The sequence below is a fragment of the Zeus faber genome, assembly GCF_960531495.2.
Source record: "Zeus faber genome assembly, chromosome: 11".
Classification (NCBI taxonomy): Eukaryota; Metazoa; Chordata; class Actinopteri; order Zeiformes; family Zeidae; genus Zeus; species Zeus faber.
Window position 1 is genome coordinate 12,762,826 of NC_137205.1, and position 139,039 is coordinate 12,901,864.

Sequence of the window (139,039 nt, forward strand, 5' to 3'; positions counted from 1 at the left end):
GGGGGTGGCTATTGCTTTCATAAGATATTACACACGATAAATATTTGGAAAAACAACAGGTAGAGGCGTGGGTGAGAACACCCAGTAGAGTCTTTTGAACAGAAGAAGAATCTTTAATCGTCACACAGCACACCACACATGCACGCACGCACGCGCTTTTGGATGGCGGCCTCTGCATTAAACCTCATCCTGGCTTGTCCTTCCTCCGGGGGCACAGCCAGGAGCAGTGGGCAGCATTCGTGGACGCCCCGGGGACCTGGTGATGAGTGTCCATCGCTGGTCAGACGATGATGGGTGCATGTTTTTTTTTTTGGGGGGGGGGGGTCCTTACTGACTTGAGGTGGAGGAAACCCCATGTGAGCACGGGGCGAACATGCAAATTCCACACAGAAAGACACCCATTTTTTTGGAGATAACCGGCCCGGAGCACGGTGCCAACAGCACCCCAGGCAGGAATCAAACCCAGGACCTTCTTGCTGTGAGGCAGCAGTGCAGTGCACTGCGCCACCGTGCGCCGCCGTATTGCGTTACTAGACTGTAATGCAGCCTTAAAAAGGATTTACAGTATATATTGTTAGGATAACCACCCCTACCTTTGACTGATACTATGATAGGGAAACCCGCCTATATGGTGTAAGTTTAGATTTGCATGCCTATTATTTATGTTTAAACTGTCATGAAGGGAAACCTGACTGTGGTGGCAAGAAAGCTGAGGAGACAGCTGGCCAGCCATGAAGAACATGCAGACAGCAATAGTGGTTTGAAAATAGTGGTGGAGCAATACAGAAACAGGATTCGTTAGAGGTGGCTCCTGAAAGGAAAGCGCCAAGAATAGGTGTGTGCAAAGGTATAAATGTGTGTGACAAGGTCGAAGAGAGCTGTTCTGCAGAACTGCTCAGCCTTCATACTGCTTGTATGAAGTTTTAATAAAGGTTTTTGTGAAGTGAATTCCTTGGTTTACCTAATCTTTCTTTTGATTTGTTAAGTGTTCCACGACAATACTTTACCATTTCAGTCAATGTGGGAATCAAATATCTGCTGCAAATGGTTAGGCATAATGTTTTTTTGTCTCTGTAAAAACATTGAAACTCAAAAGGTATCACACTGGGGAGCATTAATGGTAAATTATACCTTCCTTTTATTCAGCAGAATTACATTCAATAGCCAACATATAGCTTCTTTGCAGTACCCAAACAACCGGGTAAAATAAATACTCTTAAAGACACAAGGTACAATCACAAAATCCAATAAACATCCTTCACATCTTCAAGCTGAGGCAAAAGCAAGGCCACTACTTTGTTTTGTCGCGACAGTATTTACACAAATCACTGACACTTCTTAGACAGAGAAAAATAGGAACTTAATAAGGGACTTAATAAGCACAATAGGGGAACTACTCTGAGGTCCCCAAAACATGTCTTTGAAGTTTTCTTTTGCTGAAAACACCACTCAGATTATGCATTCTAGCCATTCTAACATGCCTCTATTACACTCCTGTAACTGACGCGTTGTTTATTGGATTTATTTGAAGAAATGCACAGCAGATCTGCGCACCGCAGCCTGTAGTCTATCTGCCTCATACTTTCTTTTGCTTTAGAAAGAAACACACAGCAGATTTATTTTTTACTTACTTATTTTTCTTACATTTCCATTGTCTGTAGTTTCTTCACAGACAGATGGTATTAATTCCTCCTTTTTTAAAAGATTTGTGCTGGTCTGTATGCGCTTGTTATTCTCCAGCTGTGGGGGTAGTTCCTCAGACGGATGGCGGTTCTGATTCTACTGAGGCCCTAAATGACGTAGATCAGGCCTGCAAATCTGAACGGCTTGTTCCATGACATGTTTTCTGGCGAAAGCTCAGAAAAAAACTGACTGGGTTGTCTTATTTCTTAGGTTGTGTGTTAGTAGGCCCATCAGAGAGCCAAATGTATGTGCACAAGCACTGAAAAAGTGAGATTTCATAATCGGTCCCCTTCAATATGCACTGCGGGTAGCACCTTTCATCTTAAAGATGAGATGTTTGCTTAAAGACCTTATGGGTATGGGTATACACTTGGCACTTATTCAAAGTCTGCTCCTACATTCAGTGGAAACATTTATTCTTTTAATGTGTGTTATATTGTACCATTATTTCCTAATCCAAATCCGTAGCTTACAGTAACAACAGGGATTCCCATTTTCAACACTTTCCATTCACAGATACCGTAGTGCGTCCAAGCCTGCTATCTAAGAGACATAAAAAAAAAAGCAACAAAGGCATTTGTCAGTGCTTTCCGCTCCAAAAAGATTGAATGTTCCCTTGACTTTTATGCCCAAACACAAAATACAAATAACACAGACATTTCCGAGACAAGTTTGAAAGATTATCTTTCTGGTGATTTCTGGTATTACAGAATCTTTTTTTTCCTCACTTTATTTAGGACACAATCCAATCCTAAAATTAGAATTGTGTTTTAGGACAATACAAAATCCAGCCCTAAGTAAAAAATAAAATCAGACTACATGGCTACTAGGTCTACATGAAGAACGGGACAATATAGTGTACATTTTAGGATTCGGAATGATGTTAAGTCAAGATAGGACAGGACACAGCCTAGAGTTAAAAATCCGCTTCTGCAATAGTAAAATACGATTTTTCCCATCTTTGAAACTTTTTTTTTCTGTGATGAGGCCCCACGTGTCTTCCTCTGCATACACCTTTTTAATCCCTGGTCCCTCATTTCTTGTTCACCGTACTCTTCTCCGAGATGGTGAACGAGCTGATTTCCCAGCGCAAGGAGCGGAAGGTGCTCCTCTTGAAGCTGGCTCTCCGCTTGGTGATGTGGTAGATCCTCCGCAGGATGGCGCGCCGCAGCAGGATGTAGACCCAGGGGTCCAGGATCTGGTTCCAGGAGGCCAGCCTCACCCCCGCCATCATCAGCTTCCGATAGGTGTCCTCGCCTCGGCCCAGAGAACCGCCGTAGGACCCCATCACCGACATCAGACCGAAAATCTAAGACCAGACGGAGAGGGAGGAACCGTTTCAGCTTTGTTTATCTTGTAATTTCCATACACATCCTGAATATCTCTTCATTGACATTGTACAAGTAGGATACAACAGAATTTGTCTTCTGCATTTGAGCCATCCTATACCTTGGAGCAGTGGGCAGCCGCAGTGCAGCGCCCGGGGACCAGCTCCAGCTCTTTTGCCAGTGCCGTGGTCAGGGGCGCTGATAAGAGTATTAACCCTAACCAACCGAATTATTTCATTGATTGGGTGCATGGTTGATGAGGTTTCCTTCGATTTGTTTTGTTGTATATTTCATGCGCTAACTGTATTAGTGGTCTACCCATGTGGTGTTTCCATACAGCATTGAAATGACTGCACCAGTATAACAAAGATATTGAAATAAATGTGTACAGAGACTCAGGTGTCACGGATGCAATGTCTTTTGCTTTCTCCCCAGGTTTTTTAAATAAAATTGGCAACAAAAAAGCTGGATTTTGTTTTTCCGAATGAACTGAATAAATAAATGATCACAACAATGACGAGGCACGAGGAACACCAGGGAATCTTTTGATAATGTGTATTATGTAATGGGCCGATAACAATAATAATAATCCCTTCCTCAAAGTGACAAATACATCATCATACTTGTATTATTATGGTTTTATTATTATTATTAGATTGCTATTATTATCATTTAAATATATTAAACAAAATATTCAAAGTATTGAATTGAAGTCATAAACCATTAGTCCTCACTCATAAATATTAAAAGCAAGTCAAAGTTTTCTGGAGTCACATTGGAAAAATTCTGGGAATAAATATGGCGAGTCTAGTTTCCTGTTGTATCGGTGAACAATTAAACACAAATCAATTAAATATTTAACTTCACCAAAATGACCAAAACTGGGATAGTGCTGCTTTGGGCAGTTCAATTGACAGTATGCTGCTCTGATACAATCCAGTAATCGTTGGGTAAAAATATTATTGTAATTCTAACTGTATTTTAATGTTCATAAAATGTTGCAGTGGTAATTTTCACTTGTGACTGATAATAATGTATTTATGGGTTTCAATAGTTTGAGTGGTTTTTCAGCATGATGTAGCTTATTATGGTAAAAATTCATGTCTTTAAAACTCATATAAGCCGAGCTGTTTGAGGGAAAGATTATTTCTGAACCAGTCCACCCAAACACCGGAATCAAGCTAAATAAATAACCTCACAAGAGTTCATTGTGTTATTATCCTTGGCTACACCCGCACAGCCACTTCTGCACCGTGCAGTGACTCATCTTTAAAGGGCTGTAAATTGTTACACAGACCTCACTCAAAACACTCAGGATTTTATATACAAAGGGCCTCAAAGTTCTGCTTTGTACGATGCTGATTTACACCCTTTACGACCCTTCCACAATCTGCTAAACCTTCAACAGTTTGCCGTGATGAAAACCAGTGATCTCGATTCAAGCCTGCTGGCTGCTGCCATGAAGGGTCTACTTTCGAGGTGACTGATTGCTCCGGTTAAACATTTCAACTGGCACAATGAAGTAAACGAATCTTGCTTGTCCGATGTTGCCTCAGACAAATATACTTGTTCAAGTTCAAATTCAAGAGATTATTTGCCTGTGGCCATAAGACTGAGAGTTTGATTTCTTGTCTGGCAGTAAAAAACTCGGAGGACATCATCCTTTGTCAGCAAGTTGAGGTCTCTTTGAACATCGTATATTGTAATCACATCCTGGGTCCAACCATGGAGGAAGGCTTTTAGTTTGGTGCGAATAATTTTAATCTGTGTCTTTATAAAGCAGGCTGCTGCTTACAAACAACAGGCACAATAATTCTCTACCTGTATGACTGTATTAAAAAAATACATGTGAAGAACACGCAATTTTTACATTAAATACATGGCTGATGAAGGTTTTTAAAAGGTTCCATGGATATTAGGGCTTCATAATATATGAAAAACTATGATAATTGATATATAATGATTATTATCAGTGAGTATTATCTCATATAGATAGAAATTTATTTTTACTGCATTCTGTCCGGAGGTTTGTCTACTTCAGCTACATACTGTACATCAGTTTATAGTTGTAGCTTATATCAAAGCAGTGGTGAAGGATATAGGTAGAGTATGCCCATTATACTAACCTACCAGTCTTATATCTATTGCATTATATTTATATCTATTGTAACATAGTCTTATTGGATACCCACTTAACTATTACTACCCCCAAATGTGTATATTCTTAATTTTGCGCCACCCCTTCCCTAATATATAAAATCCTGAACCTAGAATCCCGAAGATTTTTGCATTTTAAATATAAAAAATGACGTATCATATATTCATATAATATATAATAATTAGATAAATTTCTAAAAACATACCAGCAGGGGGCTCCAGCAGATGCAGGACGTCACCATGATGCCCAGCAGCTGAGCGACCATTTCTATGTCGTGGGACTTGGCTGTGCAGCGTTGAGAGCAGATCCTCTTTCGAAGCCTGGCTCTCACCAAGGTGACCCCGCTGATGGTGTTGCACACTAGGGCCACAGCCAGGGAGGTCAGACCCAGTCCAGAGAACAGCATCACAAAGGCAACGTCTGTCCCCTTCGTGTCCCCCAGTACCCTAATGAAGCACCAGGTCCAAGGGTATTGGTAGGTGTAGGCACCAAGACTGAAGAAAGGCAGAAGGGCCACGCATGCAGCCAGCAACCAGATTAGGGCAAGTGCCATCTTGGTCCGTGCTGTCGTTACTAACTGTGCATGGAGCAGGGGTTTGGTGACTCCTAGGCAGCGTTCTGCTGCCATGGCACAGCCCAGGAAAAGTGGACAAAGGCCAAAAAACACCATGCTACCCCCAAGCAAAAGGCAAGGGGCATCAGGATCTCCTGCAGTGTCGGGTGCCAGATACTCATCTGCGGGCCTGGTGCCCGCGGAGTACAACCTCAAAACCAGGGTTCCAGCGATGACATGTCCAGTAAGGTCTGTAGCTACTAGGGAGCTGGCAAAGAGGAGGAAGGTTGCCTTGGAGCGCCGACGGAAACGTTTGTACGCCTTGGCCAGAATGATGAGTGCCACAATATTGGAAAGGATACCCAGCGTCATGGAAAGGCCCGCAGCTGTGGGGTCACTGGGCGGCCGGGTGGTGCCATTATGTCGGCGGGCCAAGGACTCTACCTGGGCCTTGTCCTTAAAGGTGTGGTTAGATAGGGGCATAGCAGCCACTATGCCTGAGGTGTTGTAGTGCTGCATTGCCAGCATCACTGCAAGGCTCCATGCATCAGGTGGCTTCTCTGGGTGAAATGTGACTATAAGGAGAAAGGCTTACATTAGTTGGAAGGTTTCATTATTTTATCAACACAATTTAGGGCTACTCATTAAGTTTCACAAAAATGTGCACGCAGAGACGTTTAGACGGCGCAAAAATGCAAAACTACAGGCCCGGGGGACACATCCAGCCCGCGAGACAATAGAATGTGGCCAGCTAAATGGTGATTTTGTATTGACAAATCTGGCCTGCACATAATTTTTTCAAATCACAATACTTAATTAATCCACACAAATGTACTCAATTTTTTCCAAAACATAAAACCGAATTAAATTGATCATAAGAGAGCTATTCCTAACAGAATTATGGGGAAATTCACAAACGTGCGGAGGGAAAAACAAAACAAAACAAAAATAAGGAGGTAGAGCTCAGGAGGTAGAGCTGGTTGTCTAGTAATCTAAAGGTTGCTGGTTCGATCCCAGGCTCCTTCTGCTAGCATGCTGTAGTGTCCTTGAGCAAGACACTTTGCTCCTGATGGCTGCGTCCGTCGGTGTTTGAATAATTGTAAGTCGCTTTGGATAAAAGCGTCTGCTTAATGTAATGTAAAAGACACTGTGGCCCCCAGGTCATTTGAGTTTGAGAACACTGCCCTGGAGGTCTTATGGAAAGGACCTCATATTTTACAACATGGGAATTCAGAACAAGTTATGGCAATGTCTGTTGAAAATTATGATTAGGCCTGCATTCTTTGTAAAGTGTTATTTTAACAGAACCGTGATTCCTAGTTGCGTTATCTTCAAAATACATCTGGAAAGTGATTTGTAATACTACTACTACTACTACTACTACTACTACTAATAATAATAATAATAATAATCATAATAATAATAATAACAATAATAATAATGATGATAATAATAATGATGAATGATGAATAATGATAAGCAAAGAAAAATGTATTTTCAAAGCAGTACTTATAATAAAATAAGTACAATTTATTAATGAATAAAAGACAGGGTAATTAAGCGTTTGGTGTTTTTATGATATTGAATAGATGCGCAACAGCGCTTCCTCGTGTTTTCCCTTCACCCAGCAAGATGTAAATTCATTTTCATTTCTTGGTAAGATTGTTTTACTTTGAAAAGTATTTACATTTCTACATAGATGCTGGATAGGGTCAACCATTTCAGTCAGAAAAGTTAAATAGCCTAACTCAAAAATGTCCAATATCTGTGAAAGATTAATACCCAATACATTTGTTGCCCTTACAATACAAAACTACGGAAAAAAAAAATAATAATAATTAAAATGATTACACTGTGTGTATATATATACTATGAAGATGATAGTGCATATGTCAATTGTCCTTTTAAATTAACTTTTTAAAGAGGATACGTCACAACGCATTTTACATAGCATAATACATTCCAGGTGTTGATCCTACCTTTTCCGCATTTTAGGGAATTAATCCATTGAGGTCAGCAGGTTTGGTTAGGTTTCACAATGCTCATGTTGTGAGCAAATTAAAAAAAAAAAAATGATAGAATTCCAATTGAACGACGATCATCTTCAGATTTCTTCCTTGAAAGAAAACAACAACGACAACAACTGCTCTGCATAAAGTCCTAAACTTGTGGATTCACAGGTTGCCTGCCATGACAAACTACAGCCTCCAGACAGCGTTGCACTGTTGCACAACCACACACTGACTCCACCACTCGCACCGCAGCTCCAGCTTTATATCGCTACTGCAGGGCGTCTCTCACCAGGCAGCTGCACTGGAAACACTCAAGTTCAGACAAGAGTCAGGACAAAAAGGAACTATACTGTGTGTTTGTTTGTGTGCGTGCGTGCGTGCGTGCGTGCGTGCGTGTGTGTGTGTGTATTATATATATATGTACATACATACATACACACACACACACACATATATATATAGTATATATCTTTCAACTTTCTGTATCTATCTATCTATCTATCTATCTATCTATCTATCTATCTATCTATCTATCTATCTATCTATCTATCTATCTATCTATCTATCTATCTATCTATCTATCTATCTATCTATCTATCTATCTATCTATCTATCTGTCTGTCTAAATGTATACTGTGTATTCATACATCTATAAATAGAGAGAGAGAGAGAGAGAGAGAGATGTCCCCTGAAAATTCTACTTCAAAAGATGATTTTTTTTTTCCCTTTGTGCTTGTGCACTTTTCTTCTCAACAGTTTCGACTGGTGCACGACCTGAAAGTGAACAGGATTTTCAAAGCAAACCAGCTGTGCTCTCACCTCCACCAACTCATTTTGGCTTGATAATCTGGACAGTTGCAGCTGTGACAGCAAATAATATTCTTGTTGTTTTGGATTTTTTTTGCAGGAGGCCAATGTAAAACTCAAAATAAGACAAATTAATTCGAAAAAGCTTTTTGTCCAACTGTTGTCGTGTTTCCTCTACATGCAACTGCAGTTCACAGGATGTCGTCCAAGGTTGGATCATAGCCTCGTAAACTGTGCTGAAGTCTTGTGTTGCAGCCAGGCTGTGTGCTTTTTTCCTGAGCATCTTAGGCCCCCGTCATCACCAGTCGGGAGTATCTCGGCACAGAGCTGAAATTCCTCTTCCCCCGAGCCTGCCTCTCATCTCTCGTTCTCCGCAATCAGCGGGACTGCGGTGCTGAGGACAGCGAGGGTCTGTCATAAAACCAGCCCTCCGAGCGAGAAAACATCCTCCATTGTCAATGACAGACAGTCTGGCCCTTCTAGGATCAACGCCGTGTCCCCATGTACTGTGGAGCTCTCACTGGTCATGAATGGGAAGTGGACTGGGAAGAGGGGATGTGTGTGTGTGTGTGTGTGTGTGTGTGTGTGTGTGTGTGTGTGTGTGTGTGTGTGTGTGTGTGTGTGTGTGTGTGTGTGTGTGTGTGTGTGTGTGTGTGTGTGTGTGTGTTTCTCTTGGTGTTCACACAGATAGGGAAACGGGGCTATGGTGCTGTGCTGTTGCAGCTAAGAACCCCGGTGGAGCAATCGCTTACAGCTCTTACTGTCAGACAAAAAAAAAAAATACTGTTTACTTTCAAATTCACTCACCCTGACAAGGTGTTGGACTGCAGCTGAGATCGAGCCTTCTCTCCCCGCAGATGTTGTTCATTCTTAAATGTGTGTGCTGTTTGTGATGTCTTTAGTCAAATATTCATTTTAGAAACATATTGCATGCCTTCATAAATGCAATACTTAACTTCGACAGCTTTAAGACGTGTTGGCACGGGAGCAAGAAGCCATTGAAATGGTGCTGGACGAAAACGCTAACCGGAGATGGTTGAAAATGTGTTTGTCCGCTGCAAAACCTTGACTGATTTTAGACCCCCGCAGCGTCCAGTTGCAGTTTTTACTCCTAAGAAAACCGGCTAAGATCACTATAACCAGGAGACATTGTGCTTCTTTTGACATAATCATGGAGGGGACAGGGTAATGTAATTACAATTCAACAGCAATAATACATGCAAAAGTAACATTGTAAAACATTGGTGCTCCTCTTTACATGGTATTTACTTCATCCAAATGTAATGTAGCGTAATGCGATTATTTGGATTCATACCCACAGATGCTTAAAGATAGGAACAAAAAAGCGGAAGCAAACGTAGTGTCTGTGACCGATGGACTGGTTTGTACCACCCCAGATGGTTCTGGAACCAGTGCATTATGGATGAGCACCCTCTAAGTTACCGCCATGCAGTCAAAAACAATTTTCTAACCGCTGTGACCATATAATGTACATATGATGTTGGTCATATTGCGCCACTCAGGCATTGATATGATTTTGGATAGTCAGGGAGGGGAGAAGCTCTCTGTGGTCCGAGATTAGAAGCCGAAAATTGTCCCTCGTTACAGAGGAATCCACCGGATAAGTGGCACGGCCCGGGTCCCATTAAAGCAGACAGGGGTTTGACAGAAACATCCCAAGTGTCCGTTTGATGCGTCTTTTCGATTTGAGCGTCCCTGAGTCGTACACCCGAGGGGAACATAAATAAGCTTTCATGACACTTCCTGGATATTATAAATTTCCACGGTGCTCATGGCGTGTCTGCGCCTTCTGACCATCCCATGTCACACTGCACCTCAGATTTATTCGTAAAGAAAACAGACGGAAAAAATACCAGGTTTTCTTGTCGTTTGAAAACCTCATAATCCCAACGCGTTCCAGACGCTTTGGCACGGTCGCACTTGTGGCCGGGAAATACAACGCCTTCTAACATGTACAGCCTTCATACTGGGTTCAGATGTAGCAGATGAACCGTACGAACAGCATTCCCCTCATCCAGTTATTGTTTCTCATCTCTTAAAATCAAAGGTAATCGGAAGTGAGATTGTGGAATTCATTTTGACGGGTCTCCGCTTTCACACATTCCTCCGCAGGCGCTCCCCATCAGCCCCACAGTAGACCGCATGTAAAGAAAGTATGTCTGCCCTTCCCCTTCCCGGCACTGTGGCTGCCAGGTCTTGGAACGGAGAGAGTGGAGCTCTGGCGAACAGAAGAGAGGGAAAGAGGGAACTAAACGAAGGAGAGAGGAAAAGGATAGGGGGTCGGAGTCAGAGGGCTGCGTGTCAAAAGGGACGTGGCCGAAGCCAAAATACCAGGATATCACCCTTCCACCTTCAACCCAACTGTGCTTATTGGGTTAATCTCAGTCACCAATTACACACCCTAGGCCAGGGGTCAGCAGAGCCATTTTTAAATATTATGGCTGTTTTCACTTGATATTTTACCAAAAGGTAACTGTGGTGTGGGGATGGTATGGTTTGAGCAGCCATACCTGACCTGGATCTTGGTAATTGGTGGATCCGGGATCAGAGTGGCTGCATACCTGTTGCTCGTTGGTTGGTCTAAGGAGCAACAGGTAAAACCTGCATCCCCACGCACACTCAGGAGAGGAGCCGTGTCATGACGCTTGTCTATCTGCTCCTGGGCTTAGTCCAACTGGCCCACGTTCTACAACAAACTGGTGTATACAACCCACGTCTTCTGTGTCCATGAAACTCCACTTGGGTGGCGGGTGGCAGGAGAAACTGCCGCAGTATCGTTGCAGGTCAATGTTAATGACTTGTAGGCCATCCAGTGTGCTAGTGTAGGCCACCCAGGAAGAATTTGTATGTTTCAATTTCAAAAAGGAGATGTCAAGTCATAAACCTAACCCTTTGTTTCTGCACCTGTGAGCAAATTATCAAATTATCAACCAAGTCAATGTACAAAGGTATATTTATCTTTATAATGTGTGTGGGTGTGTGTGTGTGTGTGTGTGTGTGTGTGTGTGTGTGTGTGTGTGTGCGTGCGTGCGCGTGCGTGCGTGTGTGTGTGTTTTCCTCCATGTCACATCTTCTTTTGTTGTTGTTTTTTTTTGCTTTTATTATACAGAGCAGTAAAGAGAGATTGGATATGTTGGTGTAGAGAGAGAGAGAGAGAGACAGAGAGAGAGAGAGAGAGACAGAGAGAGGGGGAGGGACACACAGCAAATGACCGTTGGCCGGATTGGAAGCCAGGTCACCGCTCTGCATTTCACCTAAACAGTACATGGTTTGCCCAAAATCTGGAAATACAGCCCTTTTTTTTAATGATTCCTGCAACCAGGTTCGATCTCTCGGTGTCTTTGGATTGTCCATTTCTTTCACCCACGAACGAGACGCTAGATTCCCCATTTGAGCACAGGCTTCATAGTAATTTCAAAAATTTCAGTATGAGAACAAAGATAGGATACGTGGGAGTCATGCAGATCTAATAGCATTTAGTAATTCCAATGTAATGACGTTTCAAGATAATCACTTATGACGTTGGTCGGTCAGTTTTCTTGCACACCAAATGTAGCCTGCGGAAGCATGCGGCTCATTATCAGCCTTTCTAATGGATACATTTCTGTTCAATCAATACCGAAATCCCCGCGGCGAAGGCTATGCTCTAATGTACTTTTGTTTTGGTCATACGTGATGACTACTTCTGAATACAAATCCAATGGAGTTTCTGTCTTGTACTGACTACAAAAGTACCTCCGAGGAGCTCTCCTTACCCGGGGCGAAGCAGTGAATACACACATACAACACAACAGCAATAAAAACCTATGGCAGACAATCAATTCAACAATAACGGCCGTGGTACGGTACATTAACGCCTTCGGATCTATATACAGTATACGTAATTTACTGCACACTTTAATCCGTAGCATAGACACTAAATTCCGGGCGTGTAGCATGGGTGGTCCCGGCTTGGCGCACACTCTATCCATTATATTATGGAGAAGCTCCAGCTACTAACACCGTCGGTGTGCACAATGCAAGTTACAGTAAAACAAATTAGAACAATTGTTTATCTTCCGCCGCCTCACCCTCTCCTCCCTCTCTCCCTCCTGCCTGCCTGACCATTATATCCACTGCTGGGATCAACAGCGCTCTCCCAGATTTCAGCATCATCGTTTCCATTAACCTGGCATCAATAGCGAAGGGTCGACCGCCGTGGCCCACTGAAGTGTGAGAACAGGGCAGCGGAACCAGGCAGCGGTGACCGGTTATTACGGAGCCATAAGCCAAACCCCATTAGCATAACGAACAAATATTAAACGTCGGACTCCGCGCAGCCTTTACAGTAGATAACGCCTCAAAGGTCAGTCGGTGAGAGGAGCCGCCGCCGCGAAGGCTAAATCACCATTACGGAGTTCGGGATTAGCGGTGGTGAGATGCAACCTTTGGGTTTATGACGCTTGCGAGAAGCAATGTGCGATGGTGAGAAAGCGGACTTCCTCCTTGGACGCACGCGTCACATGCTGTTTGTCCACCGACAAATTTCCCACTCAGAAGCAGACTGTTTATGTGTCTGCAGGCTTCTCGTGTCGTCGCTCTCTCAATCATTTTTTGGTTCGGTGCGGCAGTTCCGCCTGCCACGCGCCACCGGAGTGGCGTTTTTTTCAGGGCCCTCCGACGCAGAGACGCAGGCGGAGATGTTGCAAGCACAACAGTTTATTGAAGAGAGCGGTAAGATGGAACAAGCAAGGAGTGATTAACCTGTTGCTCGTTGATTCCTCTGACGAGTAACAGGCGTGCAGCCCCCCCTCATCCCATGCCCAATAACCTACGTAGAGCCGAAACAGGTGTGGCTGCTTGAACCACACCACCCCCACAACACATTAGGTTTGTCCAATTCATTGTCGATTGCCCGTGTCTCGTGTGGCATGGAGGGGAGCTTTTCATCGGGCTTGGTTTGATGCCACATTGACAAATGAATCTACGTGCACACGCATTGTCAGTCGCAGAGACATGTCTCGGTTACGTTTCATTTTGACGTTATGTTTATGCTGTTATTTTCATATTTTTTGATCCGGGTCCAGTTGGTAAAATTCCGCTCTGGTATTTTGAGTCAACCGTGTGGATTGCGCACGGCTACCGCGACAAACCTGGCCTTTTCCACCACTGCCCCTATTCATCCCAACGTCCCGCCCGCTTCCCCCAAATGTGGGGAGAACCTCCCTCCACTAGTCCCGCCCAGTCACACATCCAAGCTTATATTTCAAATGACTCTCCGATGCATACATGTGCGCATTTTTTCTTATTCACCCAAACGTTTCTGCCCACTCTTCTCCATTCTGCTCTCTAGGTTTTTACGCTGGGTTTCCTCTTCTCCATCCCCACTCCCAACATTACTCATATTCTCTTATTACTCATTATATTGGTCTGCCCTGCTCTGTCATTATTGCACATTATAACAGTTGGAAGGCACTGGATGATGTAACGACCAATTACCAAAGCTTTGTTTTGTAGAGTTTTTGAGTAAGCTATTTCCTTTACTTTTAATCTGTATCCGATCCAAATGCACTGTACACTTTCTTGGTTTATAAGAAAGTTAAAAAATATATATTTTTGAAAAGTGTTACATCATCTCAGTGTGATTACTTTATTCCATAGACCTACTTTTTTCAGATATTTTTTTTTTATTATTTTAACAGGAATTGATTGCTTTATATCATTCAAACAGAAGAGCTCTGGCAGCAGATCCTATAGTTTGTACTGCACACTCTGCATTTCCAGCAAGACAACAAGATTTTATTGATATTGAGTCATTGTTTTTCCTATTCGAAAAAATGTTGATTGTGTTGGTGTTGACATAATAAAAGTATTTTAGGGGCTCATGGGGAAATGTCCAAACGCCTAATCCATCCAAACAATGTATGATGGCACAATGTTTTTTTTGTCTTTCTTTTGTCTCCCTCCGGTCATTTAAAAAAAGTGGAAAAAGTCACTTATAGAGAAATTATATTCTGCAGACCCTTGAACAGATAATCATAATGGCACTGGATCCTGGCAGAGCACTAGGTACAATAAGCCACAAAAAGCTGTTAGAGGCACAATGGGATACTTACGAGGTTCCATTCTGTGAATTGTTCATTACCATTCTCCAGTGCCCCCCGGACCATGTTTCAGGGTCATGAATAGGAAAAGGATTCAGACATGTTGATGTACCTTCTGTGTGCCCATTACACAGTAATGACAGGCCATAAAATAAATGGTTTTTGCCCTGTTTATCTCCTTGCGTTCAATCAAATGTGAATACAGCAATGGGCAAGTCCCTCAAACGGCTAGGAATTAAGTCAAATGTTCAGTAAATCGTCTGCTGAGGTAGCCCGAGCCGGAAAAGATTGTCCAAGAGAGAGAGAGAGAACACCCAGCCTAGAATTGTTTGTTCATTGCCGATTTTAGAGAATACAATTTACACAAACATAGTCAAATAATTAGGCATCCTGTTGCAGGAATAACACAGAAGAAATATTTTTTCATTCTTTCAACCACTTTAATGCATGAATCTGCTTCTGGAGGTTTGATTTCAAATCCTGTAGTTTAGTTTTCTTCCCCATTTGGTCCACACGGCATAGAGACCTCGACAGGGGTTCAAAAACTCTTGCATCAGTACTGAGCCCTCTATAATCGGAAATCATGGTTTCAAAATGCATCAGTGCCATTTGTCCAGAAGGGCCAAGTTCACCTTATTGCTAATGAATCATAAACGCAGTTCAGCAAGAAGCATCGGTGTGTGTGTGTGTGTGTGTGTGTGGGGGGGGGGCAACAAAGCATCCTCAGTGCTGGGCTCCAGGTAATGGCGGTGAGCTCAGAGCTTGGTTTAGCCCTCCCATGTCTGACGTCTGGGAAAACACTTAAGTTGTCTGCCATAGGCCCGCCCGACAGCGGCCTGCTAAGTGGAGGAGGAGCTGCACACACAGACGCCACCTTGTTAATTGTGGATGTTTATGGACGAGGCTGATGTTCTTGTTTACCCTGTCGACACTTAACTGGTTATTTTTGAAGGAAGTAAAGGACAACTGTTTTGCAATATTGCAAAACTATCGTTATGCACATTCTCCTCTATTGTGTGTAATCACCGGTTGCGTTGCATTGACATTTCACTGCATATATGTATGAAAGTATGTATATGTATGTGACGAATAAACCTCTTGAATCTTGAATCTTTTTTTGTGCTATTTGTGTATGTTTGGCAATTGTAATTTTCTTATGTATTTTACTTTACTTTATATTTTATTTTATTTTTTCATTTATATTATATATTTTTTTTCAGGCTTTTTTCATGCAAATCGTTTGTATTAACGTTTCTTTATTTATATGAACGTATGGAACTCCTGCCTCTTTGACAGTCACTTTAGTAAATATGCATCAGAAACTGGTGTGAAAAGTCATTTTTTTCTCATTCTTTCACCATGTGAAATTTCCTACCTTTACTTTTTTATTGCGACATAAGTTAAGCATGTTTAGTTCATGGTGTTCCACAATTCTTTCATCCCTGTTTGTGTCATAAGGAAAGGCAAAGTTTACAGAAAGCTACTGTAAGCTGTGGCTTACTGAGAACACAGCAAGGGAGTTAAGTAACCGCTGTAAATTCATTGCTGGATTAAATGGCATATCTGATGCAAATAGAAAAAGAATAGGGACCTTGCACAGGTTCTTGGCAGCGGCGCTCGAGACAGAAACTGATTTTGGAAGAGACAAGACTAGGAATTATTCAGTGTGTCCTTCACCAGCACCACTTATGAACTGAATCAGCAACTGCATCCGGCTGAAGAGTCAAAATAGGCGTAAATATTGTAATTGCGAGCATGAAGTGAACCTGATTGGCTGTGGCCCCCCAAAAATGATGCTCAAGCACATGTGTTAGAATAATAATTTTAAAAAGATGCAAAAAAAGCCCAGCAGCAAAAACAAAAATAATTATTTATAATTAGGTATTAAATAATTTTTCTTAATTGTTCACACACTTATGGAATTAATTAAATCGATATATGGGACTTAAAAAAAGAAAAATATATTAAAAGCCATTGTTTGAGACAACAATATTTACCAAAACATAAAATGTAATAAAAGCGATAATAAGCAGGTAATTGTATTGGCCATATTTACAAAAAAAACCCCATTACAATCCCCAAATCCCAGGCACTGAATGAATTGTTCATTTTAGGCTATGGAGATCATTTCTTGACTCTTTATAAATCTAGGGATTTCTTGGATGGAAGGTGAGTAGGGATGTCTCCACACTCATAAACACTAATCCTTGTACGCAATCCCCTCTTGAGCTTTAAAATGAAGGGGGAAATGTGCGCAGAAAAACACCCACTGTCCCCGTTGCTGACATATTTGGGAAAAGTATCCACTGCTGTAAAATGGAAGGCAATATTTCACTGTAGTGTAAACATTTAATTCCCCCTAATGATTTTTCCAGCACTATTATTTCATGTTGACACAGAAGTCTTTCTGTAGCATGGCTCAGGTTGGCTGCGGGTTTTTTGGTCGTGCTGATTCGAGTATTTTGTGGTGGCAGTGGTGAAATAATTTGTTACTACAAACTGCCCTTTTCTGTCTGCATTCTTTTTTCCAATCGTATGAGTTTTATGCATGCCTCTAAACATTCCTAGCTGTGAGTACCTTGACCCTTATAAAGGGGAGGTGTAGAACCGCCGCATCGGTTCCGGTGTAACTCAGAAAACCCGCGTGAGGGTCTCTGCGGTACTTTCTCGAGGGGTTGGACACAATCCTTATTTTGGCCAAATTCCAAACACACATTGTAATGTTCTCTTGGCATTCGATAAGTCAGATGCTGTTAGGAGAAACTCCAGTGAGAAAAACAGTCGGTGGTCTTCAGCCACTCTCGGGTCGCAAATATAATCATATTCAGAAGAGGGGGAAAAAATGCATCCAAAAGAAAACATGCATCCAAGGCAATAGATTGCACGATGTTCAAATGAGCTTTTAGGGTCAGTTATGCATAAGAGCCACATTTGAATCTATATTTAGATTCGAAAAGAAGGCATTGCATGCCTTATATGCATGTTTGCCTGTTAGACCAGAGATTCTCAACGTGGGGTCCAGGGACTCCCAGGGGTCCTCCTCAACTAGTTCAAATGACTGTTTGACAGTATTGACTATACTATAGACTGGTATGGAATTTTGGACTAAATCATACGAAACAATTAAAATCTTCCCAGATTGGGGTCTCAGAGAAAGAATCTTATCAAATGGAGTCTGTGGCCTAATGTGTTTCAAATTAAGGTCCTTGATATGAAAAAGGTTGGGCACTGACCACTAACCCCCAGTTTCTAGTTTCGAGTTTAATCATATATAAGTTGGAATGGTGTTAAACAAACCAAATTCATAAAGTGCGGCTAGCCGCTGGAGCAGCACATGTGCTGAATGTGTGTCAGGATGGTGCGTTCAGAGCCAAAACATTTTCTTTTGAAATGTCAGGGTGCACCTCGAACTGGACGCTGCCTCCAAGCCTGCAATAAGGGCCTTATTCAGCGTGTGCCAGCTGGTCAAGCAGCGAGTCAGCACTAAACCTCCCCGCGCCTGTGGTGGCCTCAACTCGGCCTCGATGGAAACCAGATGTTGGGGATTCTCTCCGCAGCCATCCTACAGTCACACCCATTCCCTCGCTCCCCCATTTCTTTCTGCTTGTTCATTTTCACCTCGAGGATTTGATTATTCGTCCTACTCCACGGATAAATCTTTGCATCACGCGTCCACCTTCCAGGAGTTATCTCACACGATCTCACCAGAACCCGAGATCCCGCAAATATTTACTTCCTCCAAACGGAAACAGATGTAAAGGAATAATCCTGATGGAGATTTCATTTTCTCGTAGTGCGAAAAAGTATCCGGTAGAATTCAGAAAACATTGATCCATCATGAATAGTGCACTGGTGGAGTGGATTGTATTTTGCTAATTCAGACCCCTCATCATAAATCACCAAGAAGCCTTAAATGCAGCAGTGCATGTAGTTCAGTGCTGTCATAGGGTGAATGATGGAAGTTGTGAATGCTGCAAACTGTATATCACATGTTACATTTATTCAATGACGTACATAAGAGGGGTGGCAGAGTGTGTTGCATCCGGAGATTAAAACGGCTCAGAACCACCTGTGATTAAATTGCTGTGGTCCACTGAGGTGTCACATCGTGAGGTGGGAGACATTGTGAGTCATCGCGTCCCAGTGTGTTTCAAATTCATCCTTCAGCTTTGGATATTTCCGAGAACGATAAGCCCCGTGAATTTCTGACACTCCTCAGCAACCCCCCTTTTGAATGCCTCTATTCAACAAAAAACACATTTTTTAATGTGTAAATAAAGTTAACCGTGCGATCATAAAGGGCCCGCATGCTGAGCGAGCCAAACTGAGTGCGGATAAAAAAATTTGAATATTTTTTTTAAAAACAGTGAAGGAAAATGAGGAAACGGTCTCTGTTATCACGTATATCATCATCCCCCCCGGACGCCATGCCGGGCAGCCCACAGAACAAAAAGCCTCTGATTAGGATGTCGCTGTTCCAGCTGCTGTAAACAACACTGTGCACGCCGGCAGGGGGTGGCGGGGGCTGATTGATCCATCACCGCGTTCTAATTCAAGACCCAAACCGGAACATCCCGGCCCAGGACAGGACGCCACAGCGCGCCGCACGGGCTCGAGCAGAGTGCACACGGACGGACCTCCCGTTGGTGACGCTGTCTGTGCTCGTGGTGAGTAGATCCCTGTGCTCGAACGATACCATCTCACTTTTCTTTCTTCTTCTCCCCGACAAAACCTCAGATTTGAGGGTCGCGTGTCGGCTCGGGAGAACGTCCGAGTCCGTGGGCCTCTTTTAAAACGTAAAAACTGCGTTTCGGTGAATACCGAGCCACAGCAGTGTAGTATGACTGCACTCAGAGGCTCGAAGACACCTGGGTTTTTGCACGCTTGCGATCAATGAATCAATGATTAATTGATGATCAATCAATGAGAGCGGAAATGAAAATTGAAAATCCACCTGCGGCGGCACAGAAATGACAAAAACAAATTAATCAACTGGGAAATACTCGCACTCGCCAGAGCAGTGTAATAAGACAGTTATAACAGTGTAATATGCAGCATACTAACCTGTCGTGTCTAACGAGGAGGTACGATGCCCCACAAAAATGTTCAAAAACAATGGCGTCTTGGCTTCGTTGGCCTTGTTAACAACAAGCAATAAACAATTCGCCGAAAAGCACATGATCAGGGAGATGATTTTCAGGACGATATTTTAGCAATGCCTCACATTACAGGAAGCCTTCTAGAAATCAGAAGGCTTCCTGTAATGTGAAGAATTGCTAAATACTTTTTTTCGTGCCAGAAATTTTGCTTAATGCAGGACACGTACATACATGATCATTTACTTGCAGGGAGAGTTGATAAGCAGCAAATCCCGAAATCATATTCCAAGTTGAAATGTCAATATGACAATACGTGAAGCACTCGCTCAGGAGGAACCCCTCACAGTCCCCGGGGGGCGGGGGCATTGTGTGACGAGACATTTCCATCCACCACCGTCCGAACGCCGCCTGAATCCAAACTTTTTCCTGCGGGGCTCCGAGCTCTTTTGTTTCAGACGGACGGACAGAGTGTGAGAGAGGGAATTGTTTTTAGGCGTACTCTGTTCTTTGGCCCGGGGACCCGCCCTGTTCGCCCGTTCCCCTGTTTCCCCCCGTTTCCCTCGTTCCCCCGGCCGCCCGGACCTCGAGGAAACCTGAACTGGCGTCAGTTCGGCGAAAACAGCTCCTCAGTGGCTTTTACACGGAAAGTGATGGTGGACGTGAAACGCCTATGATGATTTGTTATTGTGATTGACAGCAGACTGAAAACGAGTGCGTATCCCCAAGGCATTGGCAATATTGGCCATGGCACGGCACAGCCACTGGCACGGTGGCACAGTGCAATGTATTTATCCACACAGCAAGAAGGTCCTGGGTTCCATTCCTGCCTGGGGCGCTATTGGCGCCGTGCTCCGGCGGGTTATCTCCCAAATAGGGACCTTTCTGTGTGGAGTTTGCATATTTTTCCCGTGCTCACATGGGGTTTCCTCCATCTAACGTCAGTAAGGATCCCCACCAAAAACATGCACACATCATCGTCTGACCAGCGATGGACATATGGAACCAGGTCCCCGGGCGCGTCATTGTATGCTGCCCACTGCTCCTGGCTGCCCCTCCGCAGGGAGGACAAGCCAGGATGGGTCAAATGCAGAAGAGCCATTTCACCAGCCACCATCCAAAGCATGTGCGTGTGCGTGTGTGTGTGTGTGTATGCATGTGTTGTAGTGTGGCGTGGCGTGTGATGATTAAAGAGTCTTCTCCTTCATGGGAAGTAGATGAGGTTGCATAAGAGCACCCTAAAACAAATGAACGTCATTAAGACAGTCGATACTGCCTGTCGGCCAGAAGAAGAAGAGAAGAAATAAAAGCCGCCGATGAGAGGAGAGCCGCTTCCAAATAAGAGCGGAAGATAAACAACCACAGGCTGTTTCTGGGCTTGGTTCTTTCGCTTGCTCTCCTGTCGGCCAATATTGTAACCGGAGATGACCGTTGGACAGCTGTGCTGAAAAAGAAAAGAAAGACCACAGAGGGAATGGATGAGAGCAAAAGCAGAACTTGCTACGTCTCAATTAAAAAGTATTTTTCAAGCCATAGACCGCAAGTCAAGATGCACGTTGAGCCGCCGACATCAGACTACCTGGTGCCGGTGAGCCAGATCACTGGCAATTTGTTATGAATCCGAACGCCATTGCACACTGCATGTCGAGATAATCCTTGAAAGTACTCCAACTGGGTTTTGATGATCTTCGGTGACTTAAAATCTCGGAGGGTAAATCTCAACATATTTTCGGCGTGGGGCGTCGCAAAACAGTGTAATTCTTATGTCGGACGCAGACAGGGGAAATAAACATGTTTTGTCTTGTGTCTTTTTTGTGTTTATATATGTTATGTGTTTTGCCTACGGTACTTGCATGTGTTTTCTTGAGTTGCAGCGAGTGTATCTGTAATCTGCACCTTGGGCCCAGAAGAGAGAGAGAGAGAGAGAGAGAGAGAGAGAGAGAGAGAGAGAGAGAGAGAGAGAGAGAGAGAGAAAGAGAGAGAGATATCGAGGTCACTGAATGAATGTGGGATGGGAGGCGTTGGATGTATAATAGGCTGCTTTAAAGGCCCATGATCTTAAAAAAATAATAAGTTCAACATTTTTCTGATTTTTATTTATTTCTCTTATTCTCTCTTCTTATTCTTTCTTATTAGCGAGTTGGACCCCTATCATTATTGCCGGGATTTGTTTGTCGATGTTTTTAATCTTCGATTTTTTTATCCCGTTTTTTTCCGGGCTAAAAGGATCCGCAACACGACGATCGCAGTATGCACAGACGCGGCTGCGGCCTCGTTACCACCGGTTACCACCGGTTACCACCGTCTCGTCGCTCGAGTTTGAGCGTTGTCAATGCGCATTCGGAGCAGAAATGAGCGAAAAAAACGTTGTCAATTACAGGAAGTAGAAGAACGTTGAGGGGATTTGATTCGTTTCAGAAGCGGCGTGAGAGGTGTACCTGGAATGCGGAGGTGTACCTGGAATGCGGAGGTGTACCTGGAATGCGGAGGTGTACCTGGAATGCGGAGGCGTACTGAGCAGCGTGTACTTACACCTAAAAAAATCACAAGCTGATGAACTGGTTAGCAGCCTTCTGTGGAATGTGACCTCTTCTCGCTATCGCACCATTACTACACAGTAATTACTGCCATGGAGCCCTGTGTGATATTCATATGGAATAACTTCTGTTGGAGTTGCTTTCTAACTACAGGCATGGCTCAGAGTAATTTAACGCTTATATATCCATATCCATATATCCATATCCATATATCCTTTTTTTTTTTTTTCCATTTCTCTATAATGAGTAACTGTCGAAAGCCGGCGGGGGTGGGTGGGCGGATGTTATTTTTTGCAGCAAAAACGGAACATAAACAATCTCAAACTAATTTCTTTGAGGAAGTGTCATGGAGCGTCTCTGAGAGTTTTTATTATCGCCCACTCTGTTGGCTCGCGTTGGACCTTTTCCCCACTCTTCTGTGTGTTTACTACTGGTCAAAGTTGGAGCTGCGGCGTCCGTCGTGTCTCTCGTCTGATGTAGACCCGCTCAACACACACACAACTATTTGTTTACATAATTTGCTACCATCAAAGGATTCGACGGATTCTCTCCTCCGCTGGGTTCCTTCCTCTCGACGGGGATAGGACAGGGCTCAAGGGCTTCAAATATTATCTGTTTTCCTTACTTGACTTATTTGTGTTTATTGCTCACCAGATTCACTCCGCCAATGGATGAGTCAATTTCTGCACACCCGCATAGTTTTGGGAATGTTGGCTTATTGTTGAGAAAATATATCAAAAACTATGGACTATGGACCAATCACAAATGTTGAACAATTCTCATCACAAAGGTTAAAACTCACATTGGGAGTGACGAGAACCTGCTCGCGGGAACCCAGACTCCTCAGGCCGCCCCCCAGTGCCTGCGTCTGATCGCTCGAGGGGTCGAAGGGAAAATTTGAATGTGTGAATCACGGCCGTCGCTGACGAACCGTTCCAGCATCCCGGGATTAATGGAACCCACCACCATAAACGCAAACAGGTTCAACGATCGTTAATCAGACTTAGACGTGAGGTAACCTTTGGTGACTAAGTCGCGCTGGAGATGGGCCCATGACGGAAAAGACGAGGTATTCAGAGATCGCGCTGGAATCTGGCACCAAAACACATTCGCACACCAGCAGCTCCCGTAATGCCACAAGAACTGCTCGTTTAATGGGGTCGGCTCAAACACCAGATCAAACACATACCACTTTCAAATAATAGCAAGGTGGTTGCCAGCTATTCCAGTCAGAAAACGTTAATGACTAAATGATATCAAAATGGAATGTTTTAATTAATAAATAGCTGAACTTTTGGTTTGTTTCGGTCCAGCTAGTGTTTTTTTATACCATTTGCTACATTGTACAATAACCTCAGAAAACCCAAATGCATAAGACATGAATCAGATATAAATATTAAATAATCATATCTAAACAACTTGAACTGAACCACCCACCTGTTGCTATACTTTTGATAGCTTCTAATAATAATAATAATAATAATAATAATAATAATAATAATAATAATTATAATAATAATGATGATAATAATAATAATAATAATAATAATAATAATAATAATAATAATAATAATAATAATAATAATAACTATAGTATATAGTATAGTATAGTATATTTGTTTCATGTACGTGTTACAATTATGTTTTTTTTTGTGAAATGCATCAAAATTTACTGAACTTACAAACATAATGTAATTACGTTCATGTAATTCCACGAATCAAACTGTCATGACATTACGTGTGAAACATTTCAACCGGGCGTCAACTATTGATTTAAATTTCTAAAGTGACATAATAAGTGTCATATGAGCTAGGTCCGTTCTAAATAACAGTTCTAAATAGCTGAGCTAACTGTCCTCATGTTGTTTGTAAGTTGCAAAGTAGAATAATTGGGAAATTCGGACAAGAAATGACAAGACAAGTCAGATAATTGTTTTGTTAAACAGTTGTCCAAAATTGCTGGACAAAATAATCAATACACAGGGTCCAATTTATTCGTTTAAGGGACGTGTTTTTTAGTTTTTTCATTTTTTAGTTTTTTCATTTTTTAGTTTCTGTGTAATGTTGCAAAATCTACTGAACTTATAAACATAATGTAGTTACGTCAATGTAATTCCACAAATCCAACTTTCATGGCATTACATATGAAGCATTCCCGATTTCAACAAGATCTCAACCACTGACAATAATGAAAAAACAATAATCGAAAAACTTACATTGAATGTTTTTCAATTTGTGTTTTTTTCCACAGTGTTTTTCTTCAGTACTTTGTTTTTGAATATTGTGACTGACCTTGACGATTGGATTTTTGGCCAATGGCTTCTTTATTGTCTTAGATTTTCGGCATCTGCAACAATAACAAAATCAACTTTTGTAATTACTTATCATAACAATAACAATAAATAAATTTCATTTTGGAAATATAGAAAAACATGTTAGTTGTAATTACTACTTTATTGTATTTTCTCTGTTAATAATGTACTATTGGGAATTTCAGTTCAATAGATTACTTACTATATTGTAATGCAGGCAACATTTACAGAACTTTAACATTCATTTGGCATAAGAATTATTTTGGAAGAATTTGTCAATACTATAATCACTTTCTGCCTTTTGATTAAAGTTTGTTATGTTTAGGTGTAGTAAAAAAAATGTTTTTATTATTTACTCTAAACAAAATCTTGTCATTGTTATAACCTACCTTGTTGTATTGAAGTACATCCATCCAGATCAGTGACGGTAGGTGACGTTGTGTCTCGTATACGGCAATTATGACTGTTCATGTAGATTTACGATAACAGTCGAATTAACGTGATTCAAATTTGTTCCCTGGATTACATTTTCAGTAAGTTACGCTTCTATGAAATACAAAAAAATTTTGTGGTATTTCTGTGAGTAATCACCACTGTACGGCTTCTATTTTTCCGACCCCTCGCTGGATCTTGAATGCATCACTCAGTCGCACATTTCAGTGGTTTCGAATGGACGAATGACAAGTGCAGATGTTTGTGTTCCAGATAGATTTAGCCGCGTTATACATATTTCAGCGTGAAATGCATTGAACCAATGCATTGATATCAATCAAATTTGATTGTTTTTTGGCAAATTTCTGCTCCGTATGTGGATCGATTCAGAAGAAACTTCAACCACAAGGTGTTTGTGACACAGCGGGTCAAACAAGACGTGTCAACTCTGTTCGAAGGTTTTGCTGAAGTTTGTGTTCCAGATAGTTTTAGATTTCAAAATAATAATAGAATAGAATAATATTTCCGAGAACAATACAATACGGGCTGAACCCTTATAATAACAATAATAATAACAATAATAATAACAATAATAATAATAATATTAATAATAATAATAATAATAATAGGAATTTATTATTATTGTTATTAATATTAATATTATTATTTTTTTATTATTATTATTATTGTTCATTTTTAGAAGTAGTAGTTGTAGTAGTAGCATTCATTATTCATTATTATTCATAATAATATTATTTTTTAATAATATTATTAATAAAGTTGTTTAGGTATGATTATTAAATAATATTTATGTCTGATTCAGGCCTTATGCTGTTCTCTGATCTTATTTGCTCTTTTTCTTATTTGCAACCCATTAAGGACATATTTGGCAGCAATGTCGTCAGCTTCATTCCTAACTAAGTGCCATTTGACGAGTGAGCAGTGAAAGCATGGGAGAATTCCTGGGTGTCTAGAGAGTGACGGGAGAGTGAAATGTCGGGGAATTTATTCGATTTGCCATTCTGTCGATGTATCACCGACCCACATGCTGTTTCAATCAAATGCAAGAAAGAAAAAACACATTATTTGAGTAATGTTGTCTTTTACTTGTGTTGGTTTGGAATACCAAGCAACATCGTGATGCATGTCTGAGGAGCAGTTCTGACCTATCGATAGAGTCAAAGGTACAATAAAAGAATAAAAAGGGTAGGAGTCTCTTGTTGCCATGGGAATGGGGTCTCAAGTCTTGAGTCTCGCAGAACAAAATCAAGATGTATCTTTCGTTGGTGACAGGTTTTCAGTCCGATCTTTAAAACCCACCAGTTAACTCATCTGGCTAATGGCCCGATGACGCACCCCCTCTTGGCCGCTACGCCCCAGGCAGTTTGCGCTGTCTGTTCCGGGGGAGAAACGAACCACGAGAATATCAATAATTTAGCACCAGGAAACGACACGTGAACACCCCGTCGATTGGAACCTCAGTTGGAGTCTGAAGGACCGGACTCCAGATTGATTCCCCATCACGAGGCTCCGTGAAGAAGAGGAAAGCTCTAAAGAAGAGATGGTCCCTCGGCACGGACGAGCTTCGCACGGCAATTAAAACAGGACCAATGGGAGGTTGGATGGGGTGGGGGGTGGGGAGGGGGTGGGGGGGAGCAGCGGAGGACGCACAACTAAGTTAAGAATGAAATCCTTTTTCCAGAGGTTCCCCAGAATAGGAGGTCAGCGGGGCTGCAGGAACAGCTGGGATCCACCGAGGCCATTTGGCAACATTTAGTCCCCGAAGGCATTACAACTGCACAGGGTTCTGACTGACAAGTAATTTATCATCCAACCACTGATCCCTACTTCAAGCGTGAGCGTCTGGATCAGGACGCATCGGTATTGGTCGCGGGGTGCACAGAAATCTGTACGCAGCAAAATCAGGAACACAAAGACAGAAAAAGCCATTCAGATACCAAACCATAATTTATAAATCTACAAGTGGTATAAAATGTCAGCCATGTCAGCAGCAACAATGAGTAGGTCTTGATGATGCTCCTCCAATCAATTGATGCCGCTGCCTGTTCATGTGGCCATCATTGCAATAATTAAATTATACAAAGAAATACACCGAAACATCTAGTGCTTCCTTTTTATAATATAGCACATGTAATTCATCCCTAATACAATATTTTAACACAATTTGAATATCATTTTAATTTTTCCTTATATACCAGTTGTGTGCCGTTTCATAATGATATCACTGTAATTTATTTTATGTGAGTGATTTATGTGTGGCGGGCTGTACTTAATCCAATTTAAGACCTTTAAAAAGAACATAAATCACCCAATAGCGGTTCACAAAGTGGAAAAACACACAGTCAATCCGCTAATAATGCAGACGTTGGTCCAGCCCGACATATCTCAGCGCCAGTGAAACAGAGATGAACTCTGCGACGTGAAAGGGATTTGGACCTTGAGCTCCTGACGATTGAATAATGTTTTCCAAAAGTCTGACGACCAGTGGGGTGTGATGGAAAAACACGGTAAGACCATCAACCCTTACAGGAGGATCCTGACCCAACCTTAGAATGTGGGTGCGGGGAAATATTCCTCCCGCTCAAATATAAAAATCGCGATTCATTCTTCTGTGGAAAGTCACTTATATAAGTCCTCCTCAACAACGCTCACACTGTTACATGTGGAATCGGAACTCCAGCTGCCCACAACAAGTGGAAAAACTTAAGGAAACGTGTTTGTTTGCCAAGCGGAAAGACAATAATACAATAACACCTGATGGACAGAACAGGTTAAAATGGAAGGATGTGTTGACATTCTGAGGGGGACTAGACAAGAAAATCGTCCTGCGATCCAGCCATAAAACACATTACCGTAATGAATGCTGGCAGCCATTACACCGCAGAGTCACCTAATGGCTATGATAACATCGGCGGTTGAATGGCGAGAGCGTAACGATTTAAAGCTTCCATCTCTGAATCCATGTGTTCTGGCGTGGAAAACTATGATTCTCAAAAGAGGGGAGACCCTTTGGATGTGAAACCCACCACCTCCTCCTCCTCCTTTTCCTCCACCGCTCCACGCCAAGAGGCTGAGTCAGAGTTACAAGAAAATGAGGTAAACCCAAACAGACTGAAAAACAATGGATTTATTAACGACACCTGTTAAAATGTTATCTTTTCTTCCCGCTGTGCCGCTGCCTTGATCAGAGGCTTGGCTCCGATCGGGGGGTCGTTTGGTGTCCCAGATATCTCCAACCTTCCAGATGGTGGTGGTGGTTATTACCGCGGCAAACTGGCGGATTGAGGCCTCGTCCAGTGCATGAATGGAGGGAAATCTGATTCCTCTACGAGAGTGCAAAACAACATTTCGGGTCCTAATAGGTCTCAAAGTGATAACGGGAGTGGACATTTCGCGGCTCAACGGGAGGCCCGTGTGGGTGGGTCTCCATTATTTGGTCTGCGAGATCCTCCTGAAACCTCCTGTCAGCAATATTTCCATCAAATAGGGGGTTAGATGGAATTAAGGTCCTTCTTCTCACAGTCTCTGGGTTTAGGGGGAATGGGTCACCCAATTTTCAATTTCAGCGGAAGAATTTGTGCCATTTTCAAAGCAATTTGTCCCCCAAAGCATATGACAAACTCAGGCCCTACACCGTGTCATGTCACAGCCCCAGCCGTGCCTTTCTGTCCTCTTATGTGTCTCTCCTCCCTTTCCCTCTTGTATCTAATATATCCATGTCTATACCTGTCAGTGCAGCGTGGGCGCGGCTCCTGGTTCCAGGCCTGGCTGGTACAGCTGCTCCTTATTATACTTATCACCACTCTCCATAAGAATCCCGGCTCCTCATCCAGACCTTGTCTGATGTCGTCGGATGTCCAAGAACATCAAGCCTGACGCCCTCTCCCATCAGTTTGACTTTGGAGAGGCTCCACCTAATCCTGACACCATCCTGTCCTCCACTTGTGTTCTGGGGGCCCTGTCTTGGGAGATCAAGTCAGTGGTACGGGATGCTCAGTGGGCACAACCTGATCCGGGAGGTGGGCCTCACAACTATCTGTTTGTTCCCAGGTTCTCCAATTGGGGTTTTCATGTCACCCCGGTGTGGGATGGACCCTCTCCCTTCTTAGAAGAAGCATCTGGTGGACCTCTATGGTTAAAGACACAGAAGTTCGTCCTGGTGTGCACCATCTGCGGTCGGAGTAAGGCCTCACACCGCCCCCCGGCGGGCTTACTTTGTCCCTTACCCACTCCCAGCTGCCCCTGGTCACACATTGCCCTGGACTTTGTTACCGGCTTGCCCCTCTCTGAGGCCAACACAGTTGTCTTGACAGTGGTCGACTGCTTCTCTAAGGTGGCCAGCTTCGTCACCTTGTTCAAACTTCCCTCCACCCGGAGACCGCCAACCTCATGTGTTCCGCCTGCATGGCCTTCCAATAGATATCGTCTCCGACCGTGGCCCCAAGTTCATTTCCCAGGTCTTGAAGGCATTCTGTCGGGCCTTGGGAGCCACGGTCAGCCTCTCATCCTCTCATCACCTTGAAGTGGCTCTCCGCTGCGTTGTCTCCTCCAATCCCTCCTCTTGGAGTTCCCAGTTATCTTGGGTAGGGTACATGCACAACTCCCACTCATCCTGTGCTACTAGTCTTTCTCCCTTCAAGTCCTCCCTAGGTTACCACCCCCCGGTGTTCTCGACCCAGGAGGAGGAAGTGGCAGTGTCGCGAGGTTTGGAGGGACACAAAGACCGCCCTGCTTCGGACTTCCCAGCGGAACGCCTTGCTGACCGCTGTTAGGTCCTGGCCTCCAACTACACACCCGGCCTGGCTCTCGTCGGGAGACAACCCTTTGAAATCCACTTGCAAGAAACTGTCTCCCCGGTTCCTTGGCCATTTTGAAATTACCCGCGTAATTAACCCCACCACAGTCCAGCTCCATCTCCTGCACACCATGCGCATCCACCAAACCTTCCACATCTCTCAGGTCAAACCCGTCTCCACCAGCACCCTCTGCCTCAACCATTCCCCTGCCACCCGGTAGTATTCCCCAGACTGCTCTCAGTTAATTCTTATGTATTTGTTGCTCCTTGCCTTGGCTGACCCCGTCCGCTCCTCGTCTCCAGAAGACCTTCCTGTCTGCGTACGCCTCGCCTCCAGCCCGTCCACACTCAGAGCGCTGTGCCTTCAGCCTGCTTGCCCGGAGCCCTGAACGACCCACCTGCCCTTTATTCTATTCCCACATCATCTTATTTCCCCTTTGTAAATAAACCTTCTACAGTATACTTCCCTGTGCTGCGTCTAGGTCTTATCCGCCTCATTCAGGACAGTACATGAGAATAGGGACAAAGTGAGGAAACAACCGGTATAAAATTAGAGCTTTTCGGCAGTTGAAATAACCTCTCTAAACAATCCCACTCTCCTGAGACATGAAAGACAAACATTTGTCAGTAGTGTCTTTTTTCTATAAACATGAGTGTTTTGAGCAACAGGCCCAGGATGAGGCCAGAGTAAACAGTGCTTCTGTTGCCAAGCAAGACCCAGAAAGCATACAGATATTTTGAGAAACAGTTTGCAGGAAGGTTATATAAACGAGGCGATTTTTCTTTAAACTCCACCTGCCCAGAACCTTCTTATGCTTCACCTCCGACATAGAAGAGATTACTTGGGGGGGGGGGGGGGGGTTGCATTTTACGCTTAGAAGCCGGTCAGTTCCTACAAGTGTTTCCCTTCATTTCACCCCAGGGATTAATAAATATCTTGTTTTATTTTATCTTGTCTTCTCCGTTGTAGTCTGAATGGAGCTGGAAAAGTCCATGACAAAAGCCCCGAACATTGACAAATATTACATTTGTTTCTGGAAGAAAAGTTGGTGGGGAATAGAATACAACACGGGGCAAAAGTGAGTGTAAAAACAGGCCATTTTTCCTATCCCGGGGTGCTCTATGGAGGTTCAACAGCAAGCTCCTGACACTCCTCTGCTCAGTGTCTACTCCGTCCGGGGAGTCTGTGAATTTAAAAAGCTGACAGATTGGATGATCGTGTTGGGCGATGACGTCTAAAAATAGCTCTTCCTTTCATTCCAGCTCACAAGGGGGGGGGGGGGGGGGCAGCGATTCGTGCAATCCTCAAGACTCATCAGCTCCCTTTGTCACCTTGCAATGCCAGAAATAGGTCAGACTGAAGATGTTCCATGAATGGCACCATTAATTTTAATGGCAGCCTAAAAGTGAGTGTAGTTAACAAGAATTAGAGACATTGCAACCACCGCGTAAATCATGGTTGGATCCCCGAAAAGATGTATCGTCCTTCCATCTAACGCCGCGCTTTAGCTCAAAGGGAGACATTAATCATATTTGTATAAACAACCTTTAATCCTTTGGGGGAAATAAATGGCATTATCTCGTCTTTTTGCTGACTGATGTGGCCTCTAGAGTGGAAACATGAAACAACAAACAATGTGGAAACAACTTGGAGCGTCTACGACATTTGCAGCCTGCATATATGCACACAACACACAGATACACACACACACACACACACACACACACACACCATGTGCATCTCTGGTGTTAGGTGTGTGTCATGACAAGGAGAAGACTTTACTGTAACTGTAATTTTTGAAAAGCAGCTTCAAACAATGGCCTACTGTAGTGAGCGTCTACCCTACAACATCATCATGACAAAATTATTGGAAACCTCGACAGAATTCACATCTGCTTAAGTCGAACCAAGTCATCGGCACAATTTGGCTGCTCATCCGGAGCAAAAGCAATTTTGCTTTTTGGAAATACCTTCAAACAAGCTGTAATAGGACCCAGAATGGATGCTGGTGCGCCTCTGTGTTGCACTGCAAGTAATCTTGGGTCTCATGTGCGAATGCGAAAGCAATTCAAGTTTACAGAATTGCATCAGGCTCTCCATTTGTTTTGCACATGACGAGTACCCCCGGGGTCTCATGTTTCCTATTTGACCATGGGGTCACCACTGAACTGGCCTTTAATTGTTTTCAGCGTTCCGAGATAAGAAGTCGAAATAGAAGAGCTGGAGGGGACTCTGATAAAGCCTGGTGAGTAAGACGTCAGCTCTAAATTGGCGATACAGAACTAGAGGCTTGTAAACATGGATCTCCACGACTGCACTCAACAGCAAACCTGTCGGGAACACCGACCCTTGGTCCCCCGGTTGATGTTGTGTCTAGGTATTGGTGTTTCAATGCGTATCTCTGGTCCATCTCTGCGCACTCTCCCGTGGCGGCTCCCTCTTCCTGGTGAAATTTCGTCCACAGCGAAAATGGTTCGGCTGACAACCTTTGCGTCACCTCAGGGGACCGAAACAATGATACGGAGACTTCCTGTTTTTTTGGCCCCTGGATTCTTCACGGTTGTTTTTTTTTTTTCTTCTTCTTCTTCTTTTTCTCAGGATTGGAAACAAATGTCCATTGAGAGAGCGATGGGAAGTAAGTGGAGGAGCCGAGGTCCAACATGGCTGCGGCGCATCCTGAATGCGATTTGTCAGTTAAGAGACTCGGAGCATCGGTTCAGACTCTTAATCCCCCTTAGAACTTGCCGGTAGCGTGCGAGGGAACCGTTTTTAGGGATTTAAGCGCAAGAATCGCTCGGATTATCTCCTCCTGGGACACCAAAAATGGACATGTGATGTAAGTATGAATAATTGCTTGGGTCACTGGTATTGCCGTCTATCGGCATGAGCATCTAGTCAGATGAGAAACATGTTATCATTTAGTGGTTTTCCCTTGACAAGAATAAAAGAAAATGTTATCTCACTCTGTGACTCTGATGAAGCTTTCCTGACGGTGATGCCTTGTAATGCCTTGAAGAGTAAATGTAAATTAAGTTTAAGAACTTCATTATTTCCTCAGGAGTATAGTACCCTTTAGAGGGTATACAAATTCAACAAAATATAAATACAAAATATAACATCGAAGGACATATACATACAAGAAATATATCCACACAAGGAAAATACAGGCAGCATAAATATTGCTGTTGAAAATGCAAATTATTCAAATTATTCTTTTATGCTCATGCCATATGTGATAGATTAGCCATTTATATTTATGACACATTCCCACAAATCCTGGAATGTCGCCCTCATTGAACTTCAACCTTATTGAAAAATTAATGTATCTCAAAATGGGGAGATTTCCTGCGAAAGCATCACTGCCATGTGTACAAACGAATTGTTTACAAATGCTGCTATTTCCAAATGTTCAGCAAGCACCAAATGTCACCAGAAGGATGATACTCTGGAATGCAATCGGCTTCAAACATTGTGACGTCGTTGTTGGACGACACACAGCTTTGTGGTTGGATAACATTTCGGCTTCGTCGGTCAACTTAGTTTGGGTTATATAATGTTGTTTACCCAACACGAGGATCGAATTTCAGCGGAAGGAGACTGTTGAGGGTTAAAAATAAATAAACAGGTTCTTCCTCACAAGAACATTTTCCACACACTTCAGTTCTTGATAATCTGCAGAATACTTTGACGGGGGGTGACTCTTTTCCACTTCAAAATGGAGAGTCCATTTCTCATTTACATGAACATCAACATTTAAAAAAAGAGCCTTATAGAACAGCGGCATTCAAATTGTGGGGCCCGACCGCCTAGTGGAGGAAATGAAAGAGAAAAAAGTAGAAAAGTAGGCCTTGAATATATATTTAAACACAAATTTCAATTTCAATTTCATGAAATATGTTTATTTAAAGTTGCTTAATCGAAGGGGTTGTTATTTTCATTGGTTCAGGGAAAATCATAGTTTGATCATATTTTAATTTATCATCATTATTTGTTTTCATTATACTTTTATTTTTTTCATTATTTGTGCACATCTCTGCATCTGTTAGCCTGTGTGAATTGGCAATGAAAACCACAAAGGAATGTAACTGTACGACCTGGTTTACTATAAACTATGTTAGTTTGCGCATGACAAATTTTATATTTGTAGTATTAGGGAGGGTAGGTGTCAAGTCCTCGAAATCCGAAGGAGGGGGCCTCGGCATAGAAGAATATAGAACAATTGATTTCACATCCTTGTCTAACTATTTTAAACCCCTTTCACACACGTTGTCTATCCCTGAAATGCTCCGGAGCTTTTCTTGCATGGGGTCATGTGTGAATGGGAGCAGGGATTGATATTCCGGGAAATCTGTACTGGCAATTTCCCACCTCAAGACCTAATAACATTCCCGGTAAAATGCCGGTATGGCTGTATTGTGAATGGAAGCTTATATTGTGGTCTCTCTCCCTCGTTCTCTCTCTCTCTCTCTCTCTCTCTCTCTCTCTCTCTCTCTCTCTCTCTCTCTCTCTCTCTCTCTCTCTCTCTCTCCCTCTCTCTCTCTCTCTCTCTCTCAGTGGAAGGAAGCAGCCTTTTCCACTCACCTCCTCCTGATCAAGTCCAGCCAAAACCATTCGCCACGGGGTGAGTGACCCCGTCTCGTTTCCACTTAAAAGTCCTTAAAAGTCAGCTCTGCTTCCCCATCTCTTAATTTATTTTTACTTTGCAGCTGATGGGAACTGTCCTGAACCATCAGGGAACGAGCGAAGTTGACATCCCTGTCACCGCAATATAGACGCTGTATCAAACCCTGTATCAGGCTCAATATTTCACAAAAAAACAACAAAGCACAACGGTCTAAAATAGTGTGAAAAAGCTCGTCAAAGATCTGCTGAGACGGAGCTCCCATTTGAGCATGGAGGGTTTTTGATTTATGAATATTATTGAAAATTGGATTCAACATTTGCATTTGAGCCCCCGGTGGGCGTGCTTAAAAGAAGTCTCCAGGTGCAGCCGTGTTGGTGTGACAGTAAAAACCAGAATGCAGCCACAGAAACAACCCAGACTGTGAAAACTGCCAGAAATGGCAGCTGACGACCATCTGTGGCAATAAAATAACTCGGCCAAATCCAAAGAAATGCGGGCCTGTTTTGTTTTGTTTTGTTTTGTTATCACATATGACAATCAAATGACAATAAATAATGAAATAACACAGCACAAGGGTTGAACGTGCTCAAGATGCACACTGTATGATTTTCCACGAAAAACGATGATCAAAGAGGGAGGCTTATGTCTTTTGAGCGTAGTAGCGCTGGTTTTATGTCTGTATTGAGTGGCACTTATCCTCAGCATGAAGATAATTAATAAATTAGTAATGCTAAAAGGAAGCAGTAAATGGACGCTTAGTGTCCTGTAGCGCCAAACTAAATTACAGAGACCTTTTCAGAGGCCAAAACGGAGCCGAGAATGCTCCGTTTTTTATGCAACACAACGAATGGAAGTCAATGTGGAGCACCTGGCCCTTGGGGGAGGGTTGATGGGAAGTTTTTCCTCCGTGGAACAGCTTTTTTTGGGGGGGAGGAGGAGAGTAAGTTCTGAACTGCAAGGGACACATGGTGCCCAGTTCAGTTGAGTTCTGCTCTTCGATGCTGCCAACATCTCTGTTCCAAACCCCCCTGTTCTTTTCCACTGGGCCAATGACCGAGAGAGAGAAGGAGAGAGAGAGAGAGGGAGGGAGGGAGACGACAGAAAGAACGTAGGCAAGAAAGAAAGAAAGAAAGAACTAACGATAGAAAAATGAAAGAAAGAGAGTAACAAAGAAGAAGAAACGAAGATAGAGAGAAAGAATGAAATAAAAAAACGACAGAATGAAAGCAATAAGGAAAGAAGGAGAGAAAGAAGAAACAACGAACAAAAACGGTCAGATGTGAATAGAGAGAGATGATTAAGACAGAAATAAAGGAAGAAAGATTTTTTTTTTAAATAATAAATAAATAAATACAAATTAAATTAAAAATAAAGAAAAAGTGAATACGAAAGAAAAAAGTAATAACAAATAAACAAAAAGGTAAATAATAAAAAGAGAGAGAAAAATCAAGACAGAAAGAAAGAAAAGAAAGTTAGAAATAAATAACGACAGAAAGAAAGAAAGACGGACGGACGGACGGACGGACGGACGGACAGACAGACAGACAGACAGACAGACAGACAGACAGACAGACAGACAGACAGACAGACAGACAGAATGAAAGAAAGAAAGAAAGAATATAAAAATAATTGTTTGATCAACAAGTATTCGTTAAAGGTACAAATTATGTAACCTCTGCCGCTCGGGGTCTCTCAATCAAGCAATAGCAAACAAGATGGCGTGCGATGACGTCAGAAGTGGCGTATCCTGGGAGTTGTAGTCTTCATTTGTCACGTGCGCGCCGTGCGGGGACTGTTTCTGCGACGGAACGCGCAGAAAACCGCAATAAATAACGGTTCTGCCTCAAACAGTACTTATTAAAGTAATACAAACGGCAACGGAGTAGAAAAAAAAATCGTTTTGAAAAAAAGTTACGTCGAGACCTCTGACGCCACATCCGGTGTTACCCGCGTTGCCCCGGAAGTTATGGGGTTAAGGGCCGTAGACGCCATGACAGACGCCTCGATGAAACGGTCCGTTACCAACATCGACATGACGTTAAAATAAGGGATTTCTCTGGGTTTGAAAATTGTTGGAAACATTCGGGATGTAGTGTAGGCACACAACTCAACATAATGTGTAACGTAGGTCTCGTCTTTTTTCAGGCATTTTAATGCGGAAGGGTTACATATTGTACCTTTCCACCACTGCTTGTTAATGACAAAGATTTCTCCATATTACATACACCAGATACCAATACTGGTTAGTGATTAAAGGCGTTTGCGAGTATTGACGAGTCATTTACATGATTAAATCGCATTCTATTGAGAAATATAATAAAACAATATATTGTAATATATTAGAAAAAAACACAAGTTATTGCCGCTGTATATTGGAACATATGTTAGAAATATATTGTTTTGACACATCACTATGTGTTTCTGAATACGCTTTGCCGCTGATATTTTAATAGCCAGGACTTCTACTCTGTGCGGTAAGTGCTGGAGGTAAGTTAAGGTAAGTTTCATTAAGAAGGATTTCAATGGATATTTAAGACGACACAGACAATTCATTATATTATATAATTATAGAACCCAGAATCGCGATTTGGGGCGCCGCGTATGTGGAACTTGAACATGAACTTGTACTCTCGAAGTACGCTCATGTTTGGTTAAATGTAAATTGGGAGGGGACGCCTGATCACTGTTAAGTTGGTAATAACAGGTCGCAAGCTTCACCAAGGTCAACCAACCCCCCGCCGCCCCCACGCCTGCCCTCTCCAAGGCGTGTGAGTGCATTCCCACATCTCTACACACCATCAGTGGTATTCAACCTGCGGGCCCCGCCCTTGGAATCCCCCCCGGAGTTGGCCGCAGAGGGAGCAAGCAAAAATGAAAAATTTAAAAAGACAAAGAAAAGGCCTTTAATGTATATTTTGAGCACTAACTTGACATGACTAATTACATTTCATGGAATATGTTTATTGAGAGTTTCTAAATCTAAAAGGATAATAGTTTGATTAAAAACACATTGGGAGAGGGTGCACAGGGAATATTGTTGATGACGGGGAGGGGCAGGGGGAGAGAGAGGGGTTGTTATTTTCATTTCAAATAATAGAATTTGTTCATATTTTAATTTACTTTCATTGTTTGTTTTAAAATTGTTGTGCGCCTTTCTGCCTTGCACCTTCACCTTTCGGCATCAAGTCCTTGAAATCCCAGGAAGGGGGGTGCTCTACAAAAATAAGTTTGAATACCTACATTGCTCTACATGATGAAAAATAACGCTTAAACCTTGTCTCCCCCCTCTGGCCAAAACATAGAATGTCACAAAGAAAGAGCGATAGGCTGAGTTACAAATTCTCCCCCATCATTAAAAACCGGTTAAAACCTCGACCAAACACGCACGCACCGGTTGGCATCACTCAACAAGACAAACAAATCAGCGTCGGAAATTGAAATCACATTTATTGTTTGCTCGGGAGCTGAAACACATTAACCCTGACCCTTCGCGTACAGACCAGCCCTGTCCTTTTGTCATCTCTCTTTCGCTCTCTCATCATTGGGTACCGCCTATGTTTTATCTTTTAAACAAACCCATGCACTCTCACCGACACACACACACACACACACACACACACACACACACACACCGCGGCCAGTTAAGACAAGCCGGGTGGACAGACGTTGACATGTCCAGGAAATCCTAAAAAGGGAGCTCCAATGCACCAGCAAAGGTCCCCTTTAAGGCCTGTTTGTTTTTGTTTGTTTGTTGGTTGTTGTTGATTTTTTGTTTTTTTTAGTCCCTTTAACCGGGACATTACAATCACATTTCACGTTCTCTCAACTGTTAAAATCTCTCAGTCCGCGTCGTCTCCCCTCTCCCGCAACATTCTCACCAGCACCAATAATGTCCCAGCTTAAGAGAAAACTGACTAACCAACTAACGGATGTTAAGTAAAAAAAAATAAAAATACTCAAAAAAGATTCACCGTCCAGGACTGCAAATACAGAAATGCACAATGAAGAAGAAAATAAAAAATACATAGCATCGATGGTTGAAATCAAGATCACTTTTTTTTTTCTTCCTTGTAACTAGCTTGCTAATAAAACCGCTGATAGCTCTATTAGCGTCAACAGTTCGATTTAAGTACATGTAGTTATATAGTATTTACCTATTCTCCCAAAAAAAGAGTGTGTGTGAGTGTGTGTGTGTGTGAGTGTGTGTGTGTGTGGGGGGGGGGTTATTATCTGGATCAAACAGTCAAGCTTCAAATGTAGTTGTTGGTGGGAATAGACGTTGAAAGTTCGTCCCGGAGGTGGCAGAGGTGGACCCTAAAAGTTACTGCTTCAGTTTCAAAGTTGATTAAAAACGCACTCTGAAGCAATGTAGAAAAACATCCACCCGGGGGGGGCGAGGGGGAAGCTTTGTCAGGGACGCTGGAGCTGCTTCCATGTGGAACTGGAACGTCTGAGGTCATGCGTCTGAGGTCACGCGGATAAATGAATGAATGAAGGGGCCCCCCCGGTGGCTTGTTTTTGTTTTTACTTTTTTTTTTCTTTCCCCCCCGAGAGCCCTGCTGAGAAATCAAGTTTGGTTTTCGAGTGTCCATGTTTTAACTCTGTGTGTGTTTGTGTGTGTCCCCCTCCCCCCAGTTCAAGTAGTTTGACGCTCCGCCCCCGTCCCGTCCGTCGGCCGCTGTGCTGAGATTCCTGCGTGACGACCTCCGCTGTAAACAGTCGCTGCGGAGGCGAGACATGAAGTAAACAGACTCTTTGGCACGTCCTCGCGGAGCGGCGGACGCAGAAGTCCTGATCCCACCCAACACGGACTGACTCCCCCCCCCGGATCCAGCGCGCTGTCGGCTAAGGAGAGGTCTTTACGCGATGCGGCGTCTCACTCTTCGAAAGCGGGGAATAAATATACACATTATGCAGACTGTACCCATACACACACACACACACACACGCGCGCACACACACACACACACACACGCGCACACGCACGCATGCTCACGCAGGCAGGCACACACACACACACACACACACACACACACACACACACACACACACACACACACTGTGCACGGTAACCTTTTTCCAAACATTGCAAAGTTCTCGCTTTAGTCTCAAACGCACCAACTTACCACATTCAGATGTGTAATAAATAAATAAAAATGATTCGTTACATTGAAAAGGCAGGAGTAAATGGCATCACTTTGAATGGAAAATATAAAAAAATAAGGTTTGAACTGGGTCACGTTAAAATGTTAAAACGTTTTCTTAAAAGCCTCCTGTCCGTAAAGGACAGTTTAAAAAGGGGGGGGGGGGGGTCACATGCTGCTACAACATGATGGCAGCCCTATATATGCTTTATCACAGCAAAGTAGAGAGTAAAAACATCATAATATGCAAAATGAAATACTATTAATGGCACGATTATCTGGGGGCGGGATTCTTTTAAAAATTGTTTTTAAGGATTTGATTGTTTACAAATGTGTGCGTATAAAGATATTAATAGATTAGGTGCTTTCCACTACATTCAAGCAACAGGAGTAATTTAGGGACAGTAAATTGTGTCACCGCTATGTTATAAAGTGAGTGGGGGGGTAAAGGGTTTTCCCTTTTACGGTGTGCGTCCACATCTCACTCCCTTTACGAATCAGGATTAACCTTTGTCAGTTTGGCCCCATGCCACGGGCATTAAGGTAAGTGCTCAGCGACATTGTCTCAAATCGAAAGTGCCGTGTCAAATTTTTTTTTTTTCTTCTTTTTCTAAAGTGTTATTTTGTACTTGTTTAAAGTCTCTACATGGGAGACTGGCTTGATTATATAGATTTGAATGTGTGATTTAAAACCTCATGTCTTATGAATGACCTTTTTGGTGACAGGCTGAGGCCAGAGCCACCCTTTGTGCTCTTGCTAAAGCGCTAATAGTGGGAATTGGGGCCAAGTGTCGCCACCGTTCCCAGTCATGCACGGTTTGAAAACAGGTTTACATTTAACCCCTAAACTCAACAGTGGCGACAGTTCCTTCGACATCTGGACATTCAGTATAAACGAGGCAAAACAAAGAGTCCTACCCTCCTTAGACAGTTGCCATTACGACCCGACTCTGGCCCGCGGATGATGATCGGGGATGGAAACAGAACTTTAGTAACTTTTCTTGCAGCTTTTTTTAGTCTAGAAAGCTGCATCGAAGGTGCTTGGGGGGCTCAGAGACGTTGCCTTAGGGAGAGCGGGCCCCTCCTCAAAACACTCTGTGAAGGCCAAAGGAAAGAAACAGAAGGAAGAAAAGGCATAGGAAAGGCAATAATGTGGCAAAACACAAAAACATAACAGGCAGGACGACAGCGAGTGTTTACACGGCCTGGGTGGCGACGGGGACGGGGGAGGGGGCGGGGGTGGGAGTCTGAGCAGGGGGAGTGGCAGCCGGCTCGGGCGCCTCCCCTATGACCGTCGTCACCTGCTGGGTGGTGACTGTCGGCGCGCCCTCCTCGGCCGGAGGCGTAGGAGAGCGGCTGCTGGGAGGGGGTGCCGCTGTACCGGTCGGGGGGGAGGTGGTGGGGGTGGTGAGAATGGGTGTTGTCGAGGTGGTACTGGAGGTAGAGACGGAGGCTGGGGCCGGGGCCGGGGCCGGGGCCGGGGCCGGAGCCGGGGAAGAGGCATCGACCAAGGGGGAGGCCCGGCCGGCAAGCTCGCTGGAGGTGGCGTCGGCCCCGGGTGCGGCCGGCTTATCGTAGTTCATTTTGAGAATGTGCTGCTGGAGGTGCCGGATCCAGTCCTCCTGGACCGACAGAGGCCCGTGGAACTCCACCTCGCAGAACCTGGAATACAGAGACCGTATTGAGTGTAATAAAACTCTGCAGCGCCAAAAAAGAAACGCATAAGGAATAGATTTTCGTAAAAATGAGGCCGCCTCAAAAGAACTTCTGTTGAAACATTTGTGCTGCAGCAAACTCAGCTCCCATTTATGTTGGCTGCCAAACCCAAACAGTTTGCTTTTCTCAATATAGCGCATTAGCAAACTAAAAGTAGAGAGCTGCCTGGGGATTAAGGGACTATTTAAAACTCACCCAGACAGCTGACATATTACAGTTGTCTCAAACTCCTTTATGCTGGAGATACAGTCCAAAAATGTATGCCACACTCTCATATCAAGGCTGTGTCGGGTCCCATTTGGCTTCACAGTGGAATCTCTCACCGGCACTTCAGGGTGTAGAGCTTCCCCACCAGTTTGACCAGTGGGTAGCTGGGCGGCTTGGGCACCAGGGATGGGATGGTGCCGGTGCGGGTCGCTTTCGGGGGGCCGCTATCCCTCTCTGCTCCCTCCAGGAAAGACGGCTGCTTGAGCGGCCGTCGCTCAAAGCCTATGACCAAAAGCAAATAGATGAGGTAAATGAGGTAAAAACATGGACGAGTCAGAAAACACTAACTCCACGGACCTCTGGGTAGGCGGACGTTCAGCTCGCTGCGTGCGACCTGGGCTTGCAGCGGGAGCGCGCCAAGCTGACGCGCCGGGCTCGGGCTGCTGTGGCCAGTCTTGGCGAGGGGCGCGAAGAGGTCGGCACGGGCCTCGCCCTCTGCAGACCTGGAAGACGGCCGACCTGCGAGCTCCTGGCTGACGGGCCGGGCCAAACTCAGAGCCATGGTGGACCACTGGGAGGAAGAGGAGGAAGAGGAAGAGGAGGAGGCCTTCAGGTTCGATATGGAGAGCTTGTGGTCCGAGTCCGTGAGCAGGGAGAAATGGGAGAAGCTCTTCTGGAGGGACAAGGGGGGTGGGGGCAGATTCTGATGTGAGCATACTGTATTAAATGTACCGAAATAGAAGAACACTGGCCAATGCTTCCTGAGAATGCTGTCGTTCACCACATGGTTTCTGTGTCTACAGTTGATGGAATCCTGCAGTCTATCCATCACACTCTGCTGGCGTAAGAAAACGCCTGTGAGATAACAAGGACGTTCAAAAAGGAAATCTATTCTATATTTGTGTCACATCACAGCATAGGAGAAGAGGGGCTGGCGGTGATGCAAATATACCTGAGGTAATTCAGGAGGGAACAAAAGAAAAGAAGAGGAAAAAAAAAGAAGAAGAGAAACAGGACATTTTCTCCAATTTATCTGAAGATGAAACATAATCTGTCGGGCTCACTGGTTGCCATGGCAACTATCTAGTCAATTGCCGAGTTGTTCTGGCATCTGTCCCCGCCGTGATATTCACTAGGTGTAAAAAGGAGCGGGCTCTGCAATGAGGCTCCGAGCCGCGAGACAGGGCGTCCGGGGCTTTTTTTTTTTTTTACGCACAAAATGTCTATCGAGATGCCAGCAGACGCAGTTTAAATCAGAGAGGTTTGAGGTCTGCTCGAGTTGAGGTGCTCGGGGCTGGAAGCGAGAGAGGGATAAAGGTACAGTAATGGTATCTTTTCTGCAAGGTCAAAGTGTCTTGTACGGAACATATACAGGCTTACCCCTGTGGGCGGCAACACATTTTTATATATATAGAAATAGGATTTTTTTCCCCTCCATATTTTCCCAGTTCATTTAATATAAGAACAAATAAATATGACCGAAAAACAAGATTAACACCAAGATAAAAAAAAACGCAAGAGCAAATCAGATGTTAACATTCATGAGTCAAATGAAGAAATCAACACTCAAATGTGAAAACTAATGTCGAAAATGAAAACACAAAGGTGCAATGTCCAATTTAACGTCCGTTTTTCCGAGAAAGATTCCTGTCGCTTTCAGAATGTCTAATAATTTGTCAAGGAAACGTGGGTTTTTATCAGAGTCACTGTCTTTTTCAATTTGTTTCGTGGACCGTAGTTGACGGCTTACACTGACTACAACGGCATGTTTTAAAGTCAGTATCCTTTTCCCTGTCATGGCGGAATTTGGAGATAATGGCAGGTTGCACTATTTCACGCTTCGCTTTTTGCTCTGGCAGTGGCAGCGATAAACAGGGCATCTAGGGCTACGTACTCACTACAGGCAAAAGTGGCCCAAATCAGATTTTTTTGCTCATATGTGACTCAGATCAGTTTTTTCACAACAGTGTGAACAGCACAAATCACATGGAGTCTGATCTTTTCAATTTGAATTTGGGCCACTTTCATGTGTGGTGCTCAATCAGATACAGGTCTGATTTTCTTCAGTCTGAACAGTCAAATCGGAATTTATGCGACTTTTATCTAGAACAGGGGTTCTCAACCTTTTTATAAATCATGGACTGGACAGCAGCGCACAAAATGTTCACGAACGTCCCCGTTATGCACAGAGGAAAATAAATACATTAAATACATCTACAATAATTTTTTTTTTTTTTAAGTACCCCTCTGTTTTCCCGAAACTCGGAATTCCACCCCTGACTTTCGGAACCAGCGAGCAGAGCAAGGCACACAGCGCCACCCGCCACAGTTAAGCAGCGCATACAGTGTGGGGAGGGAAGATAAATAATAGATAGATAAATAGATAAATAGATAAATAGACCGACCCGACGAGGTGGCACCCACGCTCGCCTCATTTGAATAGCACATGATCTAAAATACTGTGTGTGTGTGTGTGTGTGTGTGTGTGTCCCCTCTGAGGGAGCCATCTGGGCGCAATTTGCGCACATTGTGTTTTTATTTTAACAGTTGTTTTTTTTTGACAAAATGTCCTTATTGAAGGAAACTTGTTGCGTGTGAAGTCTTTGTTACTTCTGCGAATGTGGGTCAGTTCAGGACCGTGACCCCTTCACACCCCCATGTGATATCAGCCCCATTTGAAAAATAATGTTAAAAAAAAAAATCTGATCCGAGCAATAAATACCAATTTAGCACTAAGTGTTGAGTTTGTAGATTGTTGGGGGGCAAGTGGTACAGGAAAGGTTTCATACTGATGAAGAATTTATTCATGTTAAGAATCTATGATTGATGGTGTAGCTCCAGCTTGTTTTGAGGCTTTGAATGCATTGATAGGTCATCATAGCATGGTAAATTGAAATTGTGGTTCCTGCATTTTGGATTGTTGCCACGTATAATGTGGCCTGTGAGAATGTGTTCACTGCGGTGGAGGAACTACAGAACCGACAGGCAAGTCAATTAGGAAATGGTGGGCGTTCCACGTTGTCTAAATAAAATAGCCTTACATGGTCAGGGGATTTTGGAGCTGATAGAGGAATTCAAGTGTGCTAAGGTGGGTTTAGAAAGGACCTTGAGTCCAGGGCCGCGTAGGTTGTGGCTGCCACACCGCTTGCGAGAGCAGGGACATAATCGAAAACCAAATTCAGTCATTCAAGTTGAGTGCAAAAGAATGAACTGCGGTGAAAATAAACTAGGATGCCATTCCCGTCACCTTTTTGTGGGTGGAGCGGTTGCCCTGCATGTAGCTCCGGTGCATCTCCACCACCTTCTGAGGCCGACTGCGCATCCAGGCGCTCAGCGTCTCGATAGGGGACCCATTCACACACCACTCAGTCACTCCAAACTGCCTCAGGTGGGCGCGCGCGTGGCTAGCCAGAGCCTTGCGGTTCTCAAAGTAGAACCCGCACAGCTCACAGCTGGCATCTAGTGGGAGAAAGGGAATAGAATCAATTGGAATTTGTATTCATTGTAAAATAAAAAATATATATATATCAGTAGTCGTTATCATACCCTGGTGTGTCGCTCCGTGCTTGTCCGGGGAAGACTTCCTCTTGAAGGAGAAATCGTGCGGTAGGGGCGGGAAGGTCTTGAGGTTGTGGGGAGACGACTGATGTGTGTCCGATGAGTGGATCACTTCAGGCAGAGGTCTCTTCCCCAGCTGCGACACCCTGAAAAACTTCCCCGCGGGCGGCACGGCAGATGGGCCCACCACCCCTAAGCTCTGCTTGTGGAGCCTGGACCCCGAGTGTAGCAGATTCAGGGGGGATTTACGGAATTTGGGGGACTGGTATCCCGAAACGCCCGGTCCCTCCGAGCTGCCCGGGCGTCCTGGCTTCTCCCACGCAGGGCTGGCCGCTCCCTGCCTAGACTCCTTCTTCACCCCCGCGGTTAACGGAGAGGAGGCGCCCCCCCCCCTCTTGTGCATGATCTCCCGCAGCGTGTCGATGGGGGAGCCGTTGACCGACCACTCCGTGATGCCCATCTGGCGCAGGTGCGAGCGGGCGTGGCTGGAGAGGCCCTTGCGGTTCTCAAAGTACTCCCCGCAGAACTCGCATTGGATATCCCTCGTTGGCTCCACTTCATGCGACACGGCTGAGAGATGAAGGAAGGAAGAACATTTTTTATTTTGCAGTTACGACATAGAGAGGATACAAAACTTGGATACAAGTCTCAAGATTTGGATGAGACTCCACCTGTAGAATATGAAATATTCTAATAGGCCAATACGAGAGAGCTTTGATTGCAAACCTACCCAAGTTGAGGGGGAACGCGTTGTCGGAGCTCCTCCAGCTGCAATTCAGAGGTTCAGAGGGCAGTCCTCCAGAGGCGCCCACAGCTCCTGGCACGGTGACCTCCAGCTGCATGGGCTCAGGCTTCAGCTTGAGGATCAGCCCGCCAGAGGGGGAGGAGGAGGAGGTGGGTGCGGCAGAGCTCGTCTTGCACGACGCGGGCTCTGGGCTGGAGGGACGCGCAAAGGCGAAGGGGAGGCGACCAAGGAGTCTGGCGGAGGACGGGGAAGAGGAGGCCGTCAGAGGGGAGCGAGGGGGCCCAGGGGAGGATGGAGGTGGGGTCTTACGGGGTTTGAGGGGGAGGGCGCAGGGCAGACCTCGTCTGGTGATGATCTCCCGCAGTGTGTCGATGGGGGAGCCGTTCACCGACCATTCCGTGATGCCCATCTGACGCAGGTGCGAGCGGGCGTGGCTGGAGAGACCCTTGCGATTCTCAAAATACTCCCCGCAGAATTCGCAGCCGATCTCCTTTGGAGGTTCGCCTGAATGATTGTACGCAAATTATACTAGACTGAATAAAAGAGATCAACTATTTCATAAAAAAGATAAAAGTGACCGCATGACCCTCAGCACTGTCACTTAAAGGACCAGTGTGTAGGATTTAGAGGCATCTAGCGGAACAGACTTGGCAGAAATGGAATATAATATTCATAAGAATGTTTTAATTAGTGTATAATCCCATGAAAATAAGAATTGTTGTTTCGCTACCTTAGAATGAGCCATTTATACCTACATAGGGAGCGGGTACTCTTCCACGGAGCCAGCCATGTTGCTACGCCAAGTTTCTACAGTGGTCCAGAACGGACAAACCAAACATTGGCTCTGGAGAGGGCCTTTTGAGTCTTTCGCGTGTTTCGCGGTCAATGCAGGTTCTCCTACACGCTTGGAAGGGGAGGGTGAGGGGAGGGGTATTCAGTTGGTTGCAATCTGCAACCTCACCGCCAGATGCCACTAAATCGTACACACCGGTCGTTTAAATTGTGTTGCCTTGACTGAAAGGCATTTTGTAACATTGTCTAAGAGAAGCAATAGATAAGTGAAGAATGATACCAGTTAACGCATAATGACTGAAAATGTGCTAAAAACACTCAGATATTAAACTCACTGTGTGGAAGGGCCATGAGCTCCCCACTACTCAGGCGGAAGACCTGCATTGAGGACTTTGGACGCTTGGTTGGAGGGCCAAGCAGAGAGGAGACGGAGGAGGAGGAGGTAGCTTTGGATGAAGACCCGACCCCTACGGTGGACACCTTGTAGAGGCGGGGCGAAGACGTTGAGGAGGTGGGGGTCAGAAAGGATCGCTTTTGGGGTGACAGCGAAGCTGTGAGGCCTTGGGGTTCAGCAGGACTGTCAGGCTGTAGTACACTGGCTTTGTGCTTGAAGTCGTCCGTGTGGATGAGTTGGTTCAGCAGATCAATGGGAGAGCCCTTGGATTCGGAGTACTCCACACCAAAGTGTCGCAGGTGAGCCCGTGCGTGGCTTGACAGGCCCTTTCGTGTCTCAAACCAGGCACCACAGAGCTGGCATATGATGTCCTTGTTGGGGTCGACCTCCAATGCTGCGTGCACATTGCCGGGAGAGACCAAAACTAATTCAACCGTGATACAGGGATTACAAAAATGGTAACAATTAGAATACAATTTTTATTTTTCTCATGCTTGATATACAAATTGTTGTAAGAGGTAGACAACATTTGAAGCAGTTTCACTTACTGAGGTTGAGAGGAGCATCTGTCTCCTGTGGTGCCCAGAAAGGTTTGGTGGTTGTGATGGTGGAGGGAGCAGAGAGACTCGAAGTTAAGCTTTTCATGCCCCCGGCCTTGTGCTCAGGGGAGCGCAGAGGGGAAGACACAGGCAGCAGCGATGATATGGGGGCTTTCCTCACGACCGAGGATGAGGAGGGGGAGCTGGAACGAACCGTGGCTGAGGAGGGTGGAGACGCCCCTGGGGAGGGAGTCGGGGTTGAGGACAAAGACGGTGCTGCGGCTTTGACCGCTTTAGCCAGGATGGAAAGCGGAATTGGTTTCTCCTCATAGTCCATGTCGTCAAAGTCCGGGTCCTCTCCTTGGATGGGAGAGGTCCTGCGAGAGGGTTCCTTGGCCGGGGAGGTCGGTCGGTCGTCCGAGGTGAACTGTCCGTCCAGGCAGCGCTCCTTGGCGATCTGATAGAGGAGGTCGATGGGTGCCCCGCTGCTCTCCGAGACCCCGATGCCCAGCTGGCGTAGGTGGGAGCGGGCGTGGCTGGACAGGCCCCGCCTTGTCTCAAAGTGGACACCGCACACCTTGCACTTCAAGTTAGGGACTGCAGCGGAGAGCACAGAGGACCATAGTGAGGGAGACTACTGGACTACTTTAAATTTTCATAATACTAAATATAATACATTTATGCATATGGTATGGTATGAAATGTTCAGTTGTAAGTTTACAGTGTAACCAATGGTTTTTTTTGTTCATAAAGTATCATTAAAAACGGCTCTTCTTTTTCATTCAACAACGGTTTTTGTCTTATACAGTATGTTACCTCCCATCTACTGTATGCCTAGACAGAGGATCATAACACAGCGCTTCAAAGTACTTCATAGAATAAAAGACAAGAATAAATATATAAAACAAGACACAATATGAATTTGACCGAGCAAAAAGAAGATTTTAAAATGGCATGAAATACACACTCACTGAGAACTTTATTAGGAACATCTGTACACCTACTTACTCATGCAATTATACAATCAACCAATTGTGTGGCAGCAGCGCAATGCATAAAAACATTCAGATACGGGTCAGCAGCTTCAGTTAATGTTCACATCAACCACCAGAATGGGAAAAAATGTGATATCAGTGTTTTCGACCATGGCATTGTTGGTGCCAGACAGGCTGGTTTGAGTATTTCTGTAACTGCTGATCTCCTGGGATTTTCACACACAACAGTCTCTAGAGTTTACTCAGAATGGTGGGATGAACAAAAAACATCCAGTGAGCGGCAGTTCTGTGGAAGGAAAGTCCTTGTTGATGAGAGAGGTCAACGGAGAATGGCCAGACTGGTTTGAGCTGACAGCAAGGCTATGGTAACTCAGATAACCACTCTGTACAATTGTGGTGGGCAGAAAAACATCTCTGAATGCCCGACACATTTAACCTTGAGGCGGATGGGCTACAACAGCAGAAGACCACGTTGGGTTCCCCTTCTGTCAACCATGGACAGAAAGCTGAGGCTGCAGTGGGCACAGGCTCACCAAAACTGGACAGTTCGAAGACTGGAAAAACTAGTCTGGTCTGATCAGTCTCGATTTCTGCTGAGGTACACAGATGGTAGGGTCAGAATTGTGCACCAACAGCATGAATCCATGGACCCAACCTGCCAACAGTACAGGCTGGTGGCGGTGGTATAGTAGTGTGGGGATTTTTTTCTTGGCACACTTTGAGCCTGTTAATGCCAATCAATCATCGCTAGAATGCCACAGCCTATTTGAGTATTTTTGCTGACCATGTGCATCCCTTCATGGCCACAATTTACCATCTTCTAATGGCTACTTCCAGCATGATCATGCACCATGTGACAAAGCAGAAGTCGTCTCAAACTGGTTTCATGACCATGACAATGAGTTCAGTGTTCATCAGTTTCCTTCCCAGTCACCTGATCTGAATCCAATAGAACACCTTTGGTACACATGTGATAGAACGGCAGATTCGCAGCATGAATGTGCGGCTGACAAATCTGCAGGAATTGCGTGATGCAATCATATCAACATGGACAAGAATCTCAAAGGAATGTTTCCAACATCTTGTGAAATCCATGCCAAGAAGAACTGAGGCTGTTTTGAGAGCAATGAGAGGTCCTACCCAGTATTAGTATAGTGTCCCTTATAAAGTGCTCAGTGAGTCTCTGTGTAATTAAATAAGACTACAAAAGATAATAAGCATCATATAAATTAATGTAAGAGGCAGGCAATAGTTCACATAAACAGCAGTTTTCAGCAGGTATCTTGTTCCAGGCCCTAGAGCCGGAGTCCTACAGGAACGGTCGCCTTTAGTTCTCTCGATGATCAGACTCCATATTGTGAGACTTACTATCTCCCGGTTAGTTCTTTCAAGTTGAAACACTCGGAACAGCTTGCCACCACAACAACAGCTGGCTGGAGGTCTTACAGCCACACATTTGTTGCCTCAGCGCAAAAGTCCAACGATTCCACAGTGAAAACAGACTTAATTTACCTTTTTTGTATCTAGGTGAGCATCCAGCTTGCAGTGACATGAGCAAGCCCTTTACAGCCGCCTGCCTGCCTTGCCTCTCAGAACCCCCGCCACCACCACCACCACCACCACCACCACCCGGGAGAGAACCCTCTCTCGCGCCAAGTGTCGCCTTTGACATGGTCAGCTCAACCGCCCCCCCACCCTGCCCCTTGTCAGCATTCTGCGGAGAACTTCCCGCGTCTCACTCACCCTTGGCGTCCGCATCCTCCTTGGGAGAGAGGCTGCCTCTGTTCGCGCTGAATAGCCCTTTCCTCCTCGGGCTGGAGCTCACACCGTCCAGACCTGCAACCCGCTGCTGCTGCTGCTCCTCCTCCTGCGCCGCCTCTTCTACTCCCTCATCACTACCCAAAACTGTGAAAACACCAAATCCACCCCAGTGTCATTTTTTTTTTTTCTTCCAGCCAAGCCAATGTGATCTCTATGCTAAGGATGTCAAAATCACTGAGGTCCAGATTCATATGAATGACCATTGTGCCAGAAGAAAAGATATGCATGCTTCCATTTTTTTATTTATTACAGTCTAAAATAATATTCAATAACTATTTACTCCTTTTAAGCTCATGATACAGTCAGCCTTGTTAATACTGGTTATAATACTCCTAATAATAGCGCATAACACTAGAGCGCATAAGTAAGAATCCACACGGAATAAATTAAAGTGCGGAAAGCCCGATTCATGTAAAGAAAATGCACTATTGGAAGAAACAAACATGGCAGGCGGGGAGAGGCGCTGCATTCCTGGGACAAAAGTGCCATTTTCTGCGACAAATCGGTAAATCAAAAGAGACGTGCAGACAGACAATGCTGTGTGTCTGGTGGGCGGCACTACTTCATCTGCTGCCTGTGGAGGAGCGACAGCTCGCACCACTTGCCGGGATTAAGACCATCCGGAATATAATGTAAAAAAAAAAAATGTAAATACGTTTATTTTCATAAGCCGCGACAAAGTTTCCAAACGACAAGGTTCGTCTCGGTTTCGCAGACGCTACTGTTAAAACCGTTTGGTTGTTCGAACGATTTTGTTTTCCCACCCGGTGCACAGTATATGTACAGTACATTTTTTTTTTGTTTCGATATACTGTATACGGTATGCGTGCAAACTTGCACAAATTACACATTTTTTTGACGGTGTGGATTGTTGATGCAGAGGTTTTATTTTTCCTTCTTTTTTTTTTATTTTAGTGTTTATTATATATTGCCAATATTTCCATTTTAAGGTGTGTTGTATACCGCCAGGTTTTGATTCGTAGTACTTTGTTCATTTTTCCTATTGCTTCGACGTGAGCTGTCGTAACAACGCGATCACGCTCCGGGGGTGAATAACCTACCTATCTATACTTTGAAAACGCTGACCCGGATTGACTTCCTTTCCGGATTAAGTTATAACAGTAACATTATTGGTACTAATCACTTCGCCTCAGACTGCTTTGCTGACGGATCAATTCCAACCCCCCCCCCAAAAAAAAAACAACAACACATCCACGACCATTGACTTGGAAGCACAGCGCGTACTCCATCAAAGAGAGAGAGAGAGAGAGAGAGAGAGAGGGGGGGAAAAAAATCAAAAGGAAAGTAAAATGGCGAGGACTGGAGGGGGGGTGGGGTGGGAGACTGTAGGTAATTTTGGAGATCCTGCAGCACTGGTGAGAGTGCACGTCATTCCAGACGCGCACGGTAAATCTCAACAGTATTCCGACAACTGTAATATAACTACGGGAGGGGACAAAAAAAAACAAACAACAAACCCCTCAACAACAACAACAACAACAACAACAACAACCGGAACAACCACGGAACGATATCTCTCCCTCGCGCACAATGGCAAACGCGCGAGACAATGACAGTTCTTCTCGGCGTGGACGTCACGAGCTACCTGGCGCCGATCACCGTTAAGACTTTTTTTTTGGGGGGGGGGGGGGGGGGGGGTGGAGGAGGAGGTGGAGGAGGAGGGGGTTTTAATCTTCCCCGCGGGCGCCCTAACGTGTCCGGATACTGCCAAATCGACGCATAAAGCCACGCGCACCGCGGCGCCCGTGGCTTGAACACGAGCGCGACGCGGGAAACCGGGGGGGGGGGGGGGGGGGGGGGGGGGGGGGACTCGCGCGGCGCAACTCACCGGTCGGCAGCCGCAGTGCATCGGACTCCCGACAGCCGAAGCCAGACGCTTCCTCCGCTATTGTTTGGGTCTGCGGGGAGGTGGAAGCAGCCATTTTGCCCCCATACGCACCGCCAGAGCTAAGGCGTGACCAATCGAGTGGAGGCGGGAGGTTGGGGATGAACGCGCCGAGTGCCACATCAACCGCACGCACGCACGCACGCACGCACGCGCGCACACACACACACACACACACACACACACAGGTCGGGGCATCGGCGGGCTCTCTCACGAAACAGGAAGCCCAAACACTGGGATCCCAGTAGTGAACTTATCCCAACACCCTCGGGAAGTCTTCCATTTAAAGTTCAGTGTGAGTAAGAAGAGCCAGCTGCTCTGGTCCTAGTCTAGCCTAGTCCCATATCTAGTCCTATCTACTACTACTACTTGAGTTGCTTTTACAACCACGGCAAACCATCTATAACTGTGTTACAACAACCAGAATGCTCAGCTTCGCGCCCAGCGAACAGGATCAACTCTGTCTACTACCACTGCACTCCGCGCTACCACTATGAGAATCTATCGATAAGCGGTCACGTACCTGACCGCGGCTCCTCAGCTCCATCGTCACCCTTCCAAGTTGCGGGGAGTGCGAGGGGTTTCAATTTAGGACGCGCGGCGGCCGCCCTCCTCTCCCTCATTGTCTCCCCTCCCATCGCCTCTTCTGGGATTTCCTCCTCTTCCCGATCCGTTTCGTCGTCCTCCTCCTCCTCCTCCTCCTCCCCGTCCTCCTCCTCCTCCTCCTCCTCCTCCCCGTCCTCCTCCTCCTCCTCCCCCCCGTCCTCCGCGCCGCCCGCGCCCTGCGAGTCAGGGCTCCGGGGGGGAGCGGTGGGGATGACGAGGTCCGGCCGGCTGGAGAACAGCTCCCGCAGTATGTGGATCGGCGAGATGGTCACGTCCCAGTTGGTGATGCCAAAGTCTCGGAGGTGCGCCCTGGCGTGGCTGGACAGGCCCGCCCGGGTGTCGAAGCCGGCGCTGCAGAACTCGCAGCGCATCACGCTGAACGTGTCCGGGTCAAAGTTGGCCACTGTGGGGGGCGACGGGGAACAAGCTGAAGTTTAGACGTCTGCCGGAAATTGTAAAATCTAACATGCATAGTTCCCTGTTGCAGCCCCATTCTATTTGTACATACTGTGTCCCCCTATACAAATATAAATATACAGGATATTTCACGACAGAGCCCCACGTTGTTCTGACCTTTCTTCTTTTTCTTCTGATAAGAAAACCTCTTCTCAATAGCGTTGACCTCCTCGGCGGATATGAAGTGACGCACATTGTAGCTCACGCCCACCCTGTTCAGGTGGCCCCTCACGTGATTGGCCAGTCCGATGCCGTTGTGAAATCGATCGGGGCAGTAGGGGCATTTCCTCTCCACGCTCTTCAGGCTTCTGCCCTCCGCATCGACCTCATCCCCATCCTCGTCCAGGAAGCCCTGCGCCAGGAAGAGTCGCATCTGCTCCTCATCGACGTCGTCGTCATCGTCGTCGTCGTCGCTGTCGTTCGCCGAGGAGGCAGCGGTAATCCGGCTGCTCCTCCTCAGAAAAGACAAACTCCCTTCTTTCTCCGCTTCCTGCCCGTCTCCCTCTGTCCCGAACGTCTCAAGAGGATGCGATGATGGAGAGTCATCTAGGAGGAAAAGGAAAAATGGAAGTTGGGTTATCAGAAAACGCTATTAAATTTGGCATGTAATCTCCTGAAACTTGCTGAAATCAATATATGCATATTGATCGCTAATTGGAGGAGAAACTTTGAAAAAAATACACATTTTAGCATTCAAGCTTTTATGAGTACTATCGTAGAGCTTCGCAATTGAGCGTTGAGACATGAACGCGTCTGAATCAAGATAGAAATACAATTTGTAACTTTTGCTACACTGTTATCATGACTTGGGAATTCAACATCATTCAATTAAACAGCAGGTATGTCATTAAAAGTGTCACATTTGTTTAATCCTGGATTCTCCTTTATTATGCTACTAATATTCTGCCATTCAGTCTAACCTAGCGGGGATGCTGCCGCTGTGAGTTTCAACTTATCAGGCGAGTCAGTTTGTTTTTGGTCCAAGTCCTCGTCGAGGTCTTCGCTCTGACCTTTGTGTCGCTCATCAAGGCCCTCGAGAAGATTGTTGCTGTCTAATGTGGGGTGAGGCAGCGACACTTCAGTCCAATGTTTTCCTTGTGCATTGGCTGTCTTGTTCCCAATACATTTCAACACCAGCTCCTTAGTCGGGCGGGCTGCAGCATCGCTTGGCGCCTGAGGTGTGGGGATGCCGTCGTCGATGGCAGCGAGCCGTCGCTTGTTTTTTCCCTTGGGAGAACTGGACCTTGACTGCAGGTTCATCTCCTTGGGCAAAGGTCCACTGGTTGAGGCCTTTTCTGGGTGAGCCAGGTTGTGGTGTTCCCTTAATACAGTCTGACTGGGGGCCAGAAAGGCACAATAATGACAGGCCAGGGAAGATCCTGAACAAGGGGTTAGGGAGTCAGCCTCCAAAGGAAACTGAATGCTTGGCAGCGGGCGCCGTGGCGCAGGTTTTTTTCTGTTGTGGGTCTTTGCATGATTAGCCATTGCCTGGGAGGTCCTTGTGCTGAAGTTACATGTTGGACAGATGAAGCGCCGGCGGTGAACAGGGACAGCCCTGGACCGAGGGGGGGCTGGAAGCGATGCGGGTATAGAGTCTCTGCCTAGAACCGAGACTGGGTCTGAGTCCACTTTAGAACCTGGAACTGGGTTTGAAGTTCGACTGGTGACTATGTCTGGGTTTAAACCTTTATCTGGAGTTGAGACCGGGCCTGTCTCTTGCACCACACCCGAGTCTGAACTTAGAGTCTCCATCGCATTACTGTCCACCTTCTGCAACTCCTCCACCTTCCCGATTCCAGTGTCATTCAGTTTCCCAATCTCTTCCAGGATCTTCTCTCTGGACTCCTGGTGCTTCCTGTGGTGATCTGCCAGTGCTAGTTGGTTTGGCAGGTTCCATCCACACTCTGCACATAGAAAAGAGCCAAGGTCCTTCCTCCCTCCCGCTGAACCCCCTTGACAGTGCTCAGCCATGTGCTCCTGCAGGTGAACCTGCTTCTTAAAGTAAATGCTACATTCCACGCAGGTAAAAATGTCTGGGTTGGGATCTGCCTCATCCTTGACTCTCCCGTCTCCTTCTTCTCCCACATTTTTGTCTTCCGTCTCCAACAGTTCTTCTGCTCCTTCCCCCTGGAAGCTCATATCGTTAAAGTCATAGACCCCTACGTCGCCTCCTCGCTGTGTGTGATCCGGGGCGTCTAACTTTTTAGAAGCTGCTCTTCCGCGCCTTGTTGCTGGTGGTGCTCTGCCCGGACCAGAGAAGGGCCTGACTACGGGCCTCTTCCTCTTCTGCCGCTGGACGAAAGTGCAGGGAGCCCACGACACTGGTCTGGGACTGTCAGCATCAGAGTCTCCAGGGAAGGTGTACACATCATTGGCAGGCTCCTTGGTGTCTTTTACCATTTTCTTTTTCATTCCCTCACTATTTCTGTCTTCCTCCTCCTCCTCCTCGTCATCCTCATTTTCTATTTGGCACCCTTCCTTTGGTTTAACTTTGGACAGAAACAGCTCAGCACTGTTCCTTACATTCCAGACTTTGCTGTCTGCCACTGTGAAGAGAAAATAAATGTATTATTAATGAGTGCAGCCTTTTTAAATGTGACGTGAGGGGAGTTTTTTTGTTCCTTCCTGATTGTGCTTACATTTCGTTGGACTGAGCTGAGATGCATTTGGCTCTCCTGCCTTTGTGCTCCTATCATTTTGGTCATGGGCCTCAAAAGGGCTGGATTTGTCGCCCTCATTGGGTAAGTGTTGCTCTATTGCAGATGCTTCATCACTCCCACCATCAAGTCTAAGGAAAACAGAGCAGAAGAAATAAAAATTGTGAATGTGTCAGCAGAGCCTGCGGTCATTTCGGCATTCTTAAGTGGAGGGTCAACAACTTTCTGAAACCTTTTTTTTTTTACACAAGAGCAACATATTTCTTTATAGACCACAATGATTGCAACCCAACGGACTTAGATGTCTATCTTTCTGTATTTGGATTTTGTCGTTTTTTTCCTTACTGCTTAGCGTGTGCTCTCCTTCCTCCTTTCCTCTCACCTGATTGTGGAAGAAGGGGATCCGGGGCTGTGAGCAGCCAGACCATGAGGGTTAGAAAAGTGCTGTAGCTCCTCCTCTGACACACAGCAGCACACAAGACACACAACGGGAACATCACTTCACATCTCTGCTACTCACATTTAAACTCCACAAATGAAGTCAGTAGAAAAGATTACAGAGGGGAGAGTGAGCGTGTGAGAGAGAGAGCATTATGACTACAAGCAGACTTGATAACATTTAAAAACAATACCCAAATGACAACAATAGCACAGTAAAAGGGCATTATGTGGCCAAAAAATATGCTGCCGCCTTCCGGTAAATTTCTTACCACCTAACCGTTGGATTTTTGAAAATAGTTTGTAGTAATGTGTTATTCCCCAGCCCTGCGTTTCTACACCAGTAACAAGCATGTTACATGTTTCCAGATAGTAGTGAGTTACCATCTAGTGTTTCCTTTTCCGAGTCAGAGTCCCAGGTGAGGGAGGAGGGGAAGGCTGAGGGCCTGAACGGCCTCTGTGCGCTCCTCCCTGGGTCTGCACCGAGCAGCGGACCCCCGGTCTGCTCCAAGCAGTCATCTCCGGACCCGACCCATGGACTTTTGTGAGTCATCAGCTCCTCGATCACATTTGAAGCGCATGGAGCCTGGTGGCAATCGTTTTCGAAAATTTAAAAAGTAAAAATAAAAATTGTGTTGTTGGTGACAATAAAAGTGGCACGCAGACTGAATGAGTTGCAAAATATTTACATTCCCTGATTATTGCTTATTATCCGTCAAATGAGAATATTCATTCCGATGGGGATGCCATTGAGATGGCAGATGACAGATCTGTGTTTTCTTTCAGATGACAACGATACGGCACCAGTAACAATGCCTGAGCCACACCTTGAATTTCTGATCTTACCTGTAAGGTGTGGTTGAGGCTGGTGGGGTCAGCGGAGTCATCTAATGTTTGGAAGGCTGGGGGCCCATAGATGGTCCCTGGGGTGAGGGGGGTCCCCTCTGGCTCCATGGTCCCCAGAGCACCTTATGGAGTCCCACAACTGGGCACTTTGCCTACATTGTGCAGCGCTTGCTATTTCTGATCTCTGGAAAATCCACATGCACAAACAGGGTTAGAAGTGTAATGTCTATTACTTCAATACAGTAGGATAGCATATAATACTGTCACTATGTCAACAAATATTATCAATTAGGTGTCAAAAGTAATCACATCAGAGAAAAATAGTCTTTGGAATTCTTCAGAATCCGGAATGTGCCTGGGACAGTTTCTTCCGAAAGCACTTTCTTTCGGACTATCTGACCTATTTTCCACCCCTACAGTCTCTGGTGTCAAACTGAAATGGTCGCCCAAATGGTTACATAAATAAGTGGCCTTACATCCAGGCCCATGTCCTCGTCTCCTGCTCTAGAAAAATGCTGGTGCACACCAAGGTGTCCCGGGAGCAAAAGCCTGGTCTTTAATTCAGAGGACGTGGCTCAGATCGATCCGATCCGTCAGCTGACCGTTTCCACAATGCGGACACGCACCGTGCATTTTAGCAGCTACTGCCCCACAAACGCTGTTTCTGTTGTTATTAAATACTCACTGGAGACGGCCTGGCTGGCGGATCGCGGGGACGAAAAGTGTGCTATTCAAGCGCCGTGCGTCATTACGGAAGAACGCCCGCACGAGCCTCCTTGACGATCCACACGAACGGGGGGTCTCTGGATGTCCTCTCCCGGTGGGTCCGTGCGTCTGCTGCTCAGGTTTTCGCACGGATCTCCCGCGGATGCCAGCCACAGGACTCCATGTTATTCGGCTTGCAGTCACGCCATTGCTGCGTACGTAACGTCGATGGGAGGGGAGGGCAGAGTTTTCGGGGAAGCGCCGCGGACCAACTTCTCGTTAAAAGTTTGCGCACAGTTCTGTTTTTTTTTTAATCTTTTTCTTTGGTGCATTTATTGCTTCCGATCTTTCAGAATGTTGAGCAGATTTGCGTCATGGTGTCCGTCCGTCTGTCTCCCCGCCCCCCCGATGCAAACATAAACACCTTGGCTTGACAGACCTGTGATCTGGTCAAATAGTTAAAACAGGTGGAACGTGTTTTATTATGGCTTATGCAAGGCCCATCCCTTTTACACGTACGGAATCCTAAATGCAGTCTTTTTATTGTGTTGGGTTGCCTTGGTGATCACCCACCTTTATGATGGAGTGCAGTTTATTTGTATTAAGTTAGTATCTGACTGAATTATTAAAGATGATTTTTGTAATGCATCGCTATAATAATGTCCATAAACGCCCTGTTACTACCAGTTGTTTTATGGTAATTCGGCGCACTCTAGTGGCCTGGAACGATTTTGTTATTAAATTAAAGTGGTAATCCGTAGGAATAATAATAAAAAAAATAAATCTAGAATACACTTTAAAAGAAACAGACATTCACTGATTTACATTATGCATGTGCTATTCTACCTACCGTTGCCATTGTTGGTGGCGGGGTCCGCCTTTCTCGGTAAGTGGCGTAGGTAGTTGTGGTCATTAAACTGTCGATATGGATGAAAATTCACAGAAATAGAACAGCAGAAAAAAAAAATTGAGGATGAAAACCAAAGAAATTAAAAATCAATTGATCAAAGGACGGCACACTTTCGAGAAAGGAAAGTGACAGTCTGAAGCCCCTTTCCCACTTGCACTGAAAGACGTAAATCTACCGGCAATGTTCCGTATTGGCGTCATGTGGGAAAGGGATCCGGTCTCAATGTTGTGTAAAAGTCGTTCCGTAAATTTCCCCGCTCTTGAAATAGTACAAGTGTGTCAGAATGGAAGCAGTAACATTTCCGTGAAGTATGGGTGGAGCCTAATCCAAATAAAGCCCAAATAGTGTGCTTTCACGAATATTTATTTCGCACAAATATTTTAAAAATGATTTGCTTTCGGGAATAAAAAAAAAACATTCTTGGATCAAGTCCGATCTGAACAGTGAAGCTCGGCTGCAAAGACCAGAAACTGAAACACGTCCAGTCGCTCAGGAGACAGGTCTTCATATTCTTAAACGTTTTATTCTTTTTCTTCATAAAAATGGCACTCAGATCCTGGACGTGTTTTTTACAGTTAGAAGTGCCGTGCGAGAACATCGGGCCGCACCGCCGCGCGGAACAGAGCCGGAGGGAGCGAGCGGACAGGGAGAGGGAGAACAGGTGGAGACCGTTCATTCTCCAGAGGCAGAGAGTGTAGGACAGGTTGAAAATGATGATTTAATAACTTTGGGTTTTGGGTTATTGTGTCTGGGGACGGGGGCTCTGTCCTCCTTCTGTCAGCGGAGGGAAGAGTCCGTGGTGGGGGGGGCGAAGCTCTGGTCTAAAAAAACGACTGTTGCCAAGTCCCGTGTGATATTAGACACCGCTCATGCAAAACATTATGTTATGTATCTGTAACAGTCATCTATGTGGGAACAGACTCCATACAGACTTTCTCCCAGGCCAATGTGTGAATGATTACCTCCTGCCTTTGCTGGATATTTTTTATCCAGTAATGTAAAAGACTCTATGTAGGAAAGTAGCTTTAGAGCGAAGCTGAGGGTAAACCGGGATGTTGATATTGGAATTCTGGGACCCACCCACCCAACACAGACAATCTCATGGATTTCACATTAACTTTTGGACTTTATTGATATAAACAAATATTTTTACACCAATAAACAATGGAGACAAATATATATTTTGAGTTTAGGCCTTTCAAAATTCTTCCTCTTGTTCAGCAGCTGGTTTTTTTTAATCGCTGACTTCCTGTCAAAATGTACACAATACAATTATTAGAGTGGCCAGATTATTCGAAAAATAAAAAGCAATTATGACACATGACTCAATGAAACACAGACAGCCCGTGCAACACTCTTACAGTTGTTTCTATTTGTTGACCTCCTGTCAAAAATACGACTAAGACAATTATGTGTTATAGATAAACAGTAATAAAAGGAGCCAACACATTTATATACACACATTACATATAATACGCTCACCCCAAAGTGCTCCCAGGTTCTGATCTCGTTGTAGAAAGCGTCTCCGGGACAGGAGGTGTTGACCACCTGTCTGTGCCCTTGCAGCGTGAAGTTGGCCACCAATGAACCTCTGCTGACAGCGCAGGTCGCCAACTTGTCTCTCACCAGCTCCATGGAATGCTGGGACGGCAGCACCGAGGAGTAGTCCCCGATGAAGGCGATCCCGTAGCCCTTGGCGTTGTGTCCTAGCGTGTGGGCTCCCTGCTTGTGCCAACTTCGACCCTCGTAGATGTTCCCGTCAGAGCCAGCGACAAAGCTTCAGGGACACCCCAGAATGGGGAGAAAGGAATATTTCATGTTTTTAGGTGTACATTTCCCCAAAATGAGGTACAGAGATGTTCTTAGTTGGTACCACCCATTCAAAAGAATACACGTGAAAAAGGCCCAACATTAATTGATTGATGTACTATATATACAGCACATTCTACCTGTATCCTATGTCGTCCCAGCCTCTGATCTCCTGGTGGAAGAGTTGTATCGACCTCATGTCCGCTGCACACTGCTCAAAGGTCAAACAGGGCTCACTGGGTGTAGAAGTGTGGTGGATGTACATGAAGGAGAGCGGGAGGGACAGAGGTGTAGGGGTGCCTCTGTAGGGTTCTGCGCGCCACATGCACCTTGGAACGATGGTTGGGCAATCTGACGAACGATTGAATCGTACTCATTGTTAAGTATTCTCGTTTCTGAGAACCGAGGTGTTTGGTTGGATCCGTGTGTCGGATCCACATGGTTTTCACTCACCCATGAACCTGAGGACAAACTCTTTAAGCCTCTTGTTTACCGAAACCGTCAGCTGCTTCTTTTCCTTCGTTTCCATCCTGGGTTTGCCTTTTAGCCTCTGCTCTAGGTGTATGGACCTGACCACCTGTCTGGCCAGGAGAGGGGGCTGGACCAACTGTCTGAAGATCTCCCTGCGACGTTGGCTGATAGGACGCGGAGCGCCGTCGAGTCCATCGCGCTCCATGCGGTGGCAGTAGTACGCACTCAGCAGGCTGCTCAGTTTGACAGAGTGGGCAGAAACCTCCATCCCTAGGATCACACCATCCATGCCTCCGTTGACCAGAGCAGCGGTGACTTGAGAGGGATCGGCGGAGAGGCTGAAGACCTTGGGAGACCTTAGACTGTTCCAGCAACCATCAGGACCCAGCCGCCGGGGGAGGGGAGACCCGTGGAAGTGCCCGATTGAAAGGCCGAGGTGTTTGGCCAGGGTGAGTTGGTAGAGGCCCCTAACGCGACCCCTCGTCTTGGAAAGGAGGCCAGCTTCAATTCCCAGCAGCAGTGGTCTAAGCGCAACGGTGGTGCCATCTGGAGTCAGAACCACGCCTTCCTCTTTGCCATCTTCAGTCACCCTGTGGCGTAGAGCCTTAACAATGTAATCGGAGAGACTGGCATCCATTGAAATTCCAATAGGGTCAGTGTTCCCAAGGAAGTGTTGAATGAAAACATCATTTAGGCCAGCTGCCCTGCGCAGGCCTCTCAGCATGGCAACTGGCTCCAACCCAGGGTTCCGGCTCTCCACCTGTTCTATTGCCTTTATAAAGTTGTTCATATGCCATGAAGATGAAGCTTGGGATGGACAAAGACAAAAAAAAAAAATCGTCATTTCATAATTACTTGTCACGGAACAGTAACTCGTAAATAGTGAAACAGGAGAAACAATAAATTAACAGTTACACAATTTTTCGTCAGTTAACATTACAAATGTAATATAATTTTGTGAAAAGCGTGGAGACAATTTTGAATGAAAGTTCTCTGTTGTATACCGATGGACAACGAAACTGGATTGCAGAGATTAAAGTACATGCACAACACAACGGATCTGTGTGGTCTTACTGGATATCTTTCACATTAATTCTACTTACTATACAAATGCACAAACATCAAAAAGTTACTTATGAGACAAATTGCTACCTGCGGTGTAAGTGCTCATGGCCATGAAGACCACAAGAAGCGTCCGGGAGCGTCTCCAATGACTGGCCATTTAGTGGCTCTCCAGCTCCTTTGGGACTTTGTGTTATCTTAGTTTCCTTCTCTCTTTTATATAAGTGGAAACAAAAAATAAGCAGTAGATTATGCAACACTGGTACACACGGATGTGTATTTTATCCTCTGATATGATCTGCTGTGCAACCTGGGAAACTGGCACCTGTGTTGACTAGGAGTGGTATTTGCTCTAACAGCTCAAGGTCTTTTTTTCATGTCCAGAATTTGGGCACGGTTGTCGGAAACAATTCAAGGAGTCAGTTCTGGAATATTTTGTTTTTACTGTCAATTATGACAGAAGATTGTGAAACAATGGTGTCATTTTGCAAATGGGGACGGATGCAAAGTCCGCAGTTGTGCCAAAGGACTGAATGTACTAGATCATGCCCAAAGGAACTTCCAAAACTTTATTGCACAACCTTTCACTAGCTGGTGGATGTTCTTTAAAGCTCTTAACGCATTTGTTTAGTTCGTTTTCTTTTGAATGTTTTCGAATCACTACATAGCTTGATCAAAAACAGTGTACACATGAATAATGATGAAGATCAGACATCTGTGGAGGAAAACCGCGACTATCAAATTCATATACACAGTATGTATATTATATATATATATATCGTACAAAGCACAGTATATACAGTTTAAACTGTACTGTGTACTGAGTGTATATATATATCTATATATATACTGTATATATATACATATATTGTATATATATATATATAAATGTATTGATAATAATTGTTTATAGATATATACTGTATATATATTCATATGTATATATATATACACATTTATTTATAATAATTTGTATATATATATAAACATTTACACACACCGATATAGTGTTATATGTATATTTTATGTAATGTGATTGTTTTGAACATAAAGCAAGAACATAATTTTTGCACCTATTGCCACACATTTTCGTCACGTGACCAAACGACCCGGAAGTAGACGTGCATTCCACAGTGGGCAGTAGCGCACAACTGACGGAGCGTTGCCTGCTCTTACGCAAAGCCAGACAGGTATCTACTTGAATGCCTTTATACCGCGCGATGCATTTGTTTCAGAATTGGAACTTGTACTTTCAAGAAGTAGGTCAGCTTACCGTTTAGCTGAAATCCCCGTAACTACCATGCTAAGCTATTGAGCTGGTTAGCTAACTAATTGATCGCGTCTCACTTGTCACTGTCATGGTCGTAGAGTGGACCTCGTGTTAGTTTCATATATGAAAACGTGAGGTGTTTTAGTGTGTTATTCAATGAAATCGTTGAAAACAACTTATCCTCCCCACAATTTTGCTCATTTGACCTGTGAATTACCAATGGTCCAATGTTATACCAATGTTGTAACCTAAGTAACACACACACCCCTTGTTGCTTTAAGATATTCAGCCCACTAACCAATGCCTTGAACCTACCACTCACCCACATCCAGAACATGGACACTCGCTTCACCAGGGGGAAATCCAACATCTTGGAGCGGCCCCTGACCCGTCCCAAGACGGAGGTCAGTGTGAGTGCCTTTGCCCTGCTGTTCTCAGAGATGGTCCAGTACTGCCAGAGCCGCGTGTACTCTGTGTCCGAGTTGCAGACGCGACTTGCGGACATGGGCCAGAGCGTGGGGGGCAGCATGCTGGACGTGCTGGTGTTAAGAGAGAAGAATGGAAAGAGGGAGACGAAGGTGCTCAACATTCTGCTCTTCATCAAGGTACGTGGAAGTCATGAGTGACCAAACTCTAAGACCATGAGTTACACTGTTATTGTATGTCGTATATATCTACAGTAAGCCCAACAGAGCACTAATCGACTATGGAGAGGAAGTTGTGCCTCATTTAAATGCACTTACCACTGTGGAACAGCGTGAAATGCAAGACACTTGACATTACCCTGGGAAACATTCCAAAATGAGAAGCAAAGCATTCATTCGACTTTACATTGCTCAGTCTCTATGCGGAAATGCATTCCACAAAATTCAAATGACTTTGCATTTCAAACAAAACAATGACGCAGTGCCAGAACAAACTGTGATTACACTTCAATCTACCGAACGGGTAGAACCCTCACTAATCTGCCCATCTGGGGGGTGGAAGCGGGCTGGGCCGGACCAGCTCAGCTCTCCCTAAAGATAGGCGGCTGCCTAGGGCGCCGTCCTGAGGCGGGGCGCGGAGAGGGAGCGATTGGGGTGCATTTTGCACACCTGTCTCCCTCTCCAACGGTACAGACGATGTGCATGCCGGTGACGCTATTGATGCGCGCGCCAGCGATGGGGTGCCCGCGATCGCCTAGACAGAACAGTGTTTTTATTTAATTTTACGTCTCCTCATTGAACGAAACATGTGAGTATGGAACGAAACCGTGCGTAATAGGGACACTTTCTCCGTGAATCTCTCGCCGATCACCCCCTCTCCATGCGTTATTCACAGAAAATAATTTTAACGAGTGTACGGGTTCGGTTCTCCGTGTTGCGCTCTGCCATTGGGGCGCACAGAGAGCCATATCCGGACACGTACGTTTCACACATATACAATTATATTTATGATTCCCCTTTGAAATGTTATCCCTGTGCATTTTGTGAGCTTCTATCTGTTTTATCCTGTTATTGTAATTCAAGATTTAATAGGTTTATTCGTCACATACATATACATATATTCATACATACTGTATATGCAGTGAAATGCCTTTACAACGCACCCGGAGATTATGCACAATAGCTACTAAACCAAAAATAATAGCTAACCTAATTCCTACCTAGCTAACTAACTGATTCCTAAAACGTAGTGCAGTTAGTGAATAGAATAATGTAAATTAAATTAAATAGAAATTAAACAAGACTCAAAAAGATAATACAAAGCAGGGGTACAAAATAGAAGGGAATAGAGTTATGTATATGGGATAGGCTATTTGTATATACAGATATGTGCAGTAAAAATATTTACAGTATAGTATACAACAATACGACACAGCAATACAGTAGCACCGAACAGAACAGCAATACAGCGCAGTATGCAGTAACCCTGAACAGTGATACAGTAGGCAGTACGATATGCTACATACAGTACAGTAAGGCAGTGGGGGCTGTGTAAGTGTCTCAGTGCTTTTTGTTAGGACCCCTGGTGAGTTCAGTGTTGACAGTCCTTATGACTTGCAGGAAGAAACTCTGTCTCAGTCTCTCTGTCCTCGCTGTGTGACTACGGAGGCGCTTGCCCGACTGCAGCAGCTGGAACAGTCCGTTGTTGGGGTGGTGAGGATCCTTCATGATCCTGCGGGCTCTGCTACTACACCTCCTGGTGTATAAGTCCTGCAGGGAGGGGAGGGTAGTTCCAGTGGTACGTTGGGCTGAACGCACCACCCTCTGCAGGGCCCGCCTGTCCTGAGCAGTACAGCTCCCAAACCAGGCAGTGATGTTGCCTGTCAGGATGCTCTCCACTGCTCCACAGTAGAAGGACTTGAGGATCCTCACAGAGACCCTGAATTTCTTCAGCTGCCTGAGGTGGTAAAAAAGCTGCCTCACCTTTCTCCCCAGAGTGTCTGTATGTAAAGTCCATGTTAAATCCTCAGTGAGCTTGACTCTCAGGTACTTGAAGCTGCTCACCCTGTCGACAGAAGGGTGCGTCCTCGTTCGTAATCCTCTGTAAGTCCACAATCAGCTCATTAATGCACACTGACTGACCCCAAAAAAAAACAAAAAAACGACGACTGCTCAGCTTGAAGAAACTCAGTCGACCGACAGGTTTCCGGCTGATGTTTCAACCCATTCGACTTTCAGGGGAAACCATAGTGATTACTTTAGATTTTGGCACAATTTATGCAATGTTTTAATCAAAATGCAATGAAGATGACAGTGGCATTTGGAGCAATGAAATTATGAGCTCTGGATTTCTTGTTTTAAAGACGACGGAGTGGAATGGAATGGAATGTGTGTGTATTGTATGTCATGTTGTGGGTGGGCGATGATTACATTTAAACATGGAACGAGTTCCTCTCCATAATGCACAGACACATTGAACCATCAGTGCAATTGTAAAAGCAAGCAGATTTGCACATTTTTCTCCAGTTGTTCTAGTCAATACTCATGGGGAATAATGTAATAATAATAATACTTGTGTCGTGCATCCTGTATAGTACATCTTTCTTTATCTCAACATTCTATCTTACAGGTAAATGTATGGAAAGCTTTGTTTGGAAAGGAGGCGGACAAGCTGGAGCAGGCCAACGACGATGACAAAACCTACTACATCATAGAGAAGGAGCCTCTCATTAACGCCTACATCTCAGTGCCCAAGGAGAACAGCACTCTGAACTGTGCCGCCTTCACCGGGGGCATCGTGGAGGCCATTCTCACTCACAGCGGCTTTCCGGCCAAGGTCACGGCACACTGGCACAAAGGCACTACACTCATGATAAAGTTCGATGAGTCGGTGATAGCTCGGGATAAGGCACTGGATGGTAGATAAGGTGTTATGGGAGCACATGTTTATGTTTACAAATACAGCGGAAGGAATAGTCGCCTGTATCCAGGTTATTGACTTTGGCTCACCTGCAGCCCTATACTGTGACCAAATGGACTAAGAGTTTGAGATTGTACATCTCTTTTAAGTACGAGACTGTACTATGAAATAAAATACAATAACGTGCTGTCAACTGCGGTTTGGCAGCTCATTTTTAACTGGTGACTGAATGATGTCTGGTGAGAGTGAGCCACTTTATAGAGTGATGGAGTTCATGGTGCAAACTTTTAAGTGTTTATGTGCATCCCCTTCTTTCCATGCGACCTTGTAGGGGCATTTTAAGTGTGTCTCTTTACCTTCTGTCTTGCAGGTCACTGTTGCTGCATAAATAAACTTTTATCCGGCTCATCCAGTGAATCCATTGGGATATGCATTGGATTAGCTGTATTCACTTGAAACGAAGGCTGTCACTTACCAAGTGGGATCATCCCACTAGGATGAGCTTTTGCATTTTCATTATGGTCACAACGGAGGTTTCCTCAGTTCAGAGCTCTGCGGTCTATAACCAGGGGCTAAATTGATGAAATGTTTGAGGTTGTGTTTGTATCCACCAAAAATACTCACGTAACCCCTGCTCATGTCTTTGATAAAAAAAATAAACTAGGTTGTGTAACTATTCAAAGTTCTGTTGATGATGTGTATCTTGTGGCCTAATATTATAGTGTAGGATTTTATGATTGTATTATAATAAAATATTTAAACCGTTGCCTGATGTTATTCTTGTTTAACCCTACCATTATTGTTATGCAAAATAGTGCAATGAGGTAATTAACGCAAAATAATAATGATAGTATATAAAATACACATTTATTTCAGCTTAACAATGTGCGGTACTTCATTTTTTCTGTGAGCTGCATCCTCTGCTGACGTCACGTGGCAACAATAGTCACGTGATCATCCAGGAAGTCGCCCGATTTATTTCAAATGTTGACATCATCCACAGCTGTCGGCCTTTCTTGAGCAATAATTTAATACCAAACGTTTTGATTATGATATCCAAGGTCAACCGCGTTCTGTTTCGATTGCATCGATGATATAATATAATATATCTGTTCACTAATTTCGCCATCGCAAAGGCCGGCCATGGCATCTTCAAATTACAGCCGCATCCAGGACAGCGCCACAGGTTTGTTTATCTTCATTCACATCGATCGCACTGATTAGTTTCTATTATATTCAGCGTGTTGCTTGAGTCACAGAGAAATCCGCACTTTGCCCATGTGAAAGCGAACGTTTGCATTGGTGACAACAATGCAGATCGAGAGATACTTAATTCACCCGCTGTTACAGCAGCTCGCATCAAAACAATAGGCAATAATACGAATTAGAATAAGAATTAAGATAGAAACCAATCGCAACAGAAAAAAAAAAAATCAGTGCCCAAATTGAAAACAATGGTATTTTACAATAAACATAAAAATGAACAATAAAAAATCGCAGTGCCCAAATAGAAATCAATGGCATTTTACCATAAAAACGAACAATGAACCTCTGTATCAACAATGCACACTCAAAATAGTGAAATTGTGCACGTTTGCACACATACATAATGCAGTGCAGATGGTGATGATAACAAGCCAAATTGTTTTATTTAGTCTAGTGAAGTGTTCTGCCGCACCACATTTTTTACAGTTGAATAATCCCATCGCACACCACTATCCTATCCACTAAAAACTTCACAAAAACATATAACTGCACATTATTATGGCCTACTAATAGTTCTAATTTCAGTGTGAAACTTGAGCTTGTTTTAATGAACACAGAGCTGTTATTCTGTTTGGAACTGATGAATTGGTACAATCGTGTAATACAAGAGCCGTCTCCATTGAAGTGGAATATAAAAACAAAATTGATTCACGCCACGCCTGGCAAGCTTTCACGGCACAGTGGTTGGAAAAACACTGGTACAGTGTTGCCCACGATGTCCATTACGTCTAAGAAATTCATATCGATGCAATAATTGTGATTGCCATTTTATGCTTCTATAGAAGAAATATATTAACCAAGATACAAGCGCTTTCCCTGCTGAAAAAGGTCCATGTTCTGCTTTAACAGAGGAGGACAGGTTGTTCTCCTCCGTGCCCAGCTACGGGGCCCAGGGCCTCCTTGGCGGTGGGGCCCTCCGTCCGTCTGCCTTGGTGGGCTCAGATCACCACCAGCAGCAGGAGGAGGGAGAGGAGGAGGCCCTGAGGAGGAAGCTCAAGTACTTCTTCATGAGCCCCTGTGACAAATACCACGCCAAGGGACGCAAGCCTTTCAAACTGGGGCTGCAGCTGCTTAAGATTGTCATTGTCACTGTGCAGGTAATTTGGCCGTCGCCAACGAATGTCATTTGTCCCGTGCCATTTTTTTCTCACGTTAAATACAACGATTCTAGTACCGCAGTTGTTGTTTTGTAGAAGATTAATACTTGTGTTTAATTCTGTCTAAGTTGGTGCTGTTTGGCCTGAGCAACCAGATGGTGGTAACGTTCAAAGAGGAGAACACGGCGTCATTCAAACATCTTTTCCTGAAAGACTACCAAGCCAACATCCCGCAGGCTGTCTACACGCAGAGTGAATTCTACAGTCACATTCATCACGCCGTCGAGCAGGTAGCCTGATAATCACAATAGGCTGAAATGGTCATATCACCCTACTCGGACAATCTTGCTTTCAACAATCTTATGGCAGGGATACACCAGAAAAGACAGACCTTGCATATTTTAACACAAGACATTTGTTGCAGGGTAGCAGTGCAGGATTTCTTAAAGGACGGTAATCACAGGGGATCACACGTCTTGGGATTTCAGCAACACTCTATAGGAGCCGAGACTTAAGATAATATCAAACCAACCTGATATTTTCCCAGACTAGTCTGAGACTGATCAAAATACTTTCGGACTGTCTCAAAACAATCGAGGGCTCAGTGCTTGGAGCGCGCTCTTCAAGCACCACTATTAAGACTCTTTAAGATCTTGGACATTTGTCTGGGACTCAAAAGTCCTATCCTGGAGTCCTTTGGTGTATAGCAGGCATTATTTGCTTCAGCAGGAATTTGTATTTGGAATCTAGGCACGCAGTCGTCTCATTACTTCCTCTCCACCTTGTTATTCTTCAGTACTTGGCCCTGCCACAGATCTCATTGGGACGATACGCCTACATGTTGGGGATTGGGGAGAACGGAAGCGCCCTCTCCCTCTGCCAGAGGTACTTCAAAAAGGGCAGCATCGACCCAGTCAATGATACTTTTGACATTGATCCGCATGTTGTCACCGGTAAGATGGATTTGATGTTTTGACATTCAGTCGACCTGGCAACCTCTACTGTAGTTGGTTTTGTCATGTGCTTTTTGTTTCCAGTGTGTTCTTTGGCCTCTGCGGGGAAAATATCACATCAGTGAGTCATAGTGTCGCTGTCCCATATATGTCACCACTAACTGTGGCTTTTTTTCTTTCGGCCTAAAATAGTCCCTAACAAAACAACATAATGTCAGACGAGTCATTTCTCCACCCACTTTAATAACGAGAATGCAGCATGCCCTTGCCTCAGGAGAGGACACCGAGATACAACAATGTAGAATTAACAGTGATGGCTTTGATGAAATGAGTGATAGAATTGGAAGATTGTAGTTGAAGCCTTAGAGGAAGTTGTCAGTTGTATGTTCGTACTTTATCCCTGATCCTTGCTCCGCTATTTTCAAATCTTTTCCAGATTGCCTCGGAGTGGACCCACCAACCTACGCTTCCCCTCTGGGAAACCACGACTACAAGAACTTCACTGTCAAGTTTCACAAGTTAGTTACTATACTTGCCCAGTTGCCGTATTCATAACGTGCATAAATAATGGTTTTTTTTGTCAATAACAGTTTAATTTAGACACCTTGCTCTCTTTCTCTCCTGCCTTAAATCATCGGCTCCAGACTGATCAATGTAACTATCGAATTCAAGCTGAAGGCGATCAACATTCAAACCATAATTAACAATGAGATCCCTGACTGCTACACATTTTTCATCACGGTAGGCTTCCCCCTCCTATTTTTTTTTGCTTTTCTCCTGTCGACAAACCGGGTCATAATCCTTCATGGGCTGATTATTATGCAAATAGGAAAATTGAGAGAAGATAGAAGGATATAGATAACAGATAGAAATCGGTAATCAGATAAGCGTCCACAAGTGAGAATTATTTGAGAATTACTTTGAGAACTAAGCGGATTCAAGATCCTTCACGGTCTAAATTGATGACCCAAATCTGAAAACGAGTATAATATTTAACTTTTTTGGTAAATGCTGTGGTGTGGGGATGGTGTGGTTTGAGCAGTCACACCAGACCTGGATCTAGGTAATTGGGGACCCAGGATCAGAGTGACTTGGTTGGTTTAACGAGCAACATGTTAAACTCCCATCCCCACACACACTCAGGAGAGGAGCCCTTGCGATGACACATGTCCATCTGCTCCTGGGCTAATACCAACTAGCCCACTCTCCACAATAAACTGGTGTCTACAACCCACGTCGTCTGTGCCTCTGTGCCGGAGGTCCCTGAAAATGCCACTTGGGTGGCGCGTGGCAGGCGAAACTGCCACACTGGCACCTGAACATGGACCTCCGGCACAGAAACACAAGACGACATGGATTGTAGACACCAGTTTATTGTAGAGAGTGGGCTAGTTGGAATAAGCCCAGGAGCAGATGGACACGTTCAAGTTCAAGTTCAAGAGACTGTCACATACTGTATGTATATGTATACATACGGTCAAACATATATCCCGTGAAATGTCATGATACCCGGTGATTATGCACAACAAGCTCTATAAGCTCTAAAAAATACAAAAAAAACCCCAAACTAAATGTCATGATTTCTTGGCTGTGTCATGACTTGCTTGGTTCTTTGGCTCCTCTCCTGAGTGTGTGTGTGGGGATGGGGGTTTTAGCTGTTGCTCGTTAGACCAACCAAGTCATTCTGATCCTGGGTCCCCAGTTACCTAGCTCCAGGTCAGGTGTGGCTGCTCAAACCACACCATCCCTACACCACAAATGCATTTTGCATCTTAGATTTTTTTTCTTTTAATGCAATTTTGTATATTTTCTTTTATTAGCTTTTTTGCTTGCTTTTAATACTTTATTGTGTCTTATTTCAATCACAGTTGCAATGTTGTTACCATGCAATAAAAACGGCCTTCATGTCTCATAAACCTATATATACATTAAATACTTTAAGACACATTTTTTATTTTTTTTTGCTCATTTAACTTAAAAGCTGATATAAAAGTAACAACAAGTCGCATATAGAAAACAGAAACCAACACATAGTATATTGGAAAAGGCAGAACAAAGCAAAATAATGATTCATAAAAGTATATAAACATAAATAATTATAATAAAAAATATTTTTTATTACCTTAAACTTGTTCTGTTTAATTAGGTTTAATGTTTGAAATATTTTGTTCTTCTATATTGTAAATGCATTCAGCTTTGCTTTGTTTTTATTATTTTGATTTGATGGCCTTCTTTTAATGCTGTGTATGAACTATAGATGCTATGACCAACCAGTAGGGGATCTTTCTGAGATAGGAATTTCTGGTTATCTGGAAAAGTGGGCCAGTGAGACAAAACCTCGTTCCCAAATCTTGTATGTTTTCCCCCCCGTGCGTTGCTGTCAGATCCTCCTGGATAACCGAGCCCACAGCGGCAGGGTGAAGGTCAGCCTGCAGAACCAGGCCTCCATCGAGGAGTGCAAGGACCCCAACGTTTCAGGACATGGTGAGGCGCTGACGGAGTTTTCCTTTCTATCCGCCGCGCTCTCTCGGAGATATTAAAAAAAACAAAACTCCCGCCCTTTGTGCATTTCCCCCAGCCGAGAACTACGCACGGCAGTTCTTTGACGTGCTGGTGGCCTTCGTCTGCCTGCTGTCGCTGCTGCTGTGCGGCCGCTCCATCCTCAGAGGCGTCATCCTCCAGCATGTACGCAAAGCAGGCCTCGCCCGTGATGTGTTGGCGGGGGAAAAAAGTGTTTGGGTGTCAAGAAATAGTCCCAAAATATATGTACTGTGCCTCACTCACATAAATAGGCGGTGACTTGATCAGTTCAGTCGCTCAGTTGTACTTGATCAATCCGTAAATTGCCATTCATCGTCCCACTGTGGGGTCTCGTCTTTCGCCTCGTCCTGCCAGGAGTACGTGCAGTTATTCAAACACCGGCTTGGCAGGTGTGTGTGCTGGGGGGACAGGATGGAGTTCATCAACGGCTGGTACATCCTGCTCATCGTCAGCGATATGTTCACCATCGTGGGCAGCTTCATTAAGATCGGCATCGAGTCCAAGGTGACCTTCGGCGGAAGTTGCGAGAAAAAAAAAAAAAAAGTCGAAAGTTAAGCGTTCGATAGCGTTTGATTTGATAACTTTGTTTACTCCGTTGTTGTGCAGAATTTGTCCTCGTATGATGTGTGTGGGATCCTGTTGGGGACCTCCACTCTGCTGGTGTGGGTGGGCGTCATCCGCTACCTCAGCTTCTTCCAGAAATACAATGTGAGTGAAGTAAAACAATTTGTTTTCAATGTACTCGATTCTCTCTGTTTGCTGTGTGAATAAACTTCTCCTTCTCTCCGTGTCAATTTCCCAGATCCTGATCGTCACCCTGAGAGCCGCCTTTCCCAACGTCATCCGCTTCTGTTGTTGCGCGGCGGCTATTTATATGGGATACTGCTTCTGTGGATGGATTGTTCTGGGACCCTATCATGCCAAGGTATATACACACACACACACACACACACACACACACACACACACACACACACACACACACACACACACGCATAAACACACTTAATGAGCAAGCATGAGTCATTTCTGGCTTTTAGGGCCATGATTGAATCTCAGTACTTATACTGTTAAAATGCCTTCCAGTCATTCATCCTTGCACTCATGTATAATCGATGAGAGAGGGGTGTGCGATATCTATTATTAAAATCTGCTCTCTCCTTCCTCCGTGTCATATTGCTCAAATTAGTTAGTTATGATATTGGAGACATTAAAAGTCGAGCAGTCAACCCAAACCAAACATTCAACAAATATTTAACCATTAACCTTGATGAATTAACCTTAATCCATTCGGCATTAATCAGTGCACTATTCATCAAGTTTCCTTCATTCCAAAAGTTATTCTGCATGGTTATCTGCATGGTAAATACATGCTGTAATCATATTAATTTGACGTTTTAGGATGTTATCACGCTCGTATAAATTCCCATTGTTGAAGGGTTTGTGTCGGTTCCATAGTTGTTACTCCCATTTTTGATCACACAAAAAAATGTGTCTACTTCTGGATGGTGGTATTTCGGTCTTTCTCTCCTTTACGAGTCCTATTGTACTCTCTCTGTGCACAGTTTCGTTCCCTGTCCATGGTGTCGGAGTGCCTGTTCTCGCTCATCAACGGCGATGACATGTTTGTGACGTTTTCGGAGATGGAGCAGAGCGGCACGCTGGTGTGGGTGTTCAGCCAGGTCTACCTCTACACCTTCATCTCCCTCTTCATCTACATGGTGCTGTCGCTCTTCATCGCCCTCATCACCGGAGCCTACGACACCATCATGGTACGGTCAATCAGAATCAGTTTATTCTGCTTGATGGATTTACACATACTGGGAATTTGTTCTGATGAGGTCTGATCTCTTTCACTGCAGACCATTAGCATTAAAACAAATATTTTATAATAGTAATAATAATAATAAATGAAATAGAATAAAAAGTGAAGCAAAAAAACAAATACATAAATAAATAAATTGTCACAAAAATAAATAAATAATTGGGGGGGGGGGGTTATATATATATATATAAAGATATATATATATACACACACACACACACACACACACACACACACACACACACACACACACACACACATATATATATATATATATATATATATATATATATATATATATATATATATATATATATATATATATATATAAATAGCCAGAAAATCCAAAACAGAAATAGACTAAAAATAGTGGGATACTCTGCACAGGATAAATATTACATGTCATAGGCATATAGGGTATACATTATAAACATGAATTATTGCTATATACTAACTACTAAATTATTACAGTATGTATGTAATGCAGATTGGGCAAAGAATACGAGATGGATGAGCGAAGAAAGAAAAAGAAAGGGCTGATTTTAAAAGAAAGGGAAGGACCAAGCTCTGAATGTATCCCTAGTTCCACAAGTGCTCCGAGCAGTCATGGTGCTGTGCCAAAATTAGATTATCTGCAATTTTGCCCAATTGAAGTAATTCAAATCTAATTATGATGAGCGACACGATGCGACGGAGTGTTTACAATTGATCTCGAGGAATGGTGGAGCTGTAGGACCGTGGTCCCAATGCGCTGTTGGCCTCGTCTTGCTCGCAGGCGCAGACACAGGAGCAGGTACGCATCACGGACCTGCACACCTTCATCGCAGAGTGCACGGACACACCCAGCTCCGGGAAGTTCCGCGGACCTGAGGGTTCCTCCTGCTCCATCTTCTGCTGCTACGACTAAGGAGGTGTGGAGGGGGAGGAGGAGAAGGAGGAAGGGAATATAAGATGGAGGGTGCAGTAGCATGCACGTTTCTTCTCTGCATTCATGGGCTTGTCTCTGTGTAGACACGCAGCAACTCGCACACAGCATGATCATGTGCAGTGTGTCTGCACACACACACACACACACACACACACACACACACACACACACACACATACACACACATACATGTTTCTCGTTGAACTGTCCATTCTCCATTTCAGTGACGGTTAAAACATTTATTTGTTCTCCCTGCTCCAGATTCACAACAGCGACCACAATGCCTTCAAGATGATCCGGCTGACCTTGCACTGCGCGGTCTCCTGTTGCCTTGGTTACAGTTTTTTGTATTTGAGTTCTTGCTGGAATACTGTGCGATAGCAAGCCCCATTACCTGCTTCATCTTTGGTATGAATAATTTATTGACGTTTGCTGAAATGCCAGTTTGTTACGGCCTTGATGGCTACTCTCCTACAGCCAGAAGGTTTTCTCCGAAGCACTGTTACTTAGAGTGCTGGCAGCACGGTGCACTTACTTTTATTCCACTAATTATTATTGTTGTTATTATTATTATTTTTTTTTTTTAATTTTATTTTATTCTATTTTATTTTTTTTTATTTTATTATTATTTTTATTATTATAGCCAAATTCCCCCACCCTACTCCTCCCAGTTTTCGACATTTCGACATCAACATACACATGGATTTTTGAGCAAAACTTTGGCACCAGAGGTTTCTTATGGGGAAGTAGAATGGGGCAGAGAAATCCGTTTGGAAACACATCAGGGAAATTCCCCACTGAGCCCCGCCCCGCTTGCTGCTTGTCTGGATGACATCATCGCGTGACGTCTCTCTTATGTCACAACTCTCCTGCTATAAAAGTTGAGTTTAGAGGAGCTGCCACTATTTTCGGCCAAAGAGGTACAGTAGGTACATACATACCCACGCACTTGAGAGCGAGAAGGAAGGAACGAAACAAATAATAATAGCAGAGCAGAAGAATTAGAAGAAACAACAGTAAGTGAGCTGACACATACATGTCATATATTCATGCACACAGACACTGATCAGCCACAACATTAAAGCCCCTTCACAGGTGAAGTGAATAACGTTGCTCATCTTGTTATAATTGATGCGTTGGAAGCAGGAAAAATTGGTGGGCATTGGTATCTGAGCGACTTTGACAAGGGCCAAATTGTGATGGCTAGACGACTGTGTTTAGAGCAATCTCCAAAACGACAGGTCTTGTGGGATTTTCCCGGTATACAGTGGATAGTACCGACCAAAAGTGGTCCAAGGAAGGACGAACCGGCGACAGGGTCATGGGCTCATTGATGTACGTGGCGAGTGAAGTCTAGCTCGTCTGGTCCAATCCCGCAAGAGCTCCTGCAGCACAAATTGCTGAAAAAGTTCATGCTGCTATGATAGAAAGGTGTCAGAACACACAGTGCATCACAGCTTGCTGCGTATGGGGCTGTGAAGCCGCAGATCGGTCAGCGTGCCCATGCTGACCCCTGTCCACCGCTGAAAGCGCCTGTAATGGTGGGCATGTGAGTGTCAGAACTGGACCATGGAGCAATGGAAGAAGGTGAAGGGGGAATGAGGGGGAGCTACACAATATTAGTGGTTATTAGTGGTGGTTTTAATGTTGTGACTGATCAGGGTATGTATACATGGGCAGAACACCTTTTATGGGCCAAAACATACCTTACTGATGCACGCAGAGACTTTGATCGATGAAAAGTTGGTTTCAGGGAGCTTCCTTTGTCTTTCCTGTCTTTTATCGGTACAGTACAACCAGATTTTATGTTTGCAGCGCATGGGCCGGGTGTTATCATTTGCGTTCACGTACTTGTGTAAGATATGTTTGGACCTTTTACAATTTCACCAGGAATAGTATTACTAGACAATTCCTGGAGAAATTGTAGAAGAGGTATTATTCATATTCCCTAAGTTTACATGCGTCTCCCCGACCGGATTTGTTTGCCGCCTCTGAGAGTGTCACAACTCTCAAAGAAAATGAGGCAAAGAAATCCAGTGATGTCACATCACAAAGACTGGATTTCTTTGCTGCGCTCTTACTTTGCAAGAAATCACTTGGGCAAATTATATAATGGCTCAAAAGCTATAACTTATATTTGCGCAACTGTTGAATTTCCGCAGTCGCCCGCCCGGTAGCTGTAACAAACGGGGGCCTTCACCATCATCTGACGTCGTTATGATGTCACAACTCTTCCGACGTAAAGAAAAAGAGTTTTGAGTGCTGCCGCTAAAACACGGGAGAGGAAACTGGGATTAGTTTCAAACCTTGGACTTACCTGCCTCTTTAGTGCTGAGCAGTTTAAAGTGCGGCAGTTTATGCACGCACGCAGACACACACACACACACACACACACACACACACACACACACACGCACGTACGTACACGCACACACAGGGCAATATCACAAGGGATTGTCTAGTTTTTGACTTGACTAGTATTTTTTTTGATGTGAAGGATTATAATTTGTTCATGCATGACAACATAGTTACCTGGGTATTTGTGCCTATCGATGACGTGTGTGTACATAGTGTATATTTTCTTAGACACTCCATGCCAATGACGGGCAGATAAGCTGAACCGATCGACTGTAAACTGAAACTGTATATATTTGTTAGTTTCTGCAGAATTTCTGTATTTCAGTTCTCACGCTTGTCACGTCTTTGTTCTTTGAGAAGAGGATAGTAATGGGGAGTCCATGCCCCGCAGCCACACCATCAGTCATCAATATGTATGAACCCTTTCTGTTCTGAGGAGCCAGGTGACCTCGTACGCTAATGCACTGAGAGGCAGAGAGAGGCCTGCTACTGAGGGGTTTTGCGGTATACCGGTTTAAAAAAGAACAAAATGTAAACAATATCAAATCGTTTTTTGGTTTGTTAGTGACATTGTTGTCACATGATGAATGTTGTGCTATTCCCGTCATTGGAAACCGAACGGCCGTGTCCGTATTTTATTTCTCATGATGTGTTCGACAGCGCGGTGACATTGAAGCCACGCGTGAAGGGCGACAGCTTATTTATTTATTTTATCTCTGACAGAGCATCACCAAGGGACCGAATTGTCATTTTTCATTCCTTCCGATAGACGAACTTATTGCTGTGTTATTACCGTTCCAATGTGACTCTTGGAGGAATATGAAGGGCACACTGACTTTTTGTTGCACAATTTTCTATACAGGTTTAAGGGAAGTTATTTTTTGTTTCTTCGTGCTCTTCTCGATTTCTTTGATTGACGATGTGGAATCTCACAGAACAAATGTGCGTACTTTTGGTTCATCAAGTGTTTAATTTGCACTCACACAGCTAATGATGGCTGAGGGAAGGGATGGTACAGCTTCAAGGTATGAGAAATGTGTCTGGCGGGGAAGTCGTTTAGCACAAAGCTGTACCACAGTGTAAATACAATACAATGATTCGTTTTCTCCTGATGCTTCTTGGGAGGTTATTTCATGCTGACACCACTGCTATATTCTATATTTTACAACTATGGTTATTTTAAAGGGAATTGTTTTAATATGCTGCACTAACTATTTTTTACCTCACTTATAACCTTACTTTTAGTAAATGCAGAATGATAGGAAGTGTAGATTTTTACATTTGTACATGTTTCCAACCTAATATGCACAGTAAAATAATATGTCAACTCATTAGTTGTACTGTGGCACATTGCATTTAATATGCAGTTCAACTCGCAGCAAATTTTCTGTGACTAGTTCTGAGTGTTGCTTGCTTTAAAGTTCTTCTAAGGATGTTTGTTTTTTCAGATGTGTACTGAAAAAAAATTGGAATTCATAGGAATATCTCTGTTGCCTCACCCATTGTATCTTCATCAATGGCATTATGCAGGAACATCTTTTTTTACGGTAATCAAATTGACCAAAGCATGTATACAATCAGTAGAGGTCATAGATGTTGAGGCGGCTTAATTCTATTTCTTCTAAATCAGCAGTGTCTGATGGTGCTCCCAATTTCTCATTTCTGAGGCGTTGATGGTGTCAGATACCTGAGGAGAGCGACCGCACGTGTGCGTTGTGGTGGCGTGGCACCACTAGAGGGAGAGCGGTGCCTCCCTCTGCAGCCACAAGCCAGACAGCCATAGGAAATCAATACAGCCCAGAGGCAACCCAGAAAAGGATGAGAAGCTGAAAGATGTGCTCTCTGGGGAGAAGAAGAAGTGTTGCATAAATAAAGAAAGACAAACAAAGGGGGAGAAAAACGCAGGAAGCACAGTGTGCCTCAGCGCTTCAGTCCACCATTATCACATCCTGCCATACGTCCCACAACGCATGATAAGTGGAGGAGGAGGAGAGATGGCTGGCAACAGCAGAGGCGAATGCAAGTAATGCCAAACACAAATGGATGAATAGAGGAGGAGAGCCAGAAAATCAAGAGTCCAGTAGATGATGGATCAAGATCAAAGCGGAGATGTGCTTGCTCAGTGCTCTTAGTGTAGCAGAGTGGTACACAGACCAACCACAGGCCCATAACCTTAGCACCAGCGTACATTATTTAGGTCAGGATGCCGCCACGACTGAAAGAGAAGGCACTTACAGACGGGAACTGACCGGTCGGATCTGGACATCCTCCGGTTTCAGTCAATTAAACAGCACCACAAAGACGATGCAGAGTGCCTGGTATGTGTTGGGGGAACATATTGTCAACATGATACGGTGGATTTGTGTTAATGTTAATCAATGTTAATCTATTCATAATATTACCTCTTAGTAGATGCGTGATTTAAAATAGGCAATGTCGAAGAAATCTAAGGAAGAGATTATTTCAACCCCCCCCCCGAAAAAAAACACCCAGTGTAATTAAGATACTGTCTGCTCAGCACACAGGTTTGGGTTGCATGTGCATTTGTCTTTGTATGTTGCCTGTTGGTGAGAGCATTACTATGCAGCATGTTAATGATATGCTGTGCTGGCTCGCTGCGCTCTTTAGGGATTCTGCTCAGCTCACACGGAGCAGCAGCTGCGCGGGCGTAGGTTAACCTGGATGAGCTTTGCAATGTAATGGCTCTGGCATCGCCGTGTGTGAAGTGTCCCGCATGATAATAGCCTACACCGAAGCGACTAAAGACACTTAAGAGGAGAAACAGCCATCGAGGAAGGGCACGTGGACGTCTCTTCAAAAGATGGCGGCTACGTCTGATATAATGGGTGTGTCTCCTTGCCTTCTCCCCCCAATGCCAACTTCCTTTGTGTGGCTGGCTTGACTGGCAGACAAATGGCACCTACTTACTCGGTGCGTGCGTGCGTGCGTGCAATGAGAGATGGCAGAGGACACATGCATGCATGCATGCATGTCCGTGTGTACTTGAATACATAAACAGGCAATGAACGCCTGTGCTTGTCAGTTACGTGATGAATATTGGATGTATTGCGTACAGTATGTGTCGAAGGTAGAGGCCAGGTTGTGGGAGGGGGGTCTGACCGTGTGCCAGTCTCCTTTGTGCAGTGCTGCTCCAGCTGGACCAGGGGCCGAGGTGGAAGAAAACAATGAGATAAACAACAGGGGAACGGTGCGCCGGGTACACTGCCCTACCCCTTCCTGTCTCTGCTGCCATGTGTGGAAAAAAACCCAAAACTTCCTCTCTTTGTTGCGCTTGGTTAACCGTGCCAATATGTCCCAACAGCATCAGCCGCAAGCACACCCAGCCCATGCTGGCTTTCCCTGTTTTAACACGCACACGTAGAGCAAATTCAGACTGTTACTGGACTAAACAGCTATGTGCCTTCACTGTTTTTGGCAACGGTGGCTGTGACAGACAAATCCGATGCAACCGCAAAATTAAAAAATCTTACCGGCTGCTGTGCACTGGTGAACTGCAGTAGCCAGCCAAAGCCACTGGGCAAGTATGAAATGCCATAGTTACAGCTTAGAATCCACAGCGGTGGTCTGAGGTCATCGTACCACACAGCAACACAAACCTCGAGAAATCGGAAAATGGGAGCGAGAGGGAGAGAGGGAGAGGAGGGGGCAGCAGAGACACAAATAGACAAAAAAAAATGGCGTGCGTGTGTGTGTGCGCGCGCGTGTGTGAGAGCGACAAAAGCAGGGAAAAGGGTGTGCCACGACGTCTACAGAGCTACACTTTTCTTATGCTGCAATATTCGGGGTTGTGCCACCCTGAGGTCCATGCGGTGCAGGGCCAGACCCTCTCCTCTCCACAACTTGGACGGGAGAAGAGTGCACCACGGGCTCGGCACAAAGAAGCCCGACCAGAACAGGGCGGCGCACACAAAAGCCTGGCTCATGCAGACGGGGCAGGCGGCTGCTGGGAGCTGGCTGAACACCGGGGCGCAGCAGACAGACAGGCAGCGTGCCCACCCACCCAGACTGTCTGCTGAAAAGATCCGCGCCGTAGAGGAGCGCAGAGCAAAGACAAAAGCATGTAAAAGGCGAAGCGACTTCACTCTGAAATCCAATTGTGTCTGGGGGGAGAGGGAAAAAAAAATTAAAGACGCGCAGCTCCACCAAAACGCTTCCATGGTTACAGCTCAATGTTGGACGTGGATCATTTGGGGATCCCCGATATTGATCTTCCATCCAATTTTCTGTTGTGTTTACTTTAGGACATCGATTCAGGCAGGTGCACGTATTCGGACTGAGCGCCCTTTTTGTTCGACAAGCGATCGATGGCAAGGAAGAAACAAAACAACAGAATGAAGAATGTTCTATTACCACTATGAATCGCTTAATTACATGTGTGGGTTTTCGTTCATGTATGGAAAAAAAAAATCTGTGTGTGGCAATATCAATTTGTAGAACGGGACGCGGCATTCTAAACAAAATGGTCATAACCTTCACTATCAACAGGTTTCCGATTTTCCGACCCGCTCTTCAACATTTTATACCTACGGTGCAACCGCCCGGAATCCCGCCGGCGTCTTTGCGACGGTCGCGCTCGCGTGTTCACGCGGGCAGGGACACTTAATGCACCGTTCAAAGAACCCGGGGGGAGATGTGTGTGCAGGGCATGATGGTTCAGTCGGGCGTGAAGAAAGGGGTGTAGGGCGCGCACAAAAAGGGTGTAGAGGCCTACGGGGAAGAGGGGGGGAGGGGGGTGGCAACAAAAAAATGTTTCATTGCATTAGAACGTTTCAAAGCACACGGTGCAAATAGCACAACTTGCTGTCATTGATGATAAATAAAACTATATATATATATATATATATATATATATATAAATCAAATGTGCATGTTTTTGAAAGGGGGGGAGTTTTGAGGGGAAAACATCATTAAACATTGATCCCAACACAGCGTGCGTAAGCGAAAGAAAACAATGGCAAAAAAAAAACCCAAAATGTAAAACCTTTTGTCCCATCGAAATAGCCGATAAGTGCCAAAAAAAGAAAGGCCCCGTGCGGACGGGAGGGTGACATCATCCCCGCTTTGCATAAACCGCAGCTCGCCACCCGATTGGCCGAGCGCGGGAGAAACCAAAGTTCCTTCCTCGGCTCCGACGCCATTCATCCCTTTCAATCTCAGCGCCGCGCGCTCCTCTCCTCCTCCGCGTGACCGTCCGTCCGTCGGTCCTCCGTGCGTGTGCGTGGGCGTGTGTGTGTGTGTGTGTGGAGGGGGGGGGGGTGAGCACGCACGCACGCACGCACGTGTGCGTGGACCGCTCAAGCGTTGTTCTTTTCTTCGACCCCCGCGGGACCAGCGTCGCTTGTGGAGAAACGGCGGCAGACCCGGAGGTCGGTCCCGTTCAGCCGGTCGCTCTCTCTCTCCCTCTCTCTCTCTCTCTCTCTCCCTCTCTCCGGTCCGCACGCGTTTCAAACCTCGGTTCGGTTTGGCGGGTTTTTTTGGGGGGGGGGTTTGGTTTTTTTTTTTTGGGGGGGGGGGGGGTGTTAGGGTTTTCTTTCTGTCGAGCTCGTTGCCGGAGAACACTGGGCGTAGCTGAGAGGAGTCGCGAGCTCAACCGCACCGCATCGGTAAGGCGAAACAGCTCGAGCTAGCATGCTAATCCGGTGCCCCGATCTGAGGGCGATCTCATAGCGTCCGTTATTATTATTATTATTATTATTATTATTATTATTATTATTATTGATTTGTTGATTTCTTTATTTTGACTCTCACAGTCATTACATGCTCCGTTACCAACGCGTGTGCACATTCCCTTTAACTCGTTTCACACCGAAACGGGGGAGAGTTACATGAATGAACAACTGTGTTAAATGTCACTGTGTTACCTGTAAACGGGCTGATTGGGAACGTCGGCGTTTCCTTTTCGGGCTGCGGTGCGCCGGGGTGGCGAGGCGAGACTTGCGTACGCTTCGTTTGTGGCGAACCGGAACGATTCGGGCGTCGGCAGTCGCTTCGCAAAGATAGTGGGCGAATCCTCGACTCGAAAGCTGGAAATGAAGGACCGCATTTAAGTCCCAGGCCAACAGACACCCCCCCAGGCATTAGTCGCAATTCCAATTGAGTGTTACTGATTAACTCTTTGGATTTCATTGATATAATTAATTGCACAGAAGTATTTTGTAATTGTGGTTCACACTTTGCATTCTGTCCATCTATCCATCTATCTATCTATCCATCTATCTATCTATCCATCTATCCATCTATCCATCTATCCATCTATCTATCTATCTATCTATCTATCTATCTATCTATCTATCTATCTATCTATCTGTCTGTATTTATTTATCTATTTATTTATTGTTGTTGAGAATCCGGCTAGATTGTTTTGGGATCCACAAAATAATTCGCTGGGCGAGAATGAAATTACAGCCGCTTCTGACTCTCGGTCCCCCGCTCGCCCGCCTCGCGTCAACTCAACCCGAGAAACGGAACGACTCCTTTTTTTTTTGTTGTTGCCGAGGGGACTCGTCAGGAACAGTCTGAACAAAAGAGTCGAACCCTTCATCGCCACAGCGGGGCCGCTGGGGCGGTGGCAGGCGGCACCGCTAACTCAACGTGGTCGTCGGAAGCAGAATACGCCCGCACGCGGGTGGTCTGGAGCGCGATTACTCTGCCAAATTGGCATTTGGAATCGACTCGGACCCGTTATCTTGAGCCGATCGCCTATCCCTTCCCTTCCAGAACTTTCTGCCTCTCCCGCTTTCTCCATCCTCCGTCGGTCGCCGATGCCCATTGTTCTGTGGGCGGAGAGCTGCTGTCCGCCTCGGGCGAAATGTCGGTTAATTAACCGACAGTAATGCTTATGAATCCCAATCATTTTGGGAGTCCGGGTAAAATGGAAATGGCGTTTAAAAAAAAAAAAAAAAAAAAAGTAATTTATGCAGACATATAAAGCTGAACCATAGCTTCAAGCTTGACTAGCTGAATGTCTGGCACTGCTGTATTGTCATTGCAAGTGATTAATATCTCCCACCAGTGTTATTAGCTAATGTGCAGTGGGAGACATCCGCGGAGGAGCCCAGAGCCCGGCTCCTTTCTCCAGGCTGTCTTCCCCCTGAGTGCGTGCAACAAGACGGATTGCGAGCAGAACAATGGGGAAGAGGGAACGCAGCTAGTTTCCAAAGCCCGGCACAGAGTGTTTAATACACTGCTCTCATGCAGGTATTCAACATCTCGCTCCCCTAAACCACCGCTCCGCCCGGATCCCCCGAGACGCAGCCAAAGGCGGACGACACATCATGGTGGCCTAAGCGGTGTGGCTTTTGCGGGCATGGGCTGGTCAATATTCGGCGATGATCTACGATGATATATTGATGTAATTCTCAGTAAACGGTATCCCAGGGCGATTAATAGGAGCGCTTTTCAGGCTTGGCCACGCAGGGGTTTGGAGACTCTCCAGAGCACTCAGTCACTAGTTGGGCTAAGCCACTCAGCCGGTCGCACCCCCTCGGTGCACCGATGAGAGAATGGCTGACTCACAATGCTGGTGGATCAGGCAGGGAAATGGAGGCCGTGGACTAATGCAATCATGTGAAATTAAATTTGGTGGCCATTAAAACCAGATTCCCCTTTCATAAAAGTCTTCCAAAAGGTCTTAGGAAAAAATATTAGCCGGAGGTCTGTGGATTACTGTCAGTCTTCGGCACCGGAAGGATTTGTCAGAAAATATATTTGAATACGTAAGACCTTCTTTATTTAAAGGTGCAGTGTGTAGAATTTATGAAACGGACTTGGCATGAATGGAATATAATATTCAGAAGTATGAAAATGAAACTAAGAGTCGTGTTTTCGAACCTTAGGGTGAGCCGGGTACGCTTCACGGGGGCCGCCATGATGCGCCACCATGTTCCCTTCCACAGTAGCCCAAAAAGGACAAACCGCTGGCTCTAGAGAGGGCCTTTTTTTTCATTTTTCGAGAGTTTCGCGGCCACCGTCTCTTCCACAGAGGCCGCAATGGGGAGGGTTATTCAGTTGGTTGCGATCTACAACCTCACTGCTAGATGCCACAATTCTACACACTGCACCTTTAAATCTTTAGAACAAAGGGCAACGATGAAATCACGTTGTGTATGACCTTACTACACTGTTGGCACTTTGTATATGTTGGATACATTATCGTATATGTCACATCTATTACATAATGTTATATATCTATATATCACATTTATAAAGATGTATATAAACTGTATGTGTATTCGAAATGTAGAATATTGCTAAATGGAGATTTTGCAATATTATAAGTTTTTTTTTACATTATATTGTACAGTTATACCTGACCAATAGGGTTAATATGTTTAACTTGTGAGATGCATGTTTCCTGTGAAAATGCAATACTGAACTGTTTGACCTCATAGTAAATGCCACAGGCCATTATTTAAGGGTAGTTTGAATTTTAATGACACAATTTGCCTCCATAAGGAATCTTCACCCATGTCATGGGTCCTCATTTGTAGGAGGAAGTGATTGTTCCATTAAAAAGCCTTATGTTTCAGCATGTCCACAGGCATTGGACCCCTCTTGGGTGAGTAATCACCCCACCCCCCTCCAACCCTTCAAGCCATGAACGCCCCCCCCATCGTGACTGACAAGGGCAAGTCTATGCCTCCGGTTAGCAGGGTACTTTCAGAGTGAACTCTCGATCTTTGCACCTCTTGACATGAATATCGCCATCCTCGTTTATTACTGTCTTCATTATTAATCCCATTTTAGTGGAGGTAACATGAAACCCTGGAAGATGCCTCTGAAACCCCAATAGCTATAGTTTGATCTTCATTGTTTGGTCAGTGGGTCCTGGTGGAACTGTTGAGTCCCGCAGTAAATGTGCACTGTTGAGATAAAGCTCCAGCATGGTCCATATTCCTGTCCAGATAGCGGCATCAGTTGTCACAGTTGTCAGCGCTTGCAGTTGGCAACAGGCAGTGTGGTTTTGAGAGTGTATTTGCCAGCAGCTGCAGTAATTTGCTGTGTTTGGAGGCTTGAATTCCTCCGGTGGGAGGATGGATAAAGGACATGGTTTGCAGTCCTTGTTGCTATGCTTCCAGACCAAATTTTTGGTTTCTGGTTCGTTGCTACAGAGCAAGCTTCAATAATAGTGAGGCCATAGCCAAAAACATACTGAAAGGTTGTTTGGCAAACCAATGATTTAAATGTTGAACGTCACGAATGCTCTACTGTACCACTTGTGGCTTTTTGGATATGTTGGCTTGGTTCCTATCAGTTTACTGGTGAGTATGTTCTGGTGGACCTGTCCTTACTAAAGCACAATATGTAATGTTAGGTTTGTACACCTCACACTGATGTCAGTATGAAAGACTTTAACAGACCCAACAATAGGGGCGCTTTATCTTTGTTTGGAACGATGATGTCATTGATTATACATTACAGGGTGTCCTATTATAAATATTGCCCCCCAACCCCCAAAGACATCTTGGGGTCTTAGTTTCTTTTTATATGAGTTGGAATTTGTGGGTGTGATCAGAGTGAAGCTCCTGGCTTGCCTTAGCCTGCTGTTTTGATGGTATTTTGGCACAAGCTGTGCAGTGTGTGGTTTTATTATTGCACTGAGATATAACATGCCGGGTCTTGGTGTGGTCAACCATCCAACCTGTCTGATGGCCCGTAGGCCTGATCTGATTCCATCTGGAACGTGCCTCACTTCACTTCAAACAGGAGGACTTAATCCTCTTATGGCCACAAACGTTCCAGTAGTACTTTGCGTGCAAGCGGCCATGTCCTCCTGTTCAAAATCTAGAGGGAGAGAGAGAGAGGGAGAGACCGGGCAAGAAAGCACAAAACAATGTCAGACAGATGGACAAGAGGGATAGAAGTCTCTTGGGTGTCTTGTTGCCATCTTTTCCAGATGTCTACCTCAGTCCTCTCCCTCCATCTCCTCTTATCTTTCCCCCTCTCTATCTGCCCTCTCCGGCGGTGTCATTGATCCAAGCCACCAGCTGGTCCAGGCCTGGACTGATCTCATTTACCCCCAGAGTAGAGTCTGTCTGTGGGCACACCGCCCATTATGGAGATGCTCCAGTAGATCTTCATGTTACAAATTACTTATCTCCTCGCTCTCCGTCTCTGTCTGTCTGTCTGTCTGTCGCTCTTAATCCTCCTGCCTTGCTTTCTTCCTGCTTCCCAGCTTTTACCGTCGCTCTTCTTTTCTGTCTCTGTCTCTTACAAACGCACATAGACTTACTATTTTTGTTCTCTCCTCACATACAACTTTGACGCTGCTGTCTCTGTTATCTCCCTGGGGAGAGGGCTAACTGCATCAGAGTAGAACAGATCCCCTGCATACTCCACTAATGGTTTTTCCTCTCTCTCTTACTCACTCTCTCGCCCTCCCTTTCTCACCCCACACTTCTGTGAAGCTACTCAACCCCCTCTGAGATCAGTGATCGATATCCACATGGTGAAGCTCTCCGCTGCCCTGCTGTTGCTCCCTGCAGGTAGTGAAGCTCCAGCCAGACTAGGTCACCTAGTTTGGTGGCTGGTCTGAACATTTTAACAATGTAAAAAAATTAATAGCAAATTAGTCATTAATTAATTAATAACCAAAAACAAGCATTGCCTTTTTCAATATCAGGTCTTTTTATTATTTTCAACAGAACAAAACAGCCGCAACTGCTATGTCTAAACAATTCACAATAAACAGTAATCCTAAAAAGTCTTAGCGCAAGTAGCGGGCCTAGTTTCATGACATATAGTGCTTATTCTTGTAAATTTTGACCTAAAGCAGACTGTTTACACTTATAAACAACTATTGGACCAGTCCAGTGCTTTGGCACATCCGTAGTTGGAGGTACACTTGTGGTAGTCGGTGCCGAAACACATTGCTGAAGCCCCGCTTGCTGTTGCGTCTATTCCCCACGTTGTTACTTTGGGAGGAGGCTGGGGGGCAATGAACTTTGCCTCCCCTACTCTATTGTATTGTTTCTGGGAAACACTGAGGCTCTGTTGCTCCTCTATTTCTCCTCACTTCTGTCTGTCTGTCTGATTGTCTTTCTTCCTTTTCTGTCTCACTGTATCTGTGACGGCGGAGGATGGCCGAGGCCGACTGTACAGGATTAGCGTCTCTCTTTGTCCAGGGTTAACGAGCTCTGTCATGTGTTAATCTGCTCGTCCCCAGGGGGCCTGGTTGCTCCTCGCCGTGGTGTGCCATGGGAAGGGCCGGGCCCTGTGTATTTGTCACTGAGCAACTATTTGTGTGCGGTGTGTTTATGTTTGTGTGTGCCTCTGTGTGGTGTTTTTGTCTGCACGTATGTGTGTGTTACACGGATAAGTGTGTTCACTGCTCGCCTGCGGTGGAGTGAAGCTGGGTGTGACTCTGAAAGAGGTGTAAGAATGTGAGGTGGTGTATTAAAACATGATTTATTTGAAGTCACTTATTTGAAGGCAATCACGCTCTTAACTGTATAGTAAAATGGGGTAGGAGGCAAAACCGTTTGCTAATTATCCTTTACAAGCTCTGTAAGTAGGGCATGGTGGCACAGTGCATGCACTGCGGCCTCACAGCAAGAAGGTCCTGGGATCGATTCCCACCTGGAACATTGTTGGCACTGTACTCAGGTGGGTTATTTCCTGATTAGGGGCCTTTCTGTGTGGAGTTTGCGTGTTCTCCCCATAGGTCCCCTGGAATTGGTCCCTGGGTGGGGGGCGCATACATACTGTAGCGAAGGCTGCCCACTGCGCCTGTCTGCCACTGGAGGAAGGAAAGTTAGGATGGGAGAAATGCATAAGGAGAAATTCTCCAGTCGTGTGTGTGTGTGCGAGTGCGCACGCGCACGCATTAGCACGTGTGAGACCAATAAAATGATGATTCTATTCTTGACAGGGCTAGACAAGCAAAATCCCAAACGATGTGTAGTTTCAATAAAATTATTTATATGATGTGCTATAGTGCTTTATTCCCCAGACCTATCTGTAGGCATTCACACTAGTGGAGGTAGATAAACCCCGATGTGAGGAACTGAGGCTTCCCAGGGGATTAGTGTCAACCTCCCGATCACGTGTATTCATGATTCAGGTATCCATCACACAATCTGCTGCTGTTCTCCCTCCAGTAAACAAGTTTAGAGAAAAGGACCCCCCCCCAGCAGAGAGGCATCCATTGTCCCCGTTGTTTTCTTGTTTAGCTTTGCTGCACACACTTGAAAACAAATGGCTAATCAATCAGTAGAAAGCGATACCCCGGCCCCCTGTCGGAGGAGGACTGGACACCATCAGGGAGTTCATTTGTTGTTTGGCGAGGTGGGGTGGACTTGGCTCGAATGTTTGTTGTGACTTGGTTGTCAGACAGAGGCAGGGTCTGTTTAACTAATAGTGTCCATGGCCTCTTTGTTAGGGCCATCCACCTTACGTCACCATGCTGTCAGAGAAGCTCTCTCTCTCTCTCCCCCCTCTCTCAGCCTATCTTTCTCTCCCTCCCCCCTTTCCCCTCCCACAGTGTGTGGTGGAAAAAATGCCATGGAGTGCAGCAGGCTTTGTTTTGCATCACTGTGTGTGTGTGTGTGTGTGTGTGTGTGTGTGTGTGTGTGTGTGTGTGTGTGTGTGTGTGTGTGTGTGTGTGTGTGTGTGTGTGTGTGTGTGTGTGTGTGTGTGTGTGTGGACCAGGGCAGTTTCCTGACCTCAGGGTCGGGTCGGAGAGGGGTGGGATGGGCCTGAGTGAGTCCATGGTAAGCATCCAATTAACGGATTCGACTGGGTGTCATGCGCCTTCTACGTCACTTTAACCGCCGTCTCTCTGACCCCCTCTTTTACCCTTCTTCCTTGTTCTCCTTGTCCTCCCTTTCCACTCCTGTTTCTCCTCAAGGCCGTTCCTTATCAGGGCGGTGCTCAACAGGCCTCTCAGATGGGGAACTCTTAATGAAGAGAATGAAGAGAATCCCCCAGGCCCCAGTGAGCCATAATTGTTTCTGAGGAGGCCAGACCTGCAGAGAAACCATCCCGCTAATTGTGTGTGTGTGTGTGTGTGTGTGTGTGTGTGTGTGTGTGTGTGTGTGTGTGTGTGTGTATGTTTGTGTGTGGAGGGGGGGGGGGGGGGGTGGTAATGGCAGGATTGGCTCTGAGAGAGTGCTGTGATCCTACTACCGCTGTTATGTAACTCTTACCATGATTGGCAGGGTCCCATTGGGAGGGGGGGTGGTGGTGGTGGAGGGGTGGCGGTGGGGGGGTAAAGATAAAGGCAGACGCTATTAAGTCTATAGGCCAAACGGCTGAGGATTAAGCCTGTGATATTGGATGTCATGTTAGCTGTACACGGTAAGCTTTATTACTCTGAAGATAAAGATCTATTACATTACAGAGTGTTGTTATACGGTACAGATCTGTTTTTTTTTGTTTTTTTTATCCATTCCACATTTTATAGAGATCTTGCTGTTTAATGTAGAGGTTGATTTTATTTCCCTTCGTATTTCATTGTTCTTTTCATACTTCTGTTGATCTACAATTAATGAGGCTGGTAATATGTAGCAGCTGTTACTGTTATTACTTTGGCCAAGGTTTTGCTCACCAATAATGATACTTTTTATTTTTTTCCTTTTTTTTTTTATGGACTAAAAGATGTTTCGTTCTCCCGGCCTGCTGATCAGCTCTCTTTCTTCCTCTTCCTCCTGCTCTCTGCCAGCCATCTGCCTCCAACACCAATTATGATCCACTCCTTTTGGCCTGGTCTTAACCTCTCCCGCTAGCTGAACCGTCATTTCTCAGCTATTTCTGGTACAGTAGCAGATGCTTGACCCGTTATCTCAGCTCATTTTCAGCAGCAGATTTCAGCTGCCACACCGGCAACTTCCAAATAGTTAATCTTGCTGGATATTTTCTCTGGATTTAGTTTGCAAACTGTGCTGCTGCAGCATGTCCAGTTCCACAGCATGACCCAGTTTTGATAACTTCTTAGTTTTCATCAGTTAGTTTTTTAGGACATAAAAAAAAAAATCTTGTGCAGGATATCTGTCATTCACAAAGACAAATTGTAAAGAATTATATTGATTGATTTTTGCATCGTTATTGCATTATTGTCCTTCCATAAATTGTCAAGAAAATAACATTTAGAAAGACCTGCTGGGAGATTGAGTTAGAGGAGACTGTTACTGTCGGGATTTAGAGGGTAAGGCAGAACAGACAGTCTGGGACCCCATGGAGGCGTGTGGTGCCTCAGACCTCAATTTGCATAACTCACATTCTACCCACTCAAAACACGCCTGTTCGGAACGGGCTGCACTGTTCGGAACACAGTGCCTGTTCAAAACATGCCTGTTTGGAACGGGCTGCACTGTCCGGAACGCGGTGCCCGTTCAAAACATGCCTGTTCGGAACTGCGGCTGTAAGGGACTCAGTCACAGAACCCTGAAGCCCCGCACCGCTACTGCACATGGCTCGCTGTTCACAAGGCCCCGCCCTGCGAGCTAAGTGGCTCGCTGTTCGCTTGTCTATTTCAAAGTTTATTAATATTACATAATATTATTGTATTGCGTGTCCAAATTGCACCAAATTTGACACTGCACGTCCTGGGGTCCCCAGCAATACACACACCGAGTGTGAAGTAGATCGGATGAACGATTGTCGAGATAATCGAAGGACATACAGACAGACAGATTCCTTCCTTTATACAGTTGTTAGATAGCACATTCAACACACGCAGAAACTCCTAGGATGGCAGAAGTAACCTTTCCACCAACAGGTTGAGTCAGGAGAAGCTGTCTTCCTTATTTTCTGTAATAATCACAAGTAGAATCGCCGAGTAAGGTTTACTTGCACCAGTCTGTATGCCCATGAGCAATAGTGCTTTGAAAGAGAAGGTTAATATACCTGTTCTAACTTTGACTTCTATGGGTGGATGTGTGATAATAATACACCATTCCTACCATTTCATAGAACTTATATTTAACTTACTTGTGATTGCAGTTACAGAGAAAGGAATATAATGAAAGTGACAGTAATACTGAGACCAGACCAATACTTTTCCCCCACTTTGGCTCCGACATCACTTCATGAGACACACTCTGTGAATCCCCTTGTCAGCGCGACGAGCCAGCAGATCACAGTTCATTAGTGCAGTCGGAGAACAATCACCAGAGCTGTCTGCTGCAACACAGATGAAAGTGGTTGTTCACAGGGTCGGATGTGGCTAAACGCTCGTTAAAACAGGCCTCAGAATACAGACGTAAGCTGCAAACATAAACTCCCCCTACTTAAACAACTACACACTGTACTATCTGACTAACCTGTTTAATAGATTAATTCGCAAGCTAGCGAGTGTAAGCAGAGGGCTCTGCGTTGATAACCAAAAGCTCCCTCTCTGTGCATCTTCACCACCCCCACCTCTCCGTCCTCCACCCCTGCCTCTGTTTCCTTCCCCCACAATCCCTGCCTTTGACTTTTTATTTCGAGTAGGCCCCGAGGACAGAAGCAGGCTCACTGTGTGTGTGTGTGTGTGTGTGTGTGTGTGTGTGTGTGTGTGTGTGTGTGTGTGTGTGTGTGTGTGTGTGTGTGTGTGTGTCTGTGTCTGTGTGTGTGTGTGTCTGTGTGTGTGGGTGGGTGGGTGGGTGGGTGGGTGTGTGTGTGTTGTGCACAGAATTGTGAGCTGTGAAGAGCTGAGCACTCTTTCCGCCACAATTACTCATATATGCTTATGGAAGGCTGGCCAGTTAGAGCAGCGGAACAAGTGAGCACATTTTGATGCGTTCCCATTGTGAGGAGGAGGAGGAGGAGTTTTTGTTTCTCACTAGGGCCAGTTGGGAGATCTGACACACACACACACACACACACACACACACACACACACACAAACAGGCTATTGGCCAGCTTGACATTAAGATAACATTTAGCTCAGCGGTTCGAGTGGCGCTGTGAGGGGAAATTTTAACCTCCCTAATATCTTACATTGGCCTTTGTCTAGTACACAATGTATTTGGGGAGGGTAAAAAACACCCCCTAAATAATTGTTAAATATCAAAGATAAGCCATGCTGGAGTAGTTTTTCATCTGTTAAAAAAAAAGGGGTCAAACGGCTGGTTTGCTATTAAAATATGCTGATGACCTGATTATTCGAAAGCCAAGTGTTTTTCGTCTAGACTGCCAGAAAAGCTCAGATTCCTCAGCGGAGTTGGATGCCTTCCAGATATCGACAGTAAGGACCTAGAATAGAATACAGTGGCTCAGAGTCTGCCGTGTAATCGCACTGCCTCCACGCGAGCGCTTTCACAGCGTCGTTAGCTTGTCCTGGGACGGGGGCGTTCAAAGACTTAAAAGATGATCACACTTTGCAGAGCTGGCTTGGTCATTATTAGCTCCCTGTTGAAGTGTATTAAGAAAAATGTGCTTTGATTGATTAACAATAATCCGATAGGGTGTGTGTGTACTGGCAGAGTTCCCTGACGATGGGGGCTTACAGCCTTTGTTCATCAGAGACCCATTAAATAAACCTGATTCGGAGACCCCTATATAAAAGACTATGTTAAAATTCTATATTAAAATGTATCAGCTGGTAGAACCTTACAATCCCTCCGACACATATCGTCATTGCATTTCAGTGTTTAAAATTTAATTGGTTCACATTTATGCCGAAGTATTCCTAATTTTTCTATTTCTATTATTTTGAGGGGACAACTATATGCGCAGCATTCTGTAACCATAACAATAACAACCATTTCAACCATTTTTAACCCCCCCTGTTGGGGTTTGGCACCCCAGGTTGGGAATCCCTGTTTTACGACAATATTCTCCAATCCCTTTATTGTCGTGGAGGTTGCCCTGTGCCTCCTTGGATGTGTGAGTGTACAGGCCTCCTTTGTCCTCCGTCACTGTGTTGGTCATCACAGATGCTCGCCAGGAATGCAGAGTGGGATGTTGTTTCAAAGCTGGAGTCGAACTGCTCGGCCACTCGTGAATGCCACTGTGGAATTGTCACGTCTTGAAAGATGTGATCAATGTGCGAAAGGCATCGAGCAGCCACATCCAGTTCAGCTGCCATCTTAAGCTTTTGTTTACATGAATACTGAGGGTGACAACTCAGCTTCTTTAAGGGGACCTATTATGCTCCTTTTTACACATGTTAATATAGGTCTCTGAGGTCCCTAAAACATGGTTGTTGTTTTTTTCTAATAATACCATTCAGATTATGCATTTCAGCCATCGTGACATGCCTCTAAACGCGGACGGTTGCAAAACAGGCTGTTGCGTTGTGTGTACTGTAACTTAAATTGTGAATGGGCAGCCAAGCCCCTAGTTCTCAAGTCAATAGGGTTTGAGCTCCATTTTATTAATTCTGTAAAATATTACTAATTTCACCACAAAAATCTGTTTCTGAACAAATTTGAGGTGAAAAATTAGCAATTCAGTTGCTGAATGTTCAGTCATATTAGATCTACAAGGCCTGGATTAAAAGATTGTTCCGACTTCCTTTGCCGTGCTCCAAGCTTGTGGGAGACATGGATTCTCGCACGGGGGGATTTTTTGTTTTATGTAAACGCCAGAAAATTTAATGAAATAAATATAAGCATCTACAACCAAAACACTATTTTTATTGGTTTTGTTTGGAGAAACGCACAGGGGATCGGCTGGAGCAGATGACCATATAAAGAAATCCGGCACGACGTCAGCTCGTGCCAGGTTTCTTTATATGGTCATATGGGATTAGAAGAAAACGTTGCAAACCGAGCGTTTAGCTCACAGCGATCCCTTTGTCATTAATTTTCCTCATTATTTGACATTTTGGCCACGTCTAATATGAACATCCGACATTGTAACAGTATGTGTGTGTGTGTGTGACAGTGTATATACATGACAGAAAGTAAGGAAAAGCACAATAGGTCCCCCTTTAAGCACAGGAGGTTGTAATATCTCCCTCTTGGTGGGTGATGTTGTCATCTGACCCTGCTGCCCCGCCCACTTGGCTGACCTGATGTTGCTGCCTGACCGGAAATCTCTCTTCGGCTTAGGAGCCCTTTTATCTTCTAAGTGTTTCACACAGTTCACCGTGTCTGATATGTACAATGTAATGAACCGGGCCTAATGTTTCCGATGCAGCCATCTGTCTGGAGTCCTCCGCTTGAGATGTGTGCTAACACACAAGCTATTATGTCTCAGGTCATTGAATTTATATCCGCACAAATGGGTTTAAAATGCCTACTCGTAAATCATGGTCCACCCTCTCGTCTTATTTGTGTTGAGAGGCAATGTTTGAGGGAAGTATCCAGGATTTTGTACTGGCTCTCTGAGAAAGACCCAGGGCATTAATGTTGCTAGTGGGACACAGGAGGAGGATGGATTAAACAAATGTGCATAATGTATTTGTTGAGCCATACAGAACTGTATTATCTTAATGGATTCATAAAGATGAACAGAAATTGCAGCACTCTAGTGGGTAAAAAGCAAACTGGAATAATCAAAGAAAACACACTCTTAAAGAGTTTGACATAGGAATTGTAAAACCGCTGGACTTTTGAAACCCATTCCTTAAAAGCACTGGTCTGCTTAAGCTCCGTCTAAACAAACCTTTTACTGCTTGAAAAGTGGTCTACTTGTAGTGCTACTACAGTCAGATCTTTCAAGTAGGAGCAAAGAAAGGTCTTCTCGACAGTTAGTGTAATGAAAAGATGAACAATGCTTTTTCAGTTGGACAGGGACCGTTATTTTGTAGGAATTGTCAATGTAGCATATTCAGGAACTCTATAAAAGCAGTTTTACATCGACTTCCAGCGAGATTGCTCCTGCTGCTGCCACTTTGTCTTCCATTGATTCACCTATGTAGACATAGCTGTTCCTTGTCCTAGGAACAGCTAGGGACTTTAGATGAGTCCAATGTAACTTTGTGAGAGTGTTCATAAACTGAAAAATATTGACACATCACAGGATACGATTCATAAAAATGGTTAGAACCTGAACGAAAAAAATATGTTTGATCAATTTGAGCTGTAAATATGATTTCCAGACAGTTTACAAATGGAGACAAGACTGCAGACAGTTTACAAATGGTAAATGACAAGAATGGGTGAAAGCAGTGAGTGAAATGTGGTAGGATAGTCAGTAAAAGATGCTGAGCACAGCCATTGGTAACTTGATATAGTCACATCACATATGGCCACATGGTCCTTCACCGAGTTCAGTTGCTGCAGTGACAGAAACAGGAGATAGCTGTTAAATATTATATGCAAATAATTTTAAAAAGTAAAAGTATATGAACAGTTTGTGACACACAAAGGTATCATGGCCATCCAAAGCATCATGGTAGAGAAGGAATACGCTTGAAAATCAGTTCACTCAGTTTGAGATATCTGAATTGTCTGGGTTTGGTAAACCACCACTTTTATAATACTAATAACATTTGAACCATTATTTACACCTGTCCCCCCCGCCCCCGCCCGAGAACGTTTGATTCACAGGTCAGAGAGAACTAGCCTAAATTAGACCAGTTGTGAGGAGCAGTATAGAGCGCTGTTGGCTGAGCTGCGGTGATCAGGAGATCAGACTGTTCTGGAACACCGTCCCTCAGGGCAACTGAAGCCCAACATGAACTCTGAAGAAAAAAAAATCAGAAGGATAGATACAGAGGGAGGGAGTTGACTTCTCTTCCTCTGTACAGTATCTATCTTTCTCATTTTTCTTTCCTTTCTTTATGTATCAATCTTTCTGATATACACACTTTATCAATCTTCCAAGTAAAATTAAAGTCAATAAAATTGAATAATGCCCTACTGTATATCCCCATAGACAGTGTGAACTGCAGGGCGGAACTGTCCATAAAACACAATATAAAAATACTCAAACTGCCACTCTAACACAAACTCGTCCTTCAATGGGACCCTTGTGTAAACCAAAACAACATATCCAACCTCTGCATCTAAATCTCCGCCCTGGTGTCATCACCCTCTATCCAAAAGTGTAACTGGCGGCGGTTTCTAATTTAATTAAGCGGATCCTTGACAATATGGCATCCCAAATGCTGATGTGTTGCAGGGGGTGTGTCTTCTCTCCCCTCTGAGATTTCCCAGAGTTGTCTTTGTTATGGGGAGAGCTGTAGCACAAGCTGTGTGTGTGTGTCTGTGTGTCTGTCTGTCTGTCTGTCTGTCTGTGTGTGTGTGTGCGCGTGCGTTTGGGTGCCTGTGGGTGCCTGTGTGTGTGTGTGTGTTGTCTTAAAGTCTGAGTTGTTTGAGGATGTATAGATTTTCTCTTCAGGGTTTCCCCAAACAATCTCGCTCTCTCGCTCTCTTCTCTCTCCCCCTCTGGCCTGGCTCAGCTGCTCAGGCCATCTGTGCGAAGGCAAACAGAGAACAGAGGGATGAAGAGAGGGAGAAAGAGAGGTTGAAGGGGGAGTGCAGTTATAAAAAGCTCTGGAGAAAAGGAGGAGAATGAAAGGAGGCCCTTTGTCGAACTATGCTTAGTTTAGAGGATGAGTAAGGGATGAGAGAAGTGGAGCTGGAGGAGGAGTGTGTTTCCTGGAAGCTTGCAGCATAAAGGCAACGTCTATCTGCTTCTAGAAAGGCCTGTGTGTGTGTGTGAGAGGTGGGTGTCAACGGAAACTAGGATGATGGCTGGATGTGTAAGTTGGGATGGAGGATGTCAGCCTTGTGAAACACCGCTACAGTCCTACATGCAGCCTCTGTCCTCTGGATGTGTAGGCCGGCAGCGTTCTGTAGGACGGCACATATTGTTCCATCTTTTCTCTCTCTCTGTGTCTCTCTAGATCTTGATTTGGACATTCATTCAAAGCCTCAAATTCATCTTCTGTGTTTGTGTCTTATAGCTGTATCTGTAGTCAGGGTTTGAAACTAGGATGATGTCTGATCTGTAAGTTGGGGCAGTTGACGTCACCCTTTCCCCATGCTGAGCTCATTTTCTCTCTCCGTCGTCGGTCTTCCTCCTCTCTCCCGCCACCTCTGCCGTTCCCATGCTCCCCGGGCCAAAACCTCTTCCTCTGGGCCGGCCTCCGTACTACTTGGTCTGGTCTGACCGCTTGGCCTCCTACGCACAACGACTCCCGTTCTTGTTTGTGGACTCTTGACAGCCCAATTTCTTGCTACTACACCCCCCCCCCCCCTCCACTGCATTTTAAAAACACTGTCCTCCTGGACCAGGCACAGTATCCTAGTACAATGTACAGTGTATGTCAAAGCTGTAAAATGTGCGAGTAAGATAAGTATATTCAGTTTGTCAGTCTGTCTTTATAGCTGGACTAAAAAAAAAGTAGTCGATACGATTCAATATATTTTTTCAATTTCTGAATTGAAAATCAGAAGTTGTGTTTGGAAGTTATACAATAATTTGACACCTAAATTAAATTCCATCATAGTCACATGAATTGAAATCTATTGAAATTGAAATAACTAATTTCTGCATTCAATGCATTTTGGCAGTGAATTTGTTCATGAAATACTTTTTTAATGCTTGTCAGATGGTACACTGAGAAGTCGGCCGCAATTCTCATTAAAAATCTAAAAAATGTCAATATAACGATATGAATCGATATTAAATTGAATATAAAAACCTTTATATGCAATCGCGATATCCTGCCCAATACCCAGCACTACTGTCTTTTATCAGGTAGGCTGGTGTGCTCCAGGTCCGAAACCACCAGAACACTCGCACTCTGTTTACAGTTCAGATGGAGACCTGCCTTGCTGTCGCCCATTTACATAATTGATTTTTTCATCTAACAAAATCCAGACCCACCTATTTAGTTGTTACCCACCCTCTCCCCCTAGCTCTTTTATTTGTTCCTTGATGACAAAGCTCGTTCTTATTTTTATTTAGATTTTTTTTTTTGAGAGGTTGCGTGTCTCTGCCAGTGTGCATGCCAGTATTGGTTTGTGCACGCCTGATTGCCTTGAGTGCAAGGGCGTTTTGCTTGCAAAGCCTAGCGTGTACAGTCCAAGGAAAGTTAGTCATCCACACTAGTCGCCCCGATGACGTTTTTTTTTTTACGGTGGCCATACAACTGCTGTTAACATGTGTTTATCTAATGGTTTGTTGCATCATGTCCACCAAGAGTCCTTTCTTGCTGGATTAGACCATACTGTGTCAGTTGGTGTATTGGTGCGCTATTGATGTGAACCTCACTGTAGTCAAATATTAGTTGCAATTTAATTTAATCATTGCTTTAACAAATGGTGGACCATTGCTGAATTGTGTATAGCTAAAATGTTGGAATCGAAATGGAGGCAGAGCACACTGTTTACAATGGGAATTTGTCAGAAAGTCTTGTGAAACATAAGGCAGACATGGATGTAGCTAAGGAAATTGGGCAAGAAAAAGAAAACTGTTCTTTGAGAATTATGACAGTGTTTGTAGGAAGATGTAAATGTTTGCGGGGAGACGTCTAACTCAGCCCTGAGCGTAAACGAGTATGTACGGGCTTACCTCATTATTTGACATTTTGGCCACGTCTAATATGAACATCCGACATTGTAACTGTGTGTGAGCTTGTCAGGTGTGCCGTGAACATTTTTCCAATTCCACTTAAAAAAATAAAAAAATGGAAATGATCTCTTGTGTTGCAAGATCAAAACTGCAAGCCTGCACTAATTCATTAGAATACCAGCTGTGTTCATCAGAACAAGCTCAAGTTTCACACTGGCGTGTTATGGGAGTATTTTACTGTTAAAGTTTGAGGCAGAAAAAGGCTTATGAAACACTGCTGCAGTATACAGTCCTACATGCAGCCTCTGTCCTCTGGATGTGTAGCCTGGCAGCTTACTGTAGGGCTCTCAATCTGGATATGGGCATTCATTCACAGCCTCAAATACATATTCTGTTTGTGTGTCTTACTATAGCTGTATCTAGGTGTAACCCTTTATCTCATTTCTCTAGGGCCCTGCTTGTTGAATGTCATTTTAACTTAGTTTTTAATGTAATTGTCAATGACTGAATGTATTACTATTTATTTCTCTCTCCTTTACTCTTCTAGGAAGTTTCTACACCCGCTGCCACCATCTTGAGGCTCTTGAGTCCAGCATCGGATCACGACCACTCCAGGGGAGATGAAACCAGATGGGGCGAACGAGGCGGTGCCTGCTGTAGGGGAGGAGCCTAACCAGGCAGTCTGTCCAATGGGTGGGGCAGACCAGGGAGAGCCGCAGCCGCAGGCCGACCAGGAGAAACCTGCCACGAAGCCCAGTACCAAGGCCTCCACTGACCCAAAAGCAAAGGCTACCCAGAAGGCCGTGGGCAAAACAAAGCCCAGTGCCACCGGCCCAGGAAAGACGGCGCCTGGCTCTAAGCCCGGCACACCCCAGAGCCGCATCACCAACGGCGTGCCCAAACCCCAGACCAACGGAGTGGCCAAGAAGACGACCACCACCGCCAGCGCGGCAGACAAGAAGAGCGCCCCCTCTTCCAAGAAGCCACCTGGACCGAGCGGCACCCCGCCTATCAAGACCCCCACCAAACCCAGCGAGAAGAAACCCGCTGGGGCCAGCCACCACTCAAACTCTCCTGCCACAAATGGTGTTAAGTCGACAACAGCGGCCAAGAAGACACCGTCCACCACCGCTTCTGCTCCCACCAAGAAGCCCGCAGGTATGCCAAAAGTAGCATTACAAGCTAACGGGAACAGACAAGCGGTCAGTGAGGGATCGTTAGAAGCAGTATTGGACTAGCAGGATATTGCTGGGATGAAAAACGTCCTCGTTAAACTCATGTAACCCTAATGAGATGTTCATTGTAATTAAAGTGAAATGCTTGTATATGCATGAGGGAAATGAATTCAGTTCACTTGTTAGCCACGGTAGACTGGCTGCTACAAATATAGTTTGCCCTACATCCCGACAACGCAAAGCAAATGTGTCATAACGTTGATTTATCTGCCTGCCCTATCAAAGTTTTTTTTCCTCATCTTTCTCCTCTTCCACAACTCTGTTCTTTGTCCTTTTCACCCTCTCTCCCTCTCTCTCTCTCTCTTTACCCTCTTTTGTGTCCTCGATACTTCAATTTTTCTTCCTCCTCCTCAACTCCCCAAACACCCCCCCCCCCCCCCCTCCCCGGTGTTCTCTCGCCTCTAGCTACCAGGCCTGGATCTGCAGCTCCCACAAAGCCTGCCTCCAACACCTCTTCCAAGCCTGATAAGCCCCCTGTTTCCAAGACAACAAGGTGGGCACACCATTGAGGTTTAGCTCAAAGCCGCCACCCCTGGCTTCAAATAAACTACATCTGGTGTTTACGTGTCTGTGTATCTAAACGGAGACGGAGAGTGTCTGTGCATCTGCAGATAGCAGGCAGTTGACCATCATTGGCCCACTCCCATTTATTTTTATTTTTTATTGATAAACAATCTACGTGACTTGCAGGAGAACCAATTCCAGCAGTAAATCTGAGTAGTTTGGAGAATAGATGCCATGTGTGTCAATTAAATTCAGTATCACAAAGCTCCCCTTTGGTAAACTAGAGGCAGTTGGTTCGATGGGCTGGGCCTGTTTGCGGGTTCAAAGGCAGCCCTGTTTGAGAAATGGCTGCCCTGGAGCACCAGGGGACAAGACCCCTCACACAGTTGGAGATGGAGGGGGGGGTGAGAAATGGGCCAGTCATGGACTAATGTCAGCCTAGGTCAGGGATCACCCCTTCAGTTACACAGCGTTAATATAAACATGACAGTAGGTTTGTCACTGAGCTTGAATATCTAAGCCTGTTTGTTTTGTTTTCTTCGTCTGCGTTTGTTTATGTGTACGCGTCTGTTTGCTTGTGTGGAATGGGGTCATCATCCGCTCCGTACCTGCGTCACGCTGTGTGCGTGTCGTCAGGCCCAGGGGTGACATGGTTGTTGCCTGGACTCAGAAGGAAGAAGGGGCTGAAGGAGCCTTTTGTCTGACAAACATGGTGGTGATAACGATGACCAGGCCAAGCCTGGGGTGTCGAAAAGTTCCTCAAACAGGAACCCCTTCCCCTGTTTATTTGTTTGTTTGTTATTTGGTTTGTGCATTACTGGCCTCATTCTGTTTCCCATTTCGATTTATTTTTAAGCTTGCAACCATTTTCCCTCAGCAGTGTGATTCTTCCTCTGACGCTTTGGCCTAAATGGTGCTCCCATCATTTCAAATTTTTCATAGCACACCCTGTCTGAACGCTTCACTGTTTGTTCTCTGCTGCAGCTTCTCACTGTGCTTAAATGCAGTCCAACAGGAAAAAGCCTTACAAAAATTCTAAATCTCCTTTTGATTTACTTTGCCAATGGAATGAAAGAAATGTGATATTACTGTTATTCCAAATGTGTTTTAAAAAATACAGTCTCTAACTGTGACTTTAATGTGCGTTTTCTGTTTTCAAAAGGCTGGTTTAGTTTTTTTTAACAGCCTCAGACTTTGCCTCGTTGGACTGATTTATGCACAGTGAAAAGCTACAGCAGAGTAATACGTTTTTTTTTTTCAATACTAAAGCACTCGTTTAGGTGGTGCTATGACCAGTTATAAACGATGGGAGCCAGCATTTATATGAGGCCTGGGTTGAAAAATAGAAAACCAATCCTTTAAAAGCCTTTAAAGAATACTGTTTGCAGCACACTATAGGGATACCATATGGCAAACGCTATTTTCCATGTTAGCTGAAATATATAGATGCCATGGGTAGTAGGCAGGATTTGTGGGTGCTGGGTGAATAATTTTGTGAAGTCTGGTTGCCGCTGTGTATGCACAGCCCAGAGAAGAGCTGTGGAGTTGGAAGAGACTTATATACAAAATCACCACGAGAGAGGTAAGAAACATTAGTGATGAAAAGCTCCTGGCAACGGCACACATCGACTAGCTTGTGTGTGTGTGTGTGTGTGTGTGTGTGTGTGTGTGTGCGTGCGTGCGTGCGTGCGTGCGTGCGTGCGTGCGTGCGTGCGTGCGTGCGTGCGTGCGTGCGTGCGTGCATCAGTAAATGGGGCTTTCCCACCTCATGGAACCCGCTAAACTCGACTCACCTCGACTCTACTCAATTTGGTACCAGGTACTTTGTTTTCCATTGCAGATAGTACCCATAGCGATATACCGGTTCCATGCGGTGGAAAAGCGCCAAGTGAGTGTGCTATGTCCCTTGGCAGGGCTGTATATCTTATCTTATATCTAGGTTCATTTTAGTTTTGTCTATCTTTTATCACTTCACCCACAGACAGCTCACATGGAATTGCAAAATTCAAAAGCAGACCCACCAAAGGACAGAAAATTGAATCGTATTACGCCAAATGAACGGAGGGTTTTTTTTCTGGGGGAGTAAAAGCCCTCAGTCAGTCTTACAGTCAGGTTACAGTGCTTTTACAGAGTCACTGTCATGTTCTCGCTCCAGAGGTTTGGTGTTAATAAAGAAAAAATAATAATTTAACAAAAAAAGAAAACTAAAAAACTTAGACTGGGACAACAATTATTGCCAAATGTCTATCACAGCCGACTTAACTTACCACCAGGAGGGGTTTGGGGAGCTGTTCTTGTGAGAATTAAGGTGTTGACGTGTATTTATTTTATACAACTGTGCCATGTGTGTTCTCCTGTGGTGTGATAGTATCTTTGTACTGTGATAATCGCTCCGCTACTGCCTGTAGAAGCTGGTGGCCCGAGATAGGATAACTTTGAGTTTGATTGGATGACAAGGAGAAAATGTTAAAAATATATATATGATGGGCTGTTCAAATGCCGGGCCTGCATTGGATGGTTGTCATGTTGATGCGCCAACATGAAGGGGTTCATGTTGTCTCTCTGTGTCCATACTGAGCTTCAGTCATTGGGTTTTCAGTCATTGAGTCATTACTATGCTATACTATACAGCCTGCGCGTGTACATACGCCGCATTGGGGACTTATCATGTATCATGTCATTATCTTATACACCATGTGCCCATATGCCGGTTTAATACTCAATATGACATGTGGCAGGGGTAGGGGTAAGTTGGCCCCATGAACACGTAGTACCTGCGCAAGTGCCATTGCACTGCTCTGTATTGGCTGTCTTGTGCGTGCAGCAGAGTGTAATGAAACAGATCCGGTGGTGGTGGATGGAGGCTACAGGGCTGAATAAGTCATGTGTCTCTGCTGGTCGCTGCTGCCAGGAGTACATGCAGAGTGCAAAACATGACACACGGGAGTTTGTGTGTGTGTGTGTGTGTGTGTGTGTGTGTGTGCGCGCGCGCATGCGTGTGTGAGAGAGTGCGAGAGGCAGGGGTGGGGGAAGGAAGCTGTGGACCACAGGGTACCTAGATGAGACAGAAGGAAGAGGATTTTTCCAATCCCATTTGGTGAACCAAGGGCAGGGCAAGGGCACCACTTCAGCCCACTCCTACCACAGCAGCTGCTAGAGGACATGGGCTGGGCCCACTGTTAGCTCATCAAGTGTGTTTTTTCTTCCCCTCCTGCCAATCCTCCGCCCAAGTTCGTGGCAGTGGTGCTGTTTTTCTTATTAATAGTCCTGCAGGGGTGATACATTTTTATTAGAGTGCTTTGGGTGCAGCCCCTGTCATGGTGTAAGATGCTACCGCTGAAGTAATGGATCAACAAGCGTTGTGTGGGTGTGTGTGGAGCAGCGGTCATGGCGCACAGCCCACACACCATCCTACAGTACAGCGTGAAGCAGACGACGAGATGTTCCGCAGGCTGTAAATCTTCCTACCTGCCACGGGTGTGGCCGACTTCTCTGTGATGCGGTCTTCCACAGCAAGGGGTTTTGTAGGGTGGGTGGGGGGCAGTGGCCGGGAGGCTAATCACCAAATGGCTCTGGTTGAAGGGTTTGTGTGTTTGTGTGTTCACTGCTCCATGTCACCGACATGTTGGATGTTGGAGGGTGGAATTTTCTGGCTCTCTGCACCATGCCCACATATCTTATTTTGTATTTCTAAAAAGAGCCTGTGGCAGTTTCCCCTGCCCCTCACCCCCCTAGTGGTGTATTCAGGGCCCACCGAGACACAGACGATGGGGTTGAGAAAACACAGTTTATTATAGAGAGTGGGCTAGGTGGAATAAGCCCAGGAGCAGATGGACACAAGGGGCAAGGGCTGACAAGGGCTCCTCTCCTGAGTGTGTGTGGGGGATTGGGGTTTCACCTGTTGCTTGTTAGACCAACCAACGAGCAACAGGTATGCAGCCACACTGATCCCGGGCCCCATTTACCTAGACCCAGGACATGTGTGGCTGCTCAAACCACCACCATCCCCACACCACAGAGCCATTTCTCTGTATCACAAATGCATATAGAATATAACATTTTGTGCCAAATTTTATTTCCCGTTGAGCTTATTTGATGTTAATGAAAGAGCTGTCATTATAAAAACATTATTTTTTTGTCTTCTCAATTTTATAAAACTGATTGAATGTAAGACCATCTGAGCCCCCACTTCTCATATGTGGCCCACGACCCTGAGCCCATAGCACACTCCATGTGGACCAAACTTTTGTGATTATACCAGTCTCCCATTAGCCAGTGAAAGCCTTGGAGAAACCCTTCATCAAGATTCTAAAATGTTGTGCTATGGGATTCGTATCCCCTGCAGCACAGTGCGACAGGCAGGCAACTCACCTGCCTCAGATTGTTCTCTACCTCCCTACCTGCTGCCTCAAGCCCTGGTTATACCTTTGTGTGAGCTGGGCACGCTGCCACACCCCGCCCACACAGAGGGCGCAGGGCGGTTATAGCTGCCACATTTTCCGTTCCAGTATTCTCAGATACTACGGATGCGGTAGAGAGAAAGTACCGGGTGAAGCAGGAAGTAGTTAAGGAAGAAGAGCGCCAACAACCAACATAGCTGCACGCAGGGCATCGGAGCTTGTTTTTTTCTGAGGAGGAATTCCTGTTCATGGCGGTTAAACCGTCATAAGCGCCGAAAAGGAGCTGGTCTCTCGGCCCCTTCCAAGCAGAGACAGGAGAAGGGGGTTGAAGTTATGTCATGCTCAGCATTTTATTACAGAGGAACTTACTGAACTATGGAAAACAAAGTCATAATCTGTAATTATTCTCCCTCATTGCAAGATTCTCTAAAAAGAAACTGCACATAAATACCAATGAAGACGTTCCCTTTTATTTGTTAACTGAACTTTACTACGACCCTGACCCTTTATTTACAATAAAACCACCAAACCTGAATGAGCTGTTTGCGTATACTATTTAGTCTCTGCGTCAAAAAGTAATTGGTAGACTTTGAATTTCACATCTGACTAGTGCTGCGGATCAATGTTGTCACACATACCGGAAATAAAACAGCAAAACGCTGATCTCCCATCGCTTCCAATGCACTTCCAGGGAACGCTCCTCGCACCAAGTCATAGTCTCAGAGGTGCGTGACCTCGCACCGCAGCGTCTCCACGCGCCATGACGCCACCCCCGCAATCCTTTGCGTCACACGCTGCCTCGTGCCCTCGCGCTTGGGGCAGGTGTAAACCAGGCTTCAGGCTCTCTCACCGAAGTCTCCAAAGAGATGGAGGAGGGGAGGAGGAGAACACTGACACTCACAGGGCCCAACACAGACTTTGAGAACCAATTTATAAGTTTGCAACCATGCATCAGCCTCTGGTTGCCAAGGCTGACAAAATGGTTGTCGAATTTGAATCATTTCACAATCGAGTGAGATCAATAGGTAGATGATATACTTCCAGACAGAGGTATGCCGTATAGGTTGATTACTAGCCAAGATGGTTGACAATGGCCAAAATATGGTTGCCAAGGGCAACTAGGCAACTGTTATTGTCGAGCCCTGACTCAGAGTCAGTCTGAAGTGAAATTCCAAAGGCGCCCGCAGTCAGTTAAACAAGACACCCGCCCCTAGGGGTGTAGCGGATCACCAAACTCACGGTTCGGATCGTATCACGGTTCCAGGTTATCAGTTTTCTGATCAGCAAAATAAATAAATGAATAAAAACGGGAGACAAATATTACTTTGCTTTTCATTTATTCTGTGAAACACTAAAAGCAAGAAACTTTTGGCCAACAACATTCAACATTCAAATATATAAAGTATTCAATACTCAATTGTTTAATTAAACTGCAATATGAGGCACGCATGATACCTTCTTCCTTTGGACATGGTGGTGAGTGAAAAAATATGATTACATCTGCCCTCACTAACTCAATTCAATTCCAGTAACAGTAACCAGTATTGTGTTCCATTTCTCACATTTATAACAAACTAAATTTCACGAAAATGGGTTGTAAGCGAGTTACAGTCGTTGTTGTAGAGAAGTCTGCATCTCTCAATGCACGATTTGATTTGATTTTCAATTTCAACTTGTGTTTTTTTTTCAGCACTAACCCTCACCCAATCAAGTTGATTTTTAAGGAAAACATTTCTTTCCCAATAAGTAACTTTGAGCCCACTCACTTTAAATCATGATAAATAATGTTTTTTGTAGTGGAATAAATATAAACAAAATGTTTCATACAATTTCATAGATAAAAGGAATGCTTGGAAGCAGTAAAAGCTCTTTTCAGAAAAGAAAAAGACAAAAATTTCGAAATCTAACGCTCATTTCAATCGATTTACGATTTCGAGTCGGAATCGTGACACCACTATGAACCAATCATTGCACTTCAGAGTCAAACGCAGCACGCATCTGTCTTGTCTATCTTCCATTCACTGCAACTCTGTGTCAAGATTTAGGGAATTAGGACTTTAAAAAGTAACAGTGCCAGTATTTTACGATGGTGGTTCAATTTTCATTTGATTTGCGTTTCACATGCGGGCCGAACCGCGGGGGGCCATCCGTACAGATCACGGATCAGCTACGATCCGTTACACCACTCCCCCGCCCTGCTGCTTAATTAAAACGGCATCATCCTTAATCTGCTGCTCATCTTTCATGCAGGAGCTTCTTCCCCCGTAGTTTGCAGCCGTTGCTGCAGGGAAGGATGCTCCCTATTTTCCGTGCTTGCTCACTCATTTTCCTCTTTAAAGTCACATCGCATTGTCTTGTGTCACGGCCTGCCTCTGATCTGCCCCAGACAAAGCGGCAACACTAGGCAACGCGTTGTCTTTATACTGAAAACAACGTTCCACATCTGTAATGTCTCGATGTAGCAAAGCTAAAACATTTTTTTTTTTTTAAACATTGATCCTCAGCCGACTTTAAGAGAACTTTGTTTTTTGGTCCAGTGCGTTTCAGGGATTTTCACTCCATTTGCTTTAACCTCATTTTGTTATGTTGCTCGTCTTAGCAGGGCCTGCTATTAATTTTAGATTACACCCCCCCCCCCCCCCCCATTTTCTCCATTTCTGCATATGCTTCCTCACCCTCCTGTTTTTTTATGATGCTGTTAAAATGTCCTTGCTCCCTTAGTTCTCATTTCAGACACTCCATATTCCTTTCATCAACCAAATTAACATGAGACATGGCAGGCCCTATCCATAGTCATTCCATTCCCATTCCGCTGTAGTTTATATTTTATTCGTCATTTAGATTCTGGCACCCTTGGCAGAAGTAAATATTTGACAATAAACCAGGCGCATTTTGCCTTACATCCTCTTATTCTTCCCTGTCTTATTTCTAGTCATTGTCTGCTAGATGCACACAAAGCTATTTTGTCATTAAATTACGAAACATAATCGTGTTCTCCTGCTCAACAGGACACAGGTCATTAGCATGCTCCAGGTACTATTAATATGGATGCATTTCTTTAGAGTACACTGCTGCAAGCGACCTAAATCCTACTGTTGTGTCAGTTGCTAATCAGTTTAGTGCTGAGCTACAATTAATAGCTTGCACTAAGAAGGGTTTACGCCATACTTCCAGTTAGAGGAGGCTCAGCGTCCATGAGTTGGCGATATTTAGACAGAAAAAATGGGTTATTGTGCTGTGACTCATCCTGTCAAGACTAGACTTCTCAGAAGACCAGCAAGTTACCTCATCACCATTTGTCTCTAATTTTGCCCCAGACAAAACTCCAAATTAGGTGAAATTTATACTTGAAGAATTATTTATGGCTGTTCGATGCCAAGAGAAAAGATAAGAAAAGATATCTTTAAAACAGCACTGACACTATTGAAGATGTCTCTAACACAACCTGCTAATACATGACAGTGCAGGATGTGGTTCACTTGTCAAAAGCTTGTTTGAACTTGTTTGATGTGTTTGAATTTATGTTGACCACACACCTATTTCACTCAATGTTGCCGTTGACCATCCATTGCCAGCAGCCATCGTCATTCATCTCATTGTGATACATTTGGCAGGATATGTGCGGCTGTGTACCTCCACACAAGATAAAAACAGCACCGTTGCTCTTGCACAATTTATGTGCTTTTAACCTGGCCCTCAGTTTCAGCCAAGGGATTCAGAGGGGTTATTTTTGTTCTGCTTTCAGAATTAAAGATTAACGCGGCCCCAGCCAGCCTCACTCCCTCAGTTTGCTGCCTTCCGTCTGCCTGTTCCCTTTCTGCCGGTGCACACTCAGTCCTTTATTTAGAAATGGTAAGCAGCAAGCAAGTAAGTGTAGTGCAGGGCCTGGAGATCGCACATCAGCACAGGGCTACTCTGCTCAGACCTGATGCGCAAACTCAGATTGTAGTCCAGTCGGGCACCCAGGGGTGTGCATAGAGACAGCAGTGTCAGCCAAGCCTGCCCCCTGTTCCAGGATGAGGAGGGGACAAAGAAAAGGATCTGGACAGTCCTTCTCAGTGCCACCTCTGCATCACTTTCCAAGCACCTCTAAAGAGGGCATACCTCCTGGTGGGGCTGTCACTGGGACAACACAATCATTGGTCCATATGATAACCACGGGTAGAAGCATTCCGTTCATTTTCTATGAGGTCGTCCAGAGCAGAGTCGCTGGCTTTTCAAGACCCAGCAATGGCCTCATTTCTTGTTTCATGTCTCATATGCTAGTGGACTCATGAGGTGGAATACGTTTATGAACCGAGTGCTTGTTTGTCCCGTTCTGTCTGTCTAGTATTCTGTGAGAATGTTACCCCCGCAGTGTACAGCTATAAATTGTAGTTATAAACGCTGTGTACATCTCCAAACTTTGTCTCTTTCTTTCATGCCGTTAATATCTTACTGAATTTGTGAATACAATCCAGGCTTCTACTATTGTGTAGGTCTGGCTATGTTAATGTTTCTACCAATATAGGATATTTGACGATGGTTTCGAAAGCAAGAGGAACCAGATTAGTTCAATGGGTTTTAAACCCAAAATCATGAAAATATGATATATAATTATATACAAATATATAATATATATCATTAAATAGTAAAAGTAAGATAATTGGCCTAAAGACAAGTCACATGATGTTACACCTGAATTTCATCCAGGGATTAATAAAGTATGATCTCATACATTTTATTCCCATCTTCAATGCATCATAAAGGCAGAAGGGAGTGGATGCCTCCTGCTGGATTCAGTGTGTGTGTGTGTGTGTGTGTGTGTGTGTGTGTGTGTGTGTGTGTGTGTGTGTGTGTGTGTGTGTGTGTGTGTGTGTGTGTGTGTGTGTGTGTGTGTCCATATGTCCGTCCGTCCGTCTGTCTGTTTGTGCGCATTCTCAACCTACTATGGGAGGATAACCCATAGGTGTAGAAGTGACTAAACTGTGAGCTGAAGAGGGAATGGGGGCCTTTGACAGAGCCTCCCTCTCACAACTATTCAAGTCTCTCACTGCCCAGGGCTGGTCAGCACCTTTAGTTGTGAAATGTCTGAAGTCAGCTTTAATTAATTTTCAATCTGTGCGCCCTACAGTGTATATTCAAGCCAACACGTCACCATTCTATTGTTCAGTGAGAAGTAAAAGGCAACAACCTTATCGAGAGCGGTTTATGAGGAAGCAGATGTTGAACACAGCATTCAGGGTTTTTCTGAAGGACACAGACACGACAAACACATGTGGGGCTGTTGCAGGGGATTGACCCCTTTGACCCTTTTAGTGACAAACAATCTGATAACCATGGACATTCCAGTTTTGCGTGCTGCATTATCCCTTATTTTAGCTAAGCAAACTTGTTTTTTTTTTTCCAGGCCTGCAACTGGCACAACAGCATCTCAACCTGCCTCAGCGTCAGGGCGGCCTGCTACTGGCACTGCCAAGAGTGCCACAGCCAAACCTGCTACACCTAAGACCACCTCTGCTACTCCCAAACCTGCTGCCTCCAAAACCCCCTCCACCCAATCTGTTGGCAAAACTTCATCATCACAAGCATCTAAGACCACCACTGCAGTCAAGAAAGGTATCTTGAAAATTTGTTATGGATTCATGGTTGTCTTCAGCCACACAATTTATCTTTTTCTGAGTTCAAAATCGCACCTACTGAGAACAGTACAATGACAAGTCAGTATTCTTGTTTAATACATCATCATAAAAAGCTTGTCGTCTATTTATTTATAAAACAGACACAGAAACATTTATTCCTTAATTCTTCCATTCCTTAATTTTCCCTTGTGTGTTATTTTCTCTCTTTAGATGCTACTAAACCAACGGCCCCAGCGCCTAAAAAGCCTGCAGCATCTACCCCCACACGTCCCTCAACCAACCAATCCAAATCTGCCAAACCAGAGCCCGCAAAATCATCCTCCAAATCAGACCCTGGTGCCAAAAAGCCTGCTGCTAGTAAAGCGACAGACTCCAAGACATCAACTCAGCCAAAAACACAAGACAACAAGGCGACACCTTCCAAGGATGTTTCCAAGGCCTCTAGTTCCAAAGCAGCTGCAACCAGGACCTCCAGTCCTAAGAAAACTGTGGGAAGTAGCACTCCGACCCCTATGAAGGGTGGCCCAAAAGAGACACAGAAGGAAGTAGCTGCAGCTGTAGCTACTGCTGCAGCTATTGTGACGGCAGCAGCTGCCATCGCCAGACCAGAGGAGGCAGAGCCTTCCGCAGAGGATCCTGTTTCTGTAGAGAAGATGGAGGTTGAAACAGTTACACCAGAAGCTCCACAACCAATCACAGAACCTGTGTTAGAACCAACTGTGGAGCATGCTTCTGAACTAACTCTTGAACAAGTGCCAGAACCCATGCGAGAAACCTCTCCAGAACCCACTCCTGAACCTGTTAGAGAGTCTACTCCAGAACCCTTAAGAGAACCCACTCCAGAACCCATACAGGAACCCACTCCAGAACCCTTTAGAGAGTCTTCTCCAGAACCCATGCGAGAACCCACTCCAGAACCCATGCGAGAACCCACTCCAGAACCCATGCGAGAACCCACTCCAGAACCCACTCCAGAACCCATGCGAGAACCCACTCCAGAACCCTTTAGAGAGACTACTCCAGAACCCATGCGAGAACCTACTCCAGAACCCATGCGAGAACCGTCTCCAGAACCCTTAAGAGAATCTACTCCAGAATCACTTAGAGAGCCTACACCAGAACCTGCCAGAGAACCCACTATAGAGCCAGCCTTTGAACGAAATGAGGAACCAGAGGCAGCAATAGACCAAGAGCCTTTTTCTATCCCACAGCTCTCTGCTCAGCTGGATATGGTCCATCTTGGAGAGTCTGCTAATGACTCAATCCCATCTCTGGGAACCACTGTCATGTCTCCTCCTTGCTCACCACCAGGCCCTGTGTCTCCCATAAGGGATTCACAAAACACTGATCCTCTGCTGGATATGTATGTCCAGCCGGATCCTTGGGACAACAGCCAATCTCCTGGTGCCTCTGCCACGGCTCCAGATAGCACCCTAAAGGAGGAGATGAGGTTTTATTCAGAGGAGAAAGAAGATGATGATGAGGAGGAGAAATCACAGGACAAAGAAATGGATGAGAAGGAGTGTCTTTTTATGCCTACCCCCAAAGCTCCCTGTGCAGATGATTTGTTGGGAGCCTCCCCCATGTATGACTTCACCGCTGACACCTTGATCTCCCCTCAAGAAAAGGAGGAGGCAGTGGAGAAGGCCGAGGAGGAGATCAACGAGGATGATGAAGATGATGATGAGGAAGATGAAGAGCAGAGAAGACTTGGCCACCAGCCTTTGTCCATGTACACAGACATAAGCAGTTCCCAGCCCTCAGAGGAGTTGCAGGCAAGGTCGGCCTGCGGCGGTTCAGCAGGCTGGCAGGGCGATGACCTGCTGTCTGGCATCGACTCTGAGGACATAAGCAGCAGCACCAGCAGCCGGCAACCAGGTATTTCTGACCTGAGCAGCACACTGCACACTGCACTGCTGGAGGGCACCCAAAGCTCAGACGCCCTGGTGGACTCAAGCCTTCGCGGCTCAGAGGGAGATGGCAACTTCATGGGCTCCCCCAACGTAGAAACCCTGGCCAACGAAGAAGAGGAAGATGACGATGACGAAGAGGAGCGGGTCGACGACATGGACGTCAGCTCTGAGAGGGTGGAGGATCATCATAAGCTGTTCCAGCCACAGGAGCAGGATGAAGAAGAGGAGGATGAGGATGTGGAGATGCCAAGTGAAGGAGTGACTGAGAGTGGCCTGGAGACCTGTGAAAACGTAGATGAGGACGATTTTAACGAAGAGGAGCGTCTGGACAACCTGAACCGCTCTGGTCCCCAGCCTTCCCTGGCTGATCCCTGGGCCCAGCCAGCTTCCATGCTCGGTGGTACCTCCCCCAGCCATGTGGCTGACTACGGTGCAGGGGACTCTGTGATGCCCCCCCAGTTTCCTGCTCAGGCATGGATGGAAAGCTGCAACCCCTCCCTGGCTCCCCAGTTTGAGCAAGAGCCCCAGGAACAACAGTATTCCCATGTGGAGATGGAGAGCTCAGTCCCTGAGGAGAGCCCCGTGCCTTCTACTGCACCTGTTGTGGGAATGTCCCAGTCCAGCACCCTGAGTGGCACAGCGCTGGCCGCCCACAGCAGCAGTGAGACAAGCACGCCAGAGGAACTCCATGAGTATGACAGCAGCTCCGGGGTGGAGTCAAGGTCGGACAAGCAGCAGACACCCATTCCGGCTTCGCTGCAGCCGGATGTGGAGCAGGACTTGGGAATACACCTGGAGAAAGGTGACGGAGAGGAGGAGGAGGCAGAGACGCTCCCTGCCGATGAAGTCTTGGGCACGGGGCCTCCTACGGCTCCCGCCTCAGCCCCCTCGTCACCATCCACCTCAGGAGACGAGGCCAGCGACACGGAAGGCGAGATGCAGATTAACGACCCGGACGCACCCATGATCATCGATGAGCTCGCTGGGTTTGACAGCCCCCCTCCCACCCATGGCCTTCCTGCTTTGGATGAAGATGAAGAGGCGGTGGACGCAGCAGGTGGAGAGGATGAGGAAGATGGAGGAGGTGCCACTCCTCAGTCAGCTAACTCTGTGGCGTCCTACGGCTTTGACTGCACCACGTCCAACTCCAACGCCCACTCCATGGCCGAGAGCTGCGGGAAGAGCCCAGGCATCTTCTCCCTGGAGAACGAGGATCAGCTGACGGAGGAGGCCAAGGACCCCTCCCTCATCAAGGAGCTCACCCTGCCATCGGCTGCCGCTGCCCAAGCAGAAGACCTGCTGGGCAGGCCTGTGGACCTGATGCCATTGGGCCCTGCTGGGGAGAGCCACTCCAGCCTGGGTGACCACCACTGTGTTCGGGGGGGAAGGCTGAAGCAAGACGACCAGGAGGAGGTTGATCCACTGGAGCCCCGCCACAACATTGGGGCTCACAACATTGGCGACTCCAGCGACAGCCAGCCGCCCTACTACTCTGCCATTTGTGATAAGACTGATAGCTTTCTGGCAGGTAACGTATAAGTCCCTACCACCCGACCCCCCGGAATGCACCTTTTCCCTGCAACCCGCCCCCCCTTACCTGTCCTTCCTGTTTTCTCTCCAGTTGGGTTAGATGGTTTAAAAGAAGAAAAAAAATAAACAAAGGAGGTCAAGATTGTAGGAAAAGATAACAAAATGGAACAAGGGGATGGAAAAAAGACTGTAGGAATTTTCAAATGAAGCCTCCCTCTTTCATACTATTATGGTCATGGTTATGAGTGTATGGCATAAATTTTCTTTATGTACAATAGCTACTACCATTTTCTATTAGAATGTTCTTCTTAATTAGCACTGCTTATTCCGTAGCCCCCAATGGGATATTACCTGACTTGTCGAATGTGACTGAGCTTTTAAAGAGAACAGGAAAAAAATAAAACATGGATAGAATGAATCGGACTCTACCTGCCTGTGTATTTATCCTACTGTTTTTACCGAGCAAATGTCAATGATCTTGTTTTTTTGTTTGTTTTATATTTGCGTATTTGTTTTTTTATTTGGTTTATGTTGAAACCTCCCTACTCTCTGTGCACAGACTCTATGTTCTCCTGCACCCTAGCAGTAGTCCTGTGCTTTTTTTTTTTTGTTGAGTTTGTTCTTTTGTCCAGACTTGATTAATGTAGGTATTAAATAAAGGCTAGATATTAATAATGCCCTCTTGCCCATACAGTCCGTTAAGGTGGGTGGAGTATTAGATTAAGGTTGGCTGAGTTTTGTTTAATGTAGGATTTGAGAAGTTCAGCTCTCCTCGCATAGGTTATCACAGCTTATATGCAGTCACAGTACGTGTTTGAGGCATTTGGTTTTAAGTGGTCATGCTTCAAGCCTCAGTTAGTGGATCATTTGTGCTTCAGAAATGACTAACAGCTAGCCTTTTATTTGGGAGCAGGTCTGCATTCCCTTACATCTGTCACAGTTCACACTCGCTGAAACGTTTGTTGGTGAGTGTTCAGTTTAGTATTTCAACACTATCTTGCATGTTTGACTAACAATAACAATTGTGTACAACCTGATGTAGTTGAAACAGCTTTACACTAGAGATGTTCATAAACGATTGATTCACACTAACTAGGTCTTTTTTTTTTTTTTTCCTTCAAAATTCCATTAAAACATCATTGCAAGGCATTTTGTTCCTGTTTCTTATTTCCCCTCCGGATTCAGCATGCCCGAAATGATTGTCTTGGTCTTGTGAATCCCAGTGCATTTACATGTTTACACAACCAAATTCCCATGGTTTTCCTCGTTCCTCCACCTGTGTAATATCCTCTAAACAGGAAATAAACTCGCAGCATTACAAAATGGTGTTAAATCAACAATGGAATTTTGGTGATATGAAAAGGTAAACCAACTGGTGTCCAAGTTTCCCCATTCTCCAGCATGTCCGTGTTTCTTTATCCATCTGACCCTTGTGGTTTGAACACTGGCTGACCAACACCACATTTAAAGCACATCTTTAGCAGCTGGTTCTCACTCAATAAACATTAGACAGGAAATGCCCTCTAGGCCTCTCTCGTACAAGCGCAAGGTTTTGACCTTGAGGCGCAATTCTAAACAATACTACAATGTAAATCCTCCAACCTGCCTGCTTCCTCCTGAATGTCCCATTCACACACACACACACACTTACCACCAACACACATACTGTATATACACAAATATACCGGAACGACCTCCCTCCTTCCCAACCACGTGAATGCCTCTGTGAATGACAAGTTAAATGTTGAAGCTCAAGAGGACTGCAACAAAAGACCTCCAGTTCCTGCTCCTGGCCCCCTTTCCTCCGACCTGCCCACTCCTGTTCATTAAGCCCTAATAATGGACACTATCCGGACCCCTGTTTGTTGGTATTGGAAATAGGACCGTTGCTTTAGTTTCTACCTGGAGCACAAGTGTTTTCGTTTTGTAAAAGTGTAAAATACACCAGTGAGGTTGTGGTGTGTGGCTGGTAGGAAGTCTACTGTATAGGGTTTAAATTACCATCTGGAATTTTTAAAAGTGGCACAGCAGTGTGTTGTAGGCTAGAGTCTTGTTTACCCTGACTTGTCCTGCAGATGTACAGTATAGGGTTAGGGTTAGGGATTCCTTTACCTCATTTCACACCTTCGCTAATTCTTAAACACAAACGCTTGATTCTTTTAACTCAATTTTCACAGAAGAATTCAGCCCCATTTCGCCATAGCCCCGTGAGATTTGCCCAGATAGTCTCCTGGTTGATTTTTATGCAATAGATCAGTTGACTATAAGGGCATAGGAGCTGAAAGGTTTATTCTGATGTAATGGTTGGTAAGGAGACATCTAAGAAGCAGTTTAGGTCTCAAGTCCATGTGTCAGTAGGAATAAAGCTTTTGGATCGTGCTGCAAGGTTAAATCATCAGGCGGACTCCTGTGCTTTTGATGACTAGACACAACATCCTTCTTTTGAGCAGAATGTTGTTCCTAATTGTATGTCCTCTTTCTTAGCCATAATCAATTGGTTTGTATTGTGTACTTGTTTTTTTTTGTCATGGATGACAATTTTTGTCATCCCTTTTTTCTGTTACACCTTTGTGAGATTGTCAGATTTCCCTGCACCCTCTTCTGTTCTAGTCCCTGTCCTCCAAACTTGTCATCAGTGCATGCGTCTCTAATGGAAAACTGAGTAAAACAAGTGATCTTGACTGTCTCACAGGAGACGACGACAAGAGTGATGATGGTGATGATGATTCCCAGTCAGATGACGATAGGGAGCAGCAAACTGATGCGCAGGCAGACAACCAAAACCACCTGACCATTGCAAATGGCCACTACCTGGCCTTGGTGCCTGGGAACAGGAGGCCCATTGACCCCACTCTGGCCGCCCACTTCGCCAAAGTTGCACCCCCTCCCCCGTACGTCAACAAGACCGATAACGGTGGCGACGGGCGCGGCGGGGAGCAGTTGCGCCGGCTGGAGCAGCACCAGGAGCAGCTGAAGGAGATGAAGCAGCGTCAGGAGCAGGAGAGGCAGAAGAGGCAGTGGCTGGAGGAGGAGCGCCTGAGGCTGGAGCAGCAGAAGCAGCTGGAGAGGCAGCGCAGGGAGCTCCTCCAGCTGCAACTTCAGCAGCAGCAGCAGGAGCACCGCCACCGCAGGCAGGTACTGCAGTGGCAGCTGGAGCTGGAGCAGCAGTACCGGCTCCAGCAGAAGCAGCTCCAGCAGCAGCAGCAGATGAGGAGGAGCCCGCCCGGCGCCATGCTCTCCCCCTCTGCGGGCCTGTGCACCATCTATGAAGCCATGGAAACCAGCGAAGAGGAAGACGAGGCCAGGGAGGACAGAAGAGAGCGTAACAGGAACCGTGAGAAGGCGAGGGAGGAGCTGGGGAGGCGGGCGCCGCCCGATCAGATGCCGACGCAGGACACGCAGAGGCAGCTGCACCCGAGGCCGCCGCAGGAGCTGGACTGGAACAGGAAGGTGGACATGGTCCAGCAGCTCATCAATCAGACCCTGCTGCTGTCCGGCGACAAAGGTTACCCGCCCCTCCTGCTTCTCCCTGTGGGCACGGGGGGCACCCTCAGCCCCCTGGAGAGCAGCGTGTGGCCATCCCTGCTGCCCCAGTTCAGCCAGCCCACTGCCACGGTCACCTCCGTCAGCAGCTTCTCCCCCGACAGCCAGGGCAGCTCCCCAGCAGGAGACTGGACCGTGGTGGAAGTGGAGACTCGACACTGACACCACAGTCTGGATGATGTACCATCTGTTAATCCGCCTATCGGTCTACAGCTTCCGGATCTGGTATCACTAAACTGCAGGATGACGCTTTCCTTTCCTTAAAAATGTGGTGGCAGTTGTACATTCCTAACAAAGCCAGGAACAGTGTTTTTCAGGGCAAACTGGTCCGGGCCTTTATTTAAACTGAGCCTGATCACAGGAGCGCCGGTAAATTTCCAAATGTAGATAACTTTATCCATCACATGAACGCGGGGCTCAAGTGTGATTTAAGGGGTTTTCTGTGACATCACATCGACATCTCCGGTACATATTTGTGACCGCTAATGAAATATGTGACCCCCGCCGTGTAGTCCTTCAATTTAACATATTTATATTAATTGATGTACATTTGCATTTATCTATCAATTTAGCCCCCATATTAAAACAGAAGCGTCCAGAGCTGTTTGGCTGACAGGCTGTATGAACACCAATGTGAAGGGTTTATTGTGGTAAAATCGACACTGGTATTTGTACAAACGACTTCCCCTTTGTATTGTGTGTGTGTGGCCTGCCTAGCACCACGTAGCTGTGAATTGCTAAGGGAGACCGAACAGCAACCTCCGACTGAGGGATGCTGATCATGCCGCTATGACAATTGCACTTCCATCCCGATTTTTTTTATGGTCCTGAGTTTACTGGAATATTTGTCGCACAGGTAGGTGAACAAAACCGGCGATTCGTCTCCGCTTTGGGTTTACGAACCGGAAATCTGTTGCGGGCTGCTTGCAGGCTTGTTTTTGGAGACTATATGTTAACCACTGTGTGTCAAGAAACCGCGTGTGGACCTTTATTCCAGAGGGGGCCCCCAAACTTTTTATGCAGGGCCCTCTTGGCAGACAAAGCTCTGTCTGAGATATGACCACGCCCTCCTTAGTGAGGGTGAGTATACAGATATATATATATATATATATATATATATATATATTTATATTTCGATCTTAAAAATAAAATGTGAAAGAAAATTATTATCAACATGAAAAAATACATATATTGCTGTGGACCTTGCTGTGGAAGATGGCTCTTGAGGGGAGAGCTACTATGTCAGTAGCCCTGACACAGGACCCTGATGACGTCATCTGACAGCGGACTGCAGATGACGTCATCCGAGTCCTGTGTCGGGGAAAAAGATTAGGCTGGTGGTGGTGGTGGTGGTGGCCGCGGGTCCTGAATCCGTCACGTTCCAAAGTGGTGACCTAATTTCCTGGGTCAGCCGGTATTCAATGGGTTTCCGGGGTTACCGATGACGTCACCGACAGACACCGTGGAAGGCGTCTGAGAATTGGGAATCGATCAAGTGAATACTTCAATGGAATCCTGTGTTTGGGGAGCAGTTTTACAATTTTCTATCAATTTCGCGTTTTATAAGCTGCTTCACGATGTTCACACTAAACATATCCTGTGATCTGTGCAATATTTCACTAATTGTTATTAGTTGTTGCTGGTTTCAGCAAAATAATGATGTAAACAAATAGTTGTTGCAGTTAAATTACTCGTGTGTTTTTAATGTATTTGTTATTAATCACTATTGCACATTTTTCCTTTCTCCCCGTAGTTGTCAACGCCTGTTAGTTCAGTATATTCAATAATAAATATAACAACAGCGCCACCTATCGGCTGAAGATGTAATATTCTCCTTTTATTTGATATAACTTATTGCAGATGTTTAATCGCTCAACTATTGCAGAGTGAAAAAATATATAAATTGACTTTATATCTATACATTTCTATGAATATACCCAAAAAAAAAAAAGTCTCTAAATTATCTAAATAAACATGTCTATTAATTGTATAAATATGAGAAAGAAAATAAAACACCTTTAATATATTTAGAATTACGCTTTTTACATTATCTGCCGTTGTGTTCCGTGGGTCCGGGTCAGCATTTGTTGGCGCTCAAGGATCACTCCGAAATCAGCTTTAATGAAGGCTGAGCTAAATATTAAAATGTCAACTAAACGTAATCGCCTTTGTTCCGCTGTGAAAGTCTTTCGTCGTTTGGTGTGTTGTTTTATTCCGGCCCAAGTTTCTCTATATGAGATCACGTTTTTTTTTCCCCCATCAAATGATCCAGTTTAGAGATGCGTCGCATGGAATGTTCACATGTCCATTTCATAGAACACCAAGTTATATTTTAGGGTACTGGTGTCATTTCAATGTCTCTTCGGATTTGGGAAACATCGGACAGAAAAATAAAGAGGAGTCAAACAGAATTAACTTTGTTTGCGATAATTCTGCCGCGTGATTGCATCGCATACAGAATGGTGTAACTGGGGGAAGGCGGCTGGCAGCCCTCGCAACAAAATACACGGATTTATTCCGGCAAAAAGAATCATTGTCACCTCAATGCTGAAAGTGTTTGAAATGTTAAATAAAGAACGTTGCATTTTTCCTCCTCCCCCCTGGTCCGTCTTCCCGTCTTCTACTACCACTACTACTACTACCACTTACTACTACCACTACCACTTCTACTAGTAAGTCTACCACCAAGACTTCTACTACTATGACTACTAATACCACTACTACCACTACCACCACTACTACTACTACCACTACCACCACCACTACTATTGCTACCACTACCACTTCTACTACTAATTCTACCACAAAGACTTCTACTACTATTACTACTAATACCACGACTACCACTACAACTTCTACTACTAAGTCTACCACTAAGACTTCTACTACTATTTATACTAATACCACTACTACCACTACCGCTACTAATACTACCACTACCACCACCACTACCACTACTACTTCTACTATTATTTCTACTAACACTACTACTACTACTGCCACTACCACTACCACTACTACTATTACTGCTCCTACCACCATTACCACTACTACTACTACCACTACTACTATTACTGCTACTACCACCATTACCACTACTACTACTACCACTACTACTATTACTGCTACTACCGCCATTACCACTACTACTACTACCACCACTACCATCACTACTACTACCACGAGTCCCAATCACACCACAACACATGCATTTCATGCAGCAACTGCCGACACACACACACACACACACACACACACACACACACACACACACACACACACACACACACACACACACGATAGAGGCTGTGAAATGTCTCTTCCGCATTTTCCCATAATAGCTCGTCCTCCCTGGGGGGGGCCAGGAGCCATGGGCAGCTGACAGCACAGCCCCTGGGCACCAGCTTCTCCATCCATCGCTGGTCAGACGATGTTTCTTGTGCGTGTTTTCAGTGCGTGTTCGTGCGATGTTAGATGGAGGAAACCCCACGTGAGCACGGGGAGAACATGTGAACTCCACGCAGAAAGACGATGATCAGACGATGTAGCCCCCGGAGCACAGCGCCACCAGCGCCCCACTACTACTACTACTACTACTACTACTACTACTACCACCACGACCATCACTACTACTACCACTTACTAATACTACTACCAACTACTACTTATACTACTACTTTTACTGTTTCTACTAAAACCATCACTACTACCACTACCACTACTACTACTACTACTACTACCACTACTACTAATACCACTACAACTACGACTGCCACTACTACTAACACTATCACTACTACTACTATTACTGCTACTACTAATACCATCACTACTACCACTACCACTACTACTACCACTACTACTACCACTACTACTACCTCTTACTACTACTACTACTACTACTACCACCACTACCATCACTACTACTACCACTTACTAATACTACTACCAACTACTACTTATACTACTACTATTACTGTTTCAACTAAAACCACCACTACTACCACTACCAATTCTACTATTACCACTACCACTACTACTACTAATATTACTGCTAGTACTACTACTACCACCAGTATGACTACTACTACTACTACTAACACCAGTACAACTACTAGTACTACTACTACGACTACCCCTGCCACTACTACTACTACCCCTACCACTACTACTACTACTACTACTACTACTACTACTATTATTGCTACTACCACCACTACCAGTACAATGACTACTACTACCACTTTCCACTGCTTCAACTACTATTACTGCTACTACTACGACTACCACCACTACCATCACTACTACTATAACTTAAAACTACTACTACTACTACTACTACTACTACTACAACCATCACTACTACTACCACTTACTACTATTTCTGCTACAATTACAAATCAGTAGCGCCGTATGAGGGAGGGGGGGTGTTTATTAGAACATGAGGTAATTTTTTGTGGCGCATACTTTTTCATTTCATTATAGGAATGCACCAACTCTGAGCTCCGGCTTCAGCATCACCACACTTTGATTTTTCTTTCTTGCAACCAGGTTGTGATTAACACGCGAGCGTTTCACCGTGTAGTCTACGTTACAACCTTCTTCAGGAGATGTCGGGGACGTTGGTCCCGTTGCAACGTGTCCCGGTGTTGCGGCAGCTGTGTGTGGTAAGTGTGGGATAGTAGCAGGCACACGGTGGTGACACGCCAGGCACCCGTCGTCAGTCGTAGGAATCAAACCTAACTTAAACCTACTACTACTACCCCTACCACTACTACTACCACTACTACTAGTACTACCACTACACACTGGTGACACGCCAGGCACCCGTCGTCAGTCGTAGGAATCAAACCTAACTTAAACCTACTACTACTAGCCCTACCACTACTACTACCACTACTACTAGTACTACCACTACACACTGGTGACACGCCAGGCACCCGTCGTCAGTCGTAGGAATCAAACCTAACTTAAACCTACTACTACTAACCCTACCACTACTACTACCACTACTACTAGTACGACCACTACACACTGGTGACACGCCAGGCACCTATCGTCAGTCATAGGAATCAAACCTAACTTAAACCTACTACAACTACCCCTACCACTACTACTACCACTAATACTAGTACGACCACTACACACTGGTGGCATACCAGGCACCCTTCGCCAGTTGTAGGAATCAGACCTAACTTAAACTTACTACTACTACCCCTACCACTACTACTACCACTACTACTACTACTACTACTACTACTACTACCACTACTACTACTACTACCCCTACCACTACTACTACCACTACTACCACTACTACACACTGGTGGCACACCAGGCACCCCGTCGCCAGTCATAGGAATCAAACCTAACTTAAACCTACCACTACTACCCCTACCACTACTACTACCACTACTACTACACACTGGTGGCACACCAGGCACCCCGTTGCCAGTCGTAGGAATCAAATCTAACTTAAACTTACTACTACCACCCCAACCACTACTACTACTACTACTACTACCACTACTACTACTACTACTACTACTACTACTACTACTATTACTGCTACTACCACCACTACCACTACAATGACTACTACTACCACTTTTCACTGCTACAACTACTATTACTGCTACTACTATGACTACCACCACTACCATCACTAGTACTATAACTTAAAACTACTACTACCACTACTACTACAACTACTACTACTACCCCTACCACTACTACTACCACTACAACTACTACTACCACTGCCAATACTACTGCCACTACTACTACTACTACTACTACTATTACTGCTACTCCTACTACTACTACAACTACTACTACTGCTACTACTACTACTACTATTACTGCTACTACCACCACTACCACTACCATTACTAATACTACCACTTACCACTGCTACATCTACTACTACTATTACTGCTACTACTACTACTACTACTATAATTACCACAGTAACCATTTAATTTACAGGACAGTCATCCTCACCACAAGGCCAACCCCTGACCCTGAATGGGATGAGAAATAATTCATCTGCATTGTTTAAGATTGAAGGCTGTGCTTTTTCACCCACTTCGTCACAGGAACCCTAAGGAAAAAATGGATAACAACCAAAAATCTCTCAGAGCATTATGCAAGAAATTCCTGGCAATTAATTGTTTGCGTTTCCATGAATTGTAAGCGTGGCCTTAGTGTTTCCTGGAAAGCTGCCCTCCACCTGAAGACGCCCATAAAGGTGGAAATGGGGATGAAGTTGAGGCGGATCCTGCCACTAAAAATAGATACAACATATAGTATTTTTTTTATCATTCAATTGTATTTACATTTATTTTAAGCGTGTAAAGTGTGTTAAAGTATATTTCCACCCATTTTTGAATATACTTGAAATGTGTGTTTTTGGTACTTCTTATTTACTTTGATGCATTAATTTAAAGTGCAGGTTTAGTAGTAGTAGCCATTACTGTGCTGTAAGTTTAAAATATGTTAAAATGACAATAATAAACTTGTTGAAAGTGTATTTAGGTAGTGAATTTTATAAGTGATTTGGTAGTCAATGTAACCAAAAAAAAATACATGTAATAACATTTTTCATTACATTTCTATTTTTAACATTTTAAGTGGTATTTGCAATTACAATGCAATTTAAGTGATTGCACTGTAAGTAAACACAATTTTCTGTATATTAATTGTGAATACATACAGTAAAAGTACACTAATTATACTTTCTGTCTGCTAAATAGACATGGGATATATCAAATATGCAAGAATTGATAATAATCACCATATTTATTATTATTATTATTATTATAAGTATAATTATAATTGACAATTACTGTTTACCGATATAATTGTTATTATAATCGATTCTAATTGAGAATTTTATTTTGACCAAATAATATTACGGATTACCACTTTGAGAAAAGAATATTGGAACCCTGAGGAAACATAGGATAAACCAAAAAATCTATCCAAGCATTATATTGTGTATTTTATAAATAAAACACACATAAATACATGTATTTTATTTATTTTGCACAGTGGGTTGAATGATCAACAGGTCCCAGCCTATTAGAGTCGCGGCCAGCAGGGCGCAGAGTTCAGTGCGCCTCGAGCGACACACACACACACGCACGCACGCACGCACGCACACACACACACACACACACACACACACACACACACACACACACACACACACACTATCCCCATTCGGCTCGGCTCTCTGCAAGCAGCACCACGGAAATAAAGCCGGCGTCTTTTCGTCTCACAACAACCAGGAATCCGTGGATTTAAACCCCGAGATTTTTGCACGAATCCCCCTCCCCGTGTGACATCGCCGGACGGGCTTCGCACACATGATGATGGCGATGTAAGAGGGGGGGGGATGAGAGTCCGGACCGGGGGACGCGCCTCCTCTCTTACCTGTTCCGCGGATCGATGATCCACAAACATGGACCGGCTTCTCGTGCACCGCCAGGGCTCCGCAACCCAGGACTCCCGCGCCGTGACTCGGGAGAGCGTTTTCTAACCCCGGGTCGTGTATCTACTGAAGGGACGCGATGGGGATTGTACAGAGTGAGGGACACTGAGGAGCCGCCGCGGCGTCGCCCCCTGCAGCCCTGCTCTCTGTGCAGTACACGATGGCAAATAATGACCTGCAAGTAAGTTTTGCCTCAAGTTTGCCTCTCCTCGTGTGTCTCCTGTAGGTATGCATCCCCCCCCCGTTGGGTAGTTATGCGTTGTTTTCAGAAAATGACAAAAAATAAATAAAACAATCGCAGAAGTGAGACAATTTCACCCCAAGCAATCGAATTACTCTTTCTGTAGTAAAAATGGGAACATTTATTAAAAAAAAAAAAAAAAAAAAGTCAATTTGTTCCCCACTTTTTCCAAATTTCCACCATTTCTTGGCATATTCAACTGTACTTATCTTTCTTTCTCTCTTTTTTATTAACTCCACTTCCGTAGACATTTGACTCATAGTTTCCCTCAGGTTGACTCTCGGGTCAGTCTGGAAGGTGCTAGGACCAGGACCATGGGTTTGCCGGAGTGTTGTATTACACAAGGTTACGGATACGCCGGTGTCACCGGTGGTGATGGTGTCTGTGTGTGAGGGTGGCGTTGAAAAATTAAAAGGCTCAGGTCCAGTTGAACTCATACAACAAGCCGGTACACACTCGAGCTGGCGACCACTGCCATGTGGTTCAGCATCTAGATGTGATTTCTAAAGGAGTCAGGCTTGTACGACATCTAATGGGTGTCGACGGATTTTCACGTCGCAGACGCTGAGGTGAATGCACAAGTGACCGGTAAAAGAAGAAACAAACAAACCTGCAGGGTCAATTTGCGATGTATACTGAGACGATCAAGTGGAAGCCTGTGGAGGTCAAGCCCACGGGTGAAAGGCAGCATGTGCCCATGTGACGCCAGAAGCACCGGCTATCGGCACCCATATACCTTGCATTTGCTCAGATTTCAGGGGGGTCTGAAATTTAGCCCTCAGCCTGTACCCATAACTCTTACATATTGACACTTGAATAATTTCTGGCTCTGACCTCTCGCCTGACATTTAATTGTTTGTGTTTCCACGAATTGTGAGGGTGACCTTCGTGTTTTCCTGGAAAGCCGCTCCGACCTGAAGACACCAATATAGGTGGAAACGGGGGATAAAGTCAGTGCCTGGTATGGGCCACAGTGCAGAGAACAAAGATATTATCATATTTGAAATGAGGCTGACTTTGAGGCAACAATAGCACATTTACAAACAGACACTCTTTATTCTAGATATTTTAGAGGGTTCACAGCATATCATTTATGACCGTCTGGGCGGATGCTGCTCAGCAGCCGTGTTTTCTTCATTCAAGATCAAGGCGTGCACGCAACCTGGATCGTAAGTGAACAAGTTCTTCTTGTTCTGCTTGATTTCTTTGGCCTTTGAACTCCATCATCGACGCCGGGGAAGTCTGACTCATCGTCACGGCAAACTGCGGCGGGGGAATCACGCCAGCCGGCGAGACGCGGCTGATTGAGATCAAGAAGGGCGTCTGGGTAACGACGACAGGTCGAGCCCAGATCCCCCCGGCGTGTCGGGTCGGCGATTCCGCCGCCTCCGGGGCTTTTTTTTCGTCTTTTTTCCTCTCTCCCTGCTCCAGACACCTCATCAAGGCTTCATTACGGCCGGCGGACACAGATCTGAAGGAGGGCGGGAGAGGGGGGAGGAGGAGGAGGACTCGGCGGGAAAAACTGCTGCACATGTCCTCCCTCTGTTGATAGTCTGTATGAAACACAAAAGTATCAACAGAGGAGCACAATTCTCTCCTCCCCCTCTCTCTCTCTCTCTTTCTGTCTGTCTCTCTCTCTCTCTCTCTCTCTCCCTCCTCCTTGCTCTAAACACATTATCCATATTATCCAGCGCACAATACTGTGGCTAAGTCCATCAGTGTAAATGTAGCTTAAGTCTCCGTGCTTTTCTACACTCTCTCCGCTATGTTCCGCCCCCGCCCTCCCCCCCAAACCGTTACTGATTTGCGGCTCTGTTTATTTGCTTCACCCTCCACTTTGGGCTTGAAGGTACATAAAAGCGAAAACTCCTGGGGTGGCCGTGAGGGAGATCGGCTCCATATCGATAACCCACCTCACACGGCGCACTTTGAGCTGTGTCCGTCCTCTCATGAATTCTTTATGGATGCCGGTTTCCTGCATTTATGATGTGGACTTTTAGAGGCCGAGTGCGAGTTAGTGGAGCTGCAGCGCCTCTCTCTCCCGGGCGTCTGGAGAAAGGGAACTTGTTGCAGCCCTTTGCCAAATGACTTTTTATCGATCACCCCGATAAGTGCAAGACCGCTCCTCTGCCTCGTCCATTTCTGTAATGGCATCGCAGCGTATTTTAACTTTTTGCAAACACACACGTGCACCCTTTCTGTCTGTCCCTCTCCCTAACTCTCTCTCTCTCTCTCTGTCTCCCAGTCTGACCAGGTGGACTGGTGTCTGACCCCCCCCAGACACCTGTCGTGCTGCACATTAAAGACGTTCAAAGTGAGCTCCATGTCTCGATGTGCTTGAGTCATTTGCACAATAACATTCTTGGCTCCGGCTGTCACTTCTATGGATAATAGGATCATATGGCCTCACCCACCCAAACACCACCCCCATCCTGACACACACACGCACACACAGACACGGTTACATGCAACACCCAGCCCCCCTGTTTGAATCCAGGATTATACTGTGTCTGCAGAAATCTGTCTCTCAGACAGCCCAGCAGGCGAGTGGAGATGCTTTACACCAGTCTCGATGCAAAAACAATGCAAACATATTGTAAATGGCTACCTTGGTCGCCACACTCAATCTGAACGGGGCGCTCTCAGCACGAAGCTCGTCTGGCTTTCTTAAGCTCGCGCAATCAGGCACGGCGAACAACGCTATCGGGTCCTTTATTTGTTACTGTTGTGGTCTTAAAGCTCCCCTCGCCCTCATCCAGCAGGGTCCGGGGTCAGCGGCCCAGTCTGATCCCCAGCTGTTCCTATGGCAGTCGGCAACACGGCCCTGCCAGGCAACGGAGCCTACAGAGGATTAGCCATGCGATTACTACTGGCCCATGGAAGGAAGGAAGGAAGGGCCACGGGGGACCGACCGTAGGCCCTACAGCGAGCTGCGCTGACTGTTTATGTTCAGATCGGTGTGCCCAGATCAGTTCAGTAAGTGGAATGTGTCCTTCGGTTGAAAGAGCATTTTGTAGCTCTTGATGGGGCTAAATGAGATTGTGGTATTATAGGATTTAAGAATGTGTTGCTAAGCGGGCCAATTTAGAGAAGCAGCAGAGGGAGTACAATATTGTACTTTCACCGGCTCCAACATGAACACTCTTTTACCGTTGGAGAAACGGGGCCAAACATGCAGGCACGCTTATTGAGGAGGCAACGCGTTTTCCTGCGTGTGCGCGGCTGGACATTAATCGGCGGCCTCGGTAGCGCTGTAATCTCATGCAGCCGCCACGTACAAGGGACTCATAGCCCCTGCTTTGCTTGTGAAATGACTTACACTAAAGCTGATACGAGGCTGCTGCACCAGTCAGAAGCCGGCAGAACTACGCTGTCTCTCCTACAACATGCAACCATAACCAGCAGCAGCAGTCTATGCATTGTAATTAACATGTACTTGCATTACAGCTACGAGCATTCTGAAACCGAAAAATTCTGCGTAGTAAATTCTAGTTCTTCTAGTAGAAGAAGAAGCTGCTACAGTGTGCCGGAAAGTTTTGCCAGCGAGTCCTGGACGTAGTATTTTGCCAAAGAACAGAAACTCAAACGAGGACCGAGGGGGAGCGATAGAGAGAGAGAGAGAGAGAGAGAGGGAGAGAGGGAGAGGGAAACAAAGAAAGAAGAGCCACCCAGTCACAGTGACCTGAATGTGGTCACCTGGGGCGGTGGAGCTGACTTATTCAGCCACAGCGCTGCGGTCATGTGATAGCCCGTGTGTCGTGTCGCGTTGTGTTGTGTTGCATTGCGGGAGCGGCGCTGGGTGTAAGCGGAGCACAGAGCCTGAGCTTCATGGGAGCCGCGGCGCAGCCAGCCATGATGCCGGCCTCAACACTGATATGTCTGTTCCGTCGGCCCCCCGAGGCCATGCATGCGAGGCAGCCATGATGGACAAAACAAAACAAAAAAAAAAAAAAACCCAGCTATTATTATCGTCTTAGGAGTCCCGGGAGGAGGGAGCCACAGCGGTTAAGGAAGGCAGTACTCGGTAGTGGGGCCATCGAGCACCGGGGCCAACCCTAACTCAGGTTGAGATTTGCGTAACTCAAACTGCAGCCATTGTCCGACTGTTTTGGAAGCCGATCAATGGAGCAGGAATAGCAGCCGAGGACCAAAGTGAGTCATGCTCCTTTCTCCCCCCCCCCCCCGACAACAATGCATGGGAGATGAAGAGCCGTCATAGGAGGAGAACAAAATGGTCTCGAGCAAACAAAATATAGAGGAACGGAGAAAAAATGAGCGTGAAAAGTTGATCGCCGGTCACCTTCGCGTTTGGCACGGTTTTGACCGGTGACCCTTTTGACTGATGACACCGACCCCAAATTAGTTGTAGTAGTTGTTAGGTATGGTTCGTGCGCTCCCAGCCTCGGCTTGACAGCTCCTCACATAGTCTTCAAGGCGCACATTTTCCCCATTTGAATGAAAAGGGTTGTTTTTGTTTTTTTTCTCCACCCCCCCGAACCCTGAACATATATTTCAAAGTAGTCTTTTTAGAGGGAAAACTACTTTTGGAAAACTAAATTGAGGGAACACCCCTCCCAGGCACCCACCTCACCCCAGACTGCCCCCTCGTCATCCCTTCCTTCCGTCGCTCTCTGTGAGCCCTGAACCGCAAAGACTGCAGTATCTCAGTATCAAATGCTGTGCGGGTTTTAAACACAGCTCGCTATTTCTGACCTGTTCGGCACTGCGATGGGTCAGACTCTTGGGGGGGAGTTTAATTGGCTTAATCACAGCTCACAGGGCTTTATTGGTGGAACGCAGTACGGTAAAATTTGGAAGACATAAAGCCAGAAATACATTAGATACAGTTGGAAGCTGCAGCTGCATGCTTCCAACTGTGTCGTTTTCCTTCTAAGCCGTAATCCCGACCTTAAAGTCGGGGACATCGCGGGGACTAATACACTCTCCCAGCGCTTGTAGTTTATTTTTAATGGTCGCTCCACGTCAAAAATTAAATCACGGCACTCTTTTTGTCCTTTTTTTTTTTTTTTTTTACTCCAAGCCGGTCAGCGGCAGCAGTTGCGGTAAAGAGGGATAATAGTCGACATTATCGAAATGGACCTCTTATCCGGCTCTTCTGCACCTAATCATTTTTAATCTGCTTTCCATTTCCATTCACATCATGGCGAGCCGGACCCTTCGTGTAGCGGGGCTCCTTCCGCTCCGTGCCCCCGCCACCGCCTCCACCAACACCCGCAATGAGCCGTAGGTGAGCTGGGATTGAGGTGGAACGGGGCCTCCTCATTGCTGGGCTTGTTTGCCCACCGGAGGGAGGAGCCTTGCCATCCGTGCGGGAGAGAGGCGGGGAAATAACACTTAATAACGGGAGATTAATGGGCCTCTGCTCAGTTTTTCTGGTTAAATCTCCGGCGGACATCCATGCATGATTTACCCAACATCGGAGTTTGGATTTTGTCCCAGAGTGCTGGGGGGTGGGGGATGGGTGTGTCAGGATATAGTAGCGCATCGAATCCTGCTGAACAGTTGGTACTCATTCACATTTCCGACATTCTCTGTCCTATAAGACACTGAATTATAGGACGTCCATGAGGGACCACAACATGGCTTAAAGCAACTCTCCCGCTTTTTCTTCCTCGCCTGCTTTTTCTCATCTCTTTCTCTCTTTCATATTTCACTTTTGTCCCGTTGTGTATTACTCAACACACACAGAGACATGCTTAAACATGCGGACACTAAATTCAACTTATTTCTGTATCATAATGTACCTGGTGCCTTTTGCGAAAGGCCAAGCCAGGGGCACATTTTGAAAGGACTGTCTTGGATCTCGGTGTCCACTATTTTGTGTCTAGATCTAAATCCACAAATTGGGAGGAAGTATTCCTGTCATGCAGAGCCTGCCATCACCTTGGTCTACATGCAGCGTGACAACGGTTTGAGTGCAGGGCCGGGTGGCTGCAGAACCCCCCCCCCCGCTCAGACCACGCCGACGCGGCGGCAGATGTCAGTGAGTCACCACCAGCCTGGTCATCACTGCCCGGTCTCACAGGGTTCCACAGTATTGTCCGAGCCTCGAACATTGTGACATGCTCTGTGCCTCCTGTTGTTCCCAAAACGATGACTGTGTCCCTTTTGCTCCCGTTATTTAATAACCTCTCATTTCGCCAGGGATTACTCCTTCCTCTCCGTATCTATTTAATCTGCTCCTCCATTGCCCCCGCCCCCTCTCCCTCTCCCCCTCTTAACGTCCAGGGCATGACAGAGGCTCACAGGGCTGTGACTGTTTGGCCATGAAGCGCCTCATTAATTCCCCTTCGGAGTTATGCCCTCATCCAGCGCGACTGTTGTAGGTCAACAACTTTATTTGCCGCCTGATTTGTATGCAGGTGGACCCCCCTCTCGCTGGCAGCTTCGTGGAAAACAACGTATCTGCGGACTGAAGACAGTTCATGTTCTGGTGCCCCAAAGCTGCCCTGTGCCTTTGTCTTCGATGCAATTTTCTTTACAAGGTCACTATTCCAGACTTCCCTTTTCCTGAAGTTACCTTTTCATGGGTCAATGTAGTGATGTAGTTTGTTCAATTTCTATATAGTATCTTATTTGCTGCACCTTTCACCGCTCTCCCTCTCTCGCCCAGACTTTCCCTCCGCATGGCAACAGCAGATTTAGCGTGTGGACTGGGAGCTTTTTCTTCCTCCGCAGGGGGATGTGGAGCCTGAGTCCGGAGCTGCCTGAACAGAGCGACTATTTGTGGCTGCAGAGTTCACAATGGACAAAGCGGGGAACACAAATTCATAAGCATTTACGTGACTCTCTTGAAAAGATGGACCCTTTTCACAATGACGCCATTCATGGCGATCCTCTTGTCCCCAGCTGTGCGACGGACGCTGCTGGCACACGCGCGCGCACGCGCGCGCACACACACACACACACACACACACACACACACACACACACACACACACACACACATACACACACACACACAAACACACACACATGCACCCACACACACTCACGCAAAATCGCAGATTCACGTGGACACATGATAAAGGTTGGGATAAAAAACAGTGAAAAACGCTTACATAACAGTAAACGTCTCAACCCGGTCTCTGGTCTAGAAGTCTTTGCCTTTGTTACCTTGACTTGGAGCGCCCCCCCTCCTGCTTAACACTCAGAGCACACAGAGCCCCGAGGCGCAGGAGATGCGGAGATTGCTAAAAGAAGTGTCTTACTGTGTCTTACTGTACAAAAATGAACTGGGTACAACAGCCTTTGACGATACGACCCAGCAGCACGGAAATTGAGTTCCACAATTTGTCTATTGGAAGAAAAAAATCCCATTTAAATTTATGGGATTTTTGAGGGTATTTATAGGCCACATACAACACTTGTAGTTTGGTCATAGTTCAAGTCCTGCAAACTTTTGACTTAATTGCGCAAATCCTAATTCCTACTTCCTGTGAAATGTTGAAACTAACCCACATTCATTCACCCCCTCAGCCCCACCACTCTTGTGTGTGCATCAGTGAGTGAACCCACGGCCTTAAGTCAACTGTACACCCCGACGTGCGCTCGATGTGTTGACGTGATGAAGAGAAGCATCACTTCCTGCTCGTACTTCCGACATCCCAGCAGATTACCATGCTGGTTTATTCATAACCGACCAGGCATGGTATAAACTGGAGTGTCTGTGTGTGTGTGTGTGTGTGTGTGTGTGTGTGTGTGTGTGTGTGTGTGTGTGTGTGTGTGTGTGTGTGTGTGCGTGTTCCAGCCAGGATTTCCGAGCACCCAAACATTCCCGTGTCTGTGTTTATTATTTATGTCTTTTACACACTACAAGGTCTCTCTCTCTCTCTCTCTCTCTCTCTTTACTTGTATGCATAGAAGCACCGCAGTGTGTGTGTGTGTGTGTGTGTGTGTGTGTGTGTGTGTGTGTATGTGTTTTTGTGTGTGTGTGTGTGTCTGTGTGTGTGTGTTTGTGTGTGAGGGCGTTGGGGTGAGGATTAGGCTAATTGAAAAGCACTGTGCCACCCCCCAACCCCCCCCCCCAAAAAAACCCTCAGTCCTCTTAACCCAAATCCGGTCCTCTGCCGCCTGAATGAGGCTGTGTGCAGACATGAGGTCGTGATGAGGAGGGGATTTTTAATTCGCATTTCTTTCAAACTCCCTCAAATTCTCTCCTTCTCGCTATTTCCTTTTTGGGGTTATTAACACCGACTCATGGCTCTGCGAGGGTTAACCCGCCAGGAGCCCCCGGAATGCTTCATCTTCAAGCCAAGGAAAACAATGCGAGAATAAAAAGAAAAAAACAGAAATAATAACAAAAAAGATGAGTCGCCATTTCAGTCAGTGTCCCGCTCAGTGTCTCTTCCCTCTTTCCCACTCTGCCTCTGTCACTTTTTCTTTCTGTTTCATTCGTTCTACCACTACCGTGGTTTATTATTACCATGGTTTAATCCATGCTCCCCTCCATTATAAACACATTTTCATCACCAGTGAGTTTCTGGAATTACCGACCCCGCCCTCTCTCCGCTTCCTTTCCTCCCTTTCCCCTCTGAAAATATATCTCTCCCCCGCGTCACATCTGGCTCAGCCTTTGATTGAACAACTATTATTTTCATATCAGTGAGCCTCTCCCCTTGGATCTGATCACCACCATGATTGCATGTGCGCCACAGGTGTTGGCCAGCGATAGAGCGTCTCACAGAGTGTGAGGGTTAAAGTCGCGAGAGACCACCGGAGGGCGAGGGCGAGGGCCTGAAGCCCCCACCCCAACAAAACAGACGTTTGTCTATTTATAGGCGGTGGTGAGCGGAGGCGAACTGACGGCGGCCATTAAAACTTAATCAAAAGGACAGCTTTCATTCAACCAATGGCAGAACAGGGCAGCAGGTCCCCGCCACTCGGGCCCGACAGATCACAGGTTGAGGGGAGGATGAAAAGAGAGAGCGAGGGAGAGAGAGAGAGAGAGAGACAGAGTGAGGGGTGAGAGGGGTCAAAGCTGTCGAGTGGACTAAACAGGGGGGATTGGCAAGAGGATGTTTTGATATCAGCCTATTGAATCTCATAAATCCAAACAGGAGTCTCTAAAATGCATTATTCAATAAGCCGTATAGTGCAGTGTAGGTAGCAGGGCTATTTCTGTGCCTCTTCGACCTTTACATCCCTCAGGCTGGATGTGCTGTCAGTCGAAACAAGTTAAAATGATTTCATCAACTACACAAAACATTTATTTCTTAATCAAATTTCGTCATTTCACCACCATCAAATGGATAAAGAGTTGGAAAACAATGCTGCTGTAGCTTTAAGAGTTCTCCCTGTTGGTGCACATCTCTTCAGTTCCTGGTACTGTGGTCAGTGATGAGGTTTGAAGGAAGATACACAGAAAACGTTTGGTCGTCAAATGTTTACCATTGGATCCAAAATATTATGTTGTCAACATATATGACATAGAATTTGGCTCACAGCATGGGTGGATGGGGGCTGCTGTCAGCACAGCCACCAGTTCACATCACTGGGACCAGTACTGCAGTGCTGGGACGCAGGGCTTCTCGGTGAGATCGGCTACTTTATCTCCTCCCAAATGCAAGGGCTCCTGTGGACACTGTGTTTCTATGTGTGTGTGTGTGTGTGTGTGTGTGTGTGTGTGTGTGTGTGCAGAGCTGTCGTGATCATAACATTTTTATTGGCGTTATTTGCTGAACAAATAGTTGGGATTCACGATTTAATAGTCCTTTGTGTTCATTTTGTACTCATATTATACGCTAATAAAAGTGTAATAACAAACACACACCTCAATACATTGGACCATGGGAAAAATTGGGAAGAAAGTTAATTTGTCTCATTCCAACTAATGGCAATATACCTTACTTGAATTCTATTCTGACATTTCCGAAATTGACTTAGACATGGAATATGGAAATATGATTGTGGAATACAAAATTACTTCACTCGGCTCAGATCATTACAGTCAGGCGATTATGTGATGATTATGACAGCTGTATGTGTGTGTCTGTGTGTGTGTGTGTGTGTGTGTGTGTGTGTGTGTGCGTGTGTTGTTATTAGAGATAGAGAACGCCTTATGCCATGCTGCTCTGCTTTAGAAGGGTCAGTGACCTCGGGCAGCGGTGTGTCTGTGTGTGTGTGCATGTGTGTGTGTGTGTGTGTGTGTGTGTGTGTGCGTGTGTGTGTGTGTGTGTGTGTGTGTGTGTGTGTGTGTGTGTGTGTGAGTCAGATAAACCCATGACCTCAGCCTCGCTCGTTCTGACATCCAGGACAAGAGTCAGATGGCCAGAGCCACAGTACAGTACAAGGCCTGAAATCTCTCTCAATAAATCTCTAAAAGTACTTATCTCGGCTGCAGCAACAGTATTTCTACCCCCGCTTTCTACGCCTGTCTTTGACTCCCTTTTCTTTGCGTTTTTCTTTCTTTTCTTTGCATTTGCGTGCCCCCTCTCTTCTGTGTTTGAACGTCTGTATCGCCCTCTTTCAGATGCTCCTCTCTGCTTCCACTTCCCCATTCTGAGCTGCTGTGGTTCTCCTTCTCTCTGCGGAGGTTCTTCTCCAAAATGAAAAACGGACACTTTTTTTTTTTGTTGTTGTTTTAACCTGTGCTGTCATCATGCTGGGCATACAACACAGTATTTGTGCCATTGCATCTGCAGGTGGAGTTCAACTTCTCAACCTGCAATGCAACTCTTTATTCATTCTTTAATCATCAAGAACTTTTTGTTACACAGAACCACCACCAACCCCCCTCTTTGGAGAACGATCTCACCATGTTTTGATCTATTAATAATGAATCATCATTACTACTCCAAGAGGGGGGAATCACCACGGTTGAGACAACAAAACATAGAACCAAACAACATTTACATGGAAAAACATAAACATAGAAACCTTAGATGACATCATGTATCGATAAAACAGAGTTAATTAAGTCCAGGAAAATTGGAACAGCAATTTGGCACGTGGCCTCTTCCTGTCATAGGAGTGGCAGTAAATGAGGGAGGAAATGAGTGGGGTGACACCAGGAGAGTGCTGGGGGTGTGTTCAAATCAGGTGGTGGTGGTGTGTGTGAATATGTATGAATATGTGTGTGTGCGTGTGTGTGTGTGTGCGCGGGCGTGCGTGCGTGCATCAGGTGAAGTGTCCACCGGTGAGTGTACAGGACTTGTCCCAATTGGTTGTGGTGTATGAGGTTGGTATTATATCGTAGCGCCTCCAAGCAGCCGAAAAGGCCCCGAAGCCACCCCTGAGTCCCACAGCCATATGGATACTCATCGGCCGCTGGAAAGCCCCGAGCACCCTGCCCTGCAGCCACAAAAGACCCCCCAGCCCCCAGAGAAGCCGGAAGCCTGGCCCCCGAGGAGGGCGGCGAGGCGCGACTGGTGTTCAACCAGCCAAAGAGGGCACATGTCACTCCGCTGCTCATCGAGCTCCACTGGTTACCTGTAGCCGCTCGCATCAAGTTCAAGTCTCTTATGCTGGCCTACACAGTGATTGTTGGGAATGCTCCCGCCTACTTAAGTGCTCTTGTAAGAGCACATGTTGCCCCCCGGATGCTGCGCTCGTCAAATGAGCGTCGCCTGGCTCTGCCGGCCATCCAGCCACGGCCATCCAGGCTATTCTCATTTGTAGTTCCACGTTGGTGGAACGAGCTGCCAAAAATGACCAGAGCGGGGACCTCCCTCTCTGTCTTTAAGAAGCACCTGAAGACCCAGCTCTTCAGTGAGTACCTCCTGTCCTAACCTACAATTACTTAGCACCACCTTGCAGTATTTATTGTTACACCAATGTTGTTATTACACTAATCTCTGTCGCAATGTAGCTGAATGTTATTCTCCCTTGTAAGTCGCTTTGGATAAAAGCGTCTGCTAAATGACTAAATGTAATGTAAAATGGAATAAACCAGTCCCAGGGAGCGCGAGGAGACACTGCACCCCTGAGGCTCACACATACAAACCACCCCCACGTCCAGGCACAAGACGCAGCCGTAGACGCAGAACCCGAGCTGAAATACACACTCAAAAAAAACTCTGTTGTATTTGGCAGTTATTTGTTCTCTAGTTAGTTAGTCTTTTGATGCAACAGCAAGTCGACGGCACCAATTCACTATAGGAATAAACAAAATCCCAAAACCTAGATTGGCAAAACCTAGATTGCAAAAACCTAGATTGGCAGATGTTTTGGAACAATTTGTAGTTCCTTTTCCCCTTTGACTTATTTCATTGAGGCCTGATTGTTTAAGGCAGCACTATGTAACTTTTGATATTCGGGATTTGGCGCTCCTACAGTTTCTGAGTGCAATTGCAATTTTAC

General features: G+C 45.3%; 7 protein-coding genes across 9 annotated transcripts in view; 4 read left to right on the forward strand and 3 right to left on the reverse strand.

The window, feature by feature from the left end:
• Nucleotides 1–1,121: 1,121 nt before the first annotated feature.
• On the reverse strand, nucleotides 1,122–7,915 carry LOC307236729 (prostaglandin E2 receptor EP1 subtype-like). The gene is made up of 3 exons (XM_080009232.1): nucleotides 7,702–7,915; nucleotides 5,375–6,297; nucleotides 1,122–2,992 (listed from the first exon to the last, which is right to left on the reverse strand). Exons 2-3 carry the CDS (start codon nucleotides 6,248–6,250, stop codon nucleotides 2,717–2,719), a joined length of 1,152 nt encoding a protein of 383 aa, XP_079865358.1. The 5' UTR covers nucleotides 6,251–6,297; nucleotides 7,702–7,915; the 3' UTR covers nucleotides 1,122–2,716.
• A 29,427-nt stretch (nucleotides 7,916–37,342) lies between these two features.
• wizb (WIZ zinc finger b) lies at nucleotides 37,343–58,187 on the reverse strand. Its single transcript, XM_080009596.1, has 18 exons — nucleotides 57,969–58,187; nucleotides 57,284–57,467; nucleotides 56,822–57,023; nucleotides 56,382–56,457; nucleotides 55,982–56,130; nucleotides 54,353–55,888; nucleotides 53,460–53,888; nucleotides 53,062–53,289; nucleotides 52,804–52,941; nucleotides 50,297–50,458; nucleotides 47,568–48,155; nucleotides 46,961–47,413; nucleotides 45,819–46,337; nucleotides 45,077–45,658; nucleotides 44,778–44,989; nucleotides 41,888–42,203; nucleotides 41,647–41,812; nucleotides 37,343–41,269 (listed from the first exon to the last, which is right to left on the reverse strand). Exons 2-18 carry the CDS (start codon nucleotides 57,389–57,391, stop codon nucleotides 40,804–40,806), a joined length of 6,330 nt encoding a protein of 2,109 aa, XP_079865722.1. The 5' UTR covers nucleotides 57,392–57,467; nucleotides 57,969–58,187; the 3' UTR covers nucleotides 37,343–40,803.
• A 1,901-nt stretch (nucleotides 58,188–60,088) lies between these two features.
• Nucleotides 60,089–61,968, reverse strand: pglyrp6 (peptidoglycan recognition protein 6; the record flags this gene model as incomplete). Its single annotated transcript, XM_080009597.1, has 4 exons — nucleotides 60,089–60,147; nucleotides 60,381–60,675; nucleotides 60,848–61,058; nucleotides 61,161–61,968. 4 exons carry the CDS (start codon nucleotides 61,966–61,968, stop codon nucleotides 60,133–60,135), a joined length of 1,329 nt encoding a protein of 442 aa, XP_079865723.1. The 3' UTR covers nucleotides 60,089–60,132.
• Nucleotides 61,969–63,356: 1,388 nt separating this feature from the next.
• On the forward strand, nucleotides 63,357–67,611 carry LOC307236897 (trafficking protein particle complex subunit 5-like). 2 transcript variants are annotated; one of them, XM_080009475.1, is made up of 4 exons: nucleotides 63,357–63,430; nucleotides 63,843–64,115; nucleotides 66,565–66,771; nucleotides 67,226–67,611. In XM_080009475.1, exons 2-4 carry the CDS (start codon nucleotides 63,846–63,848, stop codon nucleotides 67,241–67,243), a joined length of 495 nt encoding a protein of 164 aa, XP_079865601.1. In that variant the 5' UTR covers nucleotides 63,357–63,430; nucleotides 63,843–63,845; the 3' UTR covers nucleotides 67,244–67,611. The 2 variants fall into 2 exon arrangements, with proteins under 2 accessions (XP_079865601.1, XP_079865600.1); XM_080009474.1 differs by having other exon boundaries at nucleotides 66,565–67,611.
• A 295-nt stretch (nucleotides 67,612–67,906) lies between these two features.
• mcoln1b (mucolipin TRP cation channel 1b) lies at nucleotides 67,907–75,765 on the forward strand. The gene is made up of 14 exons (XM_080009145.1): nucleotides 67,907–68,041; nucleotides 68,971–69,218; nucleotides 69,347–69,508; nucleotides 70,015–70,171; nucleotides 70,608–70,689; nucleotides 70,816–70,912; nucleotides 72,556–72,655; nucleotides 72,750–72,856; nucleotides 73,067–73,216; nucleotides 73,319–73,420; nucleotides 73,515–73,637; nucleotides 74,278–74,484; nucleotides 75,313–75,448; nucleotides 75,727–75,765. Exons 1-13 carry the CDS (start codon nucleotides 67,999–68,001, stop codon nucleotides 75,442–75,444), a joined length of 1,710 nt encoding a protein of 569 aa, XP_079865271.1. The 5' UTR covers nucleotides 67,907–67,998; the 3' UTR covers nucleotides 75,445–75,448; nucleotides 75,727–75,765.
• Nucleotides 75,766–83,153: 7,388 nt separating this feature from the next.
• Nucleotides 83,154–116,584, forward strand: prr36b (proline rich 36b). Of its 2 annotated transcripts, none has more exons than XM_080009142.1 (6): nucleotides 83,154–83,210; nucleotides 100,784–101,394; nucleotides 101,877–101,964; nucleotides 111,765–111,973; nucleotides 112,207–115,437; nucleotides 115,531–116,584. In XM_080009142.1, the coding sequence occupies exons 2-6, from the start codon at nucleotides 100,857–100,859 to the stop codon at nucleotides 115,563–115,565; spliced, it is 4,101 nt and encodes a 1,366-aa protein (XP_079865268.1). In that variant the 5' UTR covers nucleotides 83,154–83,210; nucleotides 100,784–100,856; the 3' UTR covers nucleotides 115,566–116,584. The 2 variants fall into 2 exon arrangements, with proteins under 2 accessions (XP_079865268.1, XP_079865269.1); XM_080009143.1 differs by lacking the exon at nucleotides 83,154–83,210 and adding an exon at nucleotides 83,424–83,447.
• A 9,768-nt stretch (nucleotides 116,585–126,352) lies between these two features.
• LOC307236478 (serine/threonine-protein kinase N1-like) overlaps nucleotides 126,353–139,039 on the forward strand; it is a 34,655-nt gene continuing 21,968 nt past the window's right edge. The window contains exon 1 of the mRNA XM_080008916.1: nucleotides 126,353–126,658. Coding sequence (XP_079865042.1) covers nucleotides 126,638–126,658 — 21 coding nt within the window. The 5' untranslated portion in view covers nucleotides 126,353–126,637. The remainder of the gene's footprint in view (nucleotides 126,659–139,039) is intronic.

Coding starts and splice junctions, on each gene's coding strand:
- LOC307236897 (XM_080009474.1), top strand. CDS start 63,846: ATGGACACTCGCTTCACCAGGGGGAAATCCAACATCTTGGAGCGGCCC. Junction 64,116..66,564: donor ACATTCTGCTCTTCATCAAG/GTACGTGGAAGT, acceptor TCTATCTTACAG/GTAAATGTATGGAAAGCTTT.
- LOC307236729 (XM_080009232.1), bottom strand. CDS start 6,250: ATGCTGGCAATGCAGCACTACAACACCTCAGGCATAGTGGCTGCTATG. Junction 2,993..5,374: donor TCTGCTGGAGCCCCCTGCTG/GTATGTTTTTAG, acceptor GTCTGGTCTTAG/ATTTTCGGTCTGATGTCGGT.
- mcoln1b (XM_080009145.1), top strand. CDS start 67,999: ATGGCATCTTCAAATTACAGCCGCATCCAGGACAGCGCCACAG. Junction 73,421..73,514: donor GCTTCTTCCAGAAATACAAT/GTGAGTGAAGTA, acceptor TCAATTTCCCAG/ATCCTGATCGTCACCCTGAG. Junction 74,485..75,312: donor GAGCCTACGACACCATCATG/GTACGGTCAATC, acceptor TCTTGCTCGCAG/GCGCAGACACAGGAGCAGGT.
- wizb (XM_080009596.1), bottom strand. CDS start 57,391: ATGGAGCCAGAGGGGACCCCCCTCACCCCAGGGACCATCTATGGGCCC. Junction 53,290..53,459: donor TCAGAAGAAAAAGAAGAAAG/GTCAGAACAACG, acceptor CGCCCCCCACAG/TGGCCAACTTTGACCCGGAC. Junction 42,204..44,777: donor ACCGCTCCACCCACAAAAAG/GTGACGGGAATG, acceptor TTGTCCCTCCAG/AAGAGCTTCTCCCATTTCTC.
- prr36b (XM_080009142.1), top strand. CDS start 100,857: ATGAAACCAGATGGGGCGAACGAGGCGGTGCCTGCTGTAGGGGAGGAG. Junction 101,395..101,876: donor TCCCACCAAGAAGCCCGCAG/GTATGCCAAAAG, acceptor TCTCGCCTCTAG/CTACCAGGCCTGGATCTGCA. Junction 115,438..115,530: donor GACTGATAGCTTTCTGGCAG/GTAACGTATAAG, acceptor TTTTCTCTCCAG/TTGGGTTAGATGGTTTAAAA.